The sequence below is a fragment of the Polypterus senegalus genome, chromosome 1 (genome assembly GCF_016835505.1).
Source record: "Polypterus senegalus isolate Bchr_013 chromosome 1, ASM1683550v1, whole genome shotgun sequence".
Lineage (NCBI taxonomy): Eukaryota > Metazoa > Chordata > Cladistia > Polypteriformes > Polypteridae > Polypterus > Polypterus senegalus.
In genome coordinates this window covers 97,346,150-97,490,328 of record NC_053154.1, presented here as the reverse complement: position 1 = coordinate 97,490,328, position 144,179 = coordinate 97,346,150, and the positions used below count along the sequence as shown (strand labels likewise).

The following is a 144,179-nucleotide window of genomic DNA, read 5'->3' as shown; positions in this document are numbered from 1 at the left end:
TTGCATATTGTAATCTTGTTAGTTAGCCAATAAAAGGTGTCATTTTGCTTGGCTCTTCTCTAGCCTTATTCAAAAAATGGATTACATTTTTTTTTTTCTCAGAATTCTACACACAACACCCCATAATGACAACGTGAAAAAAGTTTACTTGAGATTTTTGCAAATTTATTAAAAATAAAAAAATTGAGAAAGCACATGTACATAAGTATTCACAGCCTTTGCCATGAAGCTCAAAATTGAGCTCAGGTGCATACTGTTTCCCCTGATCATCCTTGAGATGTTTCTGCAGCTTAATTGGAGTCCACCTGTGGTAAATTCAGTTGATTGGACATGACGTGGAAAGGATTCCTTAATAATAATCGATCATAATTCGCAATACTAATCAAATAGGTATATCAAAGCATTCACATCCGCACATTTTAATCCACAGATTTGCTTTAGGCAAACGATGCTGAAACATATGTAGGCATAATATTATTCTCAACAAACTATTGAATAATGTTTCTAAAGTTATTGTTTATTTATTGTTGAAGAAAACTGCACTGTAAGCTCGTAGTTGTTCTTGTGACAGAGAATATCGCCGTGGTGACAACACTGATCCATATTTTGAGAACGAACGTTCCACATCAACAGAAGAGATCGGCAACAGAATGTAAACTTTAGCAAGAGCCGCTAAGCGAGGCAGTCTGTCCTCTAAGGCACGTCGAAAAGCAGTGATATCAGCTGGATTTACTTCATGGGATGCTATGTCCAGATAAACTTGCCATTCATCTGCTGCAGCCATCCTTGTTGGCACTGATTGTGCATGATCAGCAAAATTCTTCGATAAGAGTGGTAGCTGTTGTGGATCAAATATTCTAACAGATCTGAATAGGTCTATTGCTGGCTGTTTGGTTCCCACAAAATATTCTTCAAGTTTAGCAGCAGCATTGTGGTTTGCATCTTCACAGCTGCTGGTTGCAATTGGAAATCCAGACGATTTAAGTCAGACACTTTGTTGTAGACATCGACAGCCATGAATGACTGTGCCTCAAAAGAAGTCAAAGTGTTCATAATTGACTGGCAATGAACAGATACAAATTCAAGTTCTGCTCTCAGCTCGATAAGTTTATCAGTACTTTGCTGCAATGCCGACAGCTTCTTTAACTGGACTGTAGCTCCACTGTGTTCGATTTTAGTAGCAATGAACGAGATATTAATGAGATGCAATAGTCTAAAGAAAGAACTTAAAGAAGTAATCAAAACTAATCATACTAATATCAATATGCCTCAAATGGTGAGATTTCATTCAGATTTGGTATTTTCTGCGGCAGTTAGGTTAATTCTGTGGCATGGTGTTTTACCGCTGCAAAACCCTAAATTCCGCAGCATGGCGTTAAATTCAGTGGGCCGTGGTAAATTGTTGGCCCTAGAAATAAGTATTTATATCTTCTACAATCCAGCCAGAATTCTGGCTCCCACAGATTGGTTGGGTGCCCATGTGGCACACAGATTACAATCAATCAATCAATTACAGATACTCCTGATCTCAACTTATGTGTATAAAGCACACCTGTCCACAGAATCACTTTCTTCCATTCCAACCTCTCCACCACCATGGGCAAGACCAAAGAGCTGTGAAAGAAGCAAGAAGCCTGGTGAGAAGGTGACAGCTGTTGGTGCAATTATTTGGAAATGGAAGAAATGTAAAATGACAATCAGTTGTCCTTGGTCTGGAGCTCCATGCAAGATCTTGCCTCATGGGGTGAAGGTGATCATGAGAAAGGTGAGGGATCAGCAAAAAAACTACATAGGAGGAGTTTGTTAATGATCTGATGGCAGTTGGGACCACAGTCACCAAGAACACCATTGGTAATGCACTACGCTGTAATGGATTGAAATCTTGCAGCACCATATGTATAGAGCATGTATATGTATGTGTGATGATGCGGGTTTTGCTCCAGGCTCCCGTCTACAGTTTGGGAGCTTTTGAACCTGACACCATCGGTAATGTATCCAGATGAGGTGATCGTTGAAGACATCATGAAAGAAGGGGATGGTGCAAAAACGTGCAAAATGCTTTTATTAAAAACAACAAAATCAACGGTGTCCAAATAAATAGTGCATTGTTGCAGATAAGTTAAATGATCCATTAAAAATAAGTGAAAAATGTGGAGGTTAAAATCCAATAACTAAATCCAGTAAAACGAGGCTAAAAACAATGGCTGGAAGTAGTCCTTTTAAAAAACAAATCCCGGTGCCTTCTTTCTACTGGCAACTCCCCTGCTTCTCCCTTCCAGGCTATGCACCAGGGGAGTCACCCTACCTGCAGCTGACCTTCTCCACTTGGCTGGTCTGATGGTCTCCCGATCCTTGGGTTCGTTCTGCCATCTGCCAGACCAAGACTTGGCTTCCCCCAATGGCCAGATTATGTTTGGGGCTCCACTCCAAATCTCCGATATACACACAGGGGGTCCCCGGGTTACAACACAGTTCTGTTCCTACAACGGTGATGTAACCTGAATTTTGGGGTAAATCGAAACACACCCTAGCCTAAGTCACTTACCTATTCTAACACATTTGCAAAATTATAATCTAGAACATAAAAACACAACTAAGCCACAGAAAAAGGAAAAGGACTTAAATATACTGTATTGTACACTGTACTGTAGTAAAAGAAATTACAAAAAATGAGTGTAAAAGAAAATTCCTTACCTTTATTCCTCTGATCTTTATACAATGTCTAATTTCACTTCCATCGTGATGGCTTTCCTCTTCTTTGAGGCACTAGCATCTGAAGACTCTGACTTTTGTTTAGGAGCTATGATAAGGGCCAAAAAGTCGCCAAACAAAGCAACACAAAGGTAACACTTCCTCCATGCGCAAACTAGTTCGCCAACTGCCTCACTCATACACCGCATTACTGCGTGTTCTTCCACTGTGTGCAACCAAACTAGTTCTCCTACATAGTCTGTAAGTACGATGCTAACGGCATAAGCCGCAACACTCGCGTCTCAATTTTTTTTTTAAGTTTTAATGTGAGTGAGTGTTGTAAACTCGAAATGTCGTATGTTGTAACCCGAGGACCCCCTGTATGTGTGTGTGTGTATATATATATGTATATATATATATATATATATATATATATATATAAAAATAATGGAGTGTCTGCGTATTTTTATGATCTTATAATGATGGCAAAACGTGAAGTGGAATTGAATCAGAATTTACTGAAATGTAAAGCTATTTTGGAAGTGAGTCTTTAGGCGAATACAGAAAATACCAAGGTAATGTCTGGAAATACAGTGTAGGGGCTGGATGCATGCAAGAACTAGATATGTGGCTTTACAGTGTTTGTGTTAAAGCTGTTAAGAGGAACTCTGTCCAGTGCACAGGGTCGCCACAAGTGGGTGTGTAAAAAATGTAGTAGTGTGAAGGACAGTCTGCAGTCAGTGACTAAGACATTTGTTTGTAGAATGTGTGGGAGAGAAGTGTGGAATGCTGATGTAGTATGTGTAAATTTAGATTAGAATGCTGATGTGATAAGTGTAATTTTAGCTGTCTGCAATGGAGTTGTTTTTTTGGAAACTAGGGAAGTTCTGCTTTTTGGATGACATGTTGAATGCAGGTGGAGTGGTGAGAAATACATGAACAAGCTTATTCACCAGATGATGTGACAAGTAGTTTGCTATGAGGGATACTTGGCTGTTGAAAGCAGAATGTGAAGCAAGGCTGGAAAGAACAGGGATGAGAATGAGCAAATGGGCGTGTGTATTGTCATGGAGTTGAGAGGACGATAAATGATAAAGATTTGGTGTTGAGGCAATAGCTTTTGTACTGAGGAGAAACAAAACTAGGGTATTTGGGGTATGACACACGATTGACTATAAAATCTTATTCAGGCTTTGTTCTTTCTTAGTGGCCTTTGTTTTTTGGAATATTTTATAGTTCCACCAATGATGAACCTCATTGTTCCTTAAAAAGGCACCAGTGTTGCATAAAATTGCTTTTACTTTTGCTAAAAATAAGTTAAAAATGAAACTGTACAGAAGGCACCTCGTGTTTATTGTCAGTTTCCTTTATGTTGCACTGTATAAAGTCAAGTGGTGTACTAATTTGAAACTAAAAGTAGTAAACAATGTAAGGGGAACCCCAAGAGATGACACATATTTGTCATACTAGATGTGATAATCCCCATATATTGCCAAAAGTATGGTGTAATGGAGATATACGTGTTAGCAGACTACAGTGATACCCGTTACACTTTTTGCTGGAACGCAAGTCCAGCTTTGATTCATAGGAAATGCACCTTTTATAGTGGTGATTTGGTGGGAATAGCCAGTGCCGTCTTGTTGTAGCCATTGCTGTTCCTCCAAATGAGTGGCTTCTGAACTTTTGAGGAAACCATTAAATATGTGGTTTTCTTGGCGTCTTCTCCAGTCCATGTCTTTTCTTTGATTTAGTTCCTCCGACATGGCCAAGTGGTGATACTACTTGGTAACATCTTTTTATATCTCCTTTAAAGATAGGTGTTGTGTGGTGTTTTCTGAAAAAAAAAAATGTCTTCAGGGTTGCTTTCTGTAATATTACTAATGACAATTTCTTCGACTATCCTATTGTTTATCAATTTTTCTAAATGTAATGGGTCATATTTTGAATTGATAATTTTTGCAATAAATATATGCAAATATAGGCCTACTTTTCAGTTCTTAAACTTGACTTAAGTTTTGAATTATGAATTTTTTATTTTGATATTCACAAGTGTAACACAGATTCTATAAGTTCTATAAAGATTCATTTAAGATTCATTCATTGCCTTCTTTTAGTTAATTTTACTAGAATAAAACTACATTCAAACCTAATTTACTAAACCAGTGTTAACCTGGTCCACCTGAAAGAAAATTCTCTCGAACAGGTATTCAGAAAATGCAATGTGGGAGAATTTTGGCTTCTGGATCTTCAGTGAGAAAGCTTAAAAAAAAAAAAGACATCATTGTCTGCAAGCTGGGACAAAAAAAATATATTCCCAGCAACACAAGAAAGTTGTCAAACAAAAGATTCAGTCAGTCCAACAAGCTTCTTTGCTAGCACAATTGTCACAATATCTACCTCAGAAACGTTTTAAAAATTGTCAGTGTTACATGACTACCAGATTCCTACAACTCTTTGTTTGATGAAGTGCTTCCCAAGTTCCGTCTTAAATGCTCTTTCCCTTAATTTCCACTAGTGCTGTCAAATACATGATCCAGTTGAAAACTGGAGAACTCTGAAAAAGGCACAGTGTTGAGGGGCATATTAGTGTGGACAAGAACCAACACTTCTGTACCAATACCAAGTCAATACAAACGTTCTGAAAGCATAACAGTACTAGATTTCATTTTTTAACTGTATTGGTAAAACTGAATGAAAATTGATATTACACTCATGCATGATACCAAGTAGATGAATTACTTAGAAAGGCAAAGTAATGTATTAGTAAAAACTATATAAGAACATGGCTCACAGTGGTGATGATACAGCACCACATCAACACCTGTCAAAAGAAAAAACATATGTCACATCTGCAAGCCAGGAAAACTTAAGCTCACAATTGTGTAAATTGTGCTTATTATAAAAACAAAAAATGGCAAAACACACAGCCATGCATAAGATTTAGTTATTTCCACTTTTATCCCTTTATAAACTTAATTCACAAATAGATTTATGCAAGTTCAATGTTGTGACCTTTTGGATGCGAGTTGTAATTATTTAACTTGTAGTTTCAAAAATTTGTAACAGATGAAATGACAGCGATATTAATCACTTACAACCCCAAATCAGAAAAAGTTGGGACAGTGTGGAAAATGTGAAGAAAAAAGCAAGTTATAAATTCTCCTCAAATTTTATTTCATTGCAGATAGTATGAACACAAGATAATTCATGTTGTTTTTTTTTTGTCAACATCATTTGATTTGTAAATAAATATCCATTCTTGCCATTCAGGCTTGCAACACATTTCAATAAAAGTTGGGACAGTACAGCATTTACCACTTTGTACAGTTCCCCTGTCTTTTAACAACACTTAAAAGACGTTTAGGCATTGAAGAAATCAAGTGACTAAGTGTTGCAGGTGTTAGTTTGTCCCATTCTTCCTGCAAACAACGTTTTAGGTGCGCAACAGTACGGGGTCTTCGTTGACGCATTTTTCGTTTCAAAATGCGCCAAACATTCTCTTTAGGAGACAAATCAGGGCTTCAGGCAGGCTAGTCAAGCATCCGCACCCTCTTCTTACGCAGCCATGCCTTTGTTATGCGCGCAGTATGTGGTTTGGCATTGTCTTGCTGAAATAAGCTTGGGCGTCCCTGGAAAAGACGTCGTCTTGAAGGCAGCATTTGTTCCTCCAAAACTGAGATATACTTCTCAGCATCGATGGTGCCATCGCAGAAGTGCAAGTTACCTTTGCGAAGGCACTGACACAACCCCATACCATGACAGACCCTGGCTTTTGGACTTGTATCTGGTAACAGTCTGGATGGTCCTTTTCCTCTTTGTCCGCAGCACACGGCGTCCATTTCTTCCAAAAAAGATGTGAAAAACCGATTCGTCTGACCACAATACATGTTTCTACTGCACAATGGACCATCCCGGATGCCTCCGAGCCCAGAGAAGTCGACGGCGCTTCTGGACACTATTTATGTATGGCTTCCTTTTGGCACAGTACAGTTTTAGCTGGCATTTCCTAATGTAACTACATACTGTAGTGCTTGAGAGTGACTTCCTGAAGTAGTCCTGAGCCCACGCAGTTATATCATTTATTGATGAATGACGGTTTTTAATGCAGTGCCGTCTGAGGGCTCGAAGATCACGGCAATTCAGTTTAGGCTTGCGCCCTTGGCCTTTGCGCATGGTAATTTCTCCAGATTCCCTGATTCTTTTCACTATGTTATGCACTGTAGAGGAAGAAATGCCGAAATCTCTTCCTATCTGTCTTTGAGAAACGTTTTTCTTCATCATTTCAAAGATTTTTGCCCGTACTTGGTGGCAAACTGACAATCCTCTGCCCATCTTTGCTCCTAAAGGAGTAGGCCTTTCCTCGATGCTGCTTTTGTACCGAATCATGATTGCAATCACCTGTTAACATCACCAGTTTCAAATCACATAATTATTTAGTTATTATACCTCATTACTACCCCTGAATTGCCCAAATCCCAACTTTTTTTGAAATGTGTTGCAAGCCTGAATGTCAAGAATGGATGTTTATTTACAAATCAAATGATGTTGACCAAAAAAAAAACATGAATTATCTTGTGTTCATACTATCTACAATGAAATAAAAGTTAAGGGAAATTACTGCTTTATTTTTTTATTTACATTTTCCACACTGTCCCAACTTTTTCTGATTTGGAGTTGTAATACAGTGTCCTACACAGTCCATAAGGTAGAAACAGTGGCTTTGAATTCATTGTCTGATTTCATCAAGCACATCCACAGACATTCTTCATTTACTATTAAGTTTATACAGTTAAAGGTTGTGGATTAAACATCACACACATACAGTTTTATGTGTATGAGACTATGGGATAAGGGTAGAACCTGCACACTGGCAATTGAAAACAGTCCCAACAAGTAAAATTCAATGCAAGTTCCAGATTGAGTAGCTATGTGGCTTGCTTGGTGATAAAATAAGATGTTCCATTTGCTAATATTAAAATAAAATGTATTTTGTGCTTTGAACCACAAAGCATCACAGATATATACTGCTTAGCATAGGGATCTGAAACTCCAGTCCTAGTGGGCCGCAGTTGCTGTAGGTTTTCATTCTAATGCTTTTCTTAATTAGTGGCTTGTTTTTGCTGCTAATTGACTTAATTTGAATTAACTTGCTCTTGAAGACTCAGACCCAATAATTGTTTTTTTCCTTAATTAGCAGCCAAAAAGTAATGAGATGCAAAATGAACCAAAACTTGACTAGCTAACTGTGACCATCATGAAATATCTGAAAATAAAAAGGGTGGAGGTCTCGGGAATGTTGATTTGCCAAGGTCCCCAAAACATTTTAACAATGTTCTTAGAAAAGTAAATTAAAAATCAACAATTTAAAAAATTTCTGCAATTGCACAATGAGAGCATCAATAAGTCATGAAATTAAAGAATGGCTTTAATTAACAAGACTCTGTGCCTAATTAAACAACTGGTTGGAGTGAAAACAGTTGATGTATGAGGATCTGACTTAGTTGGTCTTCTGTTTGCACACTCATTTCACATTTCATTTCTGTTTAAGGAAAGAATGAAGCAATTAAGATGAGCGATGAAGAAATTGTGGGGAACAAATCTTATAAAACAAGTCAATTAAAATCAATTCAAAAGAAGTTAATTAGCAGCAAAAACAGGTCACTAATTAAGAGAAGGGTTAGAATGAAAACCTGCAGCCACTGAGATGCCTGAGTTAGCAGGATGAGCAAAGTAACATACTTCATTGCTGAGTACAAATCTACAAAAGCTAAATTTGTGTCATTTGTTTGGTTTTTCAAGCCAATTTAATGTTCATTAGTATACTCATAAAATGTGACGAACATAGTGAAAATACATATACAGTAGTCCCTTCCAGAATTATTGGGACCTCTGGTAAAGATAAGTAAAAAGGTTATAAAAAGTTTACCTTTTAGTGAATTAGCTTAATCTCGCACTGAAAAAAATGAAAAAAAAATCCAATCTTGAACTGAAGTTAACTTATTCTGAGAAAAAAGAATTCCTCATGAAGGAAATAATTATTTTTAACAAAACCACACGTGCCACGATTATTGGCACTCCTGTATTTAATACATTGGTAACACTTTTAATTTTTTTGTTACTGCAAAAAGGCATCCGTTACTCATTTACTCTTTTGGTACAAAGGCTTCTTTTTTTGTTAATAACATTTAAATAATAGCATATGTAAAGTGCTTATTCATCTGTACAATGTGACCTAATTGGAGAATATAGAGCAGGAAGTCTGAGATCATTCATCTTTACAGAAACTCACATGAGCATCCATGGTCAGAGACTGAGACGGCCATGGCAGGAGCTTGATTTTGTGTTCCTTTAACCATTTTAGTGTTGATTTGGACATACATTCTGGATCATTGCCTTGCTGTAAGATTCAATGACAACCCAGTTTTTGTTTATTGTCCGAGGAAGCCAGAATTAAATTTAAAAACCATGACGCCATGTATCCTAACAAGGTTCAGAGGACAAACGGCTTTACAACATCACAGAATATTTACCATGCTTGACAGTGGGATTCAGGTTCTTTTCAGCATAACCATCTTTCTTTTTACACCAAACCAACCTTGAGTATTTGTTGTCATTTTCATTTCGTTTAACCATGGTACATGCTTCCGATCAAAGTTCTAGTAGCATTTAGCAAACTCCAGGTGCTTACATTTGTGGTTAAATGACAGAAACAGGTTTTTTGTAGCATGCCTTCCAAATAATCATTTAGATTGAAGGGTGGTGTCGGATTGTAATTTTGGAGACTTAGTGATCCCAAGATGCTACTTTTTCCTGTATTTCTCTAACAGTCATCCTTGTGGATTTCATTACCTCTCTTATCATCCTGATCACTGTGCAAAGTAAAGTTAGGTCCTCTTCCTGGACTTGTGGCAACAGTTCCAGTTGATTTTCCCTAACTATAGAAATGAGCATTTTCAGGCGAGTAGCAATTTTTTTATAGCCATTCCTTGACACATCTTTCCCTCATTTGAATTGTGTGTTCTTATCTTTCCCATGTTAATGAATAAATAATGGAATTTGGCCTCTGTGCCACCTCATATTTATACCCCAGTGAAACAAGAAGTCATGGATAACTGCTTGAAAGTTTCTACATGCTGTGATCAACTTAAAATAATAAGATATAGATTTTTAAAAATGCTTCAGTTACATTTTGTTCATAAGAATTTCTAGGGGTGCCAGTAATTGTGGTACATGTGGTTTTATTAAAAATAATTATGTCTTCATGAAGATTTATTTTCAGTCATCACTCATTTTCTAACCTGTTTAGTCCTGAACAGGGTCACGCGAGTCTGCTGAAGCCTAGCTAGCATTGGGAGCAAGGCAGGAACATACCCTGGATAGAGCGAGCACACACACACACACACACACACACCCCAACCATACACAGCTGAACTGGAAATCCTAAATTGTCCACTAACCTGCATGTTCTGAGCACGTGGAGGAAACCCACACAGACACATGCAAACTCCATGCCAGGGATGTCGGGACTGGTTTCCTTACTGCAAGGCAACAGTGTTAAAACTGTACTACGTGCAGTCTAGGAACTATTTAGTCTTGGAATATATGTACTTCAATTGAAAGTTGGCACAGAGCTGGACAGTTTGACATCTGTGGCAGAGCGATGGGTGCTGAGCTGGCTCCTGTCAATCATGGAGAATCCACTGCATCCACTAAACAGTATCATCTCCAGACTGAAGAGCAGCTTCAGCGACAGACTGCTGTCATTATCCTGCTTCACTGACGGACTGAGGAGATCGTTCCTCCCCCACACCATGCGACTCTTCATTTCCACCCATGGGGCGGGGGGTGCGTTGGGGATAAACGTTAACATTATACAAAGTTATTGTCTGCATTTTTATCACTCTTTAATATTGTTCTTTATGTATGCTGCTGCTGGAGTATCTATCTATCTAGGGAGATTTCTGTTTTTTTTTTTTTTTTCTTTCTTTCAGTATGAGATTAAGGTAATTTGCCAAAACGTGATATTTATTTTTTTTTACAACCCTTTTTGCTCATCTTTATCGGGAAGTGTCAATAATTGTGGAGGGGACTTTGTCATATATTTGAAAGGTACAATGGTAATTGTAATTCAGCCTTCCAGTTACACTGCTGGTAGCATCACTCCTGTATATATTCTAATTCTGGATTTGTACACTGGCTAAGCAATAACAAAGTGTGATCAGTCATATAGGATTTGAAAATGGCAAAACAAAGGCTGTTTCACAAGAGTTCTGAAATAATAAGTTAATGTAAACCTGACAAGTTTGATTTCAGGCAGGATTCCTCAAAGTTGGGACAAATACAAAACAGGGAGAGATTAGAAAAATGAAAACACCAGGATTTTTACATTTGAAATTTGAATCAGTTTGACTCATCCATTTAATATTACTCTATTTTTTAACCAGCTAATGAGGCAAATATAAATCTTAACAGTAGCATATTTTTGCAAATATAACAGTAATTCTCTGACAAACCAGATTTTAAAGACCTGTTATAACAAAAACCGTTTTGAAGAGTTTGAAATTTGCTAATTCAATGGTACAGGTATAATAATGTTTAAATATTTGTTTTAGTATTGATTTTAAGCATCATTTTTCACTTATTGGAGTGAAAATTCCAGAGAATAAATTGGAATGTGCAAATGGTAAGATATATCAGATGATGATATCTTCCTTTTTAAATTCTAGTTTGATATCCCTCATAAGATTTTTTGTGTTTTGGTATTTATGAATACCAGTACAACTGTTGTCATGTTAAAGCTGCTTTTACTGTTAATATTTATTTATTTTATATTCTACTACATAAAAAGTACAATATTGTTCACTTGAATAATGGCTGAATTTTTAATAGAAAACCTTTGAAGTGAATTTTTGTTTTTGCTTTGGTATTTAATAGGTATCAAGGATTGTACATTTTCACTGGTATTGGTATTGAATAAAAAATTCTGGTATTGTGACATTTCTAGTATGGACAGATCACTCTTTGCTTATTAGAGGGCAAACATCAACTGCAAAAATGCATGAATGGTTCTTGTAACCAGCTGAAAAGTATGTATACAAATGATAGGTGTCGTCAATGCAACAGCCAGTAGTGGCCATGATGAATATCATAAAAAGTGTTCTCTTCCCTTGACCTTAAATGGAATGTTTCACAGAATTATTACAACATTTTAAAATTGCAACTAAGGTGGTATTATGCACAAACAGCATTGTTTGTTATTCAACTTATTTGGTATTCAACTGAAAGAATGTTCTATGTATGTCATAAATGAATAAGCCACAGGAAAAAGAAACTACAGAACCCTTTCCTAGTGAGACATTTCCCAAAAGTAACTCTAATTCTGTCTAGCTTTTGACTTCGACAACACAAGAAAATTTTACCACTGTGGAGCAAATCATAATGAACAACTGAAGTAACCTTGCATGAATGTACACTATAAGGTTTAGCTGTGGGTCAACAGTTAAACATGAATAAGGTCTGTGAACAATGGGTATCTAGATTACTGTTACCTGAAGTAAAGTGTCATTGCATTTCCTGTTCCAACGAGAATCTCAAGCTATTGAATTCAGACTTGGAGGAATTTGATATTTTTTTTTTTTATAACTGGGGATTTACCCACATCAAAGAAATTCAACTTTCAAGCCAAAATCATGTTCACAATTTTTATTACATTGAAGGTGTAGTCTATATTGATTACTTGCTTCAAATAGCCCATATAACTAGTCAATATTACACTAATTTGCTGGGGCCTTTGCAGTAATGGAAACCAGCAAAGAAGGCTGTCAACTATCCCCTTTCTGTTTCTTTGACGGTGATACTGCACAGATTGCCAAGACTGCTCTGTGGTACTATGGATTCAAAGAGATGCCAAACTTACCTTGTTCTCCAGAGCTAGCACCATATAACTGCCACCTCTTACCCAAGGAATGTAAAGTAATTTTGGTAATGATGAACATACTGTAACAAGGCATCTCCACAGTTGTGGTTTCATCAAAGTGGCATAGAAAACCTTTATGAACATTGTAAGTGCTCATGGAGATTATATTGAAAAAAACATGTCTGGTTTTACTGGTATTTCTCTTAATAGGTCAGACTAAAATGTTTTGATCAACTGTCATATACAAACAAAAAATCCTTTATGCAGTAACAAAAGTTTGCGTGTTTTCCTCACATATGCATGCGATAAACAGCATGAGATTCCTTAGAATACCGGCACAGCAATAAGTGCTGCATTAATCAAGCTATTGCCATTGTGTAAGATGGATTTTTAAACAAGTATAATATACTGTATTTGAGATTTTCACATCCATAGTTTTATTTACACATTAAACTATATAAAAAAAATCTAATCTTTGTTGATGCTAGGATGGCATATTTTCCTCTTCCCATCCCTGAAATACCAAACATTTGTTTGTCTTTGTGCTTCTCTGAATGTGAGAAAGGAAAATTAAAATTATATATAATTCACTAAGGACACATAAGTCAGTGAGCGCAAGCAAGACAGAGAACGCATGCAAGACAGAGAGACACGCCCACCAACTCTAAGACCATGGGATACGCACGCCAGAGCCCGGCCCGCCATATCTAATCCTACTTCTGCGTCCACCGTCGCTATCAATCGAAAAGCAATAATTAGCAAACAAATAAAGAGAACTGGCAGGTAACAGTGCAAAATTCACAATTAGTATGCCAGTTTAAAAAGATAAGTTTTGAGGGTAGTTTTAAAATGTATTATTGAATCGAGCTGATTTATATGAGAGAGAAGAGAATTCCCAAGCTGAGGAGCACTATGAGAGACGCTCGAGCTCTCATAGCACAGAGTTTGATGTGTGGTACAGAAAATACAGCTGCAGATGAGAATCAGAGTGAGTGAGACGAGTGTCAGTCTCTAGGAGATCAGTGAGGATGTGGAGAGCTTTAAATGTTAAGAGTGGTATTTAGTATGTTCAGTGGATTTAGAACAGCAGGTTATTATCCAGGCAGCAGAATTTTGAATAAATTGTAAGGATTTGTGGGATGACAGATAGAATAGCATTGCAGTAATCTGTACGTGAGGTGACTCGGGCATTAATCAATCATTTAGTACTGTGTTGCGTAAGAAGTCTAGAAATGTTTTGGAGATGGAACAAAGCAGTCCGAGAAATGTTACTTATACAGGAGGAATTATTTAACAATAATAATTATTATTTAATAATTGCCATTATTAGTGTATAAATGGATATAAATAATTGCATGTAAACGATTCACCAAAATCTGTTGTATGTAAATGATATTGTTTAAAACGTTATTGTTTTTTCATCAGAAAACCCGGTTTCCACGTCTACCTGTATTAGTTTAAATGGCACTTTTACCACTCGCAATAGGGCGGACACGTTGACTTATCGTGTCGACTGGACAACACAGTGAATGTGGTGTCTATCTATATATATCGATGTTTTCCGTAGCCTGCTACAGGAAGGTACTCTCTCGACCATTGGCATTGGTTTCGCTCCTTGCTCTTTTCGTTATACTGTGACGGTGGTTTCCTAAGCCTTTGTTATACTGAATTTCTTTCTAACTGTTTTCTGTTCCTATTATTACACCGCCGTATGCTACAGCGGGCTTCAGCTAGTATATTATATTATTATAATATATTATACCTGCATGCTGAAACTGTTTAGGTTGGTGTATCATATGTGGAGTGCTTTTTTTTGCTCCACTACTATTTTACAATCTCCAGTAGGAAGGCAGGACCCAGCTGTACAGACTTGACATGTATGAAATAAATTAAACATGGTCGAAAATGTTTATATAGTTACAGTTTATTTGATGACCTGAAAAAATTTTAAAAAAATAAATAAAGTAAATGTGGTATTTGAAAAATTTTGGGTACCCATTTAGTTTTAAAGTCTCAGGACTAGTTGGGTCACTAGTCTGGTCTGCACATTACGTGTTAGTCATCTAGTAAAGACCTTAATAAAGTTCTTTGATGCTCCAAACATTGTGTAACACTCAACAACTAGGGGCTGTTCTGAGGATCTGAAAATCTGCAAAACGGTATCTGCATAAGACAGAGGCTTTTTTGGAGTTGAATGCAGTGGACAGATGAAGTTAAAATTGAACTCTTCAGCCACAACCACAAAAGGTTTATTTGTAGGAAAAAAGGAGCAGCATTTGAAGAAAAGAACATCTTGCCAACTGTTACTATGGGGGTGGAATTATGCTTTGGGCTTGTGTGTCAGCTAGTGATACAGGAAACATTATGTAAGCTCAGGGAAGAATTACCAACAAATCCTCAAGGAGAGCGACAGTCAGAAAACTGATGCTGGAACAAGGGTGGCTTCTACAACAAGACCATGATCCTAAACAGACTTCGAAATCTACTATAAAGTGCCTCAAGAAACCCGAAGTTAAAATTTTGGAATGGACCTCATAACCCCCAGTCTTTCGCATCTTTGAAATTCATTGTAGATCTTGAATGTGCTGTGTATGCAAGACAGCCTAAGAATGTCACATGGAAGTGGTTATCCGTGGAAGTGATGTTCAAGGAAGAAAAGGGAAACATTTCCTACAGAGACTTTATAGCTGTTTTACAAAAAGCTGTGACTTCCAAAGATGGTGTTACTATGTATTGACTTAGTATTACTTTGTACTTATTTATTTATTTATTATCTCACCAAATAAATCGTAATTGCATGTCAGGCAGTGTGAAATAGTTATTAAGGCTTTGTGCTTCAAACCCTGAATATACGGGTTCAAATCCTGCTGCAGACACAGTATGATTATGAACTTGTCATTTCAGCTTCCTGTGCCCCAACTGGAACAATAAAAGAAACATAGCCAGTTGTATCTCATATGTTGTAAGCTGACAATGATAAAGGTAACAACAGCCCAATAAGTAAATGTACATTAACATTTTCATAAAAATGCCATTTTTTTAGTTAGTCTGCAGCCAAAGTTGCATTTACAATTTTTTTTTTTCTTTGAATGTCAACAAAATATGTAATTTGGCCAGGGGTGTCCAAAGTATTTTTTGTGTGTATGTATGTGTGTACAATGTGTGTGTATGTATGTATATATATATATATATATATATATATATATATATATATATATATATATATATATATATATATATATATATATATATATATATATATATATAGTATATGTTTACCAGGTATGCACATCATACAAATTTTGCACATATTTGAAAAGGGAAGCTATAGCTATAGGTTATGTTTTGTTCCAAAATGTTTTACTTTATTTGGTGACCGCACCTGTGTTTTATTCCACTGCAGGGTATTCCTGCTATTACATATACTGTACAGTATATGTGTATTTGTGTGTGTTTGATGCCTACTGTATGAATCAATGTGTACTTAATAGATTAATATATTCTAACTGCATTTAGCAATCAAAATTAAATATATGTTGCAGTAGCTAAAGAAATTAGGAGCAACAAGTTAACTGGCGTCCTGCCTATGTCTGATTTCTGAAGATCCTTGAATGGCTGCCTGTCACCAGCCAATGATTGCCTGCCTCTGGAATCTCCTAGAGTGACCGATGACAGATTAATTACTAGCTTTGCCAGATTACAAGGCGAGTGTGTAAACAAACAATATTAAATGTAACCGCATTGACATTTCTTTCCTTCATCCCTTATGACGGTACATCCTTTGAAGGTGCTTTGTGGAATGAGTGAGAGAATGTAAATATATTATGAATATTTTTTTTCCATCACAAAAATTATGTTAGAAATGGAAGGCTTATTGTGTATTTTTAAAATGTTAAAGAGGCTTATTTACAGGGCTTTTCAGAGACTTCCTGTTCCTGTCACTATGTATTTAAAGCAGTTTAAAGATCCACAATTAGTTGTTGGTCTCTGTGTAAATCTGATCAGAGTTGTTGTGTAAGAAAGGATTGAATTAGTTTACCATTAATGAATGACATTAGATCATTCTGTTCCGCTCAGTTGTTCTGTTCCCCACAGAGGTAAAATTGCATATACTGTACTGATACAATTTTTAGCTGGAATAGAAATAACAATGTGGATGGGGAAGTTTTAATGTAAAAATTAAAAGACTTTCCTGGTTCTATTACTGTGCTTTGTACCATCTTGAATTTTCAAATATATTAGGATTTAAGACATGCTTGGCCTTACTTGAAAGTTTCACATTGAAAAGTAAGCAATTTGTTCCACACTTTGTCTCTTCAAAACAGAAAGAATAGAAAAGAAAGGTTCACGGCAGCCTTGTCTAGTTACAGCTAAGGTATATATTCTCCCTACTATGTGGACAATTAACCGAGTGTAACTGCAGACTGCAGTATCTATGATGTTAGTCACGAAATGGCCATTACAGTACACTATGGTTAAGATTAGGGTTGTGGGAGGGTTATCCGATTCAAATGGCATTTCATGACTGACATTGTGGGCATCACCTGACGTATGTAGTAGGTATTGCAGGCTGCAGTTAGACCCATCTCCAGATAACTGTTGTGAAGCTGTGTTTATGAATGTGCAAATATGATTTTTTTTTAAAAAAAAGTAAATTTCTGACTAGATACACCATGTTATCTACGGTGAGAATTTTTTTTTTATGGCATTCCACATAAATGAGCTTCTTATAGGACCTTGTTTTATTCTGCACTGCAGCATTATAATCTTTGGAATACTCCAAAAATAAAATTTATAGTGAAGAGGCTGAGTGTTTGATCAAACTTTTCTAGGACAAAGTCTGCAAGGATAATGGATCTGTGAAGAATCGTAAGAGTAAATACAGTCCAACAATTGCATATGTCAATTGTCAATTACTTTGTGTTGCATATTTGTAATTCATTTTGATCACGTTGCAAAGATCTGTTTTCACTTTGACATTAAAGAGTGCTTTTCTGTTGGTCAGAGTAAAATCCACTGTGATTTAGTTTTGCATAAAAAATAAAACATGAAGTCCCCATGGGAGTGAATAATTTTTTTAGTACACTGTATATACACATGGCAGTAAATTTGAACTTGAACAAGTTATAGAGTAGTAAAATGTTTGTAAAAGTTAGTACATTATAATAAGAGATCTTTTTATTTTATGATATCTTATAAATATTTAGTATAGCTTTTTGATAAATAGTAGTGTAAAGAATGGTTTTATTTGATAGTGTGACCCCATTAACCAAATAATTAGAAAAGCACTTGTGAACATCTGACGCAATATATAGTATGACCCACTGTGGTCACTCTTTAGAATGCTAAAAAGAATTTCTCAATTTCCATTATTTCTAGCATGGATAACTGACTTTGTCCAGGAGGATATACATTTTGTAAACATTAGACATGAAAACTCACACACGGTATTGATGCCATAAATGTCTGGCATTGAGACATTTGCTGTCACTTTACACTGTAGATAAGTAAACACTCAATGTGTGATGAGAATATTGGCAAAAAAGGAAAAGCATTGACTAAAACTGCAGTCTGTGAACCTGTATCATTTAAACACTGCTAAGTGTAGTGGAGAGTTGCACTCACCTGACATGAATCCCAATCATTCATATTTGCAATGGAGCCATATTCAGGAAGTTCTCATTTCACCTTTTAATAAAATATAGAATATGAAAGTCATTTGCATCTTATCTTTCTGGAACAAAAACAAGCATCACCTTCCTGAAGACTGTTTTTACATAGTGCACAACTTAAAAAATTTTTAGTTCAAAACTGAATTGAGAACATTGAGGAAATTATACTTTAAGGTTGCTAAGATTCTTGCTTCGCACAATGTTTCTTTCCAAAAGGACAAGAAGACAGTTTTGCATTAACTATATTATTTTTACTTGTTTATTAAAAAAATAATAAATTACACTAGAATTTTTTAGTTATTTATTATTGAGAATAAATTATTAACGAATGATAGAGACCATTTTAAGGGCTGTGTTGAAAATGGTTTCCAACAGCAGTGATGTAAAGTTCCATGTCCTGTAATATGCTCATGATAAAGGAGGATATTTTTTTACATAAGATCCACAATGTCAACAGACGAAAGGGGGCAAAAATAGTTATTGGTTTTGGTGCATTGCTTCCAGAACCAGCAGTATCTCACTTTTAAACCAATTGCTGATTTGTGTGTTTCATAGAACCGTTTGCTACAGCATATTGTTCAAATAATCCCTCATGTCTTAGCCTGAAAGAGCCTGTGCAAACACAAAGCACCACAATTGAAATATGGTGTTGAAATAAATATGTTGTGTGTTGTCTTCAGCAAGCACAACAGATACTGCAGCAGAATTGACAAAATTCAATTCAGTCATGTAGAAAAATTAATGTGCATCATTTAATGAAGTTAGCAAGAATTAACTGAAAAGTAAAGAGGACTTTGTAACTCTTTTCGCTTATCTTTCAGGTTTATGAACATGTTTATGAGACCGTTGATATTAACAGCAGCCCAGAGGTCCGAGCCAATGCCACAGCAAAGGTATCCGAATTTTTATTTGTGTGTGTATACAGTTAACTTCAGAGTAACTGGCATCCCCCTCTCGAAAATGAGTTAAACATTAATGTATAAGTTAAAGCACACATGTAATGGGTGACGTTTTGGGTCTAAACAAACAACTAAAGCTTTATCTTTTAACATTTTTTTCTTGAACAAAAATCTATTTTTTTAGAGAACAGTTTTTTCATTGAAAAAATAGAACTCTTCCAAAAAGCTTCTTATCATGGAGGTGGGGCCTTAACAGTTGATTTAGATGTATTATAATCCAAAGATTCAACCATCCTATAAAGATGATAAACTGTGCTGTTTGGGTTTTTGTTTGCCTCTCTTAACATCCATCCTTCTCACTGTGCATGGCTGTGTGCTAATGCACCCACTTCCTAGAAAATATTCAGTTGTTTCACACTTAACTAAATTTTTTTTTTTTTTTTAATATGGCCATAATTGTGGTTAGCAGTTATTTTCATCTTCTTGTGATTGTTTTTTTTTTAACCATTGCCTAATTTGTGTAGATCAACACCCTTAGTCTCATGTGAGTTGGAAGCACTTTGGATTTACCGACATTGATAGATGACAAAGGATCTGACATATGTGCAGCCTCATATTTATATCCCAGTGGAACAGGAAATGGTCATGGTCATAGTTTTAGATCTGGCTTAATAACCAAATATTTCTGTTTTCATTTTATAGCATATTTAGGTGACTAAATGTTTACTTATATCTGTGCAAAAAGATTTTATCAGAATAATAATCAAAAGGTAATTTTTTGTGTCATTATTTGTCATTAAATATGTTATGCATTCACCAAAAAATCTTGCATTCAGAAGTAGTGGTCTTATTTAAACAAACAGGTTGTGTGTATTGGTTATTATATAAGAAGTTATGAATCATAGCATGGAGTCATTAAATTGCCAAAAACTGTTCGAAGCATATCCACCTGCATCTGTATTGTGCAAACACAATACCAGGGATAAAATACTTCATGGAGGATGTGCAGTAAACTGTGGCCAGCATCCCAGAATGTCCAGCACACTGCAAACAAGTCCTGTGAATGGGTTTACCAGAGAGAGATTTTAAACTTCATATAGGCATTCGGTGTGTGCTGAGCCATTGTCCTGTTAAAAAAGGTTATATATTGATTAACAGGTTCTCCTTGGTGCATTGGCAGACTTAACTCAGTTGCTCCTCATGTCAAGGGAAAAGTGGGACTTCTGCAGTGGAGATGATCAGCCTAGATGCAGACAACAGTGGCAGGTTCTCAAAAGCAGATGCTGCAGATAGGCATTAACAGAGGAACTTTGTTACAATGTCCTCCTTCTAATTCTGTGGCATTGTTTATGTGGGACTCACATATACTTCCTCATAGGTGTGAGACCCATACTGTAGGTACCATTGACAACATAATAACATTGTAAATATGCTGCGGTACATGAGGTTGACCAGCCATCCTCATAAAAGCAGTGATTTGGCCCTCACTCAAGTGGGTTATCAACTATTACAGTCTTCCATATTCTTTTGGCATATCCTAAGTACAATATTGATTTTTGTGCACTTTGAATCACTACCTCTAGTGCAAAATTTCTTTTGTCATAGAAGATATATTGAAGGCTTAATATATTTAATTTGTTCTTAAATGTATGTATCATTTGTTTGATAGGCAACTGTAGCTGCCTTTGCAGCAAGTGAAGGCCATTCCCACCCTCGGGTAGTTGAGCTTCCAAAAACGGAAGAAGGCTTGGGCTTCAATATCATGGGTGGGAAAGAGCAAAATTCCCCAATCTATATTTCACGCATCATCCCAGGGGGAATTGCAGACCGGCATGGTGGACTCAAGCGAGGAGATCAGCTACTTTCTGTCAATGGTGTGGTGAGTGCCAAGTGTTTTGAAAAATTTTGCAGTTAGAATGATTTGTGAAATTAGTTGTTCAAGATTGTACTGAAAGCTTAGGTAAACCTAGCTATTAAAAGTTTACTCAGTTTTATAGAGTGGAAACAAAGAGTATTATAACGAGTAGTTCAGCAATGTTCTCAAAGCTCTCATTTAACTAATATTAGGCTACAACATATAATTTATGGGTGTGGGACTGGATGGTTAGAACTAAGATCACATAATTAATAAAGGATTACAATATTTTGTACAATGTTTAATGAAGCTTTACTAAAAATTGTGTTGCTTTGAATTGGCAAAAAATGCTTACATTTTAAAAGCTCTAATCATAACAACATTTTTATGATACATTTCTCATTGGCACCACATATACAAAGCTTATTCAGAAACTGGAGCCAGAAAATGTGCAAAGGGCAATGCAAACCTGCCAGTATAGCATTGTAAGAAAAGACTAAAGTTAGATATCTGAGTTTAGATTCAGATGAAAAGCAGATGAAGTATCTAAACTAGGACAAATGTGACAAAACTTGGAGATGCATTCTAAGGCTTGCTATGGCTTATTTGTTTTACCCAACCCAACAAAATTGTATTTGAGAGGTAAGCAACCTGCTTCCATTAGTCAAAAAACTACAGCAAAATGTTTCAATTTGTGTGTCAACACAGCCATCCCAATGATTCTGTAACTGGTAAAGGCTTTGTGCGACTTTCTCATTACTTTTTTTTTTTGTTGTTGTTCTTTATTTCGCCTTATACAATTTCTCGTATTAGGAATTTGTTAGTTTTTGCATAGTCTGTGTTGTCTGGGATTGGCTCCAGCAGACCCCTGTGACCCTGTAGTTAGGATGTAGCAGGTTGGATAATGAATGGATAGTTTTCGCATACCCCTTGGGGTCAGCCATTGTACAGCGCCCCTGGAGCAATTGAAGGTTAAGGGCCTTGCTCAAAGGCCCAGCAGAGTAGGATCTCTTTTTTGGCAATGACGGGTATTCGAACCATCAACCTTCAGGATACTAGCACAGATCCTACTTTATTGACACAGCTGCCAATAAAAGCATATTTGTTATATCCAACATATTACCTTGTTGAATTTCAGAAATGGATAGGAGTGGGAGATGTGTGTTATAACAGGTGGAACAAAGCAAGTGCTAAATTAAAAACTACTGGTAAAACCAATAGGTACTTGCACTAAGTTCATTTTAATTTGCATTCATTCCTGTCTGGTTATTCACGTGACCAATAACAGCTTACAGTGGCCTCTAACACATGTTTTGGTGACCAGCAGCTTTGATTCCACTCCATGCAACAGGAAGCAAACAGCCTTTGGATTGCTTCATTCCTACAACTCAACTCCCAATTTTTTTTCTTCCAGTTCATTTTCTCTAAACATCACTCATTTTGTGATCATCATAAAAAATGACTAACCAATACCACCACTGGTCAATGTTTATTAATGAGTGAGAAGACCCAGAAATCTGTTACTAGTTTTATATTATAGGATGAGGACCAGTTTAATCCTGTTTTTGATTCAGTAAGTTGTGATCTAGTCATTTGGTACTGATCAGTATGAAATGTATTATAACAACAATAGCTGCTTTTAAGTAAATTAAAACTTTGTAAAGGGGGAATATTGAAATTCATTCATCTATAGAAATCATTTGTTATATGTTCTGTCCTGCACCGAAAACCCTAATCACAACTACAGTAAACAAGTTTTTGATCTAAAATGAGTCTTTTATTTTCACAGTTACCTTCCAACACACATAAGCATTTTCTACAATACTTCAGTATACTTTCTTTCTTCACCTCTTAAACTCCAGGGACCTCATGTATAATGCCATGCATAGAATTCATACTAAAACATGGAGTACGCTCAAAAAAAGTCTGATGTATAAAACTGTGAGTAAGCCAAGTTTCACTAACTTTCCCTTTGTAAAACCCAATCAACATGAATTTTGACGCACATGTGCATGCCTACAGCCCCACCCTGACTTCTCCCCAAATTTTTCTCCAATATAAATAAGCTCCTTCCGTTCACTGTTTTGTTAAAAGATAATGACAAAAGCACATGGAAAAAGAAGAATTTCAGTGAATGCAAAGTTGAGTCAAGGAAATGTACTATTTGTTGGTGTAAGCAGTAGTATAAGCAACAGAAGGAAACTGATACATTGTGGCAGAGACAGTCGAAAATTCAAGTTCAGAAAGTTGCACAGTGCCTAGATTTAAAAAAAAAAAAAAAAAGTGGTCAGAGGCAGCCCACTGTCAGTTTATTCCATTTCATATAATATTCCAAAAACTGCCCCCTGTGGTGAGGACATGACTCCAGGCAGTGATGGTGCTGCTGCACCCAGCACATCTTTGGGTTCTGAATACGTACATAACTCTGCCTCTGAAACCGATGGGCGACCATATGACTGTGTACCTACAGACTCTGTTCTGGAGTCAGAAAATGCAATTGTGGATGCTGTAAGAGATGTGGCCAGTGAATTAAGTAAGCAAGGCCGGTGCCACCATTAAGGTGAATTAGGCATTTGCCTAGGATGCAGGTCAAAAGGGGAGGGTGGGGGTTGGTTGGGGGGGATTGGACTCAGCTATAGAACAGTCAGTTAGCACAATAATAAGCTTAGCCTAGGGTGCAAAATAACCTAGTACCGGCACTGAATATAAGGAATGTACTATGTGATATTGACCACAAATTAATTTAACTAGTTAAAAAATAAATGGTGCATTTGATTCCCAGTTTTTACATTCTACTAATTACATTCAAGCGAAGTTGTAACACTGTCCGATTTGGCTGATCATTTGATGGGTCAGGGTCAATTTCATCATACTGCATCTCTTCAGGTACAGGCAGCCACAATTGTGTGCCACAATATGCAGTACGCCATATGCTTGCACAATGTGGCACACATTCTGTGGACTATAGAGTGGAAATGCTTTCTATTTACATAAGCAACGTCATCCTCTGAAGGTGCCTTTATAGTGTTGCGTCGGCACCGAGAGACCTAACAGAAAGATTTGCTGCTCATTACATACAGTAGGTCTTTGAGGTGACTAGCTATCCTTGAAAGGACTGCTTGCCTATTGCTGCACTAGTTGGAAAAAGCACCTGCGACTATGCAAAGTTGCCGTTTTTATAGGCTGTCCCGCTATAGATGATTTAATGCCCGCTCATTCTTTGATTCATCCCTGGATGAAGTAACTTGTCCAGCACCATTGCAATAGCAATGTGCCTTGCAGTTATCGACTCCAAATACATTTGGAAAACCAAATATTGCTCAAAATTGCTCTTTGATGTTTGCCAGTTTAACTACAGTGGAAGAAAATCATTGATATACTGTAGATGGATGACAAGCTGGCATGGTGCGACTCAGTGATGATTGTGAAATACCTGATCGGTCAGCAAGTTCATGCAAAAAGCTCCTATGGCTAAAAGCCCAAGGGTAGACAGAACTTGCAAAAGAGCAGGAAGAGCACAATTCCTGCCTTTGTAAAGCTCGGCACCATTTCACTACAAGAGGATAGCTCTTGGAAATCGAAATTGACTTGGAAGCCAGTTGTCGTAATCTATAAATATTCTAACAATGCTGAAGCACCCATGGTAGATGGAATAGTTTGTTCATTCCATGCACCATTATATTGTTACAGAATGATTACAATCAAGTGAAATAAATTTGCAAATAATATGCAATTAATTTTGGTTTATTTGATAAATCCTGCATCATAGATGTGAATCTAGAAAAGAAAAGGTCCGCCCATTTGTAAAACCGAGCATAAACTTGTGTACTCATGGTACGAAGCTGCCGTGAAAATGTGCGTGGCTTTACACAAAGTTTAGTTTTTATACATCTCAGTGTGCATGGAAAAAGGCATACGTAACATTTTTGTGTATACACACCGATTATACATGAGGCCCCAGATGACAATTGCCCTGCTACATTTTTAAATCTTAATTCACTCTGCATAACAAAAGAAACTGTTTTTAAAGTGAGACCTTGGAATATTTCCAAGACATCAGATGAGTAGCTCAGATGTAATTCTGGGTGAGACAGAGTCCCAAGATAACAGGGAAGTCTCCTCCTAGTAGCAACCCTGAGTGGCTCCAAATCATTCCCATCAGGACTGCCAACTACCACATACCATTCCTGCTTGGATGCTAGGCAGATTATGCTTACAATGTATACTAATAAAGTATGAGTAATTTAGCAATGGAAAAAATATCTTTTTCCTAATTTGACTCTTCAACCCATATTTTCATGACAGTATGCAAAATTTGGAATTTATTATGAGAAAAGTTCTGGTTTCCAGTGAAGATAGGCAGTTATAATTATATATTTACAAGAGGCATTAATTGAGGTATGTATTATTTTCTGAATTTAAATTAAATTAATTGATTACACTCCACATTTTAAGTACCTCACAATGTGTGTGTTTTTTTTTTTTGAATGCTCCAAATTATAATATTGTTTGGTGTGCTGAGCAAACCAGCAAATTCAGAAACTAACAATGAATTTAAAAATAAATACAAAAGCATTGCACATATTCACATACATTTTATAGATGTGTAGCTAGGCAACAAAGAGGACAACTGCAGCATGATAGAGACGATCAAACTCCTGCAGTGTAACTATTCTTTACGTAAAAGAAATAAGCATCAGATACAATGCTAATCAACGTGAAAAATCATAGAACATTGTTTTAAAACACCATCTTGAAAGTTTTTGCTATCCTTAACACCTACATTTTCAGAACCATGTGTAATGCAGTTCAAAATATCAAAAATGTTCAATTCACAAGAAATGAAAAACAGAAATCTTTCAATTAAAAATATTCATCCTTGTTGTAATTGCTAGCTTATTGCAGTTGTCTCAGTAAGAACATAGTTTGACTCAACTTATGTGAAATTGACAGCTCACTTGAGTTAATCTCATTAATGAGAATTAATACCATCACAATGTAGAGTCTTCTGGTTTTAGGAGTGGATGTTATGTTCAATAATCCAGATCACAATATAATTAAAAATGCTGATGGTGACCGTAGATACTGGTATAATGTATTTATATTGTATCACATTGAAAAAATAATAAATGTACTACTTACTACTTCTACACACTGGCATGCTTCTTGTTCTTCAAAATGCTTGTACGTTCTGCTCCTCAAAAACATTCAATAGTAGATTTTCTCTTGACCAGATAAAAATGAGTTTGATTTTTTTCCTCTCTCTCTCTCTTTCTCACTCATGCCATTGCCTCCGCCACTGCCAAGGAAACATAGTATAAAACGCAGCCTCCTGTTTTTATTAGTTCACCAAATAGGCTGAACCACACAGCTCTCTGAGTAATTCACTTAAAGGGGTAAACACACTTATTATGTACAGTTCACATACAGCTCCACTCACAAAGATATTACTTTTAACACACAAATACACCAACTGGAAATTAACATTTCCTATTTCCTTTTGAATGTACTGTATATTTTCTATTTTCTTTATATGTGTTTGCAAATTTTCAACTAATTTTAATATACCAGTAATTATGAAATCCATACTGGAAATTTATTTTTATCTGTTTTAAAGAAGTTAAAAATGCAAAACATCCACAACAATACTACAATTAAATGTGCCTAATTAACAACAAGAACACATCTTACAGAAGCTGTTTCAAGATTAGACGTGATTTTAAACGTGAATTTGCTGCAGTTAAAAATGTCAATGGAACAACTCCAAGCCATCCCACGAAAAGGGCCTTTAATGGATAATGGGGGAAGCTCTGTATAAAATAATGTGCGACTGACAAGTAAAATGTCCTAAGGTACAGAAATGACAATGATTGCAGTGGTCAGATGGGTGTGGAAGAAATTCTTAAGCTCTGTCTTCCATTCAGACTTTTAAAGCAGGCCCTCTGTCACTGTAGGCTAAAGTTTGTGACAGTTGTGTGAGGAGCGTGGCTGATTAAGAAAAGATGGAAAGAATGAAGACAAGAATGATCAGGTGGATGTATGGATTGTCACAGAGAGAGAAGAAGATGTGCTGATTGAAGAGACAAACTTGGTAAGGAGGTGATAGGTGTTGTGCTGAGGGTTTGGGCATGAAGAGCTAAAAAAAAGAGGATGATTGGGTGAAGAGGTGCACCAAGATGGAAGGTGGTGTAGATGAAACCCAGAGGGAGGCCAAAGAAGATGTGGTTGGTGGAGAGGTGATGGATAATATAAAAAGGCTTAGTCTTGCCCAAAAGGTTACCTAGGATCACAGAGAGTGGGACAAAAAGCATTTGGGGCCACAAGTCAAGCTAAATAAACACAATAGACAGTCAGTAACCTGATGTTGACAATGCTTCAAACTCACAGTATGCAAGAGTCCAAAATGTGAAAAATGAGATGAGGGTAGAATTTTTTGCAAGGCACTGTAGGTTATTGGTCATTAACATCAAATTTGATTAAGTACTTGCTAGTAATAAAAGTGATTAAAAGATTGAGTAATGATTAAATGTTTAAGTGATTATAGTTTTAAGTTTGATTACATTTGCATGTTTAAAGTAGTTTAAATCTGAGAGAAATGGAAAGAAGGTTTCCAAATTCAGCATATTGAAACGTAAAATAATTGTATTATTTTTTCTTCTCTTTTAATGTAGAGTGTTGAAGGAGAGCACCATGAGAAAGCTGTCGAGCTCCTGAAGGCCGCTCAGGGGACAGTGAAATTGGTGGTACGGTACACTCCAAAAGTGCTTGAAGAAATGGAGTCTCGGTTTGAGAAGATGAGGTCTGCAAAACGCAGGCAGCAGAACAATATTCCTCAGTAGCTCATTGCTTCTGTCCAACATTGTCTTGTGTTTGCATTTCTTAGACCTTTTGCCTTTCACAGAGGGTCTACAATTCATTGTAGCTTAGAAAGGTGTTCATAGTTTCTATTGTTTGTACATGGTCTGCGTGAGATGTGGTGTTGGGGCTGTTAGCAGGGGAACTGGTAAAACTGGATTCAGTAACTACATATATTTCCATACATATTACTTATACACACACACAGACGTAAACACACACATTTATAGAAGGATAATGGTGGGAAGGAGATTGCCTCATTTCTTGCCAAATGAATAAACCTGCAGCATTCCGATTTTTCTTTTTTTTTCTTAGCAACAACTGCCATTATAGTAGTGAAATAATTGTAAATTGTGGTATATATATATATATATATATATATATATATAACACAACTGACCATTTGTGTCTATGGTGAAAACTTAAATAAAGGTCAGAACACTAAAATGAATGTTTAGTTCCTTCAGCTGTCTGCCACAATAATCTCACTTTTTTTTATTGATCTAATTTTTTTATTTACAACTGTTAACAAATTCCTTTTTTGATAATCTCTGTAAATGAAGCATACTTATTTATATAGTATCAGTTTTAAAAACAATCACAATTCTCAGGTTCTTTATATATTCTTATACTCTGTGAAGGTGTGATAGAATTATACTGTTTCAAGGTTTGTATTTCTCCCAGCTTAAAATGCTTCACTTTGAGCACATCTTGCATGCAGACTGCTGGGATGTTATGAGAGCCATTTCTTCAGTTTATTCAGAATATGACACAGTATTTGGATTTATGGTGACAGGACAACTAAATGCTTCCTAAAAGCATAAAACTGTAAACTTTCATGGGTATAACCCAAAATGGAAAAAAATACAAGAATTCATTTAGTTGTGTAGTTAACTTTTGCAGTCCTGGTTTTGTCTCACAATATCAATGTTGTTTACAGTTCCAGTCGTCAAAAATGTGGCGGAGGATTATATCTGTGATACATCATGTATATAGCGCAACGCGTATTGTTCATGAAAACAGCAATATTAAAACAAATATTCTTGCCACTTAGTAAATCATTAAACAAATTTTATTTTATAGGAAAGACTTTTGCTCTTTGATACTTTAAATGGGTTGCACCTAAGCAAGCAGCTGTATTAAACAATGCACACTTTTGACATCTTGAAGAAAATGTTCACGCCATTTTTTCACATATTTAGAGCATAAACCAAATCCCTGCCAATAAAATATACTGACTATACCACTACTAAAATTCCCTTCAAATGGTTAAAATGTGAGAAGCACTTTGTGTCAGGGCATGAATCGGGCTAAGCAGTGTCACTTAAATTTTGAAATGCAAGTTGGTTTCTTTTTTTAGGATTGAGTTTGTAATTTTTTATGGCACATTGTATTTATCAAATTTAATATATAGCCTAATGTTCCTTCTTGCTGTTGTATTCCTTGTGATTAAAATATAATTGATTGTTTTTACTGTATTTGCGGGAGAAAATAGTGCACTCAGTTGTACATGCATGTGAAAGAGCATTGCTCCACAGCTGGCTTTTATTCCAATAAATATTTAAGTTAAATGAGAATGCTTAATTATTATTGTTGTTATTATTATTATTATTAAAATGATTTGTTAAAAGTTGTTTCTGATCCCTACATTTTTTAATGCATAGATTCCCTCATTCTATTAATTTGTTTTTGAGCAAGCACTTGTACTTGTTTTGCAGGTTAACATTATGAAACAAAATACCAAATAATTGAATTAAAGTTTTCATTGAAGTCATTAAGTGTAATTAACAAATTGTACAACATTGTCGTTTGTAAAGATCAAGCACAATTTTGCCTTTAAGCCTTGAGCAAGTAGCCTGCATGATTTAGGAACATCCCGCTGGTCCAGTTGGTGCTTATTTGCTGGCCACCTGGTGATCCCTTTTCTGGCAGATGCCCCCACATTGCTCACAACTCCGTCAGGAAGTTGCAGTGTTTAACATTCACTCAACCTTATTTAACATTTTCCCTTCTCTCAATTACGTGTTATTTTCAGGACCACGTGATTGGGTAACTAGGCAATTGCCAACTTTTCCTGCGTTTTTCTTTTTACCCGGAGTGCCTGAATATCTAAGTGCTCCTTGGCCTTATGCTGGCTGAAATTATTACAATGCATAATTCTTCTTGAAAAAACAAAGGAAACATCATAGAAATGTACTGTATGTATACTTGGGCAGAATTGTGTACTAACTAATACATCCTAAATACTATTGAGCAAATATGCAACTGATTAGCGGAAGGACAATGTTGTATGTGTGCACATGATTGTACTTTTAATTTATTGTGCATAACAACTGCAAGGAAGTTTGTTTTTAACACTAAATATATTTATTATTTCTTTCATAGAAAATTGGAGGTAATATTGTCCATCACTAATTCGTGTTTCATACAGGCATTCAGTCTTAGTTAAATTCATTATTTGCACAATTAAATTGTAAAAGAATTATAACATGAATCAGCAAGTCTAGTTTCTATATGACATTTCGTATGACAGAGCTTATGTAAACACTAATGCAAAAGCATCTTAAGCCCCCAAGAGGGAATGGTTTGCATCAAACTGATCTTTGCTAAAATGTTCAACGTCGTGTGAAGCAACATGGTATTGAGTAAAAGAACACATTGTGTTAGGGTGGTCTCATTTTCTTTAATAATAATAATAATTTTACTTTAGCACGTGTTCCCAGCCCACGAGTCCCCCTGACATGATGATGTTCACTGCTGATTCAATTCATTCCCTCTAAAGCCTGTCTTATATCATGAATCCTAATTAAAAGATTGGATTAATTTTATGTTTTAATTTGTTTGCTTGCACTTAATCTGGGGGTCGATGAATACAAGAGCCCGGATCAAGTAAAGCAACTAATGGGGGTAATAAAGTTTTAACCTCTTGTATGGAGGAATATTTCAGAAAAAACATGCTAATAAATAAATGTATTGTGTCATAATGTGACAATATGTCAATATAAACATAATTATATATGGGGAAAGATCATTAAATGTGTCCTAAATTGTTTATTGTTGCTTGTTTCTTTATGTATTTATTTGTTCATTTATTTACTTCAGTGGTACTGCAGGCAACATAAGATACATGAAATGAAAAGTGTCTTCATGAAATGTTGGGTACAGTGTTTTAGTTGTAGACTTAAAAGTGGATGTAGATCTTCGCTCGTCTACTGCTACATTCACAGCAGACTCTTCAGATGCCGACTCCTGAGATGATAATAGTCAGAGTTTCTTGAATCACAATTCTCAGAGCAACTTTGCTCACCTTAGAAATCCTGAGGTTCATAGGTATGTGCAGAGTTGAGACTGTGCACATCCCCTCTATTGAATATTCACTAATCAAAAGACAGTACAGTACTCGGTAGAGCCCACCCTCATCATTTTGATGAGCGCTAATAGCAGTTTTTATTTCAAGACATATTTCATATTGTGTGTGTGTCACTGAAATAAATAATACAGAAAGAAATAAGCAACAAAACATTTTATGATACATTTATTTATGCTCACATATCAGTGTCTTTATGTATGTATTGTCACATTTAACAATACATTATTAATTAAATTTTGTCTGAAATATTCCTCCACACTCCCGAGGCATTAGAGAATGATGCCTCCAATTTTCTTTCACTAAGCTGAATTGAAGAGAAAGGTATTTTGTTTTTATATTCAAAGACACTTTGGATGTTAGAATAATGCAATTCCAGTGAACATAAAGGGTGTGCATGTTATCTTTTATTATTATTATAATTATTATTTACAAAAGGTTCAGTTCTCCAGAATTATAAGCATGGATAATTAGAAAACACTATGCTGGAAAAAAAAATGTGTTCTCATTTGAATGAATATCTTCCAGAATTGTTTTATATCATTGTTTGGTATTTATTTTTAATATATGGTGACACAGTAGCAATTTTACACAATTTTTTACTCTCTTTATGATGTTAGTACATTTTGAGTATTAGTGGTACAATGACTAGCTATCTTGTTACTTCAGCTTCATCATAGTTGATGTGAAATTAGTGGGTTTCCTTTTTGTAAAACCAGACATGTATTCCAGCCCTTGGAAAAACATGGTAATAAATTATGTTAAATGATTGTCTTCTGTTGTTGTCTGAATACTTTCATATATACTGTACTTTCAGGAAGTTTATGTAACAAAGGTAAACTCTAAATGATATTTAATAAGTTTTGAGATATAAAACTGCTCGTGGCTTATATCTACCATTACTAGACTAATATTTTCAAGGGAGAGTGCAATAAATATGTAATCTTTAAAAAGATTTCATGCATGCCATAAATTGATCTTTTGAAGCTAATATGGGGAATACATACAACTTTGTAATATTAGAACCTGATTTACTTATATATCTCTACTGTCAATAATAAATGCAGCACTAACTGCGAGTACATTGGAGAGTGTGAGTAGCATTCAGTTGCAACCGTGGTTTTCAAGTTATGTCCAAGGCACTCGCTGTGCTGTGTTCTCTCTGTGTCTGTATGGTTTTCTTCTACCATGCCAAAAACCCAAAACTGTCCTGGTTTGAATGTGTTTGGCTGTGTGCATGATTGTCCCTTAAACTAGACTTGCCCCACTGCCCAGTGTTGATTTTTTGTGATACAGTACCTCCAAATCCTGCACCATCATGTCACCCTACTGTGAAATTCACTATAAAATAAAAAAGTGTTTATTTATCACAAAACTTTGCCGGGGGCTAAGGTGGAAGCTCTGAGAGGAAGATCTTTATTTGGTAGACAGCCAAGAGAAAATAAATTCAGGGAAATTGCAGGTTTCTTATATATAGCTAGGTCAAAGAAAGCTGACAAACTAGACTTCTTTTTCTTCTGTTTATATTGCTAGAAAGGTTTATGGGCTCATTATAGGCTTATAGGTCATTAAATGTAATCACTCAATATTTACTCCACCACAGGTAGTGTCTCTTCTGTGGGGACCAAAGGGTTATTGGAGATACCCCAAACACTAAATGGAAGGGGAGTAAGGCCAGGTGGATTCGAGGTGGATTCAAATTGTTCTATAATGGTGTGGATGGGAGGAGAAATGGGGTAGGAGTTATTCTGAAGGAACAGTATATCAAGAGTGTTTTGGAGGTGAAAAGAGTGTCAGGCAGAGTAATGATTATGAAGCTGGAAATTGAAGGTGTGATGATGAATGTTGTTAGTGCATATGCCCCGCAAGTTGGGTGTGCGATGGATGAGAAAGAAGATTTTTGGAGTGAGTTGGATGAACTGAACAGTGTACCCTAGGTACAGAAAGTGGGGATTGTAGCAGATTTCAATGGGCATGGTGGTGAAGGGAACAGTGGAGATGAGGAGGTGCTGGGTAGGTATGGCATCAAGGAGAGGAATGAAGGTGATCAGAGGATAGTGGATTTTGCCAAAATGATGGACATGGCTGTGGTGAATGCGTATTTTAAGAAGAGGGAGGAACATAGGGTGACGCACAAGAGTGGGGGAAAATGCACACAGGTAGATTACATCCTATGCAGAAGAGTTGATCCAAAGGAGATTGAAGACTGCAAAGTGGTGGCAGGGGAAAGTGTAGTTACGCAACATAGGATGAGTGAGGGCAGAGCCAAGGATCAAATGGTAGAAGTTGAAAAATGAAGACTTCAAGGTTGAGTTTAGGGAGGAGGTGAGACAGGCACTGGGTGGCAGTAAAGAGTTACCAGACAGCTGGGAAACTACAGTAGATGTAGTAAGAGAGACCGCAAGAAGGGAGCTTGGCGTGACATCCGCAAAGAGGAAGGAGGAAAAGGAAACCTGGTGGTGAAATGAGGAAATACAGGAGACTATACAGAGGAAGAGGATGACAAAGAAGAAGTGGGATAGTCAGAGATATGCAGAAAGTAGACAAGAGTGCAAGGTGAAGAGAGAGGTGATGAAGGCTAAAGAAAAGGTGTATAATAATCAGTTGTATGAGAGGTTGGACACTAAGGAGGGAGAAAAGGATCTGTACCATTTGGCTAGACAAAGGGACTGAGCTGGGAAAGATGTGCAGCAGGTTAGGGTGATAAAGGATAAAGATGGAAACGTACTCACAAGTGAGGAGAATGTGTTAAGCAGATGGAAAGAGTACTTTCAGAGGCTGATGAATAAAGAGAATGAGAGAGAGAAGAGATTGGATGATGTGGAGATAGCGAATCAGGAAGTGCAACGGATAAGCAAGGAGGAAGTAAGGACAACTTTGAAGAGGATGAAGAATGGAAAAGCCGTTGGTCCAGATGACATACCTGTGGAAGCATGGAGGTGTTTAGGAGAGATGGCAGTGGAGTTTTTAACCAGATTGTTTAATGGAATCTTGGAAAGTGAATGGATGCCTAAGGAGTGGAGAAGAAGTGTACTGGTGCCGATATAGATAGATACTGTAGATACTTTATTAATCCCAAGGGGAAATTCACAATATTTAAGAATATTTAATATATTTAAGAATAAGTGGGATGTGCAAGACTGCAGTAACTACAGGGGAATAAAATTGATGAGCCATAGCATGAAGTTATGGGAAAGAGTAGTGGAAGCTAGGTTAAGAAGTGAGGTGATGATTAGTGAGCAGCAGTATGGTTTCATGCCAAGAAAGAGCACTACAGATGCAATGTTTGCTCTGAGGATGTTGATGGAGAAGTTTAGAGAAGGCCAGAAGAAGTTGTGGACCTGGAGAAAGTATATGACGGTGCCTCGAGAGGAGCTGTGGTATTGTATGAGGAAGTCAGGAGTGGCAGAGAAGTACATAAGAGTTGTTCAGGATTTGTACGAGGGAAGTATGACAGTGGTGAGGTCTGCGGTAGGAGTGACAGATGCATTCAAGTTGGAGTTGGGATTACATCAGGGATTGGCTCTGAGACCATTCTTATTTGCAATGGTGATGGACAGGTTGACAGACGAGATTAGACAGGAGTCCCCATGGACTATGATGTTTGCTGATGACATTGTGATCTGTAGCGATAGTAGGGAGCAGGTTGAGGAGACCCTGGAGAGGTGGAGATATGCTCGAGAAAGGAGAGGAATGAAGGTCAGTAGGAACAAGACAGAATACGTGTGTAAATGAGAGGGAAGTCAGTGGAATGGTGAGGATGCAGGGAGTAGAGCTGGCGAAGGTGGATGAGTTTAAATACTTGGAATCAACAATACAGAGTAATGGGGATTGTGGAAGAGAGGTGAAGAAGAGAGTGCAGGCAAGGTAGAATGGGTGGAGAAGAGTGTCAGGAGTAATTTGTGACAGACGGGTAATAGCAAGAGTGAAAGGGAAGGTCTACGGGACGGTAGTGAGACCAGCTATGTTATATGGGTTGGAGACAGTGGCACTGACCAGAAAGCAGGAGACAGAGCTGGAGGTGACAGAGTTAAAGATGCTAAAATTTGCACTTGGTGTGATGAGGAAGGATGGGATTAGAAATGAGTACATTAGAGGGTCAGCTCAAGTTGGACAGTTGGGATACAAAGTCAGAGAGGCAAGATTGCGTTGGTTTGGACATGTGCAGAGGAGAGATGCTGGGTATATTGGGAGAAGGATGTTAAAGATAGAGCTGCCAGTAAAAAAGAGGAAGGCCTAAGAGAAGGTTCGTGGATGTGGTGAGAGAGAGGATATGCAGGTAATGGGTTTAACAGAACAAGATGCAGAGGACAGAAAAATATGGAAGAAGATGATCCGCAGTGGCAACCACTAACAAGAGCAGCTGCAAGAAGAGGAAGATTCTATCCATCTGACTCAAAATCAAAGATAAGCAAGGAGGGAATATGACTGTAGTTACCACTAGAAGGCAGTATTGACCTTTTATGGGAAGAAACAACTCTGAATATGTGTTGTGGACTGACACACAAATGGCAGCTCTGCTTTTTTTCATCAAAAAGAAAAAAAAAAAATCAAAATAAAATGGGAGAAGAACTAGGCTGTCTAATAATGGGGCCTGTTTGTGTTTTTAGGTGTGTTTGCCTTTGATACACTTTATGCTTCAAGGATATTATTTCAGAAACTTTTTGTTAAGATATTTTTATTACGATATTTTGAATACAGCATTATCTGCAACTTTTCAAAATATCAGAAGTTATTTAAAAAAATCCTTGACAATTTTTTAAATCATCCACCTTAAAATAGAAGCATTCTATGCAACCTACATTTCTGGTTATTTTACTTTTTCAACTTGTATATTTTCCTTTTTGGCACATTTGGAAGCTGTTGTAACAACAACAAATCCCCAGTGCCAGCTATTAAAACACCAGCAAAGATGTGCACACAGCCAGGAACTCACCATCACTTGGACTGATTGCATGGGTGGACTTTAACATAGATTTTACTTCTCTGTCAGGTCATTCCTTTAAAAATGTTGCTAAACCTCCTTATTGTTATGTTTATCCAAGAGAAAAGGGGTCAAAAAATATTGTTTTCTTTTCAACAAGAAAACAAGTTATTATGTGTAACATAAACGAGTAAATATCAAAATGTCAACATAAATGCAGTAGGATATGTACAGTATGTCTAGTGTCTACCGCTGTACAGATGCAGATTTAGTACACATCCTTTGAGTGATATATAGATGCTGGTCATAAAATTAGAATATCATGACAAAGTTGATTTATTTCAGTAATTCCATCCAAAAAGTGAAACTTGTATATTAGATTCATTCATTACACACAGACTGATGTATTTCAAATGTTTATTTCTTTTAATTTTTATGATTATAACTGACAACTAATGAAAGTCCAAAATTCAGTATCCAGAAAATTAGAATATTAATTAAGACCAATGCAAAAAAAGGATTTTTAGAAATGTTGGCCAACTGATAGGTATGAACATGAAAAGTATGAGCATGTACAGCACTCAATATTTAGTTGGGGCTCCTTTGGCCTGGATTACTGCAGCAATGCGGCGTGGCATGGAGTCGATCAGTCTGTGGCACTGCTCAGGTGTTATGAGAGCCCATGTTGCTCTGATAGTGGCCTTCAGCTCTTCTGAATTGTTGGGTCTGGTGTATTGCATCTTCCTCTTCACAATACCCCATAGATTTTCTATGGGGTTAAGGTCAGGTAAGTTTGCTGGCCAATCAAGAACAGGGATACCATGGTCCTTAAACCAGGTACTGGTAGTTTTGGCACTTTGTGCAGGTGCCAGGTCCTGTTGGAAAATGAAATCTGCATCTCCATAAAGTTCGTCAGCAGCAGGAAGCATGAAGTGCTCTAAAACTTCCTGGTAGACGGCTGTGTTGACCTTGGACCTCAGAAAACACAATGGACCAACACCAGCAGATGACATGGCACCCCAAACCATCACTGACTGTGGAAACTTTACACTGGACCTCAAGCAACGTGGATTCTGTGCCTCTCCTCTCTTCCTCCAGACTCTGGGACCTTGATTTCCAAAGGAAATGCAAAATCTACTTTCAAAAGAGAGCATAATTTGGACCACACAGCAGCAATCCAGTGGAGACGCTTCTGACGCTGTCTGATGTTCAAGAGTGGCTTGACACAAGGAATGCGACAGCTGAAACCCATGTCTTGCATACGTCTGTGCGTGGTGGTTCTTGAAGCACTGACTCCAGCTGCAGTCCACTCTTTGTGAATCTCCCCCACAGTTTTGAATGGGTTTTTTTCACAATCCTCTCCAGGGTGCGGTTATCCCTATTGCTTGTACACTTTTTCTACCACATCTTGTCCTTCCCTTCGCCTCTCTATTAATGTGCTTGGACACAGAGCTCTGTGAACAGCCAGCCTCTTTAGCAATGACCTTTTGTGTCTTGCCCTCCTTGTGCAAGGTGTCAATGGTCGTCTTTTGGACAACTGTCAAGTCAGCAGTCTTCCCCATGATTGTGTAGCCTACAGAACTAGACTGAGAGACCATTTAAAGGCTTTTGCAGGTGTTTTGAGTTAATTAGCTGATTAGAGTGTGGCACCGGGTGTCTTCAATATTGAACCTTTTCACAATATTCTAATTTTCCGAGATACTGAATGTGGGACTTTCATTAGTTGTCAGTTATAATCATCAAAATTAAAAGAAATAAACATTTGAAATACATCAGTCTGTGTGTAATGAATGAATCTAATATACAAGTTTCACTTTTTGAATGGAATTACTGAAATAAATCAACTTTGTCATGATATTCTAATTTTATGACCTTCACCTATATTTTGAAGCAGTCACCAATGCGTAGCCAGACATTGCAATTGGGACAGTATAAGTGTGTTTCTTTATATATTTTTCTTAGATTTTTCTCTGCTGCTTGAGCATAAGTAGGTACAATGACAGTGCTTAATTGACACGCCCCTTGTGTTACCACATTTCCCCAGACACGAACGACAGTCACTGCATTGTGAACAGAGCTTAGGGGTCTAACATCTTTCTTGTCTTTCTACTTGATCACAATCATTTTGTCTTTTTTGCCAAGAATCTACTTTCACCATAGTAAACCTTCAAGTGATTGAATTCACCAGGAATATCACAGTGGGTTAGTTGTACAGTGCTTCAGTTTCACTATCCATGTCAATGTCTGATGACCAATTCACATTGTCATCACCATCACTTGATTCAGCTAATGGTTCAGTTTCAAATTGTTCTAAAACTGGCTTTACAACTTCTTGTTTACACGCCATTGCCTTTTGGTAGAAGGCACCACCCCACTAGTGAACATTGATGAGTTTCCTTCAAGTGGCAAAATGCATAGAAATATTAATGATGTTCTGAAGCATTATGTTATTTTATGTACTAGATGGCATCAGAATATTATCCCAAGAGTTATTTGGGCTTAACACTGTAAAACAGATCATTACACCACTCGTCTCACTGAGGCTTAACCATAATTACTATATATACTCGCAGATAAGTTCTCCTGTGGATAAGTCGGGACTTGATTTTACTGTATAATGTCTCTTGCTTTATAATGTCGGTCGTATAAGTCGAATGTGGAACACTCGTGCTATTAGTACAAGGAATTATGATATGCTAACACCCACCTGAGAGAATAACCATGGAGCACACTGCCTTTTTTTTCTATGTGGGTGAGGCAATGCGCTGTATCAGTGTGTGCTCCTAACCTCTCTCTCTCTCTTATCTCTATTGTGCATACGTGACCACATGGTAATACTCGTTTCGAAGCAACATTTGCAAAGATTTGTGTTTTTTGTATCTCACACCCTCATACACCTTTATCGTTAGAACATCCCTTATCTACGATGGAGCATTCAATCGGAAGAAAATATGAAGCTGGTTTTAAAGTAGCAAAATTAGCACCTGGGCGGCACGGTGGCGCAGTGGTAGCACTGCTGCCTCGCAGTTAGGAGACCCGGGTTCGCTTCCCGGGTCCTCCCTATGTGGAGTTTGCATGTTCTCCCCGTGTCTGCGTGGGTTTCCTCCGGGCGCTCCGGTTTCCTCCCACAATCCAAAGACATGCAGGTTAAGTGGATTGGCGATTCTAAATTGGCCCTAGTGTGTGAGTGGTGTGTGGGTATGTTTGTGTATGTCCTGCAGTGGGTTGGCACCCTGCCCAGGATTGGTTCCTGCCTTGTGCCCTGTGTTGGGTGGGATTGGCTCCAGCGTGACCCTGTGTTCGGATTCAGCGGGTTAGAAAATGGATGGATGGATGGAAAATTAGCAACTGCACTGCTGCAACAACATTTGACGCATCTGAGACACTGATGCAAGATTGGAGAAGGCAAGAAGATGAAAAAAAAAAATTAAGTGTCGCATTTTTGAACGGACATATAAGTCGGGGTCTGATATTATGATCGATTTTTTGGGTTTCAAGACCCGACTTTTACATGAGTATATACGGTACATAGAATCTTGCTTGAGGATAAGAACTATGAAATAAACTTTGCTATAGATCCTCCATAATTAACAATGAACAATAGTACAAAAAAAATGTCAATTTTGACATCACTTCAATTAGAATCTGCTGCCTATGAAAAACTGTTTCAGCTATCATAAGTCTATTTAGACTTGTTTTTTAATTATATGATGATTTAAAATGCTACTTAAAATACATGCATGCACTATTCTAAAACATACAATTATATTTCATATCACTATTTTTGGGTATGACTTACAGTACCCAAAATGCATAATAAATAAAAATCTGATGACTGACTCTAATGAAGTAAATGAACTAAAATTTAAACTGTCCCAACTTTCACAATAGTTAAGTCCCCAAATGTACATGAAAGTCACACCAAGTGAATACAGGGAAGAAAAGAAAATAGTTGGCATCATGAAATTCTAATTTTAAGAGGCAGGATCAACTTACGAAGGTAACAGGAAAAAGTAACCACTCTCCTTGGGTTTTACAGTTTATTTCTGGAGGTCCCACAATTGCTGAATTTAATTAGAATACATTTCTTTACAGTCCCGGTCTCATATGCAAATCATTACAGAGTATAAAAGTCCTCCCTCTTTTCAAAAGGCAGTTCTGCATTCTTAAGAGAAGCCTTGTAATTGGGCACTGTGGAGCGGTAGTCAGTGGTGATGCTTCACAGTTCCAGAGCTCAGAGATCTATTGTGACCTCCACATTGATTGGGTTTTCCTGCCACAATTTAAACAATTACACGTGGGTGAGTGTGTGGGATCCCGAGTGTGCCCTGCGATGAGATGGTTTTTACCTTTGTCCCAGTCCTATCAGAATAGACAACAGTTTCCATGGCCCAAAGCTGAAAAGGTTGGATGAAGAAATGGGGATAAATACAAATTCTGAATTTGCTTTAAAATTTTGCAGGTTGTAACTGAAATTCATGAAGCAGGTCATTGCTTTCTATAGCATGATTTGTTCTCATGTTATTTCTACAACTTGATTTGTTTTCAGCCAGTGTCTTTAGATCATAAGCTTTTTTTTCCTTTTGATTCAGTCCTCTTCATTGGCTCAACATGTTACCCTGAGCCTACTTAAACCACTTTATATTCACAGAGGGGAACCACTTCAACCACCAGCAATTTGTAGCATCTACCTGGATAATTCAACAGCAGCAATTTTTCCACCAGTACATTCAACAAACATCAGTGACGTAGTGAGAGAGAGAGATTCAGTTAATAATGGACAAGGGATGATTAGGGGGCCAGAATGGCCAGGCCATAGTGGTCAGTTTAGACAGGACATTGGGAAACACCCTGCTCTTTTCAAAAGATGTCCAGGGATCTTTTCTGACCTCAGATAGTCAGGACATTGGTTTTACAAGTCATCTAAAAGATGGTGCCAATTTTTACAGCACAGTGTCCCTGTCACTGCACTGGGGGCATTAGGATCCATAAACAGACCACAGGAAAGCACTCCCTGATGGCCTTACCAACACCTCTTCCAGCTGCAAACCAAACCAAACCTAGATAGTTTCCCATCCAAGTAATGGCCAGGCTCAGACATGGTATATAAAACGTGCTGTATAATAAAAGGTTAAGACCTATAGGTCTGTATTCTAAACCTGCTCATTTCATTAAAAGGTTGTGGTGAGCAGAAGGCTTTAAGGCAGGAACCAACCCTGGATGGGAAGCTAGCCCATCAGTGAGTAGATCCACTCAAAAGACAGATATCAGTTACCCTAATACAAACGTTATAGGAATGTAATGAAAAACCGATATGAGTGTTGGCAGAACAGCGTATATAAAGTTACTGGATCCGTAACTGAATCCTAATCCAAGAATCTATGAAGCAGCTGAGCAAACCACAGCACCACTCCCACTATGGAACATTCTTTAAATCCTCTTGATTAAAATGTTTGCCTGCTGTGGTGGTGAGGAATTAATGTTGGTAGCATGGGTGGCAAAGCGGGAACTAAACATCAGCTTGACAAATAGAATGTAGGTTGGACAATAACATGACATTGCACAGATTTGCCACTAGATGTCAGTATAGGTCATTAATTTAGAACAGCAGAAAATGCTACTGCGTGGTACACCTGAACACAATATCTTGTTGTGCCAGGACTTTAAATAATTCATCTTTTAATACAATGTAAATGTTGTGTAAATGACAACTATATATTTAAAAGTTAGGACAAAGGCTTTTTAAGGTAAAAACAAAAGTATGAAATATCAATTTTAAGTTGCATAGGTATACTATTACTATCCTGGAGTTTTGTTTTGTTTTTTTTTGTTTTTTTAATTGTTTGCTTACCTTAAAGTATATTTTCTAAGGATTATTCCCGTAAGAGCCATGTCTATTTGCTCAGTTCTTCATTTTTTCAGTCAGCAATTACATTACACTTTTTTAATTGACCATTCTCACCACAAGGTGGCAGTGCTGTCCCAAAAGCAGCATTGAGCTGAAATCTGTGAGGTTTTTGCCCTCAAGCCAAGTAAACACAAGTAAAATATTAGCAGATGTCATGTTCTGCAGGTAGCTCTGCAGCAGTTGGTGTGTTTTACTTTTGATAACTGTGTTCATTCAGTAAAGTCAACTACATTCTGTTCCAGTGGATTGATTTATTTCTTATATAGCGCCTTTCACTTTAATCTATCTATCTATCTATCTATCTGTCTGTCTGTCTGTCTGTCTGTCTGTCTGTCTGTCTGTCTTCTTTTAATGACAGAGTGACACAATTATTGTTAGTCTTAATAATCTAAGTCTAGGATGGTCATTATCTGGGCGTAGGCCGGACATACCACTCATTCTAGCCATATTTCTACTGTGTGCTTTTCTTTAGCAAGCTGATGAGGCAGCTCAGAAGCTTCACGGAAACAAAGCAGGAATGCTTGTGACAGACAGAAAAGTCGTTTTTAACTCAAACGGAAAGCAACAAAGCCACTCATCCATTTATGCCTTGTGGATATTTTGAAAGCATTTAAGCATTTTTTGAGGCTGACTAAGCGGTTCCTCCCGTTTTAATCATTTGCCTGCTCTTCAGGTGTTCATTTCATATCACATGACCTACAAATAAATCACTTACTGCTGATCTATTCAGCTATGATACTGCAGTGTGTGGACTTCTGAAAGGTGACTGCAGGCATTTATTGACATGTGGCTGTGGGGTAATTGGTCCTTACGTTGCACCTTAAGATGGTCTACCCATCAATCAAACTTATTCCATTTTTGGGTCAAATTAGGCCAAAGCATAAGTATCTGTGAATGAGGCACCAGTTCATTAAATGGTAACCCTTACAAAGGAAAACCAAAATGCTATCGTTTATAAATTGAATTGTGATACCATTACTAAAACTTTGCTTTAAGCACATCATGCCCAGGACTGATTGCTGCCTTATAAGCAGTGCTGCCAAAATAGGCCCCATTTTCGTTGACTCTGAAATTGATTAAAATATTTGATTACAGATGGAAAGTTTATTTACTTATTATTACTAAATCCATTTATCCACCAGTCCATTTCCTTGCCAACTTAGCCAATTCATGATTATAGGAGAACCAACCTATCTGGACTGGGAACCTGTCCATTCCAATGTACATTTACACACCGCAAGTTAATTCATTTTATATACCTGTTGTTCCTTCTTTCACTATGCACTTTATCAAAACATCCATTTTCACTCAGAAAACACAGTGGTTTGCCCTGCTGCTTCACTTCTGCTGTGACTTGGGTTTTACTTTCAGCCTGGTTATTGTTTCTGTGGATTTTTTTGCATCTGTGTGGATTCTGTTTGGGCCCTGCAAGTTATAACCTGTGCATCATCACATACAAAAAGAGAATGATACTGTAATATATGTGGACTTGATCTGGGAAAGACCTGCTAATGTGACTGGATTGTTAGACGGGTCAGAGCCGTTTGGAGTAGTTGGTCATCAAAGGAGGCCTGTGGAGAGTGAGGTTCATTAAAGACAGCACTTACCTGTTCAGACTGAAGCACCTTAGAAGGGTCGTATGGATCAGATCTCTGAATTAGGGTGTGAGAAGAATAGTGCCTTAAACTCCATGTGGGCTATGGACATAGAAGAGGAGCATGAAGGTTAGGATGGACAGAAAAGAATGGCACTGTTGGATTGTGGTCAAGGAAGGAGGCTTGGTTTTGGCTGCAGGATATCAAGCAGTTGGTTTAAGATTCCAAAACCCCAGCATTCTCTGAATGCGAATCCATTTTTCTGATACAGTAACATCGCTAACAACAGAGGATACAAGGAGGTCCTTGTTTATTGCAATAACTACTCTGTTAATTGAAGCTCATGTCACTTTTTCAGCACTTTCAGTTGTTGCCTTCATTTATAAAATCATAACAAGCCGGGGGCAATTGCACGATACGACAAAATCAAATGGGCCCAGCATCATAGGGGTTGGCTTACATATGTGTATGAGAACTGACAGCTAATGGGCGTACAGCAGAGGTTTTGATCTGTGTAAGCAGAAAAAGCACTTCTCTGTCTGATTTCAGTCATACCACAACAGAATTAAAAAAGGAAAAAGAAAAGGCAGAGACAATGGCTAAACTCACCATACCTGGAAAAATTTGGTACAGGCACTGGTGCTATCATGCAGCTTGTTAATTGTCTTTCAGAATTCGTCCAAACTAGTTATACTGCGAAAAGTTGAAACTGTGCTTAGAATCTTGTAATCTGTCATCCTCTGAGAGTCCAAGTAGTATCATTTGCATCCTTGAGATGACAAGGTCCATCAACTGCAGTCATGAAGTTTGACATGTTGTCCGACTAGGGGGTGTGCTAGTGTATTGCCGTCATTACAGACACTGGGCTGAGTGGAGCACATGATGAGTAATTAAACTTAAAGCTCCCTCATAAAACACATTACACAAAGCTTGAAAATGGATAAGTCAAATGCATGAGGTTGGCATCCCATGCAGGCCTTCTTCTTGCATTGGAAATGATGGTTCCAAGATAGGACCTAGCTGTCTGTGACCATACAGTGGGAAAAGCAGCTTCCAAAAAATGGATGGGTGGTCTGTAAGGTATTTCTTGCAAAAAAATCCATTTCAAACGTACCGAGTAAAATATTTAGTATTAAAACCATTGTGAGCTGGGGGGCTGATCACTCCCCCAGAGAATACAGACGTTCCTGGGAAAACCCCTGAAAAACATTGACAGACTACCTTCACATTGCTCCTTACCTTATTTACACTCTGTCGCGTGATAAACCTCTCGCACGGTACTCTGTATACTTAAAAGCTTGTTCAGCACCTGTCAGTATTGGAATTGATTGTTTTTGCTTTCTCTCTCTCTCTCTCTCTCTGACATTCTATGCTCCTGACGGAACTGTCATCTCTGTCTTGTCAAGGAGTTTAAACTTTTGAAAAAGAGACAAATGTTCGTTTGCAGTGTCTGAATAAAGTCCATGTCTCTACAACCACCTGTGTTTCTGTGCAAATCTGTGACCCAAGCATGACACCATCTTAAAGAATAAGATATTGTGCCATTAATGTTTAACATCTCAAAAACATCTTGGTGAGATATTTTTATATTATCTATAATTGTCAGTCATTTTTTTACTAACCTGCTTAGTCCTGAACAGGGTCACCTAGGGTGCTGGAGCCTATCCCAGCTAGCATAGGATTCAGAGCAAGAACAAACCCTGGACAGGACACCAGTCCATTGCAGGACAAACACACCCATCCACACAGTAGGGCCAATTTTGTATTGCCAATTCACCTACCCTGCATGTCTTTAGACAGTGGGACTTTATAATTGGGAAAAATGTCATGCTGTATACTGCACTTCCTGCCGAAACTCCTTTGCAAGGGAGTGAGTCTAAGATCTAATCACAAAGCATTTTACGTAATGTCTTTCATGTTGTGCACTACACATAAAACACTTTACATTAATTATTTTTGACACCACTGACATTTATAACTGTATATGTTAAAGGGTCATTATTGCCATTTACGTAAAGTATGTTTCACATGACAAAAGAACACTAACACCATTTTAAATTAACGCTTTTATGCAAAGCACCATTGCAAAGTAATTTATGTAGTACCTTACTTTCTTGAGCAACTCAAGAAGGTGTTTCAGGTAAAATCTTTAAACTGGAATACAGTACAGTAGTATGACACTATAAAGAAAGCCTTTTATGCTGAGTACCTTTGCAGGATCTTCTATATCATTATATGTCATTATAAAGGAATGCCATCCAAGCCTGGCTTTGTTTCTGCAGCTGGAATAAACTCTAGCATCTTGTAGCCCTGTATCGGAGTAAATAGTGGACAGCAAATGAATGAAAGGTTATTTTTAAAGAGCTTTATATGACGGCCATTCATTTTGACTTTCCCACTGTTACATGTTTACATCAAACATCCCCTTATGAAAAACGCATAACAATTTGGGAACTTGTATAGAGCTGGCCACCCAGTTCATTCCAGGGTATCACTGATATTCTTAAGCAGAGTCTTGTATGTACTCAGCATGCCAAAAGATTTTAAATATAAATATTTTATAGCCATCGTAAGTAGTAGTAGTGCTGGCTCTGTTGTCACATGTCATCTCCAACTAACATGCAATATGTTACCACACCATTTTAATATATTAAAATATACAACTTTGTGTTATTTGATAGAAATGTAATTTACATTCCATGCTTCACATATAAGAAATTCACAATGGGCTTTATATAGCCCCTTTCACAGCACAGATGACCAAAAAGCAATTCAGAATATGTCAGAAACTAAAAATGAATGGCTGTTGTCTGGATATGTTAAAGCTGTATACCATTCGCCATTTTTTCTTGCTAGAATTTTGGAATTTTCATATAATTGTATTTCTTCTATCCATCCATTATCAAACATACTTAATCCATTTCATAATGGTTAAGCCTTAACCTGTTCTAGGAGCATCATTCACAAAGCAGGGACTAGCATTGTATAAGGTGTGCCGGTCCAATGAAGGACAAACTCGTGTTCACACCCACATGGGGCCAAATCAGCCTAATCTGCTCACTTTTGAGATGCAGAAAAAAAAACAGAGTAGCCATTAAAAACCCTATCCAGACACTAGGAGGTCATACAGACTCCACACAGATAACAACCAGCGCTGGCATTTTCAGCTGGGGCTCTGATGCTGTGAGACAGCAATACTAGATAGATAGATAGATAGATAGATAGATAGATAGATAGATAGATAGATAGATAGATAGATAGATAGATACTTTATTAATCCCAAGGGAAAATTCACAAACTGTGAAATACTAACCACTGTGTTCAGTTTTTTCATGAAGTAAAACGCTATATCGAAATCAAATTTATTGTTAATGTACAGAATACAGTGAAATTCTTGCTTGCATGCCTGCTCAACATACAACATATTGCAGAGTCTGACACCATGACCAGCATTGGTAGTCAAAGGCATATTGAGATGGTGCATTTAAAACTCCATCCATATTGGTAAGGCAAGGGTAGCTTGTGAGGTGGCATTTTCCTCCAACCTCTGCACTCTGTATGTTGCCAGCTTTTCACAATGGCAACAATAAGTAGGGTGCATTTGTTGTGAAATGAGGACACTAAAGAATTGGTTAGAACTGAGCCAGGCCCTATATCAGATTTGCTCCTGATTACTTTTAAACTCTCATACTAGATGGTCTCTACCATTTCCCTATTCTGAATTTCCAAACAAGCAAAACATATACTTGATGTCAATCTACTCTGGACTTTGAAATATCTATTTGCATACAAAAATTTGCATCCAATCTGTTTTTTACCCTAGGTCTCTATCTTGTCATTGATTTACTGTATTTTTGGCTAGCCATAAACTTATCATCAATGGTTGCTTTACGCCTCTTGTATCACAACTGGTGTGAAACTATGAAAATCAAAGTCACATTGTCATTCAGCTATAGACAAAACCAATGGGTGATGACAATGTCTATAGTCAGATAGCAAATAGAATCATTTAAGAATCCACCCTTAATGGGATGCCTGTTTATCACACTGAAAACAAGATAATAGACATAAATGGAGTTGATATACTAAGGCAACATGCAAGAATTTGAATACATATAACTTTATGCACTGCGGTGGGCTGGCGTCCTGTCCAGGGTTTGTTTCCTGCCTTGCGCCCTGTGTTGGCTGGGATTGGTTCCAGCAGACCTCCATGACCCTGTTGTTGGGATATAGAGGGTTGGATAATGGATGGATGGATAACTTTCTGCAATGACCAGTATATTCAAGTAACGCAACATCCTCAAACTGTTTAAATCAGTTCAGGGGTTAAAGGGTGCCACAACCTATCCCAGAGGCATTGGCCTCTATCCCTGGACTTGGCAACAGTCCATCACAAGGCCCAATCATGTGCTCACTCACACTGATCAAATCTGGAAGGCACCAGTTAACCTAACTTGTACATCTTTGGAGATGTAGAAGGAAAACTAATGAACCTGGAGACAAACTTCATATGCTCACAAGGAAAATGTGTACACTTCACACAGGCACCAATGTAGTATGGAATTTGAACTCAAAAAATTGGATGTATGAGGCAGTAGCACTAATCACATGACCACTGTGCTTTCAATTACATGAAATCTATTAATAAGAGGAATTAAGCTTGTGTCACCTGACGGTAGTGGTTTTACCTGTAACACTGATTTCAAAGAGGTGATTGAAACCAGCAGCTAGAGGACACCAAGCCACAACATCTCCTCCCCTTGTGCTCCTTAGAAAAGTCCAATAAATAAAAGATAGGAAGTTGTGGAGATCGTGGATCCAACTTCACTATAGTTACTACCTCTCTTTGTATGCCAAAACCAACATCAATTTCACTTCACTACCGTGGGACATAAAGTTGAATCCAGGAGGCCTATCAGTTCATATATCTGCATGAGAGACTGACACCATTTGTGTCAACACTTTTCTATATGCACTGAAGTGTAGGCACCCTGTCCCAGACGGGTGGGAAAGCAACAGTACCCTTGTTCAACTGCTGTCCCGATTATCTTTTTGGAGGTTTTGTTAACACATCAACTGCTTTGATTAATATGCAACATTGTTTACTGCAGGCAAGTAATATATTTTTGTGGATAATAGTTGAATCTGAAGCCTTACATCTATCTGTTTCCTAACCCCATTATCCAGTCCAGAGTTTTGGGGATCCAATGCCTAGTCCTACTGCATTGGGCACAGGTTGGTTAACTATTGCTGGACAGGACACCAGCAGAGATTTGAACTTATGTTCAAATCTTGTGATGAACTGGCAGCTTGTCTAGGCTGTTTCCTTCCTTGCTTATGCTCATTGCTGCCTGGATAAGTGCCATCCTGCCCATCACCCTTGAGATAAATCTTTACAACCCATGCAATGTGAGTGGTAGCAGTTGGGGTAGTTGACAGATTTTCTCTTGACTATCTTCTGATGACTGCTGCAAATGCCAAAGCAAATATCAAAGTATTACTGATAAAAAACATTTTATTTATATACCATCTTTCCCATGCTCAAGGCGCTAACAGCTTAAGTGAACCTTTTGAGGCACGTAATCAATGTGGATTACACATCCCATCACAAAAACATAAAAAAAAAAATTGTATATACAGTATGATCTTGTCACCACTTGTTTGGATCTTGAATTTCTTTGGACTTGGAGAATCACCATACTTCTATTGTTTCCATTATTGTTTGGACAATGGATCACAGTTTTATCCCTAATTATGAAACAATTCTTGATTTTCTCCCAGTCCAAATTTATTATCTCAAGATTCTCGCAGGAACAATGGATGCAGTGACATTTCATTTATAATGTGAACATTTTGAACACCCAACATGCCAAGGCCTTGCTCATGTTTAATTGCTTATGGAGAATGGGTCCAGATGACTTACAACTAGTCCCTATACTTTCTGCTACTTTGTGTACCTTTTTTCTTTGATTCTGTAATATGATTCACTACATTAATGGCAACATTTTCTTCTTTGGTCATTATGAAAAGTGATTCAGACCTGGGGTCATCTTGGAAAGACCTTTTGCCACTACATAATTCTGTAATCATTTCATTAACTTTGTCATATGAAGGGGCCTGATCCTCATACACATGGGCTAGGTGATTATGAATCTCTAAAGGTACATTGTTCTCTAGTATTAGAAATTAAATCATAACACAATAATTTACCTGAAGTTTTTTTGCATATTGAGTTGTTTCTGAAACAAGGAACAAGTACTATTAATCACATATGTTAAAATCTTATAATTGATGTGCTTTAGTACAAAGGAACTAATATTTGACAAATTGCAAAAGGAACACAGTAGAATACCACACTATATATAGACACAAAGACACTCAAGAGACAATGCAAAACAATGGTTAACTCCCCTGTAACCTGTTTGACATTGCAAGGTGCAAAAGTCTAAATAAAATAAATATTTGAAGTTTTGGCTTTATAGCCTTCATCAGGTGTACAACTGAAAAGGAAAAAGCTAATAATGTAACATATATAGGAGGGAAAAGGAGGGGAACTGAGCCAGGGCAGATGAAAACAGAATAGGTGAGAATAGGTGTGAAAATACTGTCATTAGTGAAGACAAAGGGAGAAATCAAAAAGTTAATCGGTCATTAAGACCTGCAAAAATGTGTGACCACTGTGTGAGCATGAGCTTAGTTTCTCTATTTTTCTTTGAAAAAAGTCTTTAAAGCCCTGTGAAGTAACATAAACGGAAAGACCAATAAGACTATGACCATAGGGTGTGACGTTTTCTATAACAAGCTTTGTAAGGTCTTTGGTTTCAGTGGCTTGAATGTGCTACCTGAATAGGTCTGCAAGCCGTGTACCTGTAGATGCCTGGACACACACACACACACACACACACAACACTTTAGTGCCCTTCATTCCTTCACTTTCTCTTCTTAAATACTTCACTCCTTGGCCACTTTTTGTGCCTGTGCCTTTTTATCCACAGCTTCATAAGAGATCTATTATATTTTTATCAGAAGAAAAATAAATTCAAATAAAAAATAAAACACAAAAATTTAAGGTACTTGATGGATATAAAGAAGAAAATTATTCGGCATAAATATGTTATGAAGATAAAAAACGGTTCTTACTTGTACTTTTACATGTAAGAGTGGACACAAACGAATGCAAAAAGAATAAAGTTTACTTAGAAGCGTGATTTAGGCAATTATTTAAGAGACAGATTGCGATAAAAGTTTCGACGAAAGCTTAATCCCACGAGCTGTTCAGAACCTCCAACCCCAACTCCTCCTCCTCCTGCTTCTGCTTCTTCTTCTTCACTCCAACAGCGACCGCCTCCCCTTCCCGTACCTGCGCCCCCTCCTTTCTCCATTCACTTGTTTCCCTTTCTGCGAGACTAGAGTCTCCGCGTGTTTTTTTCTCTTTCCTGCTCCAATTGGCTAAGGCAACACATGGTGAATATGTATTAGTGGGCGGGGCGCTAAAAGCAAACCAGCCTGAACGGAGAAGGAGAGGGGTAGGGACGCGTGGAATGGTTAGGAGAGTTCTGCGGGATATGGTGTGCCATTGAGCCTGACAGTACACGGGCCCGGGAGGAGCGGAGCGAGTGAGCGAAGCGTTAATGGGACAAGGAGGCCGGCGCTCCGGAGTAGGAGCGGTGCTGAACTCGCATTATGCAGCGCTGGGTAAACAGCTGAACGAACACCGAGAACGTCGGAGACTGACCGGCCAAGCCGTCTTACCGCCCGTGGGGGCGAGTCCCTGAGGATCTGCCGAGGATTGCGGCGCCTGGCACTGCTTGGGATTGGATTTCTGTTTGCCTTGAAGGCAAGCTGAGACTACGCTGCGCCCATGCGGGCTCTGGCTGTGTGCTTCGCCCTGGCGGGGTGGCTGCTGATTAGTGGCAGCGCCGCCGGGCACAGTGACTCTTCTCCGGCTCCGTGTCCAGCAGTTTGTCGCTGCGACGGGGACGGAGGAGCGGACTGCTCGGGCCGGGGGCTGCGGACAGTGCCATCAGGACTTAGTGCTTTTACCTACTACCTGTGAGTAAACCGAGGGGCTTGTAAACCAATTTTTATGGCGTCAAAGTGCGGTTTCAATTCATTAATTTGGGACACCATAGGGTTTTCTGTTTTTAGTGGAGATCTTCAGAGATCTTCAATGTTTTGAGCATTTATCATTATTTGTTATCACCTAGTATCTGATACCATGACGGCGTTGGTGAGCGGGCCATGACGGCCCGGAATGTACCCTCTTTTGACTCAAGCTGACCACTTTGGACCACTTTAAATAATGTAATATTGGCGTCAAAGGGGGCTACTGGAATCATCGGAAGGGTCGGACGAAATTACTGTCCCCTCAGCCTTGAGAAAGTTACGTGGTGTTTACTCTCCTGTCCATGTGACAAAGCGGGGGAGGGTGTGTGTGACATATTTCATGGAAAAACCGTAGGACCTTGAGCTGAGACAATGTAACAAACTGCCCTTAGTGCTACTCTCTATGGAGGCAGTTTACCAGAAAGTTAAGGGCTTAACTGAAAATTCTTTTTGCTGTGGGAGGAGGCAGTACCATTGCTCCAAGCCAGAGAGATTAACACAATAACATCCAATTATTAATTATAAAATTAATTGATTTTTTTTTTTGGGGTGGGTTTGGTGTGCTTACAGAAATACAATGCAGGAGGAAGACCACAGCCTTTCCAGTGGTTGCTCCACGAGTTGTCCCTGATTTTTTAGTCATGCTCGGTAGATAGGTAGAGATGCAGGCAGGGTCCAGGTGGTAAAATTCATATTCGCTGGGGAGATAGCATGTGGACTTTGACCATTAGAGTAAAATACATTGTTAATTATTGTTCGTCTGGTGCAACAGACACAGACCAGGGAACATAAATACAAAAAGAAATAGTAGCATTATATTTTGGCAGGCTTGTGTCTGAAGATGGCTGTGAAGCTGTAGTGTTATCTGATTGCTACCTTGTTATGTGGCATTTATTCTGCTTGTGAGAATTAATCATTACTATAAAGTCCATTTAAAGTGAAATGGTTTGACATCCATAATGCTATAGTTTAGGTCAACATGTAAATATGTTCAGTTTTTATTTGCAAGGATATGTTTGAATTATGCAGACAAAACTTTTTAAAATGTGTGTTTAAGTTTGATCTTCTGAGTACCTAAATTCTCAAATTTTGATAGAAATATAAAATTAAAGCAACACTGTCTAGCTTGTGTTAGTGTTTTAGAAGGGGAAATGGAAGCGTGTTTTTTTTTTTTTTAAGATGTCCACAATGTGCTATACATCTTCCCCCTACACCACTCTTAGTATACGTGAAATTTTTGTTGTGTGAGTCTTGGGTTCATGACTATGCACCTTAACAGGAGACTGTTCAGTTGGGTGTGGTTGGAGATCTACTGGGTGAATGATTTAGGTCTCATACTCTGCATAGACTTGTATAAAGAAGAATTTATTTCCCCTTTCCCCTTCGTTTATATATATTCATGTATGCATTGTAGACCTGAGTAGGAATTGCATACACAGTGTTCCCACTTGGACTCCTTATAGCTGTGACTCATTTAAAATCATATGTTAAAATTTGTTTTCATAAGTCAGTATCATTAAAAAAAAAAAAAAACTTAAGGGGTGAGTGAAATATTATGGTTAAGCCATGGTACATAGACAACTCACCTTAACTGTGTATGTATGTACATCATTTAAGGTTGTTCATTGCCTTTACTCCATGCTGTCAGAATGGGCTGATGCTCCCCATGATCGTAATATTAATCTGTTTTAGGAAGATTGATGATGCACGTCCATTAGTACAAAGACAAGATAAGTTCTGATGTATCGTAAAGTTCTGATGTACCATCTTTTTTCTTCTGCCAATGTGAGGAAGTGTATAGCCCTGAATGCTTTATTCCAACTATGAAGTGTTTTCTTTGTTTCTCCATGTGTGGCACTTCTTTTAGGCATGTACTAATTGCTGCTTAATAGTATTGAGTAGCTATTGTCACCAGTTCTTGTAGCATTTGTTTCCTGCAGATAGGGCTGTCTATCAGGATGACCCTATCCACAGAGTTCACTAAGTCACACAACGTAACATTGTTAAACATGCTTAAAGTAATTCAGGGTTGCAATTATGAACCATGTTATTTATAAGCTGCATAGAGCATTAATTGCAAGTTAGAAATCCTATCATATTATATTTACCAAAAATACATTGAATTTAACATGTAAATTCAATTTTGCTAGTGATGATGTAGATAGAAATGCAGTTAACATGAATGCTAGAAGCACTTCTTATCCACATGGTTGTAGAAATGTAGAACAAACTGCCTTGCCATTTAGTTATGAAATATTGTAGTTATGAACTTGTAGTAACAGTATGGAAATATTTATTGGCTAACTAGATATGCGTGATGGACTGTATTGCCTCCTCTTGTTTATCCCTCTTCTCAAGTTTTCAGTTGACGCAATATATATATATATGTATGTGTATGTATGTATGTATGTATGTGTATATATATACATATATGTGTATGTATGTATGTATGTGTGTATATATATATATGTGTATATGTGTATGTATGTATGTGTGTATATGTGTGTATATATATATATATATATATATATATATATATACACATACACACACATACATACATATATATACACATACATTACATATATATACATATATATGTGTATATATATGTATATGTGTATATATATATATATATATATATATATATATATATATATATATATATATATATATATATATATAAGTATGTGCGTGTGTGTGTTTTTTCAAAATCTTGAAAAAACACATGTAACAGCCAATTAAGCAAAAAAAAGAAAAGAAAATTATTAAAAACAGACTGGGCACTATAGAACCAAGTAGTAAGTAAGTAAACGTGAAACATTTGACTAATGCCTGCTGTTGACTAACTGGAGAAACAGGTCATCATTATCCTTACTGCAGTTCAGAAACATTTAGACTTCAGCACTCTAAAATTGTAATTATAAAATAATAAAAGCATTGCATTATTTACAGCAGCTTTCACAATACAAAGACAAACAATATAAAACATCCTGACATTGGCTCAGCTAAGTCTTTGAAGCAAAAAGATTGAAGCTTGCTAAGTTGAACAAAACATACAGTCTCAAGATGTTTTCTTCTGAGGTATTGAAGCGCTACTGGTTAAAGTACAAAACACTAAACGAAAATTGATCACTCCATCTGACAGACTTACTATCTGTATCATCCTCTGCATAGTGTTAGTATACTTTTCTTTGAAGTGGCAGCACATGAACTTAGCATTTCACATCAGTGTGTCAACAAATAAAAGTACGTTTGCATTTGGTAATTTGACAGTGGTAATAATTAAAATGAATACAATTTTTATCAATATATATTGATATATATTACGTATCCATTATCCAACCCGCTATGTCCTAACTACAGGGTCACGGGAATCTGCTGGAGCCAATCCAGCCAACACAGGGTGCAAGGCAGGAAACAAACCCTGAGGAGGGCACCAGCCCATCGCTGGGCGCACCTACACACCAAGCACACACTAGGGACAATTTAGGATTGCCAATGCACCTAACCTGCATGTCTTTGGACTGTGGGGAAAAAACCGGAGCACCCAGAGGAAACCCGCGCAGACACTGGGAGATCATGCAAACTCCACGCAGGGAGGACCCGGGAAGCGAACCCCGGCCTCCTAACTGCGAGGCACCAGTGCTACCAACCGTGCCACCCTATTAAATCTATAAATACATTTATATATATATATATATATATATATATAAAATAAATATATAATGGGTGGGGACCCATCCATTCGCAAAGAGTTTTTTGCATCAGCACCCACACCTGCAATTTCTATGCCAAACTTGACAAGCATTAGCTGGCAATACTGAAGTGTAACCTCCATTTTATGTATATTCATCCATCTATGCATTTTTTGAATCTCCTTATTTAACTAGTGGACAGGGGTGGGGGTTGCAAAGAACGTTGTACACAAGACAAGGAAGGGTCCACTGATCATGGGACTGCACTGTTTGTACCTTTTTGAAATTTTAAATAATATCACTCAAATATAGTATTAAACAACAAACCATAACCAAAAACATCTCAAAGTAATTTCATTATACTGATTCATGTTGTCATTAGTTGGTTCTGTCTTTTTTTGAAGATGAATGTGAGATTGAAATCTTAGTTAGGGGACATGCAGCAAAGAGAACCCCTGTATGAGTGATGTAGCGTCTCTGCTGAGATAAGCAATCAAGACAGAAAGGCTCAACCCTTGCTGTGTATTCACATTTCCGTCTGGGAAGTAATTTTCTTGGCTGTTGCATATGTTTGAACAACTGAAAGCAGTGGCATAATGTGGGTAATTGGCCTATTATAACAACAGTGGGGAGAGGAGTCTGAATATAGGAGCTGAACCCCCCACCCCCCAGGAATTCCCATAACACTGGAACCAAAAGATGTTAATATCGATACCTTTCTGTGAATTGAAACTTGTGTCTTGATGTGTTCGAAAGACCATTTGCAAAGGGGGATCACATAATAATTATATGTTTTTGCATTATAGTACTAACCCGTGCAAATTTGTTGGGAGTCTGAAAATTTAGATAATGGAAGTACAGTTGTAAAACATAATACGGATTCCATCTAATGGAAAGCAGAATCTTACAGAACACATGTTATATAGACAGGCAGTGTGGTGTAGAGGTGAAGGCTTTAGACTTCAAACCCTGAGGTTGTGGGTTCAAATCCCGCTACTGACATTGTGTGACCATGAGCAAGTCGCATGACCTGCCTGTGTTCCAATTGTAAAACCAAAAGAAATGTAACCAATTGTATCATAAATGTTGTAAGTTGCATTGGATAAAGGCTTCAGTCAAATAAGTAAATGTAAACTGTAAATAACATAATTTAATTATACTAGGTGTGCTGCTGGAGGAATATCTTGTTCCCTGCAGCCCTGAACTAGGTTTGGCTGATTAATAATGGACGGAGTTTTTGGAATGATAAGAGGTAGTATTTATATGGGGCAAGTCAGCTAGATGTGGGTGAGCTGGGTTATTCAGATCAAATTTACCCAGTTACTCATTTTTGACTCACTGCTGTTGGAAAAGACTCAGGCCACTAATGAGCCATATTTTGGATTAATTAGGTATGGTATTGATCATCGGTTGTCAAGTTCAGTAGTCTGCGCCACTTATGACTTTTATCCCAACCAATTTATTCTTGTAATTTGGTGTTTCATATTTTCTCTGTTTTTAGTATCAGTCAAAAAACTAAATTTGAAATTTGTGTTAGATATATAAAAATGTGCAGTTGACTGACTCACACATTCTTCAACTAAATTATTATTTCGTATTTAAGTTAAAATGCTAAAATTTGACAGGGTGGTGCATCAAGGTCAGTAGGCTTTAGCTAAGAAAGGACATTCAGACATATCAATAGAACCATCAATAGAAAATTAAATGCCCCAAAATCTAACAAATGCTTTGATAGATTTGATTGAAATTTGGTGGTGATATAGAAAAAACAAAATTAGCAGACTTTTGTTTTTTTTTTTTATATTTGTCCATAATAATTCTGTTCCAGGTACACTATGTTAGCGTGCTGCACAGCACTGAAAGAAGCCTGAAGAGAAAGGGTAGCAGCCACTGTGCTGCCTCTTTGAGGCATGCCAGTGTATGCAAATAAAGGTTTGCAGTACATCAACGATGTAGACCAATAGGGTGGACTAATGAGAGATCAAGGGAAACTGTCTTAGGAATGACATGACATGACATTGAACTTTGAAGTGGAAGGAAGGAGGAAAGTTCTACTGTATTTACATACACAATGTCTGTTTCTAGTATATTGGTTTTGATCAATTAAAACGGAACCCCTTTTGCCTAATACCATATAAATTCCACACCACATAATAAGTGTAAAGGCAGATGGAAATTGCTAGTTGTCATTACATGAATACGGTATGGATGTGTTAGGCCTGGAAATTTGGCATCAAATTGTTGAATTTGTAGTGGGACAGTGGTTGTGATACAAAGTTTTCTCATGTAACCCAAAAGAGGACAATTACAATGCTGTTGTAATGTATATGAATGATATACATAATCCCTCATCCTATGCTACCACTTCCAAATTGACATTTTGGTAAATGGTTGGCCAGTAAAAAGATTGCACTTCACAGGAGCTTTATGCATTTTGATGTTTATGAACCTTACTATTTTTAGTTTTGCTCAAATTCAAAACTGCTTACACCAAACAGCAATCAAATGCATTCTCTTGCTTATCTGATGTGCCTGAAAGTTCTCGGAACCTACCACTGTACTAGATATACAGAGAATATCAGACAAAACAATTAGAAAAATCTGCATCTAAACACGCAAAAACAATCCAGAGGGTTACAGAGTTGTGGTTCCTACATGTACACAAAAAAATCCAGAGGCAAACAGAATTGTGGTTGCTAAACATATACAAAAACATCCTGAAGTGAGCACACTTGGGTAGCTACAGTATGTATACACAAAAAATATTGATGTGAACTGACCTGTAGTTACTAAATATGTATAAAAATCCTAAAGTGAACTGACTGGCAGTTGCTAAATATGCACAAAAAATCCTATGGTGAATAGACTTGTAGCTGCTACATATACACAAAAAGTCCTAACATGAACAAATTTGCAGTTGTTAAATACATGTGTAAATTTCAAGAAAATCACAGGACTGCTGTTACTCAACATGCCTAAAAACATAGTGATATGAACAGAGAAATGTCTGCTTTGTATGCAAATTAGATATTTGTCTTGGCTCAAAAAATGCAACAATGGGTTTTATTTTAATTCACACATTGATTGTGAATCTAATAAAGAAATTCTTATACGGTCCATGAATTTTAAATGTCCATATTATTGTGGATTGAAATGAACTGATGAACCACCTAAAATATATTGCAAAAGTGGAAAATCTAATTATAATTTTTGAAGAATTACCAGGGCCTATTAAATGTTTAGTATTTAGTTTACGCCTAAACTGAGCATTTTCTTAGTGCTATAAGAAAATATAGTAGTACATTTCAAATTGAATCTTTTAGTGCAAAAAGAACAGTCAAAGACAAATTCATGTTAGATTGTAAAGTGTAAGGACTGCTGTGTCACTGTTGTCTTAGGAAGTTTCCCTGGCGATACCAGGTAACATAAATAGTTTCTTATAGATGTAAATCTTGCACTACTGTGCTTTTCTGAATACAAAATAAGAGAAGTAAAAAGTCAAACTAAACTGTGAGCAATTTAAATGATTTACTGATTGTAAAACAGGTTGGCACAAAAATCTGCATCCATGGGGTCTCTCCCAGGACTAAATCTGAGAACAAGTGTTAATAGGTGCATAGGTAGATGCTTAGGTTTCACAATACAGATAAAATTTATTGTAAAAATCAGAAGGCATTACAATGAACAACATACAATACTCCTGATTTGCAGTAACATACTCGAAACACAAAATCTAGATTATTTAGCCACCTCAGCACAAGAGGACCCTAGAAGTGGTGCGACTCTAGAAAGTGCATATCAGTGTTTTACTGTGCTGAGCAAAGGGTGTGTCCCCTTGGGTAATGATTACCTGCTTATTATCTGAAGGGGCTTGTTTGTTCCAGTTAATTACTATTTCATACTCCTGTCACAAAGCTACATTTCCTGGCACAAAAAGTGTTATGATTGCTGGCTTGCACTTTGTGCTGTTAAGCAAGGTGGGTGGCTATTTGCGGCTATGGATGCCTCTTTTATTCATACTATGTTATTAAAATTTCATCCTGCTTCAGGAGGGTATGCTGTGTTGTTATCTTAGAGTTTGGCCTGGAAATAAGTCTGAAACAGCAGGGCCTAGGCGCCCTAAGTAGTACAGATGACCACAGCTCATCGATCTGGGCATAAAGATCAATGACATTATCCCAAATAGGGAAACAAGTGTCAGTTCTATGCTGTAACTGAGCTAAAGGTGTTCTTCTTCTCTGTTTAGCTGTGTGATTTTATTCGTGTGTCTGTGCACTGCACTTGATGAAGAAACCTATGTTTCATTGTAGTTATTGGTGTTCATCGTGTTTGGTGAACCTTTTCCTTTACACAAGATTGCTTACCTATCTCTCCGTTTATCTAGTATAGTGGTTTTCCCGTCTACCTGTCTCGAAGTCTGTCTAGTGTAGGAATTGACACTGTTGTCATAGTGCTAGATAGGAGACATTAAGGACTTCATGGATATATTATAGAATTTTCTGCAATGAGCAGAATTGCCATCACACTGTAAGGTTCTATGTGAAACAGGTCTCCTTTTAATGGTTAGTTTAACAGTAAAATTTCTCATAATGCTGTGCGTTCTGAAAGTATTTGACAAGTGTCCAAAATGTTGGATCCTGAAATAATGTTTTAGCAGTTAATGAAATACAAGATTTTACTTTGATTGGCACTATATAAGCAGTTACAGCATTACTCACTCAAGTTATCGCACTGAAAGATGCACCATAGGTGGTCTACATGAGACACTGCGTTAACTTTCTGCAATGGTCTGTTTTAAATGGGATTTGGCAGGTGGAGTTCAGAATGACCTTTGCTGTCTGTGGTAAAGATGCTCACTACTAATAAGTGAGAGGTAATAGGTAGAAAGTTGTGCCTTTATGATAACAGTTTACCATATCTCTGATTTGTACCAATAATGGCTCTCTTTTACACCTTACACCCTCTATAAATATTCTCCAATATTGAAAAGACTTTTTTGTTTTCCCTTTCTTAGATGGATGCTTTGTCTTCTCTCTCTGTTGACGAATTTGCCCTTTTGGAATTGTTTTCATAGTCAGCCTTATGCTGTGACCCCTGTAACCCCACTGGGGGCTCTTATGGTGCAACCGGGTAACAAAATGGAGCATATTGATTGTGTCGTGACCCCTACTGATTGGGTAGTGTGGGAGGAGGGGGGATTGGAGGCTGGGCTGAATTTCATCTAATACAAGATTCAGCGTTACAATTTATTTAGTTATTTATTTGAAAGAGGCAAAATAAATTTTAAGGGAAAACAATACACTAGGTCTTAGGAGCCAGTTCCTTAGATGTTTTAGTGTAAAGGCAAATGAGTGAGTGAGTCTTAACTCTGCCGTTATCTCTGCCAAAAGATGCATTTGTTGCCGCTGGGGTTACTATGACATCGCCTCCATTTGAAAGTCAGATTTGCTCCCACTTCCCCCAGTTTCTCTCAGCAGTTCCTTATGGGGACCCCAGAGAATGGCATCCTGAAGTGAGACACAAATAAATGGCGCACAATAAGCTGTGTGGCTTCTGTCTCCTTTTCATGGTATATCCAGCTGAGATTTTTGGCTCAGCATTTTTTTTTTAATTCTCCCTTTCCAATCCCCCCCAACCCATTTCCTGTTCTGATGAAATACATCAACCTGCTGCAGAGGCTTCTAGCTTCAGGCAATCCCATTGATTCTGGGACTCCCTGGCAAACCTGATACAGATTTATTTGAATAAATAAATGAACATATAAAACAGTAGCAGGGCTCAGTAGAAGGTTTACGTAGGGTGTAGCTTTGGAGTTCCTAACCCTAATGTGTGATTATAATGCCTTTAAATTCCCCATCTGCATTATCATTCCTTCTGTTGAGAGTGTTTATTCGTGGTATCTCCTAATTTTTTTTTTTTTTTTGACAGATGCTGATTTTTTTAATTTTTTAAACATTTGATTAAAAGTAGGGTCAAATTGTGTGCACGCAATCCTGTCTGTGTGTGATGGTTGAAACTACACCTCTTGGAGAATCTGGAGTTGGCCTTTTCTTGTATATTTGCCAAAGCACGGTCGTGTCAGCAGCAGTAAAGCTCCCTAGTTATTGAGCTGTGTCAAGTATCCTTTAGATTTAAAGTATGTTATCTTGCTATGCTTGTCTGATGGTGCTGATGGTGCCAGTAATCTGTAGAAGCAGTAAGTAGCATAGCAGGGAACTGGTCTGCATTACAATTCATTGTCTTACTCAACTATTTTTTTGTCCCCCAACAATTTTTTTACTTACTTATTCATTTATATATTTGCTTGTTTGCATTCTTTTCCAAGAATTTTATCTCTGTGCTTTTAGTAAAGGATTTACATTCAGGTCTCCCTTGATAAGCTAATTCCAACTTTTGCCCTGTTGCTAATCTTAATTCATATGCAGTATTTGTTCTTTCATTCTTTATGGCCTGAGATTGTAATTGGAATTTTTAGGAACCACCTCATGCTCTGCCCATAACTGGATTTTAGAATTTATTACAACTTGACCCAGTTCTAAAGTCTGTTGCCACAATTTGAAAAAAATGATGGCTTACCTATAGCAATTGCCTGCACTAGTAGTTGTTCACATTATGTTAAAAGCATAAGCCTGTGACACGCCAGCTAATATACTCAATTCTTCATTTGTTTCTTCTAAGTCTTGAGACTTAACTTTAACTTGGAGTGTGTGTTAAACTCCAGAATTTCCTAATTTCAGGGTCACTTTCCTGGGATCTAGAAGGGAATTTTGAACCATCTTTGGAAAGTCATTATTGTTTTGTTATAGGATCACTTCCAGAGAAGTTCTGAAGCTAACAGGCTAAAACTCTGCCTAATGGCACGAGATGTCCCTGCAGGGCTGACTCCTAGTTCCCACTTAAAAGGCTAGGTCACATTACCTGGCTGTTATGTACACTGGCAAGAGTCCATTGACAAACTGATGGACGTCTCTGCCAATTATCCACCTGGGGAAATAAGCACATCATAGCATTGTACAGCCTGACCTACATTACTATTACCAGTCTCTCCTCCACACTATTTAATGTAGTGAGAAGCCAAGTAAAATGACACCTTTTATTGGCTAACTAAAAAGATTACAGTATGCAAGCCTTCGAGGCAACTCAGGTTAGCCAATGAAAAGTGTAATTTTGCTTGACTTCTCATTACATTCGTAAAGGCTAACACGATACAACACCCTAGTACTACACTATTTAATGCAAGAATGTTATGGGTCATAATTAGAATATTTTATTAATATCATTATAAGGTTGGGCATTTTAACCACTTAAGTTATGAAAATGTGGTATTTGAACAAATGCACAAATAAAAAAAAAAAAACTTTATTGCAATATATTTTACTTAAAAAGTTTTGTTAATTAAAATGGGCCCGACTGCTGTATCTACAGCCTACCAGTTACATTTACATATATGGCTTTAACAAGTGTATCATTCAGTTTATTAAACAGTACTTAATATTTGCTCTAGTTAAGATATTCTGAATCCTTTATTTGCTTTAAAAATGGCATTCCTGCATCCCTAAATGGCGAGGATTATATGCCATTTAGTATGTATTTATGCAATATATAGAAATAATTGGGTTATTTGAAAAGCTGGTCAGAATGCCCAGCTGTGTCGTGTCAGGAAAGGGTTGTAAGGGAGAGCTCCCAGCACAAAGTCTAGGGGTTTGAGTTATATACAAGCATTTGGTTTTGGATGTGCTAATTAGAGTTAGTTAATAGGCCCACCGTGGTTTGTTTTTATCCTGAGTTTGTTATCATGCTGGAGCATTTGTTTTCCTCTCCTCTGTTGCAACTAAGCTGTATATTTTTGCTTGTAATTTGTTTTAAGCATTTGTTTGGTGTATTGTTAAGCGCTTTGGGCTAGATGATAATTTGTGCTATAGATATTAAATATTGTAATTACACAGATGATGGTGTATTTTTATAATACATTTGTTTTTGCCTTGTACTGTTGACTTTTCTTATTCAAACAAGATTGTGTGAACTGCCTGATGCCTCTCTCCAACAAAACACAGAATTCTGTCAGATATGGTGATCTGGAGTGCCGAATAGCATTTGAAATAATTTTTTGGTAACCTTCCATTTGCCTAAAGGCAGTTTCAAAATGAATGAATTCCTGAATCTCTGCAAGTTTTGTCTCAATGGTGCTCTTTTGGTTATACATGCATTCTTTTTACTTCCCTCAGACTGCTTTCAAGTTTTTGTAAAGTTTAAAATTCAATATCATGCTGTTGGGATGTATGAAATTAATACTTATTAATGCCTCACTGCTTTTGGTTACATATGGTCTAGTTGGGAGAAAAGCAGCACTATTTTTAAGAATTCCTGTGAAGAGCAGTTCATTATACTGTATAGATCAATAGTGAAAATAGTAAGAAAAACAACGCAGGCGTGCCTTGTTGAACGGTGACACAACTAAAGACATGGTTAAGTGTACAGGTTGAGTGGAATGGGGTCTGAGAAGGTGTCTAAGGAACAGATTATTTTCTCGCACAGTCACCTATTCTCAGTCTGCTATTACTGTTTTGGATGTTGTGCAGATTTATTAATCAAAGTGGCAAAGGAACATGCATAAGGGGATGTGTTTTGTGTTCACAGATTAGCCCTACTAAGTCAGCGCCTTTTAATAGTGATTCTTGGTGACAGATTATTGCTGTACAAGGAGCTGCTCTATTTATACCTTTTGGATCCCCAGTTTCTTTTAACATCAAAAGAATGCTTTGAGTAACAGTTATATTCTATTAATTATAAAAAAACAAAGTTTCACTGCCCCGGGTAGTGACTTTTGGTGTTTATTCAGACTATTGGGAAACAATAACTTCAATGAGTAGATTTTATCTGCCCCATCATTTCCAGTGACATTATGTCATCCTGTAGGTCCTACAGATGCCCTTCTGTTCTTGCATGAGTGCTCTGCTATCTCTGCGACTGCCTCTGTTTTACATGTTTGTGTATGCGTGTGCTCCTGTGTATTTTGAAATATGTAATCCTCCTTGAAACAGCTACATCTTGATTTTTAAAATTCTGTTTTTGCTCCCTTTGTCTGCTGCACCTGCTTGACAGGTTTACAGAAGACCATCCCCCACATCCATATTGTTCCTCTACCTCCTCCCCCAGATGGGAAATTACTCCCCAGAAGGTCTCCTTTGTTAGGCCCTTGTTCCCGCTGTGCTTGTTGCACTGACCCGTAAACTAAAGAGGCTGTCTAGTGGGAGGGGATGGGGGCTCTCTGCCCAGCACTGGCAGGAATACCAGAGACTGACTTACGGTTTGTCATTGTTGCACCCATATCTCTTTTTGGGTCCTCTCCACCATTGTCACTGCCTCTGTACTTTAAATCTGAGCAAGACGTTTCAATGCAGAAAGCTCACACATCCAACATTAAGCAATTGAATGAACCCTTTTGAAGTAATGATTTAAAAAACATTGCTAAATTTGCTTATATGTTAACTTACACCATTCTTGTGGAACAGTGCTTGAAAACCAGAAACCCAGCTTGCAAACCTGAATTCTGTTAATACAGAATTTGTGATTGGTGGAAGACTTGGTTAAGGGGAGCTGAATTTTTCGCTTGCTTTAGTTTTTAATTCCTGTTACATTTCCATTAATGTGTTGGGGAATGAAAGTAGCGGCTAAGCAGAATGTCATGCCCATTCTGTCAAGTCCCTTGGAGGTGCATTGTTCAGCTTTTAATTAAGGCTTTTGAGAGGCTAAACAAAGGCTGGGGAAAGAAAGAACCCGGCGTGGTTATCATTCCTCCCCGCCGCTACAGCTAGTTGACCATCCCTTTGGTGCATTTTGTCCAGTTTATACTGAATGGTACTTTTGTTTGCAGTTAACAGGGGTGAAAGAAGCCAATTATTGCCCTGGCTTCCACCCGTCCACCATCCAGCCCTCCTCCCCTGCCATGGGCAGCTGTATGCTACAGAATCTTTTGGCTTTTTTCTTTCTCACCTTACACAAATAGGGTACAGACTGACTGCATGGATGTTCTGTGTTGGGGGTTGGTAATAGAAAACCTTTACACTGCTCCCACACAGCTTATACCAGCAGAAAGCCGTTTGAGATGAAGCAACACCCAACACTGGGGAACATTAGAGGGGTGTCATTGTTTGGGGGTCAAATACTTTTTCTGTGTTTTACAGCAAAGTGTTTAAGGGTCTGAAACCAGTGTTTTTCAGTATCGATTACCTCAGATTTCTGCAATGGAGGACTGTCTGGCACAGCATTAAGTGGTTTGGAAGCAGAAGGTTTAATGTTCAGTGACTGTCTGTTTTTTCTGAGGAATGCCTGTCTACCTCTGCGTGTCTACTTTTTTTATATGAGTGGTATGAAAGTGTGTGGCTGAATCACTAAGTGTGCCAGCACACCTAGCAGTGAGTATCAACCTGGTTTGGTGAAAAACTGTGAGGAATGAATGGAGATTATATGATGTATAGCTACAGACAGCGTCAATGTTTAACAGCTGTATACAAACAAAGGTTTATTTTCATGTTCCCTCATAATACAGTATTCTATATTTAAATCCTGTGTGGAGTTTGTGTATTCTCCCCATTTCTACATAGGTTTTCATCTTGAGTTCTCTGGTTTTCCTCCCACATATCCTAAAGATGCGGAGATTAGGCTAATTGTCTAATTTAATTTTGCCAAATGTGGTGTGGGTGTGAGTAACCCCTGGAAAGATTGGCACCACCTCAAGGGTTGGATCGGCTACTGTTCTGCAACAACCCAAAACTGAATTTAGCACGTTTTCTTTCATGTATGAAGCATTTAGTAAACTATTTTTTCTAACTTGTGTGTCTTTTGGGTCCTGTGGAATAGTTTTTTATCTCTTATTCAATAGAGACGATGTTCTTTCATGAAATGTGTTGCAAAATGAAATAGGTTATTCATAGCTAAGTTTAAAAAGGTCAGTTACCCTCTGGGCTGAACTGCTGGTGTCAAACGTCTTCAGAAAACATCGCAGACATAAACATTATTAAACTCTTGGTCAGTTAGGATGAGATAAGTCTCTGTCTTGATACGTCCATCTAGATGTTTCCACTTTGGCTACTGTCACACTGCTACTCTGGCCTAAATTATAGCTCATCAGTTTTTTAAACCCAGCTTCTAATCAGGTTATTTCGCTTGATACTTCTGTACATGTTGAAAAAGTGGATTGTACAGAAGACTGAAGCTGGGTGAGCATATACATGAGGTGCCCTGAAACTTGTCATCAGTGTTTAAAATCGGTTGTTAAAATTTTTTTAAGACATTAGACCAACCAATGTTTGAGCAATTGAAAACAAAAACAAGACGTAAACTAAAGTTGAAAGTTTCTTTTATGCAGAAGGGCAGTAATTGATCCATTACGGCTTCTGTGTCATTTGATTGCCATCCATTATTGTTTTTCACTTGAGTCATTCTACGTCGTAAAGTGGTTTGCCTCTAGCAGATACTTTCACACAAGAGTAGAGGTACAGAATTAGAGCTTAGGTTTGAAATGACTCCCTCAATACTTGTTCCCTATGGTCCCGAAATACTTCTAGTTGCACCTCTTTGTAGTGTTAGTGTAGTGTTTATATAATATGGAGGCAAAAACTACACCCATTATTCCAGATGTGGCCTTTCAAGTTACACATCTTAAACAAAACCTCTCAATATGTACTCTGTGTTCTCAGTGCTATGACGCCTGGTTTCCTTGTAGCCTATTTAAATACTTCTGTATGCTTTCTGGTAATGGACTGTGATTAGTCCACTAGGACCCTTTAATATTTTTCAAATGGTGTACTTTGTGGATCCTATGCATTTTTTCCTCTTAATGCCTTTACTTGTTAATCTGTTTTATTTAATACCAACTGCAAGTGCCACACGACTGATTCATTTTATTTAATACTTTATTAATCCCCAAAGAGACATTTTGGCAGCAAAAACAAGATGTGTATTTAGACCTAGCACAAGCCAGTAACAACAAGATGCAAATCAGAATATTGGTGTAGAAATACACACAACAGACATAGGATACACAGAGTACACATATTATAGACAGTCAACATATAATATTCATATGTATTGGAGCATTTGCTAATTGATGAAAGCATTATTTTGGTGATCTTATTTGTTTTACTATATTTATTTGTAAAATGAACCACTTCACCAGCACTTATTCCTGAATGACCAATGTTAGTGACACCTTCTGATTTGGATAAGGGTTCTCCCACCTTCACTGTTGTTTTCTTTGTTGAATCCACTTCTGTACCCACAGCACTTTACACTGCAAATCCCTGATGTTCATAGTTGTAATGATTGGTTTGTCATGAGGTTCCTTACCAAAGTGTTTTGGGATCGGTGTTAGTAATAAGATATGTTGGTTTCTTATCTAATGTCTTTGTTGCTTGCTGTTTTTCTGCTCTTCATCTGGAGCTGTTAGACACCTATTCCCTGTTTGCACATCTCTAACTGAGTGGGTGCTAGGGTGGCTTGTAGGTGTAAACCTGGGTGCTGCAGCTAAGGAGAATGGCAGAGTGCCTCACAATGAATGAGTCCTTGTGTTGCCTGCTTATGAATGGTCTCCTCTGTTCCCTGCACTCCTTCACACCCCTCCCACCCCAATCAATTTTACAGCAAATTTTCCGAAAGTTAAGTGTTCCATTACATTTGATTGCTGCGTTGTTTTTCCATGAAATCTGGGCAAAAATGCCCCATGATTGGCCTGCGGAGCATCTGGAACTACAGACTAAGGAGTCCAGCCAGGTTTCTTTTGCAGGCTTAAGGTAAAAATAACAACAATAGCAATTCCTCCTTGATATACTGTATATTTGTTGATCAGGATAGCATTCATAAAGTAAAAAAGGAAGAAAGAATGTCATATTTTGTTTAAGATAATGTTAAATTGCCCTGTGGTGGGCTGGCGCCCTGCCCGGGGTTTGTTTCCTGCCTTGCACCCTGTGTTGGCTGGGATTGGCTCCAGCAGGCCCTCATGACCCTGTAGTTAAGATATAGTGGGTTGGATAATAGATGGATGGATGGATAATGTTACATTTTTGAAGGTGTGGCATAGGGGTATCCTGAAAAATTTCACATCTTTGGATCACATGGATATGTGAAGGACCTACTATTTGCAAAGCGTACTGTGCAACTTTCTAACTCACATTATTGGGAGGCACCAATTGCTCAGGCTATAACAGTGATAACTTTATTTATTCAGGGCACTGTGAGCAAAAGAGTGGCTCTAATGGTGTGTAGTGACTTGAGACGTGCTTGTAGTCATTGTAGCTATAGACCTGCTGGCCAGGGGACTATGGGTGGGGGAGGGAGAGCTGGCATTATTGTAGCTATTCTTGGCACATCAGTGACTTTTCCAAAACAATTCTCTCTTTCTCTTCTAGTAAGTCAGCAGACAACAGCTGCTGGTAAAACTGAAAAGACTTGGTGGGCGTTTGTTCTTAAATTTACAAGTGCAGTGGTAACAAAAACGGGTGAGCATAAGGGCAGTGGGACACTCCAGAGGTTGTGAGCATAGTGATTTCAATGAATATGGCACTCTGGTTTTAAGGTTCTTATTAACATGTTTAACCAACAATCCCTCTGCTTTGGAATGTTGCTGTGCCATTCGGATTTTTGATTTTTATAATGTAATTGTGGGCTAATCTATTTTGTTGACCTGACATCCCTCCCTTTTTAACATAATAAACGTGTTTCATATAGTAAAGTAACTCCAGTTCTCTTGCCTGCTGCTGACAGCTTCCTTTTGTGTTCTGTATGCTGGCTGATACCAGCAAAGTGTGTACATTGTGGCTTTCAGGTAGTTGACCTGCTGGAATTTTTCATTAGTAATCTGTATTCATTTTTCCTTTGGCTTCATGACTCATCGGTTAAAGAGTTCCGCTATAAGGAGTTCTTTCCTCCTTGAACATCCACTTATGCTAGCAGGGGGTAGCTCTTCTCTTTCTCCTATAGATTCACCATAGCATTTGTATATTTTTCACTGATTTTATGCTGTTATCCAGAGCAACTTGAACATTAAATGGAAGCTTATTCATATACATTGAATGGACACTTTATTAGGTACACTTTTAGTGTATTGACATCCAGTTTGCTCTGAAAATGTTCTGAATTTACTTGTGCATGGACTCAACAAGGTGCTTTGAACTTGGGCATTAGAACACGTGTGACTGTTGACTCTATTGTGCCCCCACAATTGTTGCAAATTAGTAGCGTCTGAATCCATATGGCTTGATCTGTCTTATGTTTGACTGGTTACAGAGGAAGCCCTGCAATTAACTGAATTCACTATCAGGCTCCTTGAACCATTACATGGTTTCCTAGCCTTGGGACATTGAAGAATGCACTGTTAAAAAATCCAGTTTACAATTATAATACTGCAGATGGTCTGTAAAATGTTCAGAAATGCTGTGGCATTCAATCTTTGTTAACTGGGATAAAAAAAAAAATAAAAATAAAAAAACAACACAACAATACACTATAAAAACACAACATAAACCAATGTACTCCACACCCAATGTGCACTGTTCACATCCAGGAAAATTGATCTATGGAGCAGCAAAAAATCTTAAATCCAGGCAATGTTCTTCCAGAGTTTGTGGTTTATCCCCCTGTAATCACTTTTTGTTATGTTTTGATTAAAAGGATATGACTCCATTGGGTTAGTGACTGCCATACCCAGCTGTGACAGGTTGTGCATCCAAATATGCATCTTTTTGCCCTACTGTTGACTTCTCACTACTGTCATAGATAACAGTAAGTCATGTCAGACTCCACTAGCACCTGATTCTGACCACTTCTCTAGATATTTTTTGATTAACAGCTTATTGTTGATAAACATGTAAGATCCTTGTGCAGAAAGCAGGGTTGCCATTCCTGGTATACTCATGCTGGTGTGTCTGGTACCTATTACTGTGTTACTTAAATCTTTAGTATAGCCTGGTCACCCCTCTCACTATGATCATGGTATCCAGTTTCATGGGCATCATCCATATCAGAAATGATAATAAAAAAAATTAGGATATCATGGTGACCATTCCTGCAGCTTTTCTAGTAAGGGGGCTTCAGGAGTAAGGATCACACAAGACAGACTGAAAACTACAGGTTGCAACAAAAATAAGGTGGAGAAGTCAGGCAGCTGAAATTGAGAAAAAATTGAAGAACAAAAAGGAGGGTCCTTATGAAAGAGAGCTTCTGGTTAAATGAGCAGATAATATTCACATGGTACCATGTCAGTCAGAAAGGGAACATCACTTTTGAATGTATGCAGTTCTCTCTCCCTTCATTCCCTGAAAGGTTTAAGGTCACTGTGTATCACCAGACTTGGTGTGTCGGTCCACTATTTTTCCTTAACCTTGGTGTGAGTCTTTTCCGGATTCCACCAGAGTGTGCTGAGCTATTTTTAATCCTGCCAGCTGTTTTTTCCATTTGCGGTGACTGCACCTAGAGCTGGGATTTGTTGCAGGGCCATTGGCCAAATTCCTCAGTCCAGAGTGTGCAGGCAGTACGGTGCTGTGTCCAAGTTAAACTGTGGCGTGTCAGCAGGGATGTGGCCATTGTGACAGGCTGGGAGATTTATTGAGGACCCTAGGGAACCAGCGTCATTCCAGATGTTGTGCTGTTCCACGTTAACACATAGCCGGGAGACACTAGGACAGAACTCTAAAACGCTCTACTGGGAGAGGCTCCTGCAAGGAGGCATGGGTATTCACAATCTGTGGCTGAGCTGAATTGTGAACTGGGTTTCTTTTTCTTTAAAATCCTGGTGCTGCACACCATAACCTATAACCTCGGTCTGCTCAAAGGCTCATAGTTTTCACCATAGATATATAAACTTGTGCTATATGTGGCTGTAATCAAATAAAGCCATTAGCTGTTATGAGTATAATTCTGATGCCTGATGGTATTTCTTCAAAGTACCTCTGTGGTCTTCTTACCAATAGGTTTGATTTTGTTTCTGCAATTATTATTCTTTAAGGAAATGCATCTTTGTGGACCTAAATTTTCAAACTGTGTAATTCAAGCAATTGATTATGCTATGCTGCTGCCATTGGTTCACACATTTTGTATTTATAGGTTTCTGATCTATTTTTCTCATCATTTTTCTATGGTTAATCTTAAATACAACATACATGTTAAATTTGTATAGTGAGAACTATTGATGCTTTTGGGATACCTTCCAGCTTCCCAGAACCCTATATTGGAGAAGGCAGTTACCAAAAATGTAATGGTAAATAATAATTTAATCACATGATAGTTCTAAATAAGCCTTGGGCTTTAGGCTAATATGTGCAAACCTGTTCTGTTTAGGAAGTATGCACTTGTGTAGTTAAAAATACAGTACAGGAAAATATGAAGCCTCAAACACTTGGGTGGCAGATGCTGTGTTCTTTATTCTTTAGGCAGGTAATCAATTCTTCCATTTTCACACATGCACTTAAGGAAACCATCATAATTCACTTCTTTAGCCTTTAAAATGAATGAAGAGTTATTAATTTATTTATTTTTTTTAGTTTGGCCATAAAAGTGATCTTTTTGATGCTAAGTAATGTCTGTGTGTAACTGTGCCTTAATCTTCATCCATAATGTGTATCCTGTATCAACTTCTGGTATATAACAGCTCACATTACCTGATGTGAACATCATTCTTCTTCTTATAACTGATGGCATACTGCTGCAGCAGGTCAAGTTGCTGTCTCTTTACTTTTGTTTTTGCAGTATCACTTACATATGAGATTAGCCTTCTCTGTTTAATGCTGTCCTTGTGTTCATGCTGGATTCCTCTGGAAACTCCTCGGGTATGATGTCAGATTGACTGACAGTACTAGATTTGATGAGTGTATGCTATGTGATTGACTGGTATCACATTCATGATTGTTTCTTGCCTTCTATCCATTGCAACTGGGATAGTTTTCAGCTACGTGTAAGCCTGAGCTTCAGAAAGCATATGCAAAAAATACATTTATTCAATACGATCATGCTAATTTTAATTATTTTATCAGTTTACCTATGGAAGATGAAAGAATGAAGATGTTAGACTGTAAAAAACTTAAATTAGACATTCATATTTATGCACAACCATCCATCCATTGTCCAGCCCGCTAAATCCAAACACAGGTTCACGGGGGGGTCTGCTGGAGTACTGCCTTAAATGTTAGTTTTCTACACCATTTAAGATGCTACAAATATATTTCTCATTATACAGGTGAAATCTAATTATAACAAAACTCACAAGACCATAAAAATACTTTGTTATAACTGAAATTTAGTTATAATAAATATAGGGAAGATGCATATAGTATTGTGACAGTGGCTGTCGGCAATTCACCATACCTAACGCCAGCTGCGCAAGGACAGCTCTGTAGCTGCTCTAATGCATCTAGCAAATAGTAAACCAAGGGTAAAGCAATTAGTTGTCCTGCAGTGCTTGTCACACAATGTTTAACATTTAACACCGTACTTTGATCTGCTCTTCCTCACTCTCTCCTGATCTTTCTTCTCCAGACCGTGTCTACTACAGCAGTGATTCCAAGCCGCTGGTGTTCTTCTAATCTGAAGATGGGAGCTAAAGCAGGACGATTCCCTGTGCTGAGGCCCCTAACAGTTCCTAATCTAAATGAAGTCTTGAGACTGTACCTGCTTTATCTATACATTAATAAAGTATCTGTATTTTCCTTGAAAATTTGTACTTACCTTTCTGTCTTTATGCATCTCTGCGTCCCAAGCTTGACAATACCTGTATATTAAAACAGCGCTTCTTAAAATGCAAAAAGCATTTTATTTGAAAGTTAGACGTTAGATATAACTTTTTTTAAATAGAAATACAGGTATGAATATAGAATGAAAATGAGACGATAGAAGTAACTTTTTTTGGTTTTAGTGGAAATATACAGTAGGTATGAAAATACAGAATTAAGATGAGTTTTAAAATGCTTTCACCACGTCGTTTTGCTTTATTCAGGAATCAACCTTTTCCAGGATTGTTAATTTTTCTTTAATTGTAACTGATGCCATTTCTTGCTTTTTTTTTTTTTTCCATCTCAAAGAAAACTTTGAGAAGCACTATGAAACTTGAACAGTACAGTATCCGCACACAATACAACTGCCCACTTGGACTCTCAGTGGAGCATAGACTCAGAATTCAGCTACAGTGGAACTTTGGTTCACAAAGTCTCGGTACACATACAACTCGGTTTACGACCAAAAAGTTCGCCAAACTCTTTCTTGGAGACAGCCTGTTGCAGGGTTCTTGAGACATGGCGTTGAAAGTGTAGGAGCAGCATTAAGTATTTTTTGCATTGCATTATTATCATCGGTGGCCATTTTTGATTGGAAAAAAATGTTCATTATACTGAGATTTACATTTCGTTGAAACGAGACATGTTCTATGAAAGTTTGTCCAGGCCCACAAAAAGTATACATTATTCTGAAAATGTTGTTACTTCGGCATTTGCTATAATGGGATTTAACCTATATTAGGTGACACAGTGCAAAAAATGTCCACAAATGTTTTTTCTGTCTAGCTGAATGTCCCTAATATCAAAATTCATTCATCCCAAATAGGTTATCGATCTCTATTCACTTAGTCTTTCAAAAACCAGAGTAAGTTGTTATTAGAAGGTTCCCAAAGTACTACTATATAAATTGATTATAAAAGTATTTAATTCATGTATCTTTTGTTCTCTGTGCAAAAAATACATTTTTTGGTGAAATTAACCTTAAGTAATTTCTTAGATGTCAAAAGTCAGTTGGCAATTCTAAGGTAGCCTAGTGTGAGTGAGTTTGTGTGTTAATGTACCCTATAATGATTGGTGCTCTGTACTGCATAGCTGGGATAAGCTGTTTCTCCATAGTATAATGTAATGAAAATAAAAACTTTTGACAGGAATATTTGCAGCAGATATTTGAAATAATAAAATATTGCTTCAGTTTAAATGTTTAAAGTTTAAATATTCTCAATTGTAATAGAAAGGTCAAATTTGTGATTTTCCACACTCTGATAGTGGTCCGTAGGGGACTGGATCCCTAAAAAGGTTTAAAAATCAAAAATAACATTGTGTTTGTGATCACTGATCTTGAAATAATCTAACTTTCTTATGTTTGAAATATATCATTTTTAACTATATGGAAGTGTCTCTTAAAAGGGCTAGGACCACCAGTAAAGAATCAAGTATTAAAAGAGCGGCAACCGTAAAATAGTATAAGATGGCACTCCATATGCCTATATTCCAATTCCCATTTTTTCGAAGTTTGATGAAAAGCAATAATTTTGACCCATCATGTCCTATTTGGTTATGAACACCTGGGGTCAGTTGATGTGGCCTGCACAACTTCAAGTCCTTCTAATCATTTCTGATGAAGGGTGTAATTTCTTGCACAAAGTATGGTCCAAAACTGGACAAAAAATGAAGGGGTTTTCGGGGCTAAAGTGGATTATGGGTCAAAAAGCTTGACTTCTTGCGTAAATATACAGTCAGGTCCAAAAGTATTTGGACGCCGATGCAATTTTCACAATTTTGACCACTATGGATTTGAAATAAAGCAATCGTTATGAGATTGAAGTGTAGACTTTCTGCTATAATTTAAGGAATTTGCCAAAAATATTGTATGTGCTGTTTAGGAATGATATCCTGTTTTTCTGCATAGTCCCCCATTTCCAGAGACTCAAAAGCATATGGACTTTTGACTGATAAGCTATTCCATAGCCAGATGGGAGCAGTACCCACATTATTCCATTAACTATTAAGCAAGTAAATGTTGTGAAATTTGCATTTGGAAGCTGTCCCTGTCAACTCTAAATAAAAGGTCCAAAGAGCTGTACATGCAAATAAAAACAGTCCCTCATTATGCAGAGAAAACAAAACACCACTTTAGAGAGATAGCAGATATACAAGGAGTTGTTAAACCAACCATTTGGTATAATCTTAAAAAGAAGGAACATACTAGTGAACTAAGCAACTCGAGAAGGTTTGGAAAACCCTAGGAAAAACTGTGCAGGAAGATTGCAGAATTCTGCCCTCTGTGAAGAAGAACCCCTTCACAACATTTAGCCAACCCCAAAAACACACTCTGGGAGGTAGACCTATCATTGCCGAAGTTTACATTTAAGAGAAGACTTCATGAAAGTATAGACAGAGGGTTTACCACAAGGTGTGAACCTCTGGTAAATCTCAAGCATATGAAGGACAGATTATACAGTACTTTGCCAGAAAACATTTTTAAAAGCCTGTCTAGTTCTGGAACAATTTACTTTTGGAGAAAGAAAACTAAGATCAATATATATCAAAATGTGGGATAGAGAAGAGTATGGAGAATACAATACTGGCAGAAGTAGTAAGATGAATTCTGAAGTGTATAGGGCTATACTGTCTGCTCAGATTCAGCCAAATACTGCAAAACTGATAGGACAACGCTTCACAGTACAGATGGACAGTGCGCCAAAACATACTGTGAAAACAAATCATGTGCTCTTCACAGCAAAAAAGTGAAGTATTCTTCAATGGCCAATTCGGCTAACTGACCTCAACCCAATTGGACATGCATTTCACTTGCTAAAGACAAAACTGATTGCATAAAGTCCAATGAACAAGCAGCAACTGACAGCAGCTGTAGTAAAGGACTGGCAAAGCATCACTAGAGTGGAAACCCAACACTTGGAAATGGCCTTGGCTTCCAGACTTCAGGTAAAGGATTTTCAACCAAATATTGAAAATGATCATTATATTTAGGATTGTTATTTTGTCCAAATTCTTTTGAGCCCATGATAATAGGGGGACCATGCATAAAAATGTGTTTTCTAAACAGTTCATACAATATTTTAGATTAAGTGCAGGTTAATAGTGTCGTGGTACAATGGGTTTTTAAGCAAACAGAGGAAACTTCATATTGAGCAAGGGTGTACCTGTTTGTCATCCAGAATTATCCATTGAATCTCTCTGAAGCACAACTATTCAAAAATTGCTGTTCACATTCTTGCACGTTGTGGTATCAATTTGCTGTGCGCCCTTATAATCACGGTTTAAATTATTGATTTTGTGAAATTAGCAGATGGATGAAAGAAGTTGTTGACAGATTGCATTTCTATACTCTTCCAATGCCCATTCTTATCACTTGTCAATTGCAAAATCCTGTTGTGGAATATCAAATTTAATTTAAAATATTTCACTGCAGAACTTACGTGTAGATTTTATGTAAGTTGTCAATCAGCCTGTTTAAGAAATATATTTTAAGATAATGCTTGAAAAACAATTCAAAACCTGAGTTCTCCTGCTGTTTTATTGGGGTATCAGAATTAAAAGTGTAATGAAATCATTTCACTGCAAAATTACTAGTCATTTAAGAAGGTAGTTGCATATATAAATGTGCCTTGTTTCTAAAATAGCCTTGGACAGAAATCTTTGAATCGGTGTGGCAGTCTTTAGGTGGTGATTGAGGTAGCCTTGTTGTAAGCCTTCCTGTAAGCAGTGTGAACTCACCAAGAACACCTTGTCATCCTGGCATAAAACCATAATGCAGCATTGGATCAAGTAATACTGGATTACGCTTAAAAGTTATTAATGAGAAGTTAAAAGACAACTCTCAAATGGCATAATATGAGTCAGTATTGAAGTGCGTGTGAGTGTACCCAATATTAGACTGGCACACCATGCAGGATTGGTTCTTGCCTAGCGCCTGTTGCTACTGAGATAGTTTCAGGCTCCACATGACCCTTTCATGAAAAGAATGGGTTTAGAAAATTAATCTTAACTACAAATAGAGCCTGAATAAATTGGCTACCTCCCCAAGGGTCACTTGTCATTTTTTAAAAGGAACATTATTTCTATTTAAAATTAAACCTGTTTGATTTGTTGCAGCCTGGATTAGAACAGTAGCCTTACAGAGTTCAGATGTCCACACCATTCTGACTACGGTTCATATTTCTTGCCGATAATCCCTAATTATGCCATAGTCCAAAGGCATTGTTTTGCACTGGAGCCCAGCAGTAGACAAAGGTGTTTCTACAGAAACTCGAGCCCCCTCACATGGGTCTGATTAGGACCTTTAGCAGTTCAAGCTGTTTACTCTTACAAAGAACAACTGGTTTCCTGTGGTGTTCGTGTATTACAAGTTTAAAAGCAGCTTTGAAACCAGATGCTGCTTGGTACCCCTCTCTTAGCTTTTGTAAAATTGCTGAAGAGTAATGAAAAAAAAAAAACAAAAAAAGAAGCAAATCGACTTCCCTGTATGAATGTAACCAACCTATTTCATTCCTTGCTTTTGGATTTATGTAACTCTACAAATGAATGCAAGTTTGAAGATGAACAATTGATGTGCAATAACAACTATTTCCTTTTAATGAAGAAGCAAAGCTCCACTAGTCTCGGCAATGATTTAGTCTTCATGTACTGCTTACGACTATACATTAGAAAAGTATTTCTTTTCTGAAGGTCTTGTCCCTGATATTTAACTTCTCAGACATTATGCACTTATCACCATTTCATCAGTGGCGGAGTCATAAATGCTATTTCGGAGTGGTCATTGATTGTTCAAGCTGATCAACAACTGAAGTTTTACTTCTCATTGAGACTGAAACAATTATCATCCACACTACTTTCAAATGTTTCTGTTTTGCATCTGGCAGGGTCTGTGTAGTCTCTGTTAATCCGCAAATTAAATCTGTCCTGATCTGCAGAAAGCTTGTATTGATCTTTGACATTTAACCTGCAAAATGTTTCTTCACCTATAGAAGTTACATGCCTTGATCTGGGTAATTTGCTAACTGTATATGGTGAATATTCTGGTGAGATACCTCATCTTTATTATTTCTAATTTGGTCACCAGTTTGACCTCAGAAAGGCTGAATTTATCTAGATGTAGCTAAGTATTAAAAGTGTGGCCATGGGATGTTGGACCGTACCAACTCTAATGTGCCTCTGCCATCAGTTACCTTGTGGCAATATCTGCTCTGAATCGCTTATTCAGTCACTTCACACAAATGTTTGATTAATGGTTAGGGAGTCTCACTTCATTAAGCCATATTCACTGTCATTCTCCTGGAATCATGCGAGGATTTCACTAACTTTGTCACATGGTGCGTTATCTAACTAACACCTCCATTTCACAAATGGGACCAACTGCTGCCCCGTCGAGTTCTATTAGATTAATGATGACATTCACATAAAATGTGGCATTCCACTGTTGTTCTAGTCATACAAATATACCAAACATTATTCTACTATCAGATGATACAGTGGAGACCCAGCAGATTGGATCTACAGACTCCTTTGTTTTCATCATGGTCTCTACCCTAATCATTTTATAGACAAGAATTGGGAGGAACCAAATCAGGTAAAGATTTTCTTTCCAATCCTTTCAGAATCAGTGTGTTTAGGCAAATGCAGTATTTGTGGTGAAAAATCCATTTAAATTATTTGCCTGGTCCAGAAACAATGAACTGGTGTCCACTTAAGTTGTTTAAACATAATTGTTTGTACTTTTGATGCTGGCACTCGCTGAGCAGTATTCAGCAAGGGTTGGGCATGTAGACCACTCACCATGCAAATCTTAGTTTAACACATGATCAGTGTGTTTGTCCTTGACTGCGCTTATTGGAGACTTACAAGCAGTGCTGTTTTCCCGTGGATGGACTGAACCCAGAATGTTTTGCTTGCTCTGTTCATTTTGCTTGATGTATACAGTATGCATTTCTACAACTATGACCTCAAATCATAGGCTTAGAAATAATTTCCTATTTTTGACCCTTTAACCTTTTCAACTTCTGATGTCTGATGTTTTGAAGCTGAAATGTGAAGTAGCAGTTTCTAAGAAAATATTCTGTCAGATTTGGTCATCTTGGACCCTGTTCACTGGGATACATTTGCCACAGTTCCACTTGTTGTAGTGGATCTACAGTGAAAATGCTCCTGTTTCCCTCCCAAACGTTTGCTTTTTTAAAATGTTTTTTTTCCTCTTCCCTTCCTCTGACCTTCCTAGGGACTGTGCAGTGCCCTTCCTTTCACCCCAATCCATTTGGCATACCCCCAAGTTTTAAAAATTATTTTTTTTGTACATTATTCCGTCTTTTAAATTTCAAATGGTTCCTGCCCCATGAACAGAAGGTATTTTCAGAAATGCTGGCAAGTGCTTTAATATTAGTTCCACACCAAGGAATTCAAACTTCCTGTAGACCTGGTTTGCCTGAAGGCTTGCACTATACGAAAGTTCCTTTTAAAACTCTGCCTGAATAAACTGGTCTCTTGAATCTCTCTGGGGCTCCTAAAAAAAAAAAAAAAAACACTGCCTGAGCTAACTGGTCTGTGTCGTTGCCCCAAGTCTTCTCCTGGAGCATTGCCCTTGTGGTTGTGCTGCGTCATCAACCTAACACATGTTTTAACTTGCTTTTTTTCTTTTTACTCCCCTTTTACCCCTAACTAGATACTAACATAGGTAAATACTTTTGTTCCATGCTGTATATTATAAAAGAGTCTTGATATTTCAAACATATGCATACTGTTTGCTGGGAAAATATGATCATTTACATAAACAGTCAAACTCAAGACTTGTACTTAATGCATTTTGAAAAGGCATTCAGGCCATTTGCTTCCTGTAACTGTGATTGGACTACCTGGAATCATGGAATGGTTGTACATAAACTTACAAATAAGCATTTACCTTATGGGAGTTAAACTATTTTGCATATTGGGTTGTATCCTCCATGTGGCTACTGCACGTCTCCTACTCGGATAACTCATCAGACCTGTGCAGTTACTTGCACACTACAAAGATCCATTAAGGTACTATTGTGGAAGAGAATAAGAAGCCTTGAGTTTGCCCCTCTTTATCCTACAATATGTGAATTCAGACTGCTTTCAGAAGGGACTAGTATGTAAAGCCTCCATGATCTGTGATTTTTGAAACCTTTCTGTGAAGCCCCTCAAGATTAGTTGGTTTGAATAATTTGCACCATGAAGCACAAAAAATTATGACAAGCAGCCTTTTGGTGTAGGCAAGTTGCACGCAAGGATGGGTTTAAACTGTGTGTTGATTGGTTAAGCTTTGACTTTTCATACAAAGAGGATAAAAAATGTTTTTTTATATGCTTTGCATTTTGGCTAGAAGCATGTTACATCCCATTTTACTGCTATATTAAAGGGGAATCCAATATGTCTCAAACTTACAGTGGATTCAGAGTATTCAGACCCCTTCACTTTCTGCACTTTATTGTGTTTTAGATTTAATTTTAAACTGACACATTTTCTATTTTTGCCCATCAGTTTACACTGATTAACCCGTATTGATAAAGTATAAAACACATTTTTCAAAAAGGTTTACAAATTTATTAAAATCAAAAACTCTTTTATAGAAGTGTTCAGAACCTTTGCTGCAGCACTCTAAATTGTGGTCCAGTGCATCCTGTTTATTTAATTGCCCTTGAGATGTGTCTAGAATTTGATTGGAGTCTATTCGTGGCAAATTGAATTGATTGGACATTGTTTAGAAAGGCACACACCAGTGTATAGAAGATCGCAAAATGTCAGGATAAAAAACAATCCATGAAGTCCAAGAAACTTTCAATAGACTTTCACAATCAAATTATGGTGAGCCTTCAATCAAGGCAAGGTTATAAAATAATTTCTAAAGCTTTAAGTGTTCCCAGGAGCACAGTGGCCTCGGTAATTGTAGAAGGAAGGAAGTTTGGAACTACCAGGACTCTTCCCAGAGTTAGCTGTCTGTCAAACTGAATAAATGGACAAGGAGGTAACCATGAACCCAATGATCACTCTAACAGAGCTTCAGAAGTCCTCTGCTGAGATGGAAAGACCTGTCAGAAATACAACCTTCTCAGCAGCACACCATCAATCTTTCTGTTAGAATGGCATTGGCTACACAGATGCCAATTTTGTATAGAAAATATGACATCCCTCTAGAGTTCTTAAGAGCATGAGGGGAAAAAAGATTCTCTGGTCTTATCAGATAAAAATTGAACTAACTCTTTGGACAGACCGCCTAACACTCTATCTGGCAAAGACCAGGCACTGCTCAACATCTGCTTAATACCAATCTTGCAGAGGTGAAGCATGGTGATAGCAGAATCATGCTGTGAGTGTGCATTTCAGAGTCAGGGACCTAGAGACTGGTTACAATTAACATAAGGATGAATGCATTTTAATACAGAGAGGTCCTTGAAGAAAACCTGCTAAAGAGTGGCTACATTATCAGGCTGGGGCGATGATTCACCTTTCAGTATGACAATGCTGGAGTTGGTTCAGGACAAGTGTCTTGCTGCCCTTGATTGGCCTAGCCAAAGCTCCGACTTAAACCCTATAGAACATGTGTAGAGAGGCCTGAAGATGGCAGTTTACAGGTGCTTCTTATCCAATCTAATTGTGCATGAAAGGATCTGCCAAGAAGAACTGAATAAAGTGCCCAAGTCGAGGGATACCAAGTTTACAGACACTTAATGTAGAAGACGTGAAGCTGTAATTGCTACCAAAAGGGCTTCTACATAGTACTGAATTAATGGTATGAATACCCACATGAATGAGAGATTTTAGTTTTTGGTTTTGAACAGATTTACAAACCTTTCTGAAAACATTTTGTCATTATAGGTGTGACAGATAGGGGGCGCTATCGCTCCCTTGAACCCTTGTCCAAGATTCCAGACACCAGATAAAAGTCCAAAAGTAGACTATATTTATTAACAACAGTGCACCAAGCACCCTCCTCTCCACAATACTCATTAATACACACTATCACAATAACAATAAACAATCCTCCACTCCCAGACGTGCTGCCACCCATCCACCCAGCTCAGCTCGCCGTCTGGGAGCTGTCACCTTCCTTTTAAAGTCCCTGACCCGGAAGTGTTCCAATCCCCAGTTTATGTGATCCTTATCACTTCCGGGTCAGATAAAAAGTCCTTTTCTTCATCCCAGAAGTATGTCACTTCTGCTGTCGCTCTGCCTATGACACACTTCTGGGTTATAGGGCACATATGACTCTCTATGCCTCCCTGCAGCATCCTCTGTTGGCCCCTGGGGTATCCAGCAGGTTTGTAAGGGAAAACTCCATAGTCTATGATACCCTGCTGGCATCCAGGACACCTCCATGCTGCAGGGAGAGCTCCATCTGGCGGCCTGGGGGTATTGGCCGTGATGACAAGCCGGCCATAGACCACATAGGTTATTGAATGTAGATTTATGGATAAAAACGTCCAATTTATCCATTTAAAATTAAGTCTACAACATAAATAATGTGTACTGAAATTAAAGTGGTTTGAATGCTTTCTCAGTCTGCCAGATTTATCTGATCAAGCTCTGCCTTCACATTGTGTTATAGAAATGTGTGGACTTTCCACATGGTTCCATGCATTTAGTACGCTTTGAAAGGTGTTGAATATGCATTCACAGCTGTTATGCCCTGTCCTTCACTTTATTGTATTTATTTCGTATGGATACAGTCAACTAATAAATTTGTAAGAACTAGTGTTAGACTGCTTTCTAGTTTGTGAAGCCTCATCCTTAACTTTTGATCAATGTATGCTGCCCCTTATACAGTTAGGCCCATAAATATTTGGACAGAGACAACTTTTTTCTAATTTTGGTTCTGTACATTACCACAATGAATTTTAAATGAAACAACTCAGATGCAGTTGAAGTGCAGACTTTCAGCTTTAATTCAGTGGGTTGAATAAAAAGATTGCATAAAAATGTGAGGCAACTAAAGCATGTTTTTAACACAATCCCTTCATTTCAGGGGCTCAAATGTAATTGGACAATTGACTCAAAGGCTATTTCATGGGCAGGTGTGGGCAAGTCCGTCATTATGTCATTATCAGTTAACCAGATAAAAGGCCTGGAGTTGATTTGAGGTGTGGTGATAGCATGTGGAAGATTTTGCTGTGAATAGACAACATGCGGTCAAAGGAGCTCTCCATGCAGGTGAAAGAAGCCATCCTTAAGCTAAACCCATCCGAGAAATTGCTACAATATTACAAGTGGCAAAATCTACAGTTTGGTACATCCTGAGAAAGAAAGCAAGCACTGGTGAACTCAGCAACGCAAAAACACCTGGGGCCTCATGTATAACGCTGTGCGTAGAATTCGCACTATAACATGACGTAAGCACAAAAGCCGAAATGTGCTTACGCACAGAAAGCTCCAACTTCCGCATACTTCCGCTCCATAAATCCCGATCGGCGTGAAAACTAACGCACGTGCATAAGCCTTCTGTCCCACCCCGTCTCCTCCCAGAATTACACCTCTTTGAATATTCAAATCAATATAAATAGACCTTAAACCCAGCGTTCTGTGAAAAGGCAATGACAAAAGCAAGAGGGGAAAATATAAGAATTTCAGCGAATGGCAAAGAAAGTGGAGGCAAAGAAAAATATATTATTTGTTGGTTTATACAGTGGTATAATCAACAAAAGGAAGTTGATCGAGTTACATAGCATGTTGGAGAAACAAGCTCAAGTTCACAAAGTCGCACAGTGCCCGACATAAAAAAGTAGTTGTCACATATCAAAGTCGACATGAAAAGGCGAGACATAGCCCACCGTCCGAGTGTCGTATGGAAGCTTATTAGGGTACAGTGAGAAAAAAAGGCACAGAGTAGGAAAAAAGTACGAAATGTTAACTTCATGTATACGTGATATCTTTTTCATGATGATAGGAGTTAAAGCACATTATTAAACAGGGGAACAGTGCAACCTTCGATGAAATTACTGTAGCAGTACTGTCTCTTTCAAACGTACTATCCTCCAATTCCTGTTTTTACTTTTCTTTCTCCAAATACCCAATCGCCACGCAATCAGCTCTGTAATAGACGTTAAGCCATCTGTAAGCTTACAACGACGATTCTTCAAAACTTTTAAGGAACATTGAAATATCTTCATAGTACGTGTTTAACTATTCTATCCATCTATCCTTCCAGTGTTGCGCCATCCTCGGCAAATATGCAGCGCGAGGCAGGAACAATACATGAACTTGCTAGCTCTGCGGCACAGTGTCATCACATGTTTAAATATTAACAATACAGATTATTTAAATGAAGTTAAAGCTGTATCTGTATGATATAATCAACATATTTTGCTGCATTTCATCTTGAAAATGATATCGTCATCATATCTAAATATGTGCTTTATAAAGTGGCGCAGGTTGTACAATATTATAACTGTAGTGCAAGTTTACAGTGGGGTGATTGTACTTATAAGTACAAACAGTTCTACAAGGAGTGCGTTTATAGTTCTTGGGATTAAACTGTTTCTGAACCGCAAGGTCCGTACAGGAAAGGCTTTGAAACGTTTTGCCGTAGTTGAGACAAGCGTGTACTTGATACTGTATACCGATAATTCTCTTTCTGATCAGCTGCTGCTGTGATTCCCCACTCAGATACAGTGATATAAATACTCTTGAGTGGTGCAGTGAGAGTAATATGGAAAAAGATGACCTGTTGTAGCAACCCTTAACGGGAGCAGCTGAAAGAAAGACAAAAAAGGTGCAGTGAGAGTTACAACGCTAAAGCAGTTATGGTATTTGGAATACTATGGCTATTCCCTGGACCGTTCTATTGTTACAGGTTAATTACAATCAGATGCATTACACTAATAAACAATATGCGGTTAGTTTCAGTGTGTTTATAAAGCCGCGTCAGGAATGTGGTTCTAAGAAATAAAGGGTAACCACACAGTAACAGTAGCACTGCTTTGACGCTGGGTGCCTCCTGTCTGCAAAACCGAGTGGAGAACTTGCGTACGACAAAGTATGAGGTACTATGGAAAAATGTGTGGCTTTACGCCAAGTGTATGTTTTATACATCGCGATTTGAATGTGGAAACGTTCTTACGCAACATTTCTGTGTGTACGCACCATTTATACATGAGGCCCCTGGACTTCCACGGAAGACGACAGTGGTGGATGATCGCAGAATCATTTCTATGGTGAAGAGAAACCCCTTCACAACAGCCAACCAAGTGAACAACACTCTTCAGGGGGTAGGCGTATTGATATCCAAGTCTACCATAAAGAGAAGACTGCATGAAAGTAAATACAGAAGATGCACTGCAAGGTGCAAGCCACTCATAAGCCTCAAGAATAGAAAGGCTAGATTGGACTTTGCTAAAGAACATCTAAAAAAGCCAGCACAGTTCTGGAAAAACATTCTTTGGACAGATGAAACCATGATTAACCTCTACCAGAACAATGGCAAGAAAAAAGTGTGGAGAAGGTGTGGAACAGCTCATTATCCAAAGCATACCACATTATCTGTAAAACACGGTGGAGGCAGTGTGATGGCTTGGTGTGCATGGCTGCCAGTGGCACTGGGACACTAGTGTTTATTGATGATGTGACACAGGACAGAAGCAGCCGAATTAATTCTGAGGTGTTCAGAGGCATACTGTCTGCTCAAATCCAGCTAAATGCAGTCAAATTGATTGGGCGGCGTTTCATGATACAGATGGACAATGACCCAAAACATACAGCCAAAGCAACCCAGGAGTTTATTAAAGCAAAGAAGTGGAAAATTCTTGAATGGCCAAGTCAGTCACCTGATCTTGACCCAACTGAGCATGCATGTCACTTGTTGAAGACTAAACTTCGGACAGAAAGGCCCACAAACAAACAGCAACTGAAAGGCGCTGCAGTAAAGGCCTGGCAGAGCATTAAAAAGGAGGAAACCCAGCATCTGGTGATGTCCATGAGTTCAAGACTTCAGGCTGTCATTGCCAGCAAAGGCTAATATTCAACCAAATATTAGAAATGAAAATTTTATTTCCAGTTATTTAATTTGTCCAATTACTTTTGAGCCCCTGAAATAAAGGGATTGTGTTAAAAACATTTTTATGTAATCTTTTTGTTCAGCCCACTGAATTAAAGCTGAAAGTCTGCATTTCAACTGCATCTGAGCTTTTTCATTTAAAATTCATTGTGGTAATGTACAGAACCAAAAGTAGAAAAAAGTTGTCTCTGTCCAAATATTTATGGACCTAACTGCATATGTGTAAAGTGGAGTGCATTTTACTTTTTACATTTTTACATTTTGATTTGACTAGGTAATTTCTATCTTTTGCACTAGATGTGACCTATCTTCTTTATGCAAGACTGCAGATGACCTGCATGTCCTTTAATGCATGAAGTTAAATTTACTTCTCCCAAAAACCTGTAACTCTAGGTCCTTTCCCTACTGAACAAAGCTTTGCATGACAGCCTTTTTTGGCATGGACTATGCTAGGCAGAGCTGTTCTGTGTCTGCCTTTTGTTTTAAGTGGTCCTGATCATCCTCAAGCTTTTGAGTATAATGAACCTCCTAGAGAGTCTGTAATGCATTTTGCTTAGCTCACATAATGGCATGGTTGTGGAAAAGGAACTGTTTTTTGGCAAAACATACAAGTGATATCTGGAATGCTGAGTGCTTTTTTGATCTCTGAATGAGAAGGGCATAATGATGGCTGATAAAAATCAAGTGAAGTGTTTTCAGACACATTGTGTTACAGAAAAGTATAAATGATGAGAGAAAACTGAAGGAGAGATGGCGATTGGGAGGAAACAAGGGAATTAAAGAACATTGACTGGTAGCATATGAAAAGTTCTTTACTGAGAAGCCTTAAGTATGTCTTCATTTAATGCAATGCCTTTAACTATTACTGTTTTCTGAAAAGTTCTTTAAGTAGGGTTTAGTATGTCTCTTTAATATACTGTAACACATTTTACCATTTTCTGATTTTTTAAGCACCATATGCCCACATTTATGATTATGTTTAACCATAAATCTTGTGTACACTGAATTTAACAAATGTGAACATTATCATATAATAATATTATCTCACCATAGATTCAGAATTAGTGTATGAAATTTTTAGCAGTAAAATAACATGTTTTTATTTTTTGATATACCAAGTATGTGCTCCTGGCTGCATCATCTTATAGAAGGCATAGCTTGACCAAATGTTGGTTTAGCAAACCTAAACACTTTTGCAGAAGGCAGACATTTTATTCAAAAAAAATTTTAAAAAACAAAAACTACAAAAATATTAAGTGCATTTTTTATATTTATTTGTTTATTTCCAAAAGTCATGGCAGTATTTGCACAACATGACCTTACATCTTGTTGATGCCAGAGCACACTAAGCTTTGATGCATGTGCAGCTCTCATACTGGTAGAATTATACCTGTCACCTTGTGGGATAAGCAAATAAGAAGTAATGGCCCTTCTTGGTCCTCAATGTGACAGTAACTGTTCTTGACTAATGACCAAAATGAGTAAGTGCTTTTGAATAGTATCGAAAAACAAGGGAAAAAAAGCTTTGGTATTTTTTTTTCTGCCACCTTTTTGTTTTGAATATGATGGACTTTGGTTTGATGCTACAGAAGGTAATGGTGTTGCCTCACTTCCTGGGTGATACAGGCTCTGATCCCAGTGCAGTAATTACCTGTTGGAAGTTTGCACGTTATCCATGAGCCTACTGTACTTGCCAATGGCTTTGGTAACTATACATTGTATAAAGTACAAAGAAAACAGTCAAGCTGATAGAAAAGGTTTTGAAAGGCAACATACACAGAAAAAAGACAGGTGAGGTTTTATACTTGGGCTGTTTTGTTTTTGTTTCACAACGTGCAAGACACTGTGGCACTTGCAATGCAACATTTCAGATGTTTGGTTTTCTCAAATGTATTTACCCAGAATTTGAAAGAGTAAACTTCAAAACTATTAAAATGAAGATTGGATAATCAGAGATTGGAATTGTATAGTTTATATTGATTTGCAATTGCTTATTTATTTTTTGTACCAATTTATTAAAGTATAAGCCAAGACTATGGATAGTACTGGAATGTTGTCACAATTTAGGAAAGTGTCTTTTGGTAACTGAAAAGAAATGCAGCAGCCTTTTTATTTTTCTCTCTCCTTCTCGAACATATTACATATGTATACTGTTAAAATATTTGATCATTATTAAGCATTTGTCATTAGCTAATACCACTTAAGTTTATGAATATCACATACAAATGCTTTTTTAGATCATCATCAGTCCACTAAGTCAAAACATACTTGCATTAGTTGACATTATTTATGTATAGTAGATGATGGGTTTTGCTTCTACTCAGAAGGCAAAAGGGTTTTGTGATTACTTGATTACCTTTAGAAGCAATAGACCATGTTTTGGTAGATAGCAATTTTAGCCACTTTCGTTTCCTCAATTTTGGACAGGACAAAACTAATGGCTGTCAATCAGTATAGAACTTTGACTGACAGGCTTGCACTTAGTTGTCTAAAACCATTTGATGTTACAACTGAAGATCCTGGTGAGACTCTGCTGTTAATTTAATAAATCTGTACTGTTAAGTCAGGGATCTTTCCCAACTAGAATTCCTATCCTTAATTGTTTGTTTCCCATCACAAACTTAGTCACAACTAAAGCAAAATGCCTCTTAGGTAATACAGATATATGACACACAAAATTTTGAGAAGTCTATCACTAATGCTGTGCACGGAGCTATTGGCCAACAAAATATGTTTTTGTAGGATGCAAAGTGGTCCAGTTTGGTAAGAAAATAAAGATTATCTAAAAGCTTTCATATCAAGTACTTGTAAGAGTCTGTTTCAAAAAGCAATTATCACAGAGGCCAAGTAGGCCTATGGTGATATCCTGGCTGGGCCCAACTACCAGCCAGTCCTGACAAGTCCACTCTGTCTCTCTCTCTCACACACACACACACACACACACAAGTCCTTTACTGATGTATCAATTTCTCCTCTGCACAGACATGTGCTGACTTATTAAAAAAAAAAGAAAAATAAAAACTGTTAAAATGGTGTGAAATTAACTATAGTGTAAGAAATTACAGTTAAAAATAGATGAAATTGGCTAAGCAGAGGGTTTGAAAGGTAATGGCAGTAAAGGTCATGTGCATCAAAAAGCCCAACGTTGGAATTTACATATTTTGTGAAGAAGAAAAAGGTTGTGAGACATTGTGGCTTGATTTACGTTAGGGGTCCAGTTAAGTGAGCAGAGACCTTAACCAGGGAATCTGTTTTTTTTTTTTTTTTTAAATCCTTTGTCTCTGATGAAGTGAATCGACCTGACACGTGGACACCTCAAAAATGTGCTTACATCAGATTGTTTTTGGGGATCTTCATGTTCAGTGAAAAGTTTTGTCTTTTGGTTCTTGAAAGAAAAATAAGAGTGCTGAGAGTTGGGGTGTTTATTTTATATATATTTTTATGTATTTTCCAGTACTTGTATGATGGCTAGCCAGTTGCCATGGTAATGGTGGCTTGCTCCGATTCCAAGTGGTTACTTTTTTTTTTTTCCCCCCCCTTTCCCTTCCCCAGGTTTTTATCCACTTGACCCAGTGTTCATAACTGAGGCTGTAAGCTCATTATTTCCCAGCCATATGAAGGCAGCTGTGGCAGGCTAGCATTCTTCCTCACAACAGTGTAATGTTTATTTTCAGCCATATTCAGTGATGTCGCTGTCAACTGTATTTTTGTGTTACATTGCCTATTACAAGTTTTTGCCATGTTTCTATTACATTCCGGCTGACCCACTAAGCCACCGCACAAAGCAGGCTTCCTGAGTTGCAAGCCTCCACCTGTGCAACACTGAGGAAAGCTGTATTTCTCCACCTCCCACCCAGTCTGCGTGTCAGGCTCTTGGTTATTTGATAAGGTCATTGTCTGCATATACAGATTAGCATGAGGGTCCTCTGTGCATGCTGCGGGCTTGGTGATAGTATGGGTTGTTTTAGATCTCGGAAGACCAAAGCCAAGCATTACTGCCTTTGTTCTTTTTTTTCTAATCTCATTTGGAGACCAACTGTATTTGGGGAAGGATGAGGGGCTAGTCCTTAGCACATCTGGCCATTCAGGAATCCTTTGTTGGGGAGGACGACCACCTTGCCCCTCGTATGTAATTGTTCCAGTTGTATGAGCGTAAAGGATTGAGAGGTTGCACTGGACAGGGAGAGTAGCACAATCAAATAGTCAAGAGCTCATTATGTATTAAGGTTAAGTTTGTTGTCCACCCAGAACAGCTATTCTATTAGCCACCCAAGGATGGCACAGTTACTGTCCATGAGAGTCATCTAATTGCAGAACACTGCTCTCCTCTTGATTTATTTAGAGTTGTCTTAATGGCTAACTGAGCTTGGGCTGTCTTGGCTCTCTTCTTTTATGGCCACTTCAGCTTTCCCTTGTCCAACCAAATTAATCTTTGACTCTCAGTTATGCTGTATTGCAAATGTAAAGAAACTTAAGTTCAAGTTAAAGGCCACATGTATATACCATACTGAACTTGTTACTTGCATGTCTTTCTTTCTCACATATTAGTGACAATAATGTAATAGCAACATTAGATAAAAGGACAATGAATACAGCACCACACATTGAGTGAAAAATATAGCGGAAAGTGGAAAAGAAAAGTAACATTGTCTGGAATGAGAAAACTATGGTTATAGCTGTGGTCCACTTTAACCCTGTGAGGATCAGATGGAACAATTTCTGATCAGATCATTTTTAAAAGGCCCGAGACAAAAGACCACACTTTGACACTTTGTGAGTCTTACTGGGCATTCCATAATGCCTGAAATGTTGCCAGAAGCAAGCAAGAGAAGAGAGCACATGGCATGGTGCTGAGGGAAGTTTAAACCCCTTTACTGTGATCCTACTGAGGGCATGGTTTCTTCATTAAGGTATGACAAAAGACCATCCAACATCTGGTCACCCTTAGCTGTCCACAGCAAACTAGAACTAACATGCAACACCGGTTCATTTGAGAAACTATATGGCTGCTAAAACTTATGGCAGACACAGTGCCTGAATCAGTGACAGGTGAGTTTAAGACAAGCTCCATTCTGCTGACTGCAGAGTGTGAATGTCAGACTCGGTTCTTGGAGGGCCGCAGTGGTGACAAGTTTTTGTTCTAGCAACTTTTTTCATTATTAACCAATTACCAATGTTGCCTTGATTTATACTTGACTGGCAAGGCTAACTTAGATTCTGTCTGCACCTGTGTCTTTCTTACAGTATCTGCCCAAATAAATATGGAAAAGAAAAGAATGTTTGAAAATAACTGATCTTTTCTCTTCCACGACATCTCAGATCTCATAATAAATAAAATAGGTTTTGGAAATGACTGGTGAGGCAGAATAAGAACATTAATAAGACATAGAATTAAATAACTGGTTTCATTAGCAACTAAATACGGGATTGGTTGGACTAAAAATTGTGACCCTGAGGTACTGTGTGAGACGCCCTGAGTTAGCTGGTCATCTGGTGGTTTGCTTTTCATCTCTTTATTGTTTGGCTGCTGGGTAAGGAAAAAACAATTTAAAAAGTCAATTGTAATTAAGGCAAAATAATTATGTTAAATTAGCAACAGTAACTGCTTACTAATTCATAAAGTGGCTGTAAACGAACCCCTGCAGCCACTGTGGCCCTCCAGGCAATGTGTTTGAAGCCCTGTGCTTATAGCTCCTCCTCATCCAACTCTACATTAGGACAATACCAGGCCACACACAGCTTCTGTGGTCACAGCTGTCCTGTGGAATACATACCCGTGTTCAAGAGCTGCATTGACCTACCTTTTGTCCTGATAGGTCACCTTTTGCAGTGCCCTGGATTTGCAATATGCAGAGACATGAACCTCTGCATACCAGTGGCAAGCTTCATCATTAGGCAGTTCTTCAGGAGCAGGAGAACATCCCACAAATGTAGATTCAGAGGCTCATTGGCACTGTGTCACAAAGGTGTCCCGCAGTGACGACTGAAGAAGGTCAAACAAGATACTGAAGAACTGTAAGACAACCGTTGTTCATAGTTATTGTTTTTTCCCCTGTGGATTTATTGTTAAACTGTTTTTGTATTTTTTATTTGTTTATTTCAACAATGAAGGTTGAAGTATCAGACCTACATTACAATGAGTGAATTTTCCCTGCTAGTGTATAACATACAGTATATACTGTACACACACATACATATATATGTGTGTATATAAATGTATATATGTGTATATATATGTATATGTATATACATATATATGTATGTGTGTGTACAGTATATACTGTATGTTATACACTAGCAGGGAAAATTCACTCTTCCTTTCCCATTCTGACATTCAGTTTGGAGTTCAGGAGATTGTCTTGACCAGGACCACACCCCTAAATGCATTGAAGCAACTGCCATGTGATTGGTTGATTAGATAATTGCATTAATGAGAAATTGAACAGGTGTTCCTAATAATCCTTTAGGTGAGTGTGTATATATATATGTATATATATGTATATATATGTATATATATATATATATATGTATATATATGTATGTATATGTATATGTATATATATGTATATATATATATGTATATGTATATATGTATATGTATATATGTATATGTATATATATATATGTATATATATATATGTATATATATATATGTATATATATATATATATGTATATATATATGTATATATGTATATACATATATATATATGTATACATATGTATATGTATATATATATATATGTATACATATGTGTATATATATATATATATGTATATATGTGTATATATATATATATGTATATATGTGTATATATATATATATGTATATATGTGTATATATATATATATGTATATATATGTGTATATGTGTATATATATACATATATATATATGTATATATATATGTATATATGTGTATATATATATATATATATGTATATATGTGTATATATGTATATATATATATGTATATATGTGTATATATATGTATATATGTGTGTATATATATATGTATATATATATGTATATATATATATATCTATACTAATAAAAGGCAAAGCCCTGACTGACTGACTCATCACTAATTCTCCAACTTTCCGTGTAAGTAGAAGGCTGAAATTTGGCAGGTTCATTCCTTACAGCTTACTTACAAAAGTTGGGCAAGTTTCATTTCGAAACTCTATGCGTAATGGTCATAACTGGAAGCTATTTTTCTACATATACTGTAATGGAGTTGAGCTCGAAAGCCGTGGGGGCGGAGTTTCATGTGATATCATCACACCTTCCACGCAATGACGTGAACTGACTGTCAACGCAGTATGTAGAAAACCAGGAAGAGCTCCAAAAAGCGCTGAAGAAAACATGCATTATATAATTCAGAAGGCAGCGAAACAATAAGAAGCTAGCGAGTGACATATACAACCATATTCATGAGTGCTGCTACTTCGGAAACAAAGCACGGTGTAAACCTAAACTTTAAATTAAGTTCACAGACAGGCTGCCGCTGGCGTTTGTCATGCCCACAGGTAATGCGGGATACAAGTTTAATGAGAGGACGCAGGATATAAACGAGAGTTTTGATCACTTTGTAACTAAGTTAAAATTGCAGGTGAAGGGCTGTGCTTATGCAAATTCCGAGAGACTGTATTTGTGGGGGATTGACAGTTAAGGCGGGTGGGGGAGTCACGTCATCATCTCCCCTCCTATTCACCTCATTTCGCTCTGAGCTGCGCTCCGCAGCTAACGCAGTGTTACGACTTTGTGACGCTGCCACCAAATACTCACAGAAAAATCCACAAGTTAATACACACGCTGTGTCTAGAGTTTCTCCACACTGAATCCTCCAGGCACTACTTACAAAAGGTTACATTGACAATCGTGTTATTTTTAAAATGTTTCCTTTTATTAGCACAAGCATAGCTGAGAAGCTTCGATGCATGTGCTCCATAACGAGTTAAAAAATAATGCATTTAATCACAAGCAAAGGGGAACTTCTGTCAATGCATGATTTCCTGGTACACCGATTACATTGATCAGCGCTTCCCGATTCATTTTAGCCTCGCATCCCCTTGCTTTGAGAAGAAGTATGAAAAAATATGAGGTTAACACAGAAAAACAGATCACCAATTGAAGCTTTATGAATAATAGATTCGTCATCAATAATTGTTTTGGTATAGCCATACTCAGTGTAATCCTCCTTCCATTTTATAATTTTTCCGCCACTAGCCATGATTAAATGAACGGTAAAAAAGTAAGAGCGAAGCGAGGGTGATTTATTCAGGCAGGCAATTTGGATATAAGTAGCTTCTATTTAGTCGCCAGAAATATCTTTGTTAGGAATGGAAGTTGAATTTAGTCTTTAAATTTCTATGGTAAAGAAAAAGTTATGCAATGATGACTACATTTAACTATATAAAGTCAAAATGTGTATATATAAAGTCATTCGCGAATATATAAAGTCAAAACTTGATTATATAAAGCCACTGCTGGAATATATAAAGTCAAAACTTGAATATATAGCCTAAAGTCATTCCCAAATATATAAAGTCAAAACCTGAGTATATAAAGACGGCGTTGGAATATTTCAGAATATATAAAGTACGCGCTGGAATATATAAAGTCAAAACTTAAATATATAAAGTCGGCGTCAGAATATACAAAGTCAGCGCTGGAATATCCATCCATTTCCCAACACGTTGAATCCAACCACATGGTCACGGGGGTCTGCTGGAGCCAATCCCAGCCAACACTGGGTGCAAGGCAGGAACCAGTCCTGGACAGGGCACATGCATCATTTTCAAAACATTAACTGTACAGTGTTTTTTTTATTTATTTTTCTGAATACGTTTTTGTTAACTTAGTTCAGTTCAGAGTCGTTTCAATCAATAGATTTTGACTTTCACTTTATATATTCAGGAGTAAGTTTATATACTCCGATGTTGACTTTATATAATCAGGAATGACTTTATAAATTCCGACGCTGACTTTATATATTCAACTTTTGACTTTATATATTCCGACAGTGACTTTATATATTCGGGAATGACTTTATATATTCAAGTTTTGACTTTATATATTCTGACGCCGACTTTATATATTCACAAAATCAATTTATTTGCCTGTTCCCCACCCCATAGTATATGTGTGTGTGTGTGTGTGTATTATATATATGTATATATATATATATATATATGTATGTATATATATGTATGTATATGTATATATATATATATATATGCCAGCAACACTCATGACAATCACAAAACTATTACATTGTTAATCATGTTACGTTATTCTTAAAATGTTTCCTTTTCTTTTTACTTCTCCGCTGCCAAGCGCGGGTATTTTGCTATGTGTATATAGATATATAGATATATATATATATATATATATATATAGATAGATAGATAGATAGATATAAATAAATAAAATGCATGTGTATGTGAGGATCAATCATGAATTTGTCAGTATCAGTGGTTGTAAAGCAACCTTATTATCTGTGGATAAACTAGATTGATTCTTAATGGCCATGTATAGCTTGCCAAATAAGAGGAAGGAGAAAGAGTTTTGCCTGTCCACAGTATTGTGTTTTATATAGGAGGAAGAGACTTTATTAATTCTGTATGCTTTTTTATGTTGATGAGAATGCACTGGGCCACATACCATTCAAGCAAGCACATGCCTTCACTGCTGCTCAGTGTGATGGCTCCTCCCAAGTGCTGCAGCATTTGCCCCTGATTAGGATTAGGGTAGAGGTTCAAGGCAAATGAAACCCAGTGGTACTGTTGGAGGCATAAAACAGAAACTTAAATTATGAAAAGGCTTACTCCAGGAAATGTGCTTGCAGAACAGGCCCAAACCAGGTTTAAAGGTTAGAACTTTGATTAGCACCTTATTTCAGATCTGTTCTTCCTTTTTTCTTTTTCAGGGACATCAGTATGAACAACATCACAGAGCTACCAGCGCAGGCTTTCAAAAACCTACCCTACTTGGAGGAGCTGTAAGTGAGAAATTCTTTTAAAGTCCGAAAGTACTGTTAGTTTGTACCAAGTGAAGTTGTGTGTGTGTGTGTGTGTGTGTGTGTGTGTGTGTGTGTGTGTGTGAGCAAGATTTGATGAGACTTGTAGTCTCTGGCATTTTAAATGAGGACAAGTATAGCAAGTATCCCCTGACCAAGTACTCAGGAGTGGGTGTGATAAGCTTACCACTGAGACCTAGAAATTTGAGAGAATCATAATTGCACCAATTTTTACTACTTGGCCACCAAGTCTATGGACCTTACCTTGTAGAGTGGAATTCTTAGAATGACCTCTATGTTCCTGGGATGTCAATGGAGTATGTAGTCGATCACTGTTTTACATTGCTGTTTTACAGACCCAAGAGTCGAACTGTGTCTCCCCTTAGGCAGCCACATATGTAGCCTACAAACATCACTAGTGTCCAGCTCCAGCAACCAGCTGGAAAGTGTAAAGAAACTAACTCATTGAGTGCTACAATCCAAAACCAGAACAAGCCAGGCCTTTTAGACCTGTGTATGAGCAGAACATGTCTTGACTATAAGAGATGTGAGCAACAACATGGAAAATTAGCCATCCAGAGGAGAGAGGTGTCATTGTTTCAGAGGAGCAGTCTAGACAAGAGACTTACTTAATTTTAGAAAATATTCACAGCACAGGTGAAGCAGTTTAGTGCCCAAAAAAAACAGAAAAATTTCCCAACATGCCAGAAGAAAAGAGGTAAATGGTAAGAAAGCCCAAATCTGCCACAGGCTCAATGACATATGGATGTGTATATGTAATGTGTATTTCACATTTTAAGCTTGACTTATTTTTCGCCTGTTGTTTTGGTCTGTATTTTAATGCACATCATCATACAGATAAATTTTATTTTGATTGTGCCATTTTTATATATGATGCAATTTATAGCGTCAGTACACATGTATTAATGTCAATTTTCCATTATGGTCAATCAGTGGGTCAGCATAAAGCTATTCTGAAATTAAACACAACACTTAAATGTCATAATACAGTAGTGCATTGTATTGCCAAAGCATTAATAATAAACATTATTGATCATAAGTAAATACATGCACATACATGCATAAATAACAGTAGGGCTCCTCCTGGTAACAACATGTTATGCTTGAGGTTTTAAAGATATTTCCTCATAAGGTGGTTTGGCACCATCTTCCCAGTGTCACTCACTATAAGTTAGGCACTCACATTCTGCACTTCTAGTGCACTAGCAAAATTCTTATGCCCTAATAGTTATTTTCCTTGAAGAAAACTTGTGTATAGGTCTCTTGAAAATTGGCATAGGATAGGAGAAAGTGTGTTTCTGTCTCGGTCTGTCTCACATTCTCCTCCTCCTGGCCAGCCAGGCGTTGCTTTGATCATCTCTGATTGCCCTCTCTCTCTAGCAAGTGATGCAAGCGCTAGTTACTAATGTGTAATTTTTATCTGTATAGGATTGGCGGTTCTCCACTTACGAGATTGTTTCTGTAGCACCAATATGGTATGGTTGGGGTCCTCTGTCTGTGTCTCTCTCTTAGATTAATGGAGCTAGGTTGATGAGCTGTACTTTGTTTTCTTGGAGGCAGTAAACCTCGGAGGCATGGCTTTGATGACCACTGTGTTTTTGATAGGTTTTTCCTCTTTATGAGGCACTCTCTCCAGCTAGGCATGTTAACAGCTACCTCCCTCTGTCTCTATATGTATGTGTGTGTTTGTGCACGTTCACACCTGGGCTGCGTGTGGGAGGGAGCATTTGCCCCATCTCATTCCAACTGCTATCTGGGCTGCCCTCCTTTGTTCTCTCCTTGGCTTTCTCCATGAGTCCAGTTCCCAACTGTTCAAGTGTGGAGGATTTACTGTATATTTTTCTTTTGAATGCTTGCCTTTGTTTTCTCTTGAACTGCGTTTCTTTACAAGTGATTAATTGGCTCGCATTCTCTAACCAAGTTCATTTTGGTAATTTAACAGTGGGATTGGTATGCCTAAAGTCTTTGCTTTACATGAATAAACCCACTTTGATTTATTGCTGTCAGACGTATTTGAAGAACTTTGTAACCTGGCCATAATAGAAAAGCTGAAATGGGCATGAAGAGTGACTCATTGTCTTCTCACTCCCCTCAAAATTTGTGCTGCACTCTCCCTTGCTTGACGCCTTTTATGAAATTAATTCCAAGCAACTCTCTGCTTTAGTGTTGATGTCTGATGTCATCTTGATGAACTTGGGCATTTGTGTTGAATGCTCTAACATGTCACATTTGATTTTTAGGTTAATGGAGGACACATTAAATCTCATCCACACTTGATGCCTTATTTCACCCACCAGCATTTCGCTTATCTAGTGCTGTACTTTTCAGTTGTTTAAATGACCTTTTTATGCTTGCATTCCACACTGTATTTCTCTATGTGCATGAATCATTCTACGATGGCCTAAATCTTAAACCCGCCAATCACAGTAGACCACTGCCAGTTTGGGAAAGAATCTAATGCCCCAGAATGCAAAATTGATTGGAACCAGTAAGCCATTACAGATGGTGGAACCTACTTTGCAATAAAATTCCAAGATGATATTGGGCAAAGTGTCATAAAGAAAAAGCAAGGGTGTACTGAATTATACTTCACTGCACAGACAGAAGATACTCACTCACTCTTACATTTAAAATAAGAAAACTTTTCTGTTATTGTATCCCTGCGCCTAGAATCGTCAGTGCTGTCTAGTGATGGAATGCACAGATTAAACTGATTTTATATTGTTGTCTTGGCTGAAAGACCTCCCCTCCCCCTACCACTGATCTGCTGATTAGAGGCACATATTTGGTATCTCACAACCCATCTCATCTCCATTTCCTCTCCTTGGACACACACACGCAAACTGTGAGGCCTGAGATGCTGGGAAATCCCGACAAGATTGTTATCTATTGAGGTTTGAGGGGTCGTAAGATCCCTGGGGGAGGCAGTAGGACTGCAACCTTCCTGCTGTCGTGCACTCAGGAAGAGCCCTCGGAAACTGGAAGAAAGGCTTAATGAAATGACTGAAGGGTCCTGTACTCAGCAATAAACGCAAAACTTATGAGTACCGCAGGAACTGGGATGGGAGGCAGTGCACGTCCAGGTTCTGGTAGGAAGCAGTTTAGTGTGTTGTCATCCTTGCTAGAGAAAAAAAAGGAGTACCAAGGCAGAAAAAATATCCAAGCTGATACAAAGATAGCCCTTCTGTTTTTCATTTGGTTTACAATTTTAGAAAAAAAAAAACTGACATTATGAACAAGCCAGTGTGGTATGTGAGTGTAAGAATGCTGCTAATGGGGATTTTAAAAGTGCTTATTTTCATCTTTTTAAAACAGACTGGTTTGTGCAATTTTGTTACTACAACTTTTATGTTCTTGGACTTAACAATGGGATAGACTAGTTTTAGTGGGTTAAATGTAATGTCACCTTACACAACCTTTCCAGTAATTTTCAGTCATAGACTTCATTTAGATAATCTTGAAGAGGTCAGAGGTAGCTGCAGCATACTCTACTGACCATCTATCATGTACTGTAGTATAACCAGTGACTCAATCTGACCAATCTTGTTTTTTCTTTAGTCATATGGGTGGACTGTGTATGCATGAGGCCTGACAACCAATGAGCTCTTATCTTGTATTACAGTGCATATAAAGCAGCAATGTGTTTTGGATCTTGAAAACTGAATAGAGTCTCATCTGTCTGTCTTGTGTTGGATGTACCATGATAGCATGGGGAGAATAAAGGGCCAATATTGCAGTAAAACTCGCACTAACAATAAACTCAGCATCATGTCAGTTGCGTCAGGCATCAAGTTATTGTTCGTCAGAAAAAAGGGCAAGCATGTGATTCCATGGAAGTGTAAAAATGTACTTGAAAGCTGTCATGCAGTTTCTTAATTTTACATGTCCAGCTGTGAATTTAAAGTTGATGAAACTGACAAGCTCTGGCGATGAGATCACCAACTGAAGCTATCAAAGTTGACATCCCCTCCAACTAGAAGTCGTGTAACATGACGTTAGCTTTACTGTAATGATTCATTTCTGTAGAAAAATCTTATTTTTAGCTGTTTTAGTGTGCCCCCTAGTAGGATAGTTTGTTTGTCATCAAAGAGCATCAGCTAAGTTGTGTTTAAAAGGCATCTCCAGTTCTAGTTTCTTGAAATGTCTTACAGAATGAAAACACTTTGTGGACTAAGATGCATTTCAAAATTTAACTGAAAGAGAGTGCAAAATGAATAGAGTGGTGGGAAAAGCAACGATTAATACCCCCTTCCCCCAGTTAAGTCCATTTATCTACATCTCTTTTGATAGATTATAGTAAACTTGCGAATGGTGTGACCAATGTTTGTGGTTATTTGCAGTGTGGAAAACCGGACGTCATTTAAATGGTTTCAAAATTTAATTAACAGGAAGGAAACCAGACTCGAGTAATCTCATTAAAAGTGGGCATGGCATTCAACATTCTATGTAGCTGTTCCTCCTCTTGGCGCAGCCAGTCCTAACATGCTGCTGCTTTGTAACATTTTTTTTATTTATTTATTTTTTTATTTTTTTTTTTTGCAGGCGTTTGGCTGGAAATGATCTCTCCTTTATCCACCCTGATGCCTTGTCTGGACTGTATCAGCTCAAAGTCCTGTAAGTAATTCCTAACACCCTCTCAGCTCAGTCTACCTTTTACTCCTTGGATTACACAGTGTCCCATGAGGGCCCATGCTGGATGCAGTACTGGAGAGCTCCCATGCTGAGACTAGTTAACCTTCATTGACCATTCAGTCTTACCAGCAAGAGGTTGTGAGGAAGCTGAGGAGGCTATACAGGGGTCAGAATTTGAAGTAAAAGACTTCAGACTTTATTTTCCACTGTGGCACAAGTCTTCTGTAAACAACAGTAGATGGTCCAGTCAGTTTGTTTTCTGAATTGGGGTTTGATCTTCTACACTGAAAGAAATGTAACTGTAACTTAAAAGCGGCACTTGTGTGTGTCTTGAAAGGCATTCAGTGCTGCTGCAGGAAAAGGAACATAATTGCATCTTTTAAAGTCTCAAAGCTAGCAATGCTGCACACTTTGAGCTCCATGGCCACGCAATCAGTGTTTTATTTTGATTGTCTTGGTGAATTTGTAGAGTTTAACAATAGCACAGGGACAGTAATTGAGCCTATGACTAAAGTTGTCTTTTTTGCAGTATTCCACACCATTTACTAGGTGCAAGTATAAGATTATGTACCTGGTCTTTAGGTTAGGTTGTCCATTCTTGTCAAAGTTTACCTGCCTGGGCTGTTTTTCATCACTTGTGCTGAACTGCTTATTAGGTGTGGTGCCTCAAAGGTTTTTTTTGGTTTTTTTTTTACCCTAGAATCCAACCCCATACACATTCCTGAAGCAAACCTCTTACTGGCTGTTCTAAGTGCAGATTTTAGGCATGATCCCTTAAGCAGCGGAAACAGATCATGTTACACTGCCTCTGGCTTTAAGAGAGGTACACTCGGGTACAAGAAAGCACCTGAGCCAAAAAGAAGTGGCTGTAATGAAGTGTATTCTTAAATAAAAGCAGCACTCGCATAAGCTACTTATTTAGCAAAGGCACTGCCTGATTGATGATTTATGGATTATCATTTTTTATGTTTAGTTCAACAATAGGCATAAAATCCATAACAAATGAGAATGCGTTCCCGTGCATGCCAGGAGAAAAGAGTACATTTCCATGTTTATGTGAGAATGTGTCTGCACATCTGAGGTAGCACAGTTCTTTATGTAAAATGAGCAGGTGCCTTATTTCAGACACAGACCCATGTCCTTCAGCCATCATACTGTTATTGATAAGCACTGCAAGCCTCAAAAGTGTCTTTGCATTACCAACTTTTGCACCAAGCTGCACATTCCCATGTCAGGTTCCATATCAATTACATTGACAATGTGATTTCTTTAATTTCTTTTCTCTTTTCCAACAGCATGTTGCAGAATAATCAGCTAAAGACTGTTCCAAGTGAAGCTCTCAAAGGCCGGATCTCTCTGCAATCTCTGTAAGTTGAGACACATTCTATTCTATGCTTTTCAAGGTGAAGACTAACTCCAAATATGAGAGACTGGTTGACCCTAACTAAACCTTTCTCTTCAAATCAAAGAGTATTTTTTTTTATTATTGAGCTTTCTCATTGAGTCCCATTTTTGAAGTTCAGTAAATCAAACTTTTATTTAATACATATATTACATTTCATACTTAGAACATTTAAGTGACAGTCTGAACTTGCCCCCTTATTCATGAGTTGTAATGTTTCATCTTGTAATATAAAGCAAATGGATTTATTAAGCAGTCGTTTTAAAAGGCTGTATATAAAATAGAGCTTTGGAGAAGAAGAGCTGAATCCATAGCTAGAAATTATGCAGGCATTGTGAACAGATTTAAGGAGGGAGAATATGGACACGTTGCACTGTTTCACTGTCCATTAAGACAAACTGCTCAGTGCAGTCCTCTACACACCACTGAGCTCCGGTGGGATTTCTGGCCTTGACAAGCCAGTAGGAAATTATTTGTTGATGGTTTTTCCACAGGAAGGAACATCAATGTTTGACAGAAATTATTAGGTCTTTGTCAGGTAGCTGCCTTTCTTACACAACTTCTGCTTCTTGGTATTTTCCTCAGGCTTTAGTGCTGTTTGAGTAATGATTTGGCAGAGTTTCATACTATGCACTGTCTGTCAAGTCTGTTTGGGACTGCACTCTCAAGGAATGCACTGGCTTACTTCTTTTCTGAGGGCGGGGTCGTCTTTTGGCATTTTCATGGTGTTCTTGGCTATGGTTGGCAGCATGGTGTAAGAAGACAACCGCAGTCATGAGGAGCTGTCGTTCTAAGTATCCAGCACACATACTTCATATATATGTGCACAATTATGTGCTGGCTAAGAGTACCAGAGTGTGTGGTAAGCGCAAATATGATGTGGTGGGCACATATTTCGACCAAGGCCAGTGGCATCAGTTTAAATGAATTAGCAGTCTTTTGCGGTTAGCAGATGGTGAATATCATAGTGCAATAACCCCACTAGGAAGGGTTTCGGCCAAAACAGTAATAAACAGAAGGTGAGAGAGCTTGTAAAATCATTAAATCAGCATTAAGCATTACTGCAACCAATATAAAGACCAGGGTTGTGAGAATGCAAGAAAGCAAAGTTGTGTTCACCTGATGGCCTTTACTCAATACTGTAGGTCAAAAGAATTCTTTTTAGATGGCATACATAGGTTAGCCTCTCCAAGAGGCAATTTGTTTACTAATTTAATTTGAAATATCCTATGACTACAATATTTTGGTTTTCTTACTGAGATGATATTGTACCTCCTAGTTTCTAAATGACTTGAAAAAGCAATGTTGTTTTATACAATGGTACACTGTACCTTATCTGCCAGGTCAATTAATCTTCTGCTGTGACGAAAGACCACAAGTGTGCAAGTGAGAACAATACAAGACTAATGCTTTGCATTTGCTTGGCTTTTCTTGTTATACTCTTCGTGTCACTTACTGCTTTTTTTTTTTTTATTAATAAAAGCCCATCAGTGTGGCTATATCTCATTGAGTGTGTTGCTCAGTTATAATAGGGAGGTTTTCTGCTTGTCTGAATGTGATGTTTGCAGAAACAAAGTCCAAAAGGACTGTTAAGGTTTGTGAAAACAAACTGAAAACAAACCTGACAGCAGCTGCAGAAAAAGAGAGTCACATAGTGTTCTGTACATGGGCACAACTGGTGTTGTGTGTATGCACATTTTCTTGATGTAGAAGTGAGTGACTTTAACCTTGAAAAAATTTAGATGCAGGTGCCCACCGTGGAGTTCCACATAAGATAAAAAGTGCTTAAGTGGGTGGACATATCAATTTAATGTATCTGAGATCCTTATTGAACAGTGTTGCATCTTTTGTGGGTGGGTGAAGGTGAGACTTGCACACCCGGAGGCACATGTGTAGAGATGTGCTTGTATTTATACAGGTTTTGGGGGGATTGGTGTGCAGACTGAGCATGATTGGATTGTGAAGTGACATGTACAGAAGCATATTTGCATTGCAGATGTCTGTAGTGTGCGCTCTTGTATGATCACTAATGAGAGAGTGACCTTTGCTACTTGTGCTGCTTCTTATGAACAGTGGGTTCTATTATATCTGTATCTTCTAAATGTACACCCTTTGTGTTGGCACTGCTCCTCTTTTTGTGTATTACAAGATGTATTTTTATCTTCATGTATCCAGGAGACTAGATGCAAACCACATCACTAGTGTTCCAGAAGAGAGCTTTGAAGGTCTTGTTCAGCTACGCCACCTCTGGCTCGATGACAATAGTTTGACAGAGGTTCCTGTCAAGCCCTTGAGTAACCTGCCATCTCTTCAAGCACTGACCCTTGCACTAAACAGGATAGCATACATCCCTGATCTGGCCTTCAGCAATCTGTCCAGCCTGGTGGTTTTGTGAGTAATAACGCTTCTTATTTTTGGAACACCTTTACTTAACAGTTACCGAAAAAGGTTACAATGGGAGCTAAAAACCAGAAAAAAGTAAGCCAGTAAATAAGCTATTAACCACCAATGAAATAACTGAAGACAACTGAAACACAGATCTGGGTCATGAGGATTAAATACATCATGCAGAAAACTGTCAACAAATAAAGTTCTAGATGCTGAGCTATATTCTAAGGACGTATTTAGAGAAAGTTAACTAAGAATTAAGAATTTTAGTGCAGCTTGAATGTCTTAAACATTAAATGTGGATTTTAAGCTGGCTTTTAAAGGAATAAGTGAAGTCTGCAGATCTAATACTTTTAGGATGGCCATCCCAAAGTCTGGATTCAAAACATAGGCATAATGAGCTCACTGCTGCACGTCTGAGTGAAGGATGTGCCCTAGAGCAGAAATAACAGTTTTGAAGAGGCGCTGGTCATTTTATAACAGAGTTGTAGACGTCAATCCTGGATATGACAAGAGCATGTGATAAAGTCGAAATACTTTTGCTGGCCAATTGTCCTTTTGTCTGCTTTGCTGCCCTGGTTCAGGAAGGAACTGTGTTCTGATTCTGAGGATTTAGGATTTTAACATATTTTCAGTATATTGCCTATTACAGTCAAGAACAGCTATAGTGAACATTTTGAGCCAATCCAAAATAAACCAATATACTGTATTTGCACAAAAAGCTAAAATAACAAATATATAACAGTCATTTGGATGTTTCACTGTACAAATACCAATTTGGTCATTAACTTACCATGCATTTCTTCTAAACTAAATCATCTTAGGTTAACATTCCCGAAGTTTTGGAAACTCTATGCATGAAACATAACTCATAACTCAGCCAGTATAGAGCCCCTTGGAGCCAGTAACTCAGTGTGCTTTCTCTGTTAATGTCTCCTTATCTGTCTTTTAGAAGCAGTGATAAAGTTATTAGATTTAAAACCATTAGATTGCTGTTTTTCATTTTTGGCAGCAACTTCTCTTTGCCTATGAGTGTATTTGTGAGCTTTTTAACGTTAACTCTAAGGTCTCCTTCCATTTAGGCTCCCTGTGTGTGTCCCTTATATTGTGAGACATGATTGATCCTGTATATTTTTGTCTGTGTGCTTCTCCTGCAGGCATCTTCACAACAATAAGATTAAGCAGATTGGTGTGCACAGCTTTGATGGATTACATAACCTGGAAACGCTGTAAGTTCTCTTAGCAAGTTGTCAAGACACTGACATGCCTGTCATCTTTGAGAGGGCATTTTACAATTGCCATATTTGAATCTTCTTTTGTGTATTTCTCAGAATAAGTGTGCCCCACAACACACTCACACCCATGCTCATTCTATGTTGCAACAGTGGCAAAACACCTTGAAACCTTTCTGACATATTTACTCATTTTGTTGCTGCATGCACAAATTTGTATAAAATGTGGCTATGAAGGTTAAAAAAACAGTCATCAGTTGAATTAAACTGTTTGTTACATTTAATTAGAGTTAATGGAAACAATATCCGTTCGGCTGTTTTTATTTCGACAGCATTACAATCATAGACCATTTTCAAACCTAGTTAATTGAATTTAGAGTCAAAAATCCTGAGGCCTGTCCCAGCAGTACTGGGCACAAGGCAGGAAACAACCATGAATAAGTCGCCTATTCATCACAGCCCAGCACCTGCATACACCCTCACTTACACTTGCACTGGACCTATGTGGAAGCACTAGTTAACCTAATATGGACACAAGGAAAACCTATGCAGACATGGGCAGCACTTACAACCGCACTACTGTGAAACTCATGATGAAAGTGAAAAATAAATACTGGGAATGTATTTCAATTGTATTTATGTGACATTTTGTATTTCCAGTAGGTTTTATGGACACACACCACATAGCCATGAACTGAATTAGATGTGTAAGAACAACAGTTTGTTGTATTTTGAGTGTGTATTGCGATATCCTATCCAGGGTTGGTTGCCCAGTGCCTCTGGTAAAGAGTGTGGCTCTTGGCAACTTCATAGTGGAATAAGTAGTTTTAAAAAAATGGAATGAAAATTGTTGTAGTGTTTATGAGTATGAATCCACCTGATGCCTTCCTTTTAAGTCAATGAGAAATAAACAAAACAAAGATTGCCTGCCTATTGCGTGTTAGCCTCTGACAACAGTGAGGTGGCTTGCCTAATAGGTCACTTTAAAAAACATAATACTGAAAGATGGCAGTGTCTTTTCTCACCTCCTCCACTATCTAAAAATGTGTTAGATACACTACAGTACCTCCCTAGGTACTGCTAGGTGAATCCTAACTTCAAATCCTTATTTACAGTTTAGCCTTGGTGGCAATAGACAGGACCGTAGCAGTTATTTAGAGCCAATCCCCAGAGTTAATTCTTAGGTTAGGAATTCCTATAGAAAGTTCTAGGACAGTTGTGACACATTGCCCCTGCCAAGCCATGAAAACACTGGCTCCCTGGGTTACCTGTAAAGACCTGAAACTACATAAAAATCCAAATGATGTCCTTGCATCCTAATTTCCTGTATGTCTGATGAAGAAGTAAAACACATAGGACTGCTTCTAGATTGTGTGCCATTTGACATAGCCAACTGCGACCCTGTAGTTGCTTTCCATAGCTTGTGATGTTTTGCATCTAATATCCAACTCACCCCCTCCTTTATTCAGATGTCCTTGGATAATCTAATTTCAGTATACCATTTTCACACCAGCATCCACTGCCTGTGCACATCTTTTTTTTTTTCCTTTCTTTACATAAATTGCCTCCCTTGGGCCTTACTGGGTTTCTGTACCTTTGGCAATCACTTACTATCAGGGCAGCTCATTGCTTTCTGCATAAAGTTGTATTAAAATTACTGTGAGTGTGTTAAATTACTGTTTAATAAATAATAAGATCATAATATTTGGACCTTCTTTCTTTCCTGTTTTTCAATGTACTGTATGAATTTATAATTGGCTTAAGAAATACAAGACTTTCAGTCTTGAGGATGATGGCAATAAGTTAAAAAATGTAGCCCTTTTAATCTTCATTTTTTGTTGGATTTAAGCAGTATGGGTCAGTGTGGAACTGTCACTATTTGTCTAACACGTAACATCCATTTGGATATGAAGTGACATTCATATCACGTTTAACTGAAGGTTATATTGATATCACATTAACATAACATTTTCAAACTCGCTTAAACTAGTTTGAGGTAATTGAGGACAGTCTATCTCGGCAGCATCAGGTGCAAACGATCATATAAATAAGGGAATATGATTTAAACAAATCATAAAAGGATACCAAGGAATCGGAGAAAAGATTGTTGAGCTTTAATTAGTGCGAGCAGATGTTTCAGGTGCTTTGCCTTTGTGCTGTTGTTGCAGGATGAGTGAGAATATTTGAGACCTGGACATCTGTATAAATGGAAACTTGTTTGCTATGCAATGCTGTAAGATGTGGAAACAGTTCCTCAGTTTATTGCTGATAATACACATACCAGAAGTCTAATTTCCACCTTTCAAGGCCTCTACTTGTTGATCTAGCAGCAGCATGCCGAGCTGCGTGCTGCAAGCCACACATCTTCTCATTCTCTGCATCTTTTTTTTTTTCCTTTTACAGGGATCTTAACTACAATACCCTGACAGATTTCCCTGAAGCCATACGATCTTTACCGAATCTAAAGGAACTGTAAGTGCTTGAATAATGGGATCCATATTTCATCTTCCAGGACCTATGGGTTGTCTTGATAGTGTCAGAAGACTAATTTAGATCCAAAAAAGGAAGGAGCTATGAGTATTCTGGCCTAACACATGTGGCATTTCTTTTGATCCATTTCTGGGATTCCACCAGATAATTCCTACCAAAGCACCCTTTCTTTCTTACAAAGACAGGGTCCTGCCATTTTCCTTGTGATTGCATGTGATCATATGTTGTTTATTTTTAATTGTGTGTGTTTTTCTCCTAATAGTCGTCTTTCTTTTTGCAGAGGGTTCCACAGTAACAGCATATCTATGATTCCTGATGCTGCATTTGTGCAAAACCCCTTTCTGAGGACTATGTGAGTAGTGAAGCCTGTAGTGTGGTCTTAATTCCCATAATTTACTTTGCCAACCTTGCAGACCATAAGACTGTGAGTTGGGGGGTTAGGTGCTGAAAGCTATAAACCTTTAACAAGGCTTTTCTGCTAAAATTGCAAGTAATTATTAGAGAGAAAATGTGAGCAATTAGATAGATAGATAGATAGATAGATAGATACTTTATTAATCCCAAGGGGAAATTCACATTTACAATTTACAATTATCTTGGTCATTTCCATCAGACTGTAATGGGTGCTACAATGGCCTATATTTCTGCACACAGTAAGTCTGCTATGTAGTGGAGCCGCTCCTCCATCCTTTTATTTTGCTGTCATTGGACTGATTACATGTACTGTAATGTAACTACCTTTGATACAGTACCATCATCATCCTCGTTTACACTCGGCACATGCACTTACATATTCTTGCTCTCTGTATTCTTGATTCTTTAAGCCCTGTTTTGGCTGTGTTTTCTTGATATCTTCCCCATATCTTCCACAGGTACTGTGTTTGCTATTCTTTCTCCAAAATGCTTGAGCCATTTGTTTGTTTGTTTTTTTTCATTCTGTAGTGATTTTCCACTTTTCCTACCATTTGCACTACTCATTTTTATTATTTAGAATTGCTACTTCATTTCATGCTCTTCCATGTTTGCATTTAAATATGACTTTATGGTTTCCTCCTTCTTTCTTTAATGTTGTCATCCATACTTTACAATGCTTGCGATCTTTATGAATATCTTGAACCTTTGCTTCTTTAGTTGTTTAAAACTACAAAACTTAAGCAATAAATTGTTTTCTTGGCCTACATTGCGTTTATCAGTGGTAATGTTTAGCTCATCTTTTATTTTTTCTATACAGTTATCACGATGTTTATTTGCTTCATATTGAACTCTATTCATTTACTGTTGCTTGTAATGCATACAGTAATCTTTAGCCCCACAGTAACTCCTCCACATTTGCTAAGATATCTACCGACTTTATAGCCACTAGTGAAATATCAACATTTCTCACTGATTTCTCATCATTGTCATTTGCCTCAGTTGCAACATCTGTGTTTGTCAGGAATTCTGGTGGGTGAAAACAAGCATTCTTGAATCACATTGTATCCTAGGTTTTTATTCTCTTCTTATTCTCAACAGCCTGTGTCTATATTTATATGGCTGTATCGTTCTCTCAATACTCCCATATAGACATTATTCTAATACATGTGCCTGCTATTTGAAAACCTGCATCTATCCATTACCAAACCAAACTGAGACATTTAAAGTCACCAGTTAACTTTCAATCATGCCTTTGGGATGTGGGTGAAAAAGCATGCCAACTCAGGGAGATAATGGGAACACCATGAATGCAGTATCCCACCTGAGATTTGAGCCTAGGATTCAAAGTCATTCATACCTCACTAAAAAAAACAATTCTTATTTTTTTGCATTAACTAATCAGAAGTGTAGTTGTCTCTCCTGCCTCCAAATGATTGCAGTCTCTCTTCACTGGATCACCTAGTTTTGTAGTGTCTATTGTATGGATGGCCAGACTGGGATCTCTGATTCTTGACAAAATCTTTCTATGTTGTAGTAATCATAACTCAACAAGACAGATTCTTCAATAAATTATCAGTTAGCAAACGATGGATTACATTTTCCAAATCGTTGCTGAAGGTCTGCAACTTATTGTCCTCTTATAAAATTATCACAAGTTGCTTTTTATCGTGTTGTCACTTTTTATTTTATAAATGTGAAGATTTATTTTAATTTTACCACAGATGTGATTTGTCTATGCTCCCTTTCAGCTTCACACTTTTTAGTCCTATGTGGTACTAACCACTTCCTCTGATCATTCATTTCAGTTTTACTAATTGCTCTTTCTTTATTTTTCTTAATTTGATCCTGTATTTATATTTTGTATTTATTGAATTTATGTTTTCATCAGTGAAGTATCCATTTTGATCTGAGTTTTGTTCAGCGTAGTAATAAAATTCAGGGGTGCATCTCAGCTCGCTGATTCTGATTCTTGCAGATATGATATGACCTTTAATAAAAGTCCACAAATAATTATAATTTTTATTAAGGCGATTTAAATAATACATATATAAAATGACACTGTGGAGAAATATGACAAAAGCTTAAAAGGGCAATACACTAGTTTGACTCTACAACCTCTGTCTTTCTTTTTGATCTGCAGACACCTGTATGATAACCCCCTTTCTTTTGTGGGCACATCTGCCTTCCAGAATTTATCCGACCTGCATTCACTGTAAGTCCTTTGGTATAAATGTTGTTGGCATCCTGTGTTTCTTTTTGAGACTGGCAGTCTGCAAGGTTTCATTTATTACTGCTTTGACATTTGCTGTTCTTCTGAAAATGTTTAGAGCTATTTATACATTCCAGAACTGAAGTCCCCTTTACCTTTTACTTCCTGATTTAGTTAAATAATATATGATGTTTACTCCAGCTCAGCATTTTCTCATTTTCAATGGCATGACATTTTACATTCTGAGTACTGCTGGCTCTTCTGAAGAGGAAGATGCAAGCTACATGGTACAAGTCCTGTCTCTGTCTTCCCATGGTGGCGCCTTTCAGTAAAACCCAGCTTTCATTCAGTCATGTATCCCTGGCTGGAATGCTGCCTCCTTGGTGGTTTGGGTAATTAGAGCTGACTTGCATTTAAAGGAGCAAGGCTTCAAACGGCATTCCTGCCAGACAAAGCCTTTTTGGCCCTATTGTACCCCCTCTACTTGCCTGCTGAAAAGTGCTTTTGGGACCTTGCCCTCTGTCAGAAATGTTCAGTTATCAGTAATCTGAGAAGAGCCAGTTGAAGAACAAAACCAGACCATTAGTACATTTCTCAGAAGGTCGCTTTCATAGGGAGGCCTTGTCTCTAACCCTGTCGTTCTTTGTTTGCAGGATCCTTCGAGGGGCTGGTATGGTACAGTGGTTTCCTGACCTTAGTGGGACTGTCAACCTGGAAAGCCTGTATGTCCTGACTTTTTGAACAGAGAATGCTTTTCTCCATTACTCTGGCTGCCTTATATTGCTATATATTATCTCTCTAGTTTTTCATATTTCACCAAATGTCACTGCTGCACAACTGCCTTTGTCAGCATTTAAATAAGAAGAAAGAAAAAAGGCATATTACTCAATATAATTGCTAGTGTTTGATGTGCTGATATTTGTGTCTTGGTGAATATTAAATCTGTAAAGGGTAGAAGAGCTTAAACTGCACAGAATGGATTTATTTAGTAGAAATTGAGACTGTCTCTGCAGTGTGTGCCTTGTCATGTCTGTCCAGTAACTCTACTGTGCCGAATAGTGATACTAAAAGAAGCATGTGCTCTATAGTATAAGTAAGCTTGCCATATCATAGCACACTTCCTGGAGGTTTAAAAATAATAGTAAAACAGAAGATGCCTTATGTTATTTATATCATATTAGAATCACTGAACAAGATCCTATAATATTATCCTGCTTCTGAAGTTTCACTTTTGACATGTGGAATTTACCATTGACTACTGGCCTTGCACTTGCTAATGGCTGCATTTTTTGGCTAATGTGGAAAATCTTATTGAAGGTATAGCATAAAAAGTCATGGATATCGTAAGTGCCATTAAGGCAACAAGAAAGGCAGCATATTACAGTTAAAGTTGAGAACTTTGCAAAAAAATATGACTGGAAAAAAAAACGTGCTCAGATAAGAATCAAAATTTAACTTACCAACTTTCTTAAGATGTCACATTACTTAGTAATTTGTCTCTCTCTACAGGACACTGACAGGCACTAAGATAAGACACCTGCCTGTTACACTGTGTGACGATCATAAGCAGCTCCGGACTTTGTAAGTAGATGTTAACTCTTTTATAAAGAAATTCCTCCTTAGACATTTCAATTTTTACTGAATGAAAAAAAGAAACAATTTTTATGACTTGTAAGTTTACTGTTCCACTCATAATTTACTGAGACAGTTTTTTTCATTTTCTAAAGAAGATGAGTAGAAATTAGACATTTATTTATACATTTGTGTTTAAATGTGTGTCTAGAAGAATCTAAATAAAACTTAAAAGTGGATGTTTGCCTGGCAGAAGCAGCTGCTTTGTCCTCTGCCTTAATGGCTATGCTTTAGTAAGTAAACATGCAATCAACTGCACTGGTTGTAAGGGAGGTGTTCAAAGCTGATGTGACATGTACTTAGTTTGAAATATATGTCCTAAAGAATTATTGGTAATGGTTTGGCAGGGGTGGGGGTGTTTGATTCATGTGCTGGATTCTAAGGTGTTTCTCAGGGTGTTGGGTGAAGATGGATTAATCCTGATGTTTGTGACTGACTGTGGTACTTTTTGATTTTCACTCTGATGTGCATTTTCTCTGCAGGGACCTGTCGTACAATGAGATCGAAGAGCTGCCGAGTCTTCAGGGTTGTATGAGCCTGGAGGAAATGTGAGTGAGTTGTGTGAAGTTGTTGGGAATTTGCTTTGAGCAGGGCGTGTCATTAACAGGGATTTTATCATTTGTGAGGATGGGGGCTGGCAGTATAGCTTGAAACAGTGTAAATTAATATTCCAACAACTCTGTTTGTTTTGTTTTAAAATGTATGTATTTAAATGGGGGTTGCCTACTTCACATTCATCTGTACTGTTGTGAAGTTTACTAGAGAAGAAACGTTTCAACAAATGTTCAGTAAAATAAAACAAATAACACATGAACATCCCAGATCAGGAGATCATCTATAAAGGGGAGGAAAGTAAACTATTACTTGTTGCTGCCCTCTCCCTCTTGTCTGTTTCTGTACTGCCCTTATCAGTTATCTCATTTACTCTTTCCAATTCCTCCTTTTTCTTTGTCTTCACCTCTGAACCACCACCACCACCCCCCCCCCTTTTTGTTTTTGCCTTCCATCTATGTGTCTCCTTTCATCTGCTTTATGCCTTTTCTTACCTGTCTTTTTTCCTTGGTTTTCTACCCTGCGGCATTATTGCGATGTCGTGCTGGACTTTGGCCATTAGGATTTGCAGGGAGGGTAATTAAATGCTAACATTAGCTAGAACTTTATTTTTGCTGATTTATTTTTTTAATTGGGTGGATGCTATCACTCTCTTTCCCTGTGTTATGTTAATGCTTTGCATTCATGCTGCAGTCAAAGCTTTGTGAGGCAGTACCACACAACATAATAAAGAAGACACGTTAAAATACAATGCCTGAATTTCAGTACCGCTGCAATGTTTTCAAATGCAAAGAAAGAGGTGACAGGAGTGACTGGGCACACAGTACTGCTTGTGGCCCCTTTTGGTACCTTCATGTAGTCCATTCTTTTCACTGTCTTCTGGTCTGGGGTTTGCTATTGAAATACAGTATACTTGTCTTTTGCATTGGCTTTAGACTCGCCATTCTGGCACTCACTGCACAACATATAAAGCCAATCTCAGTCAACTTTACTTTCAGTATTATTTGATTGTGGTTAGTATAGTTCAAAATGCAAGAGTAGCCTAGTCAGTCCATGTGGTGTCCATTTTTCTCTACCCAACTCCTACATGTGTTTTTAAGATTATTCAGAAGGTTTTAGTGTCAAAAAAAATTCTGTCAGTTGGAAGTTTAGACATAGAGCAGAGTACCTGACCTTTGTGATAAAGGGGAGACTCCAAGTGCCTCCCTCAAGGCAGATGGATTTCATGACAGAAATACGCCCTAACAAGTCTTGGTTTCTCTTTCTGACACTTTGTATTTTCTTTGCTTCTGCAGAGCCTTGCAGCACAATCAAATCCGAGAAATTGAAGCTGAAACGTTTCGGGGTTTGGCATCCCTACGTCTTCTGTAAGTGTGCATTCCTTCCAGATATTTATTGCTATAAAAAGCGCTTTGAGTTTGCCAGAACTCGGAAGAGGCTGGAATTGACTGCTGCTGATGCTCAGCATTGCGGTAATTGGCAGGGGAGATAGAAGTATAAAAAGCAGTATGCAAAGAGGAAGTAGGTAGTGTTATGCTTTTAAGGTTCTCCTCCATTTTTGCCTTATCTGCCCTTTGCTGAAATGTTAGCCTTCCAATAATCAAAACTTGATCTCTGAGAAAGAACTGTGGAGGTCAACTGAATGTAGCTTCTAGTAATTTGTGACCCCTTACCTCCAGGCCAGAGACAGAAAGGAGCCTGTGGATTATGCAACATTCTCCATTTGCACAGCAAATTTAACAAGAGTTTGAGTAACATAGGTATAACTTTTGTGCTTTGTGTAATAGCAGATTTTTTCAAAAATAGGATGAAATTCACAGAATTTGTTTACAACAAACACAGAACTATTACATACCAGTGCTTTACATAATCTTTCAGTAGATAAGTAGTAAAAGAATTTTTGTAGAGCTGATTATCAAACTAATGAAACAATTCATTGACTTACATAAGAGCATCTGTCTGTAAAGCACACAGGAGAGTGCAATAGAGAAGGTAATGGAAAACAAATTGAGAATATAACACATAAAGGAACATTCTTTTCTATAGGTTTGAAGGTAAGGACAAAAGGAGTATTGCACACACAAAAAATCAAGCTCAGTGGATTCTGTGTATTGTTGTCTAAGATCAGTACCTAAAAGATGAAGGGTTGAGACTTGAGCAAGACAGATCTGTTCAGGCTAATCTTTGAAATGGAAAATGGATGTAAGAATATAGAATACTATTTCACTGGCGGGGAAGGAGGCAAAGCTCATGTTTGATTAAATTATAGTCTGCCTCATCTCTAATCATTGTATTGGCTCTGGAATCAGACTTCTTGATGGAGAATGGCATTCTTCTACACTAAAGTTTCCCTGGTTTGAGTTCTGTGCAGCTGGATTTTAACCGGGAGGTTCATCTTAGTACTAGTTTGACATGAAGAGAATTAAACTGTATCTATATAACTAATAACTGAGTCTTGAGAATCCTCAGTAACTGTATGTTCAGAGGCCTGTCATACTTTTCTTTAATTCTATTAGGACCTGGCATTGTTCTGATGAAGAATAATAGTGATACCTGGAGAGGCAAGATTTGGCTTTATTAGTAGCTAATTTGCGTCCTTTAACCAAACCATTCTTAGCTGCAATAGAACATCCAGAATGAATCAAAATGACTTTTCTTTTTATTGCATAAAGTGTGTTGTGTTAGTGTTTTGTGAGATGTTACAACAGCCATAGGTTTCTTTCACACCATCGCTATAAAAGTATTTAGAGGGTTTAAGGCAGACCTCTTGTTTTGACTTTCTTTCAGAGATCTCAGCAGGAATAAGATCCGCTCTATTCACAAGGATGCGTTCTTGTCTTTGAGAACTTTACTGAACTTGTAAGTAGAAGAATGAAAATTGTTTTTTGTTACTCCCTGCATTGAATTAGAAAGGGTGCCAGTAGGTAATGGGGCTGAGTAAAATAATGACAATTGAATGAATGGAGTCAGAAGATATACACACCAAAACCCCTAATAGCAGTTCTGTATTGTTTTATAGAGGAGAGGATTACTGTAGCATCACAGCTTATGAGATTCAACAAATGATGTTGACTTTTGTATTGGCACTCAATTTGTCACAAAATATGTAATCATTAAAAAATAGATGGTCTAAAATCATTCATTATTAAGTAACACCCAGGAAATGTTTTAGCATTAATTTTCATTTTGAATTGAGCTAAACTGATAACTTCATTATATAAACAATTTGAAACAGATTTCAAGAGGATTCAGAACAGCAGATTTTACTTGGAAATAGAAGGCTGTTGTCTAGCCTTGTTGCTCTAAGTACTCTTGAATTTGAAAAATACTAGAGTGTTTGCATTCTGTGGTTTTACTTTAGAAACAAATATAAAAAATAAGTCTGTGTTAAACAAGAGTGCAATAAAATGGTTCCTATGCTTTCTAGTTGTTTTCCAGTAGGAATATAATATCTGCAAAGTCACAGTGAATAATTAGTGGTAATTATCATAAATGTATCCGATTGATCGTTGCTAGTCATTTGCTTAATGCAATGTGCTTTTTTTTCCTTCACCCCAAAAATCTAACTTATATGTTGCCAATACACAATATCTTCAATATGTGTTCATTTATTTCTCATTTAATTTTTAATGTAATTTTTAGAGAAATGAGCTTTAATGAGCTGGAGACGGTGCCAACAGCAGGCCTAAACAACCTCAACCAACTCAAACTAGCTGGAAATCTACAATGCAAAGACTTGTTGGATGCAAATCACCTTCTTAAACTCAGGTAAAAATTGCTAGAGTCCTGTCTACATGATGAGAATTGTGTGTGTGTGTATTTTAGTTATTTATATGTAAGTAAAGTGTGCATACTGTATATTGTATAAGGAATTTGCTCCAAGTCATCCAAAATTTGATAGAAATTCCGGTCAATTAATTTATTGTATGTAGAGTTGAAATAAAGAGCATTGTGCTGAAACACACTTCACTGATGGTACCATATTTATGGTGAACTTAAAGCAAGATAGTCCTTGGGGCCTATTGTTCATTCCGATCACCTCCGAACCCCTCCCCCTGCCCTGTCAACCCCAAGCACCAATTCCCTAATTGTGGGTCATGTCTTGTTGTAACCTCCTGGGTCATTTGGAACACATAGAAACCCAGAGGCTCCTTTTTAAGTGTTGCATATGGGGTATTACTAATCCTCTGAGGATGTTCTTTTACTAGGGAGAGAGAGTGTATTTCCCAGCTGGAGCCTCTACATCTTCTGGTGTCCAACTCTTGATGTGTATATAGAACCAAAAGAAATATAACCAATTTTAAAAATAACATTTATCATAAATGTTGTGAGTCGCCTTGGATAAAGGCGCCATCCAGATAAGTAAATGTAAATATAAAGTATAATTTTATATTCACATATGATTGCAAAGTCCCACTTTCAGCAATCATTACTTCAATGTTCTAATGCTAAACTATCTATTCTCTTAGTTCATCCTGAATGAATTATGTTTTAATGCTAATTGTTTTTTGTAGAAACTTTTCTAATTTCGTTAAAATTTGTTTAACTGTTCTGATTTGTGAAAATATTGCTGTGGAATCAAGTGATTTTTCCGATTTTTGTCTTCACTTACATTTATTTTCAAAGTTGAAATAAAGACAGTTCAAGAAATAACTGAAATTCAAAATAGTTTTCTATGCACCACTCTGCATGTATATATGTATGTGTGTATGTGTATGTGTATGTATGTATATATATATATATATATATATATATATATATATATATATATATATATATAGTCACAAAAATTACCGTAACACATTGCGAAGGTTTGGGGCAGCCACCCATATAATTTTTCTTGGCTGCAAAACTGATTCAAAATGACAAAACTTGTTCACACGCCTAAATCCAAACCAGAACTGCTTTAGTATCAACAAGATGACGGCTTTAAAAGCCATTAAGGGAAGTGATGTCATCAGGACCGGAACCAGAAGTGACTGGCTTCCCCAGAGCCGGGCGGGATTTCCCTAGAATGGTTTGTAAGAAATTGAGAGAGAGAATTGGTGCACTTCGCCACCCCATGGTCCGGTGTGGAATTACATGTACTGAACCCCTTTAGTTGTCTCCTAAACACACGTGTGTGACAATATCTATATATACAGTGGAACCTCGGTTCACGATCATAATTAGTTCCAAACCTCTGGTTGTAAACCGATTTGGTCGTGAACCGAAGCAATTTCCCCCATAGGATTGTATGTAAATACAATTAATATGTATATATAAGTCAATGTGTATATGTATATATGTTCCAGTATCATGTCCGAATGGCTGTAGCAATTTTCATGAAACTTGATACACATGTTTCTCAACTAAAAATACTGTAGGGTGAAATCAGCCCTAACCCACCCCCTTCTAGGTAGGATGGGGGGTGAACTTGCGGTCTTGTGTGCATGTTATCATTCAGTTGGCACTCGGAACGACCTCCAGAGGGCGAACTGGAGGTAACTGCCAGCATTCTTTATGTTTAAGCAGCACCATGCCCCTGTTGCTTTTCAAATTAAATAGAGTTGGCTGGTTCCGAGCCTCAGCTGGATGATAACATACATACAAGACCGCAAGACAAGGACATTAGTGAGTCTTTATTGTTTGTTAATTTATTTTCATTTTTAAAGTTGTGTTTTTTATAATTGTTTTTCTCAAATAATTAAAAAAAAAAAAAACACCTTCCTCCCGGGCAACGCTGGGTATTTCAGCTAGTGTGTGTGATATATATATATATATATATATATATATATATATATATATATATATATATATATATATATATATATATATATATATATTCACACAGTATATAATATAATCAACTGAGTGTTCTTGACATGCTTCCACAGTTGCATTCATTCAGGCTAAGGTGACTATAATGCTGCCAGCACCCTCTAATACTGTTTGTATTGGCACATTTTAGTATGCCTCTGCCAAACTCATGCTATGAAATAAATGCAGATCCTTAAAAGTGGCTTCCCAGAGCTTCAGAAATGAAGGGGAATAGGGCACTTCCCAGAAGTCAAGAACTAAAGATTTTTATTTTATTTTTTTTTGCATGGCTTTTGATTTTCCTAAGTAGATAAATTCTTTCATTTAAGGAGGTTTTCTTATTTCTCTTTTAGATTAGTTAATAGCATAATTTTTAAACTTACAGTGCACAAATGCATGGATGCTGCTGGTTTTCCAGGAATCCCTAAGCTCCATTGTCTTATGTGTTACAGGATTTTATCAGTGCCTTATGCCTACCAGTGCTGTGCATTTGGTGGATGTGACACATTCTCCTCCCCAAATCCAGAAGACATGGGCAATGAGTCTGGTAAGTACTATATCAATATCCTTAGGATGTACAGTATACTAGGACAACAATGGTATTGCATCAGATTTGCCAAAATGGAGGATTTGATCATGCATTATTTTTGGTGCCTGTGTTCCTTGTAAAATTCTGCCAATATTCTATATATGATTTATTTGTGAAATGGTTGCTGTATTTTAATGGTACATGCTTGGTTACTTTTGTGAGAGCAAGTTCATAACAAGAAAGCTGTTGCTTTTGATACCAAGAGCAGTAAAGCAATTGCACAATGATCCCCTGTGTTAGCACATGACTTCAGGTTGACGTTGTACGATTAGCAATAACTGATATCAAAAAATAATTTGTGTTTCAGATTTCAAAGTAAACTTAAAACATCTATAGCTTATATTGAACAGTGCCCCAATAGCTATGCCCAACATAAATTTCTAATTTTTTTTCCTTTCTATAAAAACTGTAAATATGGAAAGAAGGAAGGATATCAAAATAGGTTACTACTCCAAACCACTGTAAGATCATATGCAGATTCTTTACTAGTAATTCATGTAATGCTGTTTTTTTTTTTAAATCAATTTCTTGATGCATCAACTTATGGTAAAGTCTTGCCCATTATAGTTTACCTATTAACTTTTTCTGCATAAATTTGAGAGTGGTAGGCAAGGATATCATAACCAGCACATTTTAGACCACAATTACTACTTGGTGGTAAGAGTCGCGCAGTGGATTTCAGAGATTTGAACTGGCACTATTTGATCAGATAAATACGCATGGCAGTGGCATTCCCCGCTTCAACATTCTTCAGTGGAAAAGGATATGGAGGGCAGCAAGCATGTCACCAGCTCCTTTAAAAGTAGGCTTTGGTTTTGTTTGGTCTTAAGGTAAATTGTAGTGGTTTAATTTAGTCTTTAATCCATACTGACATGTTTCAAGAACCAGATGATAAGGTTGATAGGTTCACTCTTGATTTTGTACTGTATCATTGGGCATATGTCCTGTGTCTGATCTCCCTGTTGTTAAACCCTCCACTTTCCCCTCCGTCTTGACTACTGATAAAAACAAATCTTCCCCCACCCTCCAGCCCCCCCTCCCCTTTTTTCGGTAGATGCCATTTATTAAGTTTTAAACAAAAAAGGGAGTAGATGATTATAATCCTCCTATAAATTATGTTCTGAGTGTTTGGCACAAGGTTGAAAAACACCTTGGCTCCATTCTGCCCTGGCACTCCCTCACACCAATCTTCTGCAATAGTGCTCTAAACATTGGTGGGCAACCTACTGTATCTCCTATACGATTTGGGCACCACGAGGTATCAGCACACTCTGCAATTTGTTTGAAGGAACCGGGTTGCCACTTTACAGTTTCAGAAAGACAAATATATCTTCTGCCTCTTTCTTTTTCCATTTACAGATTAAGTCTGTCCTTTAAGATATTTGGAATAAGTTTTTCTGCCCTTGTTCCCAGCCATCCATTATTTGACTAGCCTTTCTTAGTCTCGTTTTCTACTAAATGCATTTCCCTGTTATACTCCCACTTTCGTGATGCCATAACTACATCTGTCTCATTCACTCAGAAATGAATTACCGATGTGTCCCTGTTAATGCCATTATGTTGGAATACAATTTTAAAAAACATAAAAAATTCCTCTAGAAATTCTAATCATAATGATTATAAAATTGTCCATAGAGTCTACCAGTACCCTAGAAAGCATTTCCGGGGGTTTTGCTCCTGATCCACTATGCCGCCAGTTCTTAATGTACAGGGCACCTATCTCCACACATTCTGGGAATGTCCCACCGTTAGTGTTCTTTGGGCCTTAGTTACTTCTGCACTCTCCTCCATCTTATCTATCTGTTCCTTGTTCTCCTATTTACTCTTCTTTTGTTAGATTTCTCCACCCTCTCTCTTTCTGTTCATCACCAGTGCATTGCCTCATTAGCCACAATAGCAGCCAAAAGTCTAATAGTTTCTCAATGGCAGAATCCTGAACCTTGTCTGTTTGGATGTCTTCTTTTTATAGTCTTGTTCTATTAGAACTGTCCGCCGCACGGATCAATGTGGTACCTGCACAAGCTATTAGTGAATAGGAAAACATTATTTCCTTGATCATGTCGTAGTTGACAGCAAAGCCTTGAGTCAATCTCATACAATTTTGGTAGTTTTCTTTCTCCAACCAGGCGTGTGGCCCACTGGGACTTGTCATTGACCCACTTGTTTTATAAATCTAAATGTACTCTACTCTCTTTATATAGTTCTGGGATTGGGTGCTGCTGTTTGGGGTGTTCTTTCAAGTTTAATTATGTAATGTAAATGACTTTCAAAAATTTGTTGTCATCTTAATTTTTTGAAAACAAAAAAATAAAACGTTTGATAGGTTCACATAAAAAATACTGGGAAAACAAAGAATGCTTTAGGATACGGAAGCGTATTAGGGCCACAGTGAAGAAAAAAAAAAATACGGACACGGTGAAGAAAAAAAATGTCAAGAATAAAGTTGACATGTTGACTTTATTCTCGACATTTATATCGAGATTAAAGTTGACATTTCCAGTATATTCTCAACATTTATGTCGACATTTCGAGTTTATTCTCGTAGTTTATTTTGTCAGTAGAATGTAGCAAACTAAACTTCATCTTAAAATGAATGTATAATTTACTAGATTTTCTCAAACCCCGTCATAAGTTAATGTAGCACATTAAATGCTTTTTATTAAGTGTTCCCCGACCCAGTTGTTAACCTGTATGCGCTTCTTAAACTGAGGAGGCACCAGTGACTTCATGATATTCCTGCTCTATGAACATTCAGAATACTAAGATAAATACTTGATGTCTTTTTCATGATGAAATTAATTAAAGCATGTACTAAATAAACATGGGTGGCGTGGGGCACGGTGGTGTGGCTGTAGTGCTGCTTCCTTGCATTAATGGGGTCCCCAGGTCTAGTGTAGAGAACTTTATGGCAGGTATGACAAGGCTTCAAAAAACTGAATATATGAATGGGTATCGCACAGGTTTAACTGAAATGTTGTGTAAATGTTGGTTTCGTGATGTGGTGGTAAGAGACACAAACACAGAATTCATTGGATGTTCTTCTGAGCGGGGTTTCCTTATTGCATGCATGCTGTCTCTATCTGATGTACTAAACCCCCAGTTCCTATCTTTCCTTTTTCTTTCACCACATAACCAATTGCCACACAATAAACATCTTTGTGAAATTAAAATTAGTTATAAACTTAGACCTCAGAGTTTTCAGAACTTTAAAAAAAAATCTTTGTTATACGTGTTTAATTATGCCATCCATTCAGGGTTGCGCCCATCCCAGCAAGCATTGTATGCGAGGCAGGAGCAAATCCTGAATGGGGTGCCAGCACATCGCAGGGTGAATACGAGCAACACATACAGTAGCAGGGTCAATAATACATAACAAAACCCCACATCCTACATGACTTGGAAAGGAAACTGAAACACGCCAAGTAAACCCACCAGAAAACCATGCAAACTCAAGGTAGGGAACACCTGGGACCCCCTTGCTGCGAGGCAGCAGTGCAACCACCACACCACCATGCCCCCACATGCTTTAATACATTTCATCATGAAAATGACGTCAAGTATTTATTTTAGTATTCTAAATGTTCAGAGAGCAGGAATATCATGAAGTGAATAAAGTCAACATGTCGACTTTAATCTCGACATTTAGTTTTTTTTTTTTTTCTTTACTGTGTCCGTATTTTTTTTCACCGTAGCTCTAATACGCTTCCGGAGTAGGATCCCTGTCAAATGGTGGTTGTGTTCTTTTTCTTCCTAAGGTCCATCTGATGATGAGGATGTGTCTGACCTTAACAAAGTAGGGAGCGTGCAGTTGTCAGTTCATTGTTCCCCTGCTCCAGGTAAGAACATGCCAGCTGTATCTTTGAAATTGAAGAATGTCTTTCAGGTTGCCATATTTACTTTTATCAAAGGAGAAGAAAAGTGCTTGTGAACTAGATGATGGGTATTAAAATTCCAAATGCTTTTGCTTAAATTCCAGCTTCTTACTCAGCTGTCCTCTGCAAATGTGCAAAGTGTAATTGGGATTTATGAATAAGGAATCTCCTTAAAAAGCTTTCCATGATCTAAAATTACATGTTCTCTTTTTGCAGGGGCTTTTAAACCATGTGAGCACCTGCTTGGCAGCTGGATGATCCGCTTGACTGTCTGGTTCATTTGCCTGGTAGCAATTATGTTCAACACTGTCGTCCTTATCACAACATTTGCCTCCTGTTGTCCTGTGTCTTCATCCAAACTTTTTGTTGGATTAATAGCTGCCTCCAACCTGCTCATGGGGATTTATACAAGCACTCTTACTGCACTGGATGCTGCTTCCTGGGGCCACTTTGCAGACTTTGGCATCTGGTGGGAGACGGGCAATGGTTGCCGAGCCACAGGTTTCCTAGCCATTTTTTCTTCTGAGGCCTCAATCCTCTTCCTTACTCTGGCAGCCATTGAGCGTAGTGTATCGATGAAGGACTTCTTGAAGAAGGGAAAGAGTCGCCGTCGAGGGCAGTTCATGGTGGCTGCTACGTTAGTTGGTATCTTTGCCATGGTTGCTGCTTGCCTGCCTCTCTTCCATGTGGGCGAGTTTTCCTCCTCCCCACTCTGCCTACCCTTTCCCACAGGTGAGGCTTCCTCACTTAGCTTCACAGTTACTCTGGTCCTCCTCAATTCTGTGGCGTACCTCCTAATGGCAATTGTCTACACTAGACTGTATTGCAGCCTTGAGAAGTCTGACCTGTCAGAGACGCTGCATTCCAGCATGATCAAGCATGTGGCCTGGCTCATTTTCACCAACTGCATCTTCTTCTGCCCTGTAGCTTTTTTCTCCTTTGCCCCTTTGATCACGGCAATTTCCATAAGCCCGGAAATCATGAAATCAGTCACACTCATCTTCTTTCCCATGCCAGCTTGTCTCAATCCAGTGCTTTATATCTTTTTCAACCCCCAGTTCAAGGAGGACTGGCGTAAACTCAAGCTCCGCACTGGGGGAAGGGATGCAAAATCAGTGGCGGTGGCTGTACCTGGCAGCCAGGGCGGCAGCACAGCGCAGGATTTCTACTATGACTGTGGCGTATATGCTAATCTACAGGGAAGCCTAGCAATTTGTGAATGCTGCGAGTCTTTCTTACTGACCAAACCAGTGCCCTGTAAACATTTAATTAAGTCCCACAGCTGTCCTGCTCTGGCAGTTGTTCCTTGTCAACGTGCTGATGGATATTGGTCAGATAGTGCCACCCAGTCGGCCCATTCAGAATATGCAGATGAGGGGGACTCATTCATCTCGGACAGCTCTGATCAAGTGCAGGCCTGTGGCCGAGCATGCTTCTACCAGAGTCGAGACTCTCCTCTTGTCCACTACTCCTACAATATTCCACGTGTCAAAGACTAAAGGAGACTGAGGGCCAGCCAAATGGCCTAATCTTTGGTTTTGATTGCAATGGATTGATGGTGAATCTGAAAACCATTAACACTATGAAACGCATATAGGGTACCTATGTGCACACTTTAAGAAAGCACTTTTGGAATTGCTGCGCGACTTTACCTAAAAGGGAATTAGGTAGTACGTCCGCTATTATCTTTTGAGCCATCGACCTGTGCACAGCGTTTGTGTGTGCTGGAGGGAGGAGGAGGTATGGGTGGGCATTGCCTACGTGAGCTGCTGCTGTTGTGCTATTCCAGTTCCCATGGCTATCCTCGCCGTGGTTTAGTAAAGGGACAGGCTGCATCTCAGCTCCTCATCCTTTGCAGTATCAAAATACTGTACACTTTCATATTAGCAACTGGGTATCTACCTCTGCAGCTGTGATTTGTTGTAATAATTTAAAATCTTCACTCTTTTTGTAAATCTGTGCAAATTTGTTTGTGTTGTGCTTCATCCTGAGGTATTTGTGTGTTACTTTTCCCCTTAATTTTTAAGTTTCCTGTAAAATGAGAGGGGTTCATCTTCCATTTTACAAAGCATGTAGAAGCAGTTGAGACAAGGAGATACTTGGGGGAGAAGGATATAAATAAAAATCACCTTGCCAGTAATTCTTCTCTCTGCTCTCCTTGTCGAAAAAGATCTCAGTCAGTAATGGAGAGGCAGTGAAGACACCTCAAGGCATTGGGATGAGCATGCAATGGAGTGCTGCACTCCGAGTAGCACCTCACCATATGCGTTAGATGTAGAGCTTTATTGTCTGGCCCACACAATATGGAGTTGCCTTTGCTTCAGCTCTGAATGTGAAGCCTGTTTCTGGTGTGCATGATTGGAAGAGTAAGTGACTGCACTTTTAATCCGATGCACACAGATTTCATAAAGCAGGCTAATATAAACTCTCAGTGAGTAACATGTCTTCAAAGCTATACGCTTTTAAAGTAAATTCTGTGAAGTTTTGCATTTTCTTGTGTTTTAGTCCCAGCCACTGGACAAGCCTGGGATCATTGGGTTGTCTTTTGCATCACAGCCCCTACCCATTGGACATGTTTGGGTTCAACATGCCAAATCTTGGATCACTGCTCTACTACCAGTTTAGTTGAGGGTCCTTAGGTTGACTGTCCCTGAACAGCTTCTGACTGTTTTTGGGAATCACGGGACAACTTGTACTGAACGGCCACCTCCTGCCCCAAAAGACATGTCTGGGGCCATTGGGTTAACTCTTGGGTGGCACAGTCTTCAGACAATAAGTGTGACAATTGTTGGAATGCAATAGCCCTACATGCCTTTTCATGTATTTTCTTGTATGTATTGATGCGCATATATGTTGCCTCAAAGGTTTTTTTTTTTTACAATTTTTTTGTTTGTTTTTCTTAAACATCAAGACAAATGTGTGCTGTACTGATAACAGCATTTATTTTCATCAAAGCAGAACTACCTCAAGTTGAACTAGCCAAATTTTTAAAAGTGGGAGATTCTTCTAGCTAGCCAGTCAGTGTAAAATAGCGCTCATTTCATTATGTCAGTGTAAACCCATAATTCCTTAACTGAAATAGCAGGAGCTCCTCAAGCCTTTTTCAAATCCACCCCTGAGTCAGACCAGTGGGCTAGCATCAACTTTTTCAGGTCTGAATTTGTCTTCAGTGATCAGAGTCTTCTACTTTTATTAGAAGATGAACCTTTCTTGCTATAATGTGTCGCACAACCTGGTTGTTTCTGTTTTCTTACAATTTAACTATGGTTTATCTTGCTACTTGGCCCTCAAAAAATGAATTTACAGTGTATTATGCTAATGCAGGATCCAGTATTTTTAACAAGAAAGGAATAGAACCCTTAAGACACCTTGCTTTTCAAAGAACATTGTATTTAGGTACATTTACTTTTCATTTTGGCTTGTATTTGATTGTGAAACTGAACCATCTACAATTGTCAATAGCTTAATGTGCACATGGTTTAAACATTGCTGATGCCCCCCCAGCACTGTGGATATGTTTTGAAGAATCCTGACCAATATTTCTCATCACCTCAGTGCCTTAATTGTCCAGCTCAGGAAGCGTAGTGTGTGTGCGACGACCTCCTGGACTGGTCTTCATTAACTGCCCTTTGTGCATTGGCCATGCAGAACATTCCACTGGTTACAGTTTATACTTAAGACATCCTTTTTTTGCCTTGAGATATCAAGTAATTTTAATATATAATATCAGACATGATACATTGTCAAAGACAAATATTATATTTTTTTAAATAACAGCCTTAGTTGAACACAGCCTTGTGATTTGGGTGATCAGTGGATATGACACCTGGCCAAACTGAGGTGTCACTTGAGGCAGTACAGCGTGGCGTAGATTGCTGGGTAAAGAAAACGTGATAGCCCCAGATGGAGTCAGGGTGAGGTACTCTGGTGTTATAAAGGGACATTTTTTAACAGCTTTGCTGCTAGGACCCTTTGCTAAAGCTCCGTTGCCAATAGACAATTTGATTTTGAGACCTTACACCCTGGGACATTAATGCTGTTTTTTTTTTTTTGATTTTTTTTTTACACCTTGTATTTTCCTTTATGTTACCAACAAGTTGGATGCCTCTGCCTTACAAAAATGCTTCTTGGCACCACAATACTTGATGGGCATACAAGATGAGAATTATGAGACTTTAAGCCACTATTTCTGTTTCTGATCAGGGTCTTACAAAGGGGTTACTTTTAATGTAATGCTCTGTTATGTAACAAAAGCCTGCTTTTATTGCTCTTTCACTTCTTAAAGAACTAAAATGCTGACTTGGTTTGGTCCAGCAGGAATTATATGCAGTTTGGCAAGTCACTTCACCTATAAGAATATGTATTTTTGGTTTTAAATTGTATTGGAGAATTTCAGTTCGCACGTACCACTAAAGGTGGTATATTAACTACAAAATATTTAACGTACAGTTGATTCTGTAACCCTGTAGTATCATTTTACCAGCGACATTGAAAGAAGGTGTAGTGTGGCAGTGATAACAAATCTAGACCCTTTGATAAAATGTATTGATCTTTTTTCCCTAAGAAAAAGAAAATGTGATAACAGGTTGATGAAGTCCACCTGGAGGGTATCACACTTTTCTCAATATATTGATCACTCTAGTCAATGGCACATCTATAGGCTGTTATCCAGATTTACGTATTAATAACAAAACCAACATATGCGCTCACTTGATTGTCATAGATATGATACAAATGTCCATTAAGTACAGAAGCCATGAAATGGCCATGTCAGGGTCTTCTCATCTGCAATTTGATTTCTGCAATCGCTCAATTGTTTAAGAATGTCAAATATTTTTATTTTTTTCTTCTCTTCAAAAAACAAAGGCACAGCGCCACAGACTGCAAATACATTTCCCTGCAACAAAAGTAAAATGGAAGGTGGACTGGAAATGATTGAAAACATTGAAAATAGTCAGAATGAAAACTTGCAAACCTTTTGTTTTTTGAAAAAAAGGAAACATTTGAGGTCTATCAGGGTAAAAGTGAAAATTGAAAGTTCCTGTGAACTGATTTTGTTCAAAAGCGGTTAGTTCTGGTGTGTGACGGTTGTGTCAGATTTGATTTCAGTCGGTTTGATCTGTTCATATATTATGAAAGTGACAGACATCAGAACAGATGTGGGCAAATTAGGTGTAGGGATGCCTACAACAGGTTAATCGGTCAAACTTAACATTGAAATGTCAACTCCATTACAATGTTTTGTCCCGTATGTATGTGGAGTGACGTTTTTTGCAACAGGCACAATAGCCCTAGTAGGACAAAAAAGTTCATAAAAGCTGCAGTGCAGCTCTTTGAATGCAAGAATATAAAGGTGATACCAGAATCTTTGGGCAGAATTCCCCAACATTGATCACCGCAAAAAATTATTTTGTGTGTCAGGCCTACTAAATAGATTTGTAGGGGATTTAAAAAAAAAAAAGTCATGTCACGAACTTCCTGAGTTTGGACTCCTGTGCTCCAGCAGCCACGTTGATCCTAGAGCATATTATTAGAAGTCTCTACGCGGACAACCCAAGATTCGAATGGTTTATATTTGCATGTATCAAGCTATACCAGGTGGATTTTTTTTTCTTTAAACCACCTGTTCAGTTAAGTGCCACTTGACAGTTTCAGCTACATTTCTGAGAAACAGACTAGCTGCCATCCTCTCCAGACATTCCTTCAGAACAGTGGAGCCATGCAACCGTATCAGTTTAATGTCTGAACTGTACATAAGTGTCCATAAAATTCCTAATTTTTTGTGTAAATGTGTGCACACGAGTGCATTTATGTGTGAAAGTTGTAAATTATTGGATAGTAAAACAAGCGCAAGAAACCCGCCGCGTGGGAGACTGCGTATTTCGATGGAAGCTACCTCCTCAACTGTAGTGGCTACCAGAATCAGGATGTGATCAGTTCTACCTTTCTCTCCCGGTTTGTTGTTGATTTGTAAATAGATCTGGCTGTATATTACTGGGATGGGGGGAATGGGGTGGACATGGGAGAGAAATGTCGACTTCTTTTCTAATACAAGCTGTAGTTTATACTGAATGTGTGAGGGATGTATGTAATGTATACTGTAATTCTGTAAACCAAACCATTCATATAAAGAAAATGCTTTAATATGTATTGTGTCTGTTGCTTCTGTCCATTCAATTGTCATTTGATTACCTAGTGCTGTTAATTGCAAGTTAAAAAGAAGTTGGAAAGATGTAAAGGTTATCTGAGAAGGGCTATCACATCATTGCAAAGCTTGACTGTTCAACATTTGGGGGATGTCTGGTAAAGAAGGGCATTTGCCATCCTGTTGACCGGTTATTATAAGTGTGTATTGGTTGGATTCCTTATCATGATGCCTTTCGGGATAAGATTTTCCTTTTTGCATTTCATTAAGAAGAAGATGCCTCTGTCCATGTGTGTCAAGTTTCTTCCACCTGAAGAAGGGGCCTGAGTTGCCTTGAAAGCTTACATATTGTAATCTTTTTAGTTAGCCAATAAAAGGTGTCATTTTGCTTGACTCCTCACTCCATCCTGTTGACTAAATGACATACCAGGGTCAGTAATGTGATTGTCTTTCATGTCTGATTTGAAGATCGTCTGTGTGGTATTTCATATTTTCTTCACAAAAATGAGAGATCTCATCATGTCACTCTTCATGTGTGTTTGATCCCCAATACCTGGTGCAATGTTTTGTGCATGGATGTCAAAACTAAATTTGAACTGTGCAATTTCTAACGGGCAATAGCAACAAGAACGTGTCTGATCAACATTGTTAACTGCTTGAATAAAAGAACAGGAGAGTCAACACAGAATCATGAAAAGAAAACCCAGCTGACAAACATCCTGACTCTTCACTTTGGCAAGGGTGACAAATCCCAGAGAGCTAACTTGCAAATTTACTTTATGGCTGGGTCCAGTTCAAATGCCACTGAATCAGAAAAGTTGTCTTTGTATCTTCATATGGTTGCTTCAAGGTTTCCAAAATTCTGCAAGTACTTGTAACGGTTAGGTTTAAGCGTTATGTGTGATGTGTAACAAAAACAATGCCAGTCTAGGTGTCTTTGTTTTTAAAACTTTAGTACTAGGGTGTTGTACCGTGTCAGCCATTAAAATGTAGTGAGAAGGCAAGCAAAATGACACCTTTTATTAGCTAACTAAAAAGATTACAATATGCAAGCTTTCGAGGCAACTCTGGGGGTGTTGGCTTCAGGCAAGATGTAATCAAACTAATTCAGATGAAAACTTTGAAATTTGAAGTAAAAACAATTCACACCAAATGAAGAACATCACCCACAAAAATATCACTTCTTGTGTATGAAGGTAACAGTTTTAGGGTTCTGTATCTTTGTGACAACTTTAACAACTAAATTACTAGGATCAAGACAATGCACAATAGTACATGTGGTTAGAAAACTTTGTTGTCTTCAGTGGTCTCAAACTCCAGTCCTGGAGGGCCACAGTGGCTGCATATTTATATTCTAACCCTTTTCTTAATTAGTGACCTGTTTTTACTGCTAATCAACTTCTTTTTAATTAATTTTAATTGACTTGTTTTTTAAGATTTGTTCCCCTGAATTTCTTCATCGTTCCTCTGAATTCCTTAATTTCTTTCCTTAAACAGAAATGAAATGTGAAGTGAGTGAGCCATCAGTAGACCACCTAAGTCAGGGCCTCAAACTCCAACCAATTTCACTCCAACCAGTTGCTTAATTAGGGGCCAAGTCATGTTAAATAAACCCGTTCTTTAATTCCATGGCTTGTTGCTGCTCACGTTGTGCAATAGCAAACACTCAAAATTGTTCATTTTTTCTTTACTCATTTTGTATCTCATTATTGTTTCGCTACTAATTAAGGAAAAAGAAACAATTAAGGGGTCTGAGTCTTCAAGAAGCAAGTCAATTAAAATTAATTCAAAAGAAGTTAATTTGCAGCAAAAACAGGTCACTAATTAAGAAAAGGGTTAGAATGAAAACATGCAGCCACTGTGGCCCACCAGGACTGGAGTATGAGATCCCTGCACTAGCTGAACATACTTTGCTGTTACTTCAGAATTAAAGCAAGATGGCAGACTCGTGCTGTGTATCTGTTAACTTGTAGGGGATAAGGCAGAAATTCCATTATCTGTTTAAGTATTTTGTATGTAAATGCAAAACAAAGCATTTTATCCTAGTTAAACAAATACTCATATAAATCTGGCATTAATGCTAAAGGCCATGTCATATTATGCAACCTTTTCAGCAGTTTCCAGTTGTAGCCTTCCTTTGCATAATCTTAGCAAACCAGAGGGAGTTGTTGCTGTGCTCCAGTGAATTAAGTTGCCTAATGTGATATGCCTCAGTCCGACTAATCCACGACTTGCTCAGATAAATCAGTTTGATTTTGTCTTTAGTCATAACAGTGGGCTCAGTGTGCATTAGAGCGGACAGCCAATGAATGTTGATCCTTCCAGCAGGTTCTCCCATCTCAGTAGGGGATGGCTTGGTTAGATTGAACAGTGGATTTATTTTTTCACCTCCCTGACCAAGGACCTTTCTCCCGAGGTATTCAGTCCGACCAGAATGCCAAATCTAAGAAGAGTCCTGGTGGTTCCAAGCATCATCCATTTCACAATTATTGAGTCCATTGTACTCTTGGGAACACTGAAAGCTTATAAAATTGGTCTCATTCCCCTTGGCTCACCATAAGTTGATTGTGGCAGAGAGTTCCTTGACCTTCTTGGATTGGTTTTTGTCCTGACATGCAGTGTGAATTGTGGCTTGTGCCTTTCTAAACAATGTCCAATCAGTTCAGTTTGCCTTAGGTAGACTCCAATCAAGTTCTAGACACATCTCAAGGATAGTTAAGTAAATAGTTAAGCACAATTTGTAGTGCACAACAAAGGGTCTGAATACTTTAACACTAAAATTCCTGAAGCCTAAGAAAAAACTTGTACTTCCAGCCCACCTTAAATCCCTTCGCACCTCTCCATGTGCGTCTTTTGTTTTGTAAATGCGTCGATCAGCACAAGCAGCAAGCAGCCTGCTGTCCCATCTCCCAGCTCAAGCCAAGGCTCCTTATCTGTGGGTGAGGTGCCTGTAGTTGTATAGGGTAAGTAATACAGTATGTCGTTATTTAGAATACATGTGTTTCACGAGTGTTCAGTGTCTACAAAGATCTGGGTAAGTGTAGGATGAAAGGAAATGTGAGACAAGAAATGCCAAACACATACCTAAAGCAGAAACTTTATCCATGTTATACTAATACCGACGTGAAGTGTATACTGTGTGAAGACTTTAGTCCAAATGTGAAATAAACATGTGCACTTTTATTCAAGAATATAACAAAAGGAAAAAAAAAAGCATTCGATTTGCATGTGGCAGTCAATGAGTTAGAAACTCAAGTTCAAATGTCAATCGACAGGGAGTTTACACGTATTCTTGAATGGTGCAGAGGTAAGAACTGCTGCCTTATAACACGAAGGTCCCGGGTTCGAAACTGGGTGCTCTGTGTTTTGAGTAGTGAGCTGCTATTATTATTATTATTATTATTATTATTTCTACAATATAATAAAAACATACAGATTTCAGTCTGTAACTCCCAGTGTAAATTTTGACTACTTGTAAACAGCGCTTGGTTTTTTTATTACTCAGTTTTATTCTCTCGGCGACGTTCTCGTGGCACAACGAACTTGCCTCTCCCTCTCTGAGTTGATGGTATTTATTTCCATTCTTTTCATAAGAGCAGTGCTGTGGCTGATTCCTGCTCAGAACTATTTGTTGTAGCGGCAATCAAAGATGCGATGTCCTGTGACCGCTATTAGACTGGACAAAGGTAGGACCGTAGCAACAGACGGCTTCTTCACAGCCAATAGACTGCTCTGCACCATAAGTAAAATGGGACTTCCAACTGCTGCTAAAGTCATTTCAATACGCGAGCAATTCGCCACGCCAGTGTTTACATCTGACAGTGGCGTGCTGACAGTGTACGCGCCTAAACTTTACACCAGCAGTTACAGACAGAAATCAAAGGCAAGTTTTGGTTTTGAGTACATTTCTGAAGACACATTTCACTTTGTCATTATGGGTTATTAAGTGTAGATTGACAGGCAAAAATGGTAAAAAAAAAAATATCCATTTAAAATTAAATCTACAACACAATAAGGTGTGTAGAAAATAAAGGGGCCTGAATACTGTCCACTGTAGCGATGAGTGAATAGATAAAACCCAAACTGATGTCTCCGTCACTTCCTAGAGTTCTCCCTAATGCGACAACTGGAAAGGACCTCATGAGCAGAAGAGACGCTTGTCCATCTGGTGTCTCACCACAACAGGAAAAAAGAAATGATAAAAAAAGGGCCGAGACACTGGCTGAACTTGCTGTACCTGTGCTGTATGTTGACTACAGTTGTAGCTGTGCTTGGGTTCGGTGGCTTTTCAGTGTAATCCGAGTCAATTTAACTGTTCTAAACTATAAGCCATAGATATTCTCTGCTAGGCCACAAATCGATTCTTTATCACCAACAACAACAGGTTGGCTTATTTATACAGCAGAGTTGTCTGTGCACACGCGCAATAAGATCAGCTTTCCTATCTTTCAAGGCTGTTTATTAAAAAAAAAAAAGCCATAAAACCAGGCCGATTTATCGATTTGACATGATAAGCCCCTCTCTTTGTAGCTGTGTGCGGAGAGTGCTTTTCACATATGGTTTTTTTAGACTTTTCTATGCTTCTTTCCAACATTTAAGTGGTTGCTGATGCACACCCCTCTCCTTTTAAAATGTCTGATGTTTTGGGCTTGGCCAGTCTCTGTTAATAATTAAAGGGATTAAAAAAAAAGAAGATAATTTAGAAGGGTTGTGCTCCAACCTGTCAAGGACAGACAAGGCAGTGTTTTGCAAAATGCTTCCGCCAAACTAATCCTGCAAAAATATAGTGTATCCTATTTATAAATATGTCGAGGCGCATAGGTGGTGACAGAGGTGTTTACTGTGACCTAATTTATCATATCCTAACTTGTATCCAGTGGTGCCAGGATAGGCACTTACTATAAGACATGGAATCAGCCCAGGAGGGGGTGCCAGCTCCATGCCCACCGAGCCTATTAGAAATCGTCAATTAAGACACAAAGTTTTGGAGATGTCACAGAAAACCCACTCAGACGTACGAATTCTAGATACAGGAGGACCCAGGGTTGTACTAGTCTGACGTTATGCCACCCACTTCTTACAGTAAAGGACTACAAGAAACTGTAGTGTTTGGTATTTGCTTCTATGACAGAAGAAAATGGAGGTTGTTGGCTTTTTGTTTTTGCCAGAAACAGAAAAGAGAAGCCCTGTGTATTGCAATCTTTGCAAAAAAAAAAAAAAAGCTGCTAAGTTTCTGCTGGATATCTTCAGGCCAAAGCATTCATTCACAATTTAGATGAGTGATGAATGCAAAACAGGAATTGTGTCCCTCCCTGTACAAGCATTGTCTAAGTCTGTCAGTCACGCTTTCTGATCCTCTTCCGTCCCTTGGGCAACTCGCCTAATGCCTGTCATGCTCTTCTCTGTGACCGCACTTGCAGGCGTGTGGAGCACATGCCCATATGTGCTACGACGCAGCCTTTTTTATGAGCTAAAATACAGAGTGGCTATCCGGTGCTGTGGGCACACTTTCCAGCCTGGTCTCTGTGGTTAGAGAGTGCTACCGCATTAATGCTACCCGCTCATTTGTAATGTTTTTATAAGCCCAGCCCAGCTTCCTACCAGCTCAGAAGTTTTTATTATTTGCTTCGATGTACAAAGGAAAGATTCCGTCTGTTTATTTTTTTAACTGAATGCTGCATTAATAATTGAGAAGTTTGAAGGTCCTGGAAAATTACGAGCTAGCCATTATCTTTCTGATTGCTTGACACCTAAATAATTAAAGAACAAAATGCAGAGGGGACAAAAGCTTACATATTTTTATTGTTATATACAAGGTTGCTGCACACAGAAAGTTGCAAACTAAGTATTAGAGACGTGAGGGAAGCAAGCTGGGGGGCTACCCACCTAAAATGATTGTGGTGTAAGGAACCTGCAGAGTCTTCCTTCTGAACTCTCAGGTAAAAAAGTGGTAGTCGTTTTTCTTTATCTATACCACTCACCAAGCCATTTAATTCAATTCAGGGTTGTTGTGCTGCAGTCTATCCTGAAAGCACAGGGCCCAAGACTGGAACCATCCCTGGATGGGGAGCCAGTCCATTTCTGCAACCCATTCTTCGCTCTCCATAAGTTTTAGCCTTTCAGTGTTGGGCATATGCAAGACTTGACTCATCTTCCTCAAATCCTCATCTCTTCAATACCTTTATTATCTTCTTTTCCCAAATCCATTACATTGACCCAGTAGCTCATTCTAGGTTTTCCTCTGCCTGTCCTTCTACTCTAGCCTCCGTCACCTGCTTTACTAATTTATCTACTCACATCCTTATTCCATGGCCAAAGGTTTCAACTGCAGAGACCATAGGAGCAAAATGAGCAGCTCTGCACGAAACCAATGGCAGGGTAGTGGTCAGGCAATGAAGCTACATCAGCCACAGCACAGCCATAACACTGTATATCTTGGCCAAAGTGGATAGAGGAGATGTGTTAACCGGTTGAAAATGTTAGGATGATTTTCCTCAACAATCCTCTTCCACCTTACCCTTTCATTCCACTGCCTGTCTCTGTTCATCTCCCCAGTCATCTTCCTGAGCTGCCACATCTCGGTAGCTGTAATCCTCATCCTAATCCCATCAGTCCTCGGCCAGCTCTCCACACCATATAGCCATGCTGGCCTGCCTTATATAGCAACATTGCCTCTTCTGTAGTGACCTACCTCTGTCTGATTTATATTGTAGCACATTTTCCCGAATAAGAACTGCTGGCCATTCTACCATTGGCACGTGGGAAGAAATGGGGAGGATGTGCAAACTCCACTAAGCAACCAGTGTTCAAAATAACAACCGTCACTTAAAATGCAAAATTGTAACTCATGCAAGGAATGGATCAAGCAGAACGTGGAATGGCTTGACTTTGGAATTATACAAATGCAATATTTGTAGCTTGGTGATCAAAAGAAACAGTGGCTTGATAAGCAAGCTTAGGAGAAGAGGCAGTTGCAATGCCTGTCACCTACAGCAAGGCAGCACAAGCCATCTCAGATAAATAAAATGACTACCAGTCATAGGGTGAACAGGCTAGTTATAGCAGAGCTTTACACACATTAATGTGGCACAGTGGGTAGCACTGCTGCCTCACACATCCAGGATCCTAGATGCTGCTCCCAGTTGTTGTTCATGTGAATTTTGTCCATTTTCCCTCTGTATGTGTGGTTTTGCACCGGGTATTCTGGAATTTATGCCACAATCCTGAAAAACAGTTAGTTAGTGTGTGAGTGTGTGTGAGTGAGCGGGTTCTGGTACGGGACTGGGGCCACCTTATGCCCAACTGACATGACCCTGAATTGGTTTAATCAGGCTTGTGAATGTTATTTTATGTGATGTATAGTCGTGGCCAAGAGTTCTGAGAATAACAATAATAAGTATTGCTTTTCACAAAGTTTGCTGCTTCAGTGTTTTTAGATCTTTTTGTAAGATGTTTTTTATGGTATACTGAAGTATAATCACAAGCATTTCAAAAGTTTCAAAGGCTTTTATTGATAATTACATGACGTTTATGCAAAGAGTCAATATTTGCAGTGTTGGCCCTTCTTTTTCAACTTCTTGGCCAAATCCTGACTGATGGCAGCCCATTCTTGCATAATCAATGCTTGGTGTTTGTCAGAATTTGTGGGTTTTTCTTTGTCCACCCACCTCCTGAGGATTGACCACAAGTTCTCAGTGGGATTAAGGTCTGGGGAGTTTCCCGGCCATGGACCCAAAATTTCTATGTTTTGTTCCCCGAGCCACTTAGCTATCACTTTTGCCTTATGCCACGGTGCTCCATCATGTTTGTCACCAAACTGTTCTTGGATGGTTGGGAGAAGTTGTTTTCAGAGGATGTTTTGGTACTGTTCTTTATTCATGGCTGTGTTCTTAGGCAAACTTTTGAGTATGCCCACTCCCTTGGCTGAGAAGCAACTCACATATGAATGGTCTCAGGATGCTTTACTGTTGGCATGACACAGGACTGATGGTAGCGCTCAGCTTTTCTTCTCCAGACAATCTTTTTTCTGAATGCCTCAAACAATCGGAAAGGGGATTCATCAGAGAAAATGACTTTACCCCAGTCCTCAGCAGTCTAATCCCTGTACCTTTTGCAGAATATCAGTCTGGCCCTGATGTTTTTCATGAAGAGAAGTGGTTTCTTTGCTGCCCTTCTTGACACCCATCCAAACATTTATTTTTGTATAGCCCAAAATCACACAAGAAGTGCCATAATGGCTTTAACAGGCCTCTTGACAGCCCCCCAGCCTTGACTCTCTAAGAAGATAAGGAAAAACTCCCCCCAAAAAACCCTAGTAGGGAAACAATGGAAGAAACCTTGGGAAAGGCAGTTCAAAGAGAGACCCTTTTCCAGGTAGGTTGTACATTCCACTCTGGGGGTGTCCTGATCCCGCAGCTGAATCAACTTTAGGACATTCCTGGTGCTTGCTGGTCTTTCTTGGGTGCCCTGATGCCTTCTTTACAACAATTGAACCTCTCTCCTTGAAGTTCACGATGATCCGATAAAAGGTTGATTTAGGTGCAATCTTACTAGCAGCAATATTCTTGCCTGTGAAGCCCTTTTTGTGCAAAGCAATGATGATTGCACGTGTTTCCTTGCTGAAATGCAATGGAAATGTTTTTTTTTTTTTGATTAAGTTCATTTTCATGGCAAAGAGGGACTTTGCAATTAATTGCAATTCAACTGATCACTCTTCATAACATTCTGGAGTATATGCAAATTTCTATCATAAAGACTGAGGCAGAAAACTTTGTGAGAATTAATATTTGTGTCATTCTGAAAACTTTTCTCCACGACTGTAGCATATGTATTGACTGTAGGAAAACCAGGAGATGAAACAAGACCCAAATACAGCTCAACCAATGCCAGTCCAAGCAGAGTAAGAGGAGGGTTCATTTCAGCTACTGTTTAACTACTTTTACTTTTTACTGTGTTGTAGGTTTTTTTCTTTCTGCTGATTGATATGACAGTACAGGAGGTTCTTCACACTAGTCAAAAAAAAAGATTGTTATTTTGCAAAAGAATCGTGTTATTTCACAATGATTGCTGCATTATTTTGCAAAGGTATTGTCTGCTGTGGTCACCATCATCGTGCATGCATGTGCTTTAGTCGACTAATAACAGCTAGTAAGAAAGGGGTTAAGCACATGCATAGCATGCAATCAAGTGAAAGGAACTAAACAAATGTTATGGGTATACATTTAACGCTTCATGTGCTGAGGGGTATATTTATTCTGCCCAGATCAGGATCACTGGGAGCCCATAATTAAATCAACAGCTCTGGGTGGACAGTATGCAGGACACACACCCAATAGTGGGCTACATGCAATACAGTAATAGAAATGCATAAAACAGGTATCTGTTTAGTTTTAATCCAGTTATTTGATATATACTGTCACAAGAACGAGACATGGACAGATAAAGAGTTGGGGCAGCCACCCGTATATTGTGGTATCCTGGCTGCAAAGTCATTTTTCTTATAGAAACACAAAGCACTGAAGTGCATACAACCGAGTCCAAAACAAGACTGAGGAAACAAAGGACAAGGGGCAGGTTTTAAAGGGGGAGACAGGAAGTGAGGTCGTATGGATCTGGCACGTGGTCTTCCACCATTGGTTCGTAGCCAGAGGTGACATCAGAGGGACTGGAGCTGGTGTGGCCGACTTCCATTGGCTCAGTCCCGGAAGTGATGTCAGGAGATCCAGGTGAAATCCCCCGGGGATGGTCTACAGGCAAGGGAGAAAAAGAGTCAGTGCACTCTGCCACACCCGGCATGCCTCCGAACTGCCTTCACTCAAGCCCTTTAGCTGCCTCCCATGCGCACGTGTGTGACAATACATATATTCTATTTAATATCCTGAATCTTTGGTTGCTCAGGTTCGGGAAGGAAAAAGGCGATGGATGTTATTTGCTTCACAGCATATGAAGGACATGTGTTTTGGTAATAGTATTAATACAATTGTAATGGAAATTTTTATTGCTGTTCGCATATTGATTTGGCAACATTTTACACCGGACACCCTTCCTGACGTAACCCTTCCCATTTATCCGGGCTTGGGACCGGCATGAAAAAACACAATGGTTTGTGCATCCCCTGTGACTGAATTGTATATATATACAGTACTGTGAAAAAGTGCTTCAAACAAAGAATGCTTTCAAAAATAGAAGCGTTAATCATTTATTTTCATCAATCAACAAAATGCAGTGAGTGAACAAAAGAAAAATCTAAATCAAATCAATATTTGGTGTTACTACTTTTTGCCTTCAAACCAGCATCAATTCTTATAGGTACACTTGCACAAAGTCAAGGATTTTGTAGGATTATAGTCAGGTGTATGATCAACCAATTATACCAAACAGGTGCTAATGATCATCAATGTCACACGTAGGTTGAAACACAGTCATTAACTGAAACAGAAACAGCTGTGTTGCAGGCTTAAAACTGGGTGAGGAACAGACTAACTCTGCTACCAAGGTGAGGTTGTGGAAGACAGTTTCATATCATACCAAGCACCAAGCACCAAGCACCAAGCACCAAGCACCAAGCACCAAGCACCAAGCACCAAGCACCAAGCACCAAGCACCAAGCACCAAGCACCAAGCACCAAGCACCAAGCACGTTATACTGCATCAGCAAGGTCTCTCCCAGACGAAGATTTCAAAGCAGACTGGGGTTTCAAGATGTGCCGTTCAAGCTCTTTTGAAGAAGCACAAAGAAACAGGCAACGTAGATGCATTGGATCGCAGACGCATTAGTCGGCCAAGGAAACTTAGTGCAGCAGATGAAAAACACATCAAGCTTACTACCCTTCGAAATCAGATGTCCAGCAGTGCCATCAGCTCAGAACTGGCAGAAACCAGTTGGACCCAGGTACAGCCATCTACTGTCCGGAGAAGTCTGGCCAGAATAGATCTTCATGAAAGAGTTGCAGCCAAAAAGCCATACCTCCAACGTGGAAACAAGACCAAGCGACTCAAGTATGCACGAAAACATAGGAACTGGGGTGCAGAAAAATGGCAGCAGGTGCTCTGGACTGATGAGTCAAAATTTGAAATATTTGGCTGTAGCAGAAGGCAGTTTGTTCGCCGAAGGGCTGGAGAGCGGTACAATAATGAGTGCCTGCAGGCAACAGTAAAGCATGGTGGAGGTTTCTTGAATGTTTGGGGCTGCATTTCTGCAAATGGAGTTGGAGATTTGGTCGGGATTAATGGTGTTCTCAATGCTGAGAAATACAGGCAGATACTTTGTCCATCATGCAGTACCATCAGGGAGGCGTATGATTGGCCCCAAATTTATTCTGCAGCAGGACAATGACCCCAAACATACAGCCAAAGTCATTAAGAACTATCTTCAGCGTAAAGAAGAACAAGAAGTCCTGGAAGTGATGGTATGGCCCCCACAGAGCCCTGATCCCAACATCATCGAGTGTGTCTGGGATTACATGAAGAGACAAAAGGATGTGAGGAAGCCTACATGCACAGAAGATCTGTGGTTAGATCTCCAAGATGTTTGGAACAACGTACCAGCCGAGTAGCTTCAAAAACTGTGTGCAAGTGTACCTAGAAGAATTGATGCTGTTTTGAAGGCAAAGGGTGGTCACACCAAATATTGATTTGATTCAGATTTCTCTTTTGTTAATTTACTGCATTTTGTTGATTGATGAAAATAAATGATTAACACTTCTATTTTTGAAAGCATTCTTTGTTTGCAGCAATTTTTCACACCTGCCTAAAAGTTTTGCACAGTACTCTATATATATATATATATAATGTGTGTGTGTGTGTATATATGTATGTGTGTGTGTGTTTGAGCTAGATAATTGTTTCATTTTCTGAAAGTTATTGCTGCTGCAATTGCTTGTTAATGAGAAATCCAGAAAACTTCACAAAAATCAAAGAGGTTCATTTGACAAATACTAGTGCAACATCTTCCTTCTTTTTTTGAACATAACATGTAAAGAATGATTGGGGTTGGCAAAAAGAAAGAGAAGACAACTGGCATTACAGAATAAGTTTGCTTTTTGTTTTCAATATTCTCATTTTTACGAGAAAGTACAATCTGGGGAAACTAATTATCGGTTAACTACAGACCTGTCATGCAAGTTTTGCTTATTAAAAGAGAAATTTTGGACCTGACCTTTTCTTAGATGCAGGTAAAATTTCAGTTTAATTAAAGGCAACTTTACTAGCTTGCATATTTTACAGACAGGAAAATCTGTTCTCTTACAAATAAACATCTTTGACAGATGGTATTAGAAGATTTTTGTAATCATCTGAAACTCAATGTAGACAGTCTTTTTCAATCTACATCAGTTGTCATAATGTAAAATGCATTTAAAGGTAAGCAAGTTATGCTAAAAATGAAACAGGAATTAAAATGTTGGATGGGCTCCAACTCTACTACTTAATAATAGGATTAAGAAGGATTGAAAGAATTTTTTTTAAATATTTTTGTCATTTTGTTTGTTTTTATGATGTTGTGTTGGAGATTGTGACTTATATATCTTGGTAGTAATCTGACAAAATCTGTAGGCAGTTTAATGTTTCTATGCACTTATTTAAAATCTAGAGTACCATCTTATTCGGGTTTGTTGTCAGTCTTCCATGTTGATGGATTGGGCTCTGACCTCTCATAACACAGAATTAGTTTAAGTTATCCATTATACACTCAGCAACCAGTCTATTAGGGACACATGTTTAACACAAATAGCCTGCTCCACCAAATAGCCAATCAGGTGGCTTTAGCTCAGTGTACAGTATACATTATAGCTTCCTCACATTTTTAAGAAGCTTAGTTGTTTTTAATTCAAAAATCCCAACAGCCAAGATGTGTGATCTAAATGATTTTGACCATGGGTATAAGTGTTGATAGCAGATGTGGTAATTCCAGCACTTCAGAAACAGCTCATCTCCTGTTATTTGCATACATTACAGTCTTTCGAGTTTGCAAAAAATAGGGGGGTTAAACAAAAGCATCTAGGGAGTGGAAGTTCTGTGGGCAAAATCACCTTGTTAATGAGAGATCAGAGAATAATGGTCAGACTCATTCAAGCTAACTGAAATACAAAAGTAACTTAGGGTAGGATCAGAATTTGGCATAAACAAGGAGGTGTTACTAAAATGTAATTCTCAGGAGTGCATTTCAGCATGTAGAGAGAGCAACTGAATGACAAAATAAGCTAAAACTTTCTTTTGAGCAGACAGTAAATACAGTAAGAATGTATGGCTGCCATGTATCCCTATTGTCTTGTTGCAATAGTACAGACTGGTGGTTGTGGTATAATGGAGTGGTGAATGCTGTGCTGGCACACATTAAGCCTCTAAATACCAACTGAGCACCACCTGAATGCCATAGTGAACCTAAACATTGTTGTTTGCTATGTACAGTAAATTTAAGATCATACTGTACTCTTTTTTTTAAAAAGATGTTTCCAGCAATACTATTGTGTCATTTCATAAAGCATACATCATTTCAAGAAGGTTCCCAGAGTAAAAATTGGCTTCAGTTTACTCAATTGGTCTGCATGTCTCAATTTAATACAGTTTCTGTGAAATGAGTTGGAATGGGAGGTTTGCAGTATTTGTGTCCAAAAAATCCATACAACCAAAATCCCTAAGAGATGTCTCCAGCTCCTTGTTAAATCTAAATCTGGAAGAATTTACACTTTTCTAGTGCAAAAAGGGGTCATACTTAAGACCTAATAAATTGACCACTGAGAGTATATATACTGTATAATTGAAGGTATGGCTAAAAAAATACTGTGACACTCAATGTATAAAAAAAACTTTTTCTTTTAATACTGGTACAGTTGTATATTCAGGTAACGTGATCACTACAAAACGGCAATACTCAGCTTCAGCACACCTCTTTAGTCCTGATACCCAGACTCATACACCAGGTAGCATCGGTTAGTAGTGGCCGGCAAACTCCAACCTCCCCTTTAAACTTTAATAAAACACTCCCATTACCAAAAGCTACAACTTAGCATTAAACACATAACTATTTTAAAATACAGCATAAATGAAATCATAATTAACTGTTTAATTTTAGCTGCAGCTCCGCAGAGTGGTGGCTCTGAGGCTAAAGATCTGCACTGGCAATCGGAAGGTTGCCGGTTCGATTCCCATAAATGCTAATAGAGACTCTACTCTGTTGGGCCCTTGAGCAAGGCCCGTAACCTGTATTTGCTGAGCGCTTTGAGTAGTGAGAAAAACACTATATAAATGCAAAGAATTATTATTATTATTATTATTAGAGCCTCCTGGGAAGTCAGTGCCATCCGTCACTAAAATACAGTATATTGTTTTGCCAAAGTAGTCATTCTGTAACAATGTTTTAAGTGACTAAAACCGATTTCAGTTTAGCCTGGCTGTTTTCCATCCTACTCTTACAACATATTACAATCTATTTTGGGTACGCATTTTTCAAATCATATTATTTAAAACTTAAACCTTAAACACTTAAAGATCAGAAAAAGCATCTATTCTGACTGATC

The 144,179-nt window shown here is 38.0% G+C and overlaps 2 protein-coding genes and 1 long non-coding RNA gene across 3 annotated transcripts in view; 2 read left to right on the top strand and 1 right to left on the bottom strand.

Moving 5' to 3' along the window:
* The window catches only part of lin7c (lin-7 homolog C (C. elegans)), a 46,274-nt gene extending 16,809 nt beyond the window's left edge, over positions 1–29,465 (top strand). Inside the window, exons 3-5 of the mRNA XM_039753774.1 lie at positions 19,101–19,172; positions 20,848–21,057; positions 27,705–29,465. Coding sequence (XP_039609708.1) covers positions 19,101–19,172; positions 20,848–21,057; positions 27,705–27,872 — 450 coding nt within the window. The 3' untranslated portion in view covers positions 27,873–29,465. The remainder of the gene's footprint in view (positions 1–19,100; positions 19,173–20,847; positions 21,058–27,704) is intronic.
* Positions 3,987–26,694, bottom strand: LOC120529719. The gene is made up of 3 exons (XR_005633795.1): positions 26,176–26,694; positions 18,233–18,295; positions 3,987–4,525 (listed from the first exon to the last, which is right to left on the bottom strand). It is a non-coding gene; the product is annotated as an uncharacterized LOC120529719 (long non-coding RNA).
* Positions 29,466–51,183: 21,718 nt separating the features above from the next.
* Positions 51,184–129,668, top strand: lgr4 (leucine-rich repeat containing G protein-coupled receptor 4). The gene is made up of 18 exons (XM_039753762.1): positions 51,184–51,734; positions 96,197–96,268; positions 100,850–100,921; positions 102,235–102,306; positions 104,517–104,732; positions 105,887–105,958; positions 108,365–108,433; positions 108,732–108,803; positions 111,006–111,077; positions 111,728–111,796; positions 112,584–112,655; positions 113,189–113,254; positions 114,554–114,625; positions 116,046–116,117; positions 116,901–117,026; positions 119,510–119,604; positions 123,402–123,482; positions 123,735–129,668. The coding sequence occupies exons 1-18, from the start codon at positions 51,544–51,546 to the stop codon at positions 125,015–125,017; spliced, it is 2,844 nt and encodes a 947-aa protein (XP_039609696.1). The 5' UTR covers positions 51,184–51,543; the 3' UTR covers positions 125,018–129,668.
* The last annotated feature ends 14,511 nt before the right edge of the window (positions 129,669–144,179 follow it).

Excerpts from the sequence above, each read along its gene's own strand:
- lgr4 (XM_039753762.1), top strand. The coding sequence starts at position 51,544 with ATGCGGGCTCTGGCTGTGTGCTTCGCCCTGGCGGGGTGGCTGCTGATT. Across the intron at positions 105,959-108,364 it reads TTACATAACCTGGAAACGCT|GGATCTTAACTACAATACCC; the intron begins GTAAGTTCTCTT and ends TTCCTTTTACAG. Across the intron at positions 123,483-123,734 it reads TCATTGTTCCCCTGCTCCAG|GGGCTTTTAAACCATGTGAG; the intron begins GTAAGAACATGC and ends CTCTTTTTGCAG.